Here is a 124388-nt window from a genome sequence, read left to right on the forward strand (position 1 = left end):
TGAGTCAAATCACATGTTATTCAAGAGATTTCAAATTATGGTACAATATACTACAGTTAACATGTTTGATACTTTTTTATTCCTGTCTTTATTGTCAAAACTTCCTCTTGATGACAAGATGATGATCTTTTCCACTAATTCAGTTGTTCCATTATGCCATTGAAAAAGGTGATTTATTTTGCTACAAATAACCAAACACCAGCTTGAGCCAGTAAGTTAAAATCTGAACATAGAAGAACGCAGTCCATATCCTTTGTCTACCTGCATATGTAAGATTGTGGATAGGTTTTCATTCAGTTGCTCTCAGTCCCAGCTCCCAGTGCATAAAATAAGAATTAAATATTATCCAATTACTCTCATAAAATTTGTTGTTCACTTTCCTACTCAAATTCTATAACATTGGCAGTAGGTGGGTTGGTAGAGGAAAAAAAACTTGATGTCATACCAAGTCTTTCATTTCTGCACATTGCATGAGAAAAGAGGGAAGTAAAATACAAAACAGCTATTTTCATAAACAGTCCTAAATTTTCAGCAAAATTTAATTTTGAGTTTTCCAACTGGTTGAACTCCAGATGTGATTAATTCCCCAAAATTCCAGCCAGTATAGGTATCACAGGACATTATTAATCTGGAAGGACACAAGTTGGGAAAGGCTGATATATCTTAACTCACAGTTTTAAAAATCTGACATATCACACATAAACAGGAAAATACATTTTCCATAATTAGACAATTATTAATGAAACATCAAATAGGTATTGAAATTTACTGATGATGATTATACAGAAGATCAGTTGGTATTGGTCAAATTGGCACAAATATACATTAAGACTTAATTCAGGAAGTAATTTAATTCAGTGAGCAAGACACTAGCATGAAACAATTATCAGATTTGTTTACTGCAAGTTAATTATACAGTTGCTGAAGTACAAGTTCCAGCTTGTTAATCTTTTTAAAAGAGAGTGTAGAGAGTGCATAATGCAAAAGTACTCAAGTAGTCATTTGTATGTAGATTAAATCTAAATCTCACTCAAACTTTGTGGAAATCCTATAGTCAGAGAGGCTGGTTTATGACTTTCTTAAGTTTTAGCACTTTTGAATGGCAGGGGCCTATTTTTACATGAAAAGAAAGAATCAGCCCTTACCACATACCTGTTAATTATTCACCATGGTTATTGTGAGTTAATACATATTAACCAGGGAGACAAATTATTATTTATATAATGCCATTTTCAAAGAGTTTATCCTCTTCTTTCGGTATAAGTCAGACAGTTAAGTCAAATGGAATGATAAATGATAATAATGACACTAATGATAAATGATAATAATGAGACTAAAGACAGGGTCTGCCAGTAAAATAGATTTATGACAGAAAAATGTGAGTATTTGAAAGAAGTTAACTCCTTCAACAAGGAAATGCTTTTTTGATCTATTGGTCTTCCACAAACTGAAGCAGGGTCTTTTATGGGAGACTGATGAAAAAAGATAAGATGGCAGCCATAACTGAAAAATCGAAGTTCCATCCTTATTTGTGTGACTTACATAGATATTACTTATTATGATACTGTGTAGGAAAGAAAGAATGGCCTTGAGGAATAGGAGAAAGAGCTGCTATCAACAATCAGATAAAAGAGGACCTGGTGCAGAGGAAGAATTAGGAATGGAAATACAACCCTCCCTCATTCTCACAAAGATAAAGGGATGGAAGCACATTTACGCTTGAATGATTCTGTTATTGCAACATTGCAATAAAAAGTAGTACAGTATTGACCTATGTGGCATTGGATTCTTAAGTCTGATCTACTTTCAAAGGGCTGACAGTACCAAGAAATAGTGCAGAGGTAAAAAGTTTCACAAGCTCAAGTAATATTTAATATTTCAAATAGTAATGGAGTCCTGTCTCACTCTAAAAAAAACAATCCAGTAAAAACTAAAGGCATAGAAAACAGTACGGAATATTGTATGGAAAAATATATAAAACTTAATATAGGAGGGGAAATTTCTGGAATCTTGAATAGGGAGCATTTATGTTGCAATATTTTGTTGTATATCATTCTGGTTAATATCAGATATGCTATGTGATAGTGATTTACTCAGATCTGTTCCTACCGGCTGCAAAATCAATTGATCTTACTTCACTCTCTATACTCTAGTAGAAGGAGGTCATTGTCTTAAGCTTTTCACAAACATATAAATTGCATTTCAGAAAAGTCCAAGAGTCCCAGCATGAACACAGCTCTTACAGGGTAGTAGTAATGTCAAGAGTTTTTATTAATGATTTTCTGCAAATCTTGGCTTTTCCCACACTCCTGCTCTGTCACTGTGACATCAATTGACTTTATAAATCTCCCATGTGGAATGTTGGATTAGCAGTCTTCCCAATGGTATTGAGAGTTGGCTTGATTTCAAAAGCTTGAGGGATGGGATATCAACAATTGCTATTCTTGCTGGCAAAGAATTGTTGGAAGAAATATCCATCTGGGTTCAGTTCCAAGTGGGGACAAAGACACTGGAAACATGGAGACTGCTTGGAAAGATGGTTTAATGGTGGTCAGGATCACATGGCTTGAGATCCTGAACAGAAAAGGGCTGAGATCCTGTGTGCTCCCTGGTTTTATGCTTTTTCTGAGCTTTGAACTTTCTGGGGCACAGGAAGAGTATCCTGATTGGCTGTCAGACTCCCAGGGGGTGGGGGTCTTAGCTAGCCTTGCTGGCTGATGTAATCTTCCCAGGTGCCATGTGGTGAGTTTCAGTTGCTAGATGGGTTCTATTGTGTTGCAGATGATGGTGGGGGGATTGAGTGAGCTTGGCTGAGGCTTTAATGGCCCATTGACAAAGGTGGGGGGGGGAATCAGGAAGCTGCTTTAAAACATGTTTTTCCATTTCTCATCCAGGGAAATATATTCTGCCTTTTAAATATTTTCTAAAATATTTCATTCTTGGGGGGGGGGGTTTGCTAAATTCCTACAGAATCATTGCCCTGAGTGATTCTTTTTGAGAAATGAAACAGAAATAGCAATACAGTAAGTAGCCAGATTTCACTCCAGGTAAGATTACAGTGCATCAGATACATAATATACATCAAACAAATGAAGAACATCTCAAAAGACACATCATCTCCATGTGGTGACTAGTTCCTACCTTGCACTCAGATAAATTTAGGAATAAATGATTTGGAATGATTATTCAATCCCATCTACCATACTTAAAGGTAGGAAATAGTGAAATTGCCTACTCTCCAGTGAAACTGGATACTTTTGTCCCTCCCTGATCCTTTTTTCTACCTCTCCTTTTCTTACAATGGGATGATTTCAAGTCCAATTTCGTATAGAAAAAAGGGAGGCAGATAGATGTAAGTCACAACTGCTGAATGCCAAACTGGATATTATATAATAATAAATTTTTACATATGTTTAATATTGGGCTGTTCTTGTAAATAAAAGACTGGGGGAGGAAGCAAGTGCAAACAATTCTTCATTATTTTGTTGGAAGAAATATCCATCTGGGTTCAGTTCCAAGTGGGGACAAAGACACTGGAAACATGGAGGCTGCTTGGAAAGATGGTTTAATGGTGGATAGGATCACATGGCTTGAGATCCTGAACAGAAAAAGGGCCCGAGATCCTGTGTGCTCCCTGGTTTTATGATTTTTCTGAGCTTTGACCTTTCTGGGGCACAGGAAGAGTATCCTGATTGGTTGTCAGACTCCCAGGGGGTGGGGATCTTAGCTAGCCTTGCTGGCTGTCTCTCAAGCTTGCTTGAGCCTTGCCATGTGGTGAGTTTCAGTTGTATTGTGTTGCAAATCATGGGGGGATTGAGTGAGCTTGGTTGAAGCCTTCCATTGACAAAGGTGGGGAGAATGAGTGAGCTTAGCTGAGGCTTTTAATGGCCCATTGACAAAGGTGGGGGGGGAGTCAGGAAGTTGCAGGGAGCTCCTTTGTCTTTAAAATATGTTTCTCCATTTCTCATCCAGGAAGGTATAATATTCTGCTTTTTAAAATATTTCCTAGAATATTTCATTCTTCTAGGAGGGGGGTGGGTGCTAAATTCCTACAATTTCATTAAAAATAAATTAGATTTTAAAAATCTCAGCCTTCATATACTATCTAGTTATATTCCTTATAGCAAAATTAAACTAAATTAAGTTTAGAGGATTACTTAATTTCAGTGCAGGAATAATACTAATAAAAACAGGGTATTTCATTAATCCAGTAATCTTTACCATTAAGCATTTCCAGTAATCTTTACCATTGACCAGGAGTTTCTAAACCCTGACCTTACCATGCCATCCAATTTCATTTCCAGCAACTAAATACATAGTACTACAATGATAACAGAAAGTACATGCTGCTTTGGCCTCTGAATTTTGACCCTGTAATACTCTCTGTCAGTTGCAAAACTGTTTATCTGCATTCTTTTTCCTGACCCAAGTTTTTTTTTTTAAAGTTTTCCATTTTCCATTTCCATTTCAAAATCCACAACAAACAATATCCTAGGAACTCAATTTGCTAGCTAGTCTCTTGGCATATATTTCAGGTATGCAGAGGTATTTTTACTCCACTTAAAAGTAAATCTGGAATAAAAATAAAAATATGGAAAGCCACCCTCTATTGTAACATACAGAGTGATCCCAACTACCTAAGGCCAATTATGGAAGGCCAGAATGCTACAGCTTTTTTGTTGCAGTCCTAAAAAACAAATCTGGACCTACACCAGTATTTCTAAGTATTAGTAATTTGATGTATGGACTGCAATTCTCAGAATTCTGGCTGGGAAATTTCTCAGATTTTGTCCTCTTCTTTTAGTATAAATCAGACTGTTAAACCAAATAGAATGACAAATAATTGTAATGACACTAAAGACAGTGCCTGTTATGTATTCAGGTTTGTACCTTTAAATATTTGAGCGGGAAATCAGCACGTTGCTGATTGGACGAAGCCTCCAGTAGAACTGTATAAAAGGAGAGGTTTTTCTCCCAGCCAGTTGCTGGGTTCACCCTATATTAAAGAGCTGTTGTCACTACCCTGGTCTCCAGCCTCGTTACTTCCCGAACATAACATTGGCGACGAAGGTGGGATCTCGAGGCTAAGGAGAACCAGAACCGAGCTGAAGCACGATAGACCCGAACCCAGCAAACTCAGGGCAGAAAAGCGGAGATGGCCAGTTACACTCCGCCCGCACCATTTGACCCAGCTAAGGAGAAATGGGGAACGATATGACCCATTTCAAAGCTTTAGAAGCCAACGAACTGCAAGGAGTTCCAGATAACCGAAAAGGGCTTATTTCTTAAGCCACTGTGGTCCGGAGGTCATTGATATCGCGAAGCCCTGGCAGAGCCAACGCCGCTGCAGTCGGTGTCATGGCCAACTCTACAGACTTTACTAAAACCATTTCGCACCAACGCCGCCCAAATACGCGGCGGTTTGAATTGAGAGCGAAGGCAGATGGAGGGCTAAACCATCAGTGACTACATGGCCGCCTAAGAAAAGCGCCCAAGGACTGCGGATACCGCGACCCAGACGAGGTGCTCTCGAGCAACTCATCCGAGGCGTCAAAGACATCCGCTTGCGCGACGGCTGCTGGCAAAGAGCAACCTAACGCTGGCCACCGCTCTGGACGAAGCCAGAGCACATGAAATGTCCACCCAAGCGGCGGAGACACTGCAGAAGCCTGTCCCACCAAAGGCGAGCGCGAAGGCAACCCCGGTGCACCAGGAGGAGGTTCAGACCGAATCCGACGGTGAAGATGAGGAAGGGGTCTGCCGAACCGAGAAACGCGACAAAGGGGACAGAGATGAATGCGGGAGCTGCGGTGGTCAACACCAGCGGCAACGCTGCAAGTTTAAGGACGCGACCTGCCGGCGGTGTGGGAAGAAAGGGCACCTAGCTCAAGTTTGTCGAGCGGCCCAACCTTCCCGCCGAAAATTCAAATCGGCCAATCAGAGCGCAGAATCGGCAAGGCGACCCGCGATTGGCTCAAACAAAAAAGGCGCGGATTCCAACCAAACAACTGTGGTCATAGGCCTCGACCCGAGTGGAGAAGAAGATCTTCACCAAGCCAAAAATAGAGGGAGTACGGTGCCGGCTTGAAGTAGACACGGGATCAGCGATCACCATCATGTCCTGGGACACTTTGGCGAAGTCGCTGCCGTCCGTCGCGAAGCGCCACCTGCAAGCACAACGGCTACGAGTCCACGACTACCAGGGGAATCGCATCCCTGTTCGAGGGACCACCTCCGTCCGAGTCGAGTACGGTCCACACAAGAAGACCCTGCCCATCACGATCGTCGAAGGAACTCTGCCCAGTCTGTTGGGACTAGACTGGTTTCGTGCCCTGGGCATGGGAGTGACTGGCATCTACAGAAGTGACTGTAACCTGAAAGACATTCTCTTTAACGAGTTCAAGATGTCTTCAAGGACTGCCTGGGCAAGTACAAGGGGACCCCTATTTCCTTCAACTTAGACCCCAGGTAGCCCCATTAGGCTTAAGGCGAGGAGAGTCCCTTTTGCCCTAAAACCAAAAATCGATAAGGAGCTGGACAAGCTCATAAATCAGGGGATTTTGGTGCCAGTCGATCACGCAAAGTGGGAGACGCCAATCGTCACCCCAATAAAGCCGGACGGGTCAATTAGAATTTGCGCTGACTACAAGGCGACGCTTAACAAAGCCTTACAGAAAAGCGCTTACCCGGTTCCCGTGGTGCAACACTTATTGCACTCTTTGGGGCAAGGGCAAGTCTTCGCAAAGTTAGACTTGGCCCAAGCTTACCAACAACTGCCCGTAGACGCCCGCACAGCCGAAGCCCAAACGATTGTAACGCACAGGGGGGCCTTCAAGTGCACCCGATTGCAATTTGGGGTGAGTGTGGCACCAGGGCTGTTCCAAAACCTAATGGAACGACTACTGCAGGGGCTCCCAGGGGTAGTTCCCTACTTCGATGATGTCCTAATTTCAGGGGAAAACATGGAAGAATTGGGGGAGCGGTTAAGAAAGGTTTTGGGCATTTTCCGGACAGCCGGATTAAAAGTCAAGGCAAACAAATGCCAGATAGGGGTCGAATCCGTCGATTTCTTGGGCTACCGGATAGACAAGAAAGGAATTCACCCCACTGAGAGCAAGGTTAAGGCAATTAGGAAGGCTCCAGCGCCAAAAACAAAGCAGAGCTGCAGGCATTCCTGGATTGGTGAATTTTTACGGTCTTTTAAAGAACAAAGCAACCGTTCTATGGAACCGCTGCATAGGCTCTTAGGAAAAATACTGTTTGGTCTTGGGGAAAGTCGAAAATAGGGCTTTTGAAGCAGTAAAGAACCTGCTCTCAAGTGATAGCCTGCTCATCCAATATCACAACTCATTACCCCTAGTGTTGGTTTGCGATGCCTCCTTATGGGGTGGGGCTGTACTCAGCCATAGACTTCCAAACGGCACAGAAGCCCCTATAGCTTTTACTCTAGAACGATGTCCTCCCAGAGAGAAACTACAGCCAGCTAGATAAAGAAGCACTAGCCATTGTGTCAGGGGTTAAAAATTCCACGAATATGTCTTTGGGCGGAATTTTGAAATCGTGACTGACCACAGACCGCTACTAGGATACTGGCTGGCGATCACCAACGCCTGTGGCACTTTCGCCACGACTGACCCGTTGGACTATATTCCTAGCCGCTTATTCGCACAAGCTGCAGCATCGACCAGGAAAAGAAGTGGGGCATGCGGACGCGTTAAGCCGATGCCCACTACCAGGGGCGATCAAGACCCCACTCCGGGAACGCCCATCCTACTTATTGACTCTTTGGACTCTGGCCCAGTCACATCTAAGGAAGTGGCTCGGGCATCATACCGGGACATTGTGTTAAGGACTGTACTCGGTTGGGTACAGAGAGGGTGGCCCGCTGCGCCGGGCGAACGGTTCAAAGAATTTGTTAAAAAACGAGATGAGCTCTCGGCTCAAGGGGGTTGCCTGTTATGGGGTGATCGTGTAATAATTCCTGATAAATTAAGGGGAAAGGTATTGGACCTCCTCCACGAGGGTCACCCAGGGATCGTAAGGATGAAGGGGTTAGCTAGAAGCTATGTGTGGTGGCCACTCATGGACGCAGAGATTGCTGAGAGGGTAGGGAAATGCCAGGCTTGCCAAGAGTCCAGACCCCTACCCCCAACGGCCCCAGTCAGAGAATGGGAAAAGCCCCAAGGGCCCTGGTCAAGAATCCACATTGATTTTGCCGGCCCTTTCCACGGCCAAACGTTCCTAGTGGTTGTTGATGCATTCTCTAAATGGTTGGAGATCATACTCATGAAATCCACTACGGCCGAAGCAGTAATCGCAGCCCTGCGCCATCTATTCGCAACTCACGGGTTGCCGGACACTCTGGTGTCCGACAATGGGCCTCAATTCACGGCAGCCCAGTTTGAAGAATACCTGGCAGAGGAGGGCATCCGACATGCCCTCTCTGCGCCTTTCCACCCTGCGTCGAATGGCCTTGCAGAGCGTTCCGTCCGGAGCGCTAAGGAGGCATTGTCCAGGCTCAAGCCAGGTGACTGGCAAACAAAGATAGACTTTTTCCTAGCCGTCCAGCACAGAACCCCAAGCACGGCCACCGGGAAAAGCCCAGCCAAATTACTAATGGGACGGAAACTCCGATGCCCACTTGACCGTTTGAATCCCCATTACACACCAGAGGGTTACAAGGGGGAACTAGAAAAGACAAGGGAAATGAGCATAGGCGACCGGGTGTGGGCCCGAAACTATGGGGACGGCCCTAGTTGGTTTGCAGGACAAATAATAAAGATAACCGGCCCAAAATCGTACGTGGTAGAGCTACCAGACAACCGAGTGTGGAGGCGCCACATAGATCAAATAAGGAAACGAATAACTGATCAAACCGAACCAAATGAAACAGATCATGACCAATACCAATTTGAATTCACAGCTGACAATGACCCGGGGGAGGCGCAAGACTTAGCTGAGGTCCCAGAGTTCCAGCGACGCCATCAGGTTCCCGAGGGAAACAGCAGGACAATTTCAAAATAATCCAAGGCCGGATGGCCAAGAAAAGAGTCGGCCAATAATCCGGAGCCCGTTGGCTCAGAGAGAGAGCTGGGAGGAGAAAACAGCCCCTCCGACCAGCTCAAAACACCACCCAGAACTGAACCGCGCAGGTCAGAAAGAACTAGGAGACGCCCAGGTTATTTGCGTGACTACGTCGAAAAATAACATGTAAATAAATATGTAAATAGAGGCAAAGTGTTTTCTGGGAGGGGAGGAGTGTTATGTATTCAGGTTTGTACCTTTAAATATTTGAGCGGGAAATCAGCACGTTGCTGATTGGACGAAGCCTCCAGTAGAACTGTATAAAAGGAGAGGTTTTTCTCCCAGCCAGTTGCTGGGTTCACCCTATATTAAAGAGCTGTTGTCACTACCCTGGTCTCCAGCCTCGTTACTTCCCGAACATAACAGTGCCTATCAGTAAAAGAACTTTATAACAGAAAAATGTGAAGTATTTGAAGAAAAATCCACATAGTTTACAGTTTCCCAGGTTAAGAAACACTGACCTAGACAGTTACGTTGTGCCTTACTTCCAACCAATAGGTCGAACTGATTTTGATCTAAATTCTTGTCTAGGTCAATACAACTGAATATGATTATCCAGTTTTATATATATAGTACTCCTTTCTGTAGTACCTTTAAGTTTTTTAATAGTAATTCAAGAAACACTTCCTCCCCCCCTTTTCACAGCCATGTTCCTTCCGCTTAAAAAAAACCTAATCCCTCGTCAGCACATATTAAGGTTATATATTCTCAAAAATGATTTGGAAATAATGCTTCTGATCTCACATATGAGCAGTACTTCTCCTATTCTTTTGTTCCTTTTATTCCTTTTATTCATGGTTTGGACACACAGAAAATAGATTTTTGTAGCAGTCAATTTACAGTCATGGAAACTTCCAGTGAGGAAATGGTAAACTAGACATCCCTGAAGGAGCAGAGTAGGGATGGGTTCTGCTTATCTTTACTACTTCTTCTGCGCATGCACAGATCATGTATGACGATATCCGGGTTGGTGGGCGGAGCCTCCCACCGGTTTTACTACTGGTTCTTGTGAACCGGTCCGAATTGGGGGCAAGCCACCACTGGAGCAGAGACAGCATTATGGCAGAGATTGGCAGCCAGGGGGTAGGTCCTAGTACCCGCTGAAGAGTCTCCAGAGAGGGATTGTGAGATTGCCTGTTCCTCAGACAGTTGCTCCTCATGAGTAGACTATAGGAACTAAGGTTTTTGCAGTCAGATGGTGAATTTAAACCTGAAAGTTGACTGATTTTACCTAAATCAACAGTCATAGTGTAGCCTATATGAACATAAAGTTCAGCCAAGCCTCATTTCTTAATCACTTTTGGAATTAATTTTTTACTACTTTTCAAATATTAAGAACATTCAGAACAAGTTTTATGGCAATTAAAACTACAGTTAAATTCAACTTGCTAACACAGAATGGAGCAAAAAATACTTTAACGTTAGATATATTGAAAGCTATTTATGATCAATGGACTCAGAAGTTCATTTTAAGAACATAGTCTACATGTAAATGATATTATGGAAGAGGAACAAGTTATACCAGACAAAACTGAAATTGATTTGAATGTGGAATTAAAAATGACACACTACAAGTATATAGAAAAAATGATATACTAGAAATACAAATGAAACCTGATATCCTGATAATTAAAAGGGACATACAAATAACAAAAGAGAAAAATGACTTGGATAACTTTCTTATATTGGATTTACAAAACAGATCTATTTAAGCTTTTAAGGATTTATTGAAAAGGGATCAAAGAAAAAAGGAAAAGAAAGGAAATTGTAGGATATGACCTGAAGAAATTAAAGACCAAGATTGTTAAAAGTAAGGAAATATAAAGGTGGTTTATTTGAACAAGATTAAAACAGAAGTTATTTCTGGTGACCTTTAATGGACTTTTCCTGATCATATCAGACCTCCCAGGTAAACCAAACAGGAAACACCACAAGATGAACTAATTGCACTTTACTGTAAGGCTACCATAGGAGTATCTTGCATGTCCAAAGGCACAAATTTCCCATTCCCTAATGGCTTGAGCCATTAGAATGAGTACTTCCTAAGTTTCATTCTCTGACCACTAAATGATTACAGGCTTTTGCTTCTCTTGTCTGAGGAAGCATCTCTTCCCCTTTTTCCTCAAGATAATTCATCCATTCCATTATAGATCAGGACTGAATGAGGAGGTTTTAAGGATCTGTTTATAAATAAGAGATGTTTGTTGTATTTCAAGAGAAGGTGATAAGTTATTAAAATTGTCTATACTTTTTATGACATATGAAAAAGCTACTTCTTTATATATTTTCTTTTTCTTTACTATATTCTATTTTATTTTTTTTTAATCTTACCCTTTGTATCCTTTTCCTTTTTTTCTGCACTTTTTAACTTTTTTTGTCATTTGTATTAGTTTTTATCTGTACAACTGTAATGCTTAAAACAATTACTTTAATTGTATTAAAGTTGTCTGGACTTTAAATCCCAGAATTCTCCAGCATGGTCATTGCTGATAATCCTAGGATTTCAAAAAAAATGTGACAGAAAAGAGATGTACAATAGTGGGTTAAAAATAGCCATAATCCAACAAAATGTTACCCTGTTATCTATCCAATGATGCACCCTCTGAATTTGTACAAAGATAGCTGTTAGCTGTGAAAGTAGAAAGAAGTTTTGAGTCCAATTGTGTCTTTCAATCTGACAGTCGATTTCCAATGCTCTGATTATTTGCAATCATACCATAATACAGTAAAAAGAAGATATTGGGTTCCCCCCGCAGCATGGGACTCATAATCAAAAAGGAGTCATGAGAGAGATATGTTATTGGTCACTGCCATGCATCATTTGTGGTGGGATCTGAATAGAAGAAATATGAGCATTGTTATTCTCCTACAGCACATCTACCAGGTGGTGTATGGAAAGCTACAGAGATAATTTTCGGAAAGCTAGGCCTAGGTAGTGACAGTTACATGAAAAAAAAATCATACTTTAAGTCTGGGCTTCAACCAAACATGAGAAAGAACCTCTTGTTGATTCCTTCCTAATTCCCTATAATATAAAGAGGAAGGGAGGGAACAATTCAGTCATTCTTTCAAGGTTCTGATTCTGCAGTATAACCAACATCAATAGTGTATAATTCCTGTCAAATTTGTGAAATCTGTTTCCTGAGCTGGCCTACACTGAAGGGCTGACAATGTGCCAGAATTAACCTAGGGGCTAATGGTTTCTGTGGGAGTTCCCCTTCTTCACTGTGGCTCATTTTTATGGCCTTTCAGAAGCTAGCAAAAACCTTCCTCTTCTTGAGGGCTAGAAGATAAGTTGCAGAGCCTTGGGTGCCTACATTAAGACCATCATTATTATAATTACTATTTATTCTTGTTTCGTTGTGCTTTTTATTATCTGCAAACCATCTGGAGTCCTCGCATTAGTGCAGGGATAAATCACATGAATAAATCTGAGCCACGGTGGCACAGTGGTTAGAGTGCAGTACTGCAGGCTACTTCTGCTGACTGCCAGCTGATTGCAATTTGGCAGTTCGAATGTCACCAGGCTCAAGGTTCACTCAGCCTTCCGAGGTTGGTAAAATGAAGACCCAGATTGTTGGGGGCAATATGCTGACTCTATAAACCACTTAGAGAGAGTTGTAAAGCACTGCATAACAATACATAAGTCTAAGTGCTATTGCTATTGTTCAAGTGTTTTGGGCCTCCATTATCACTGCAAGGCTATCATCAGAGTTTTATAGGACATACAGTATAGCCTAACATTTTAAGGAAGCAGTTCTATTCAGGCGGCTGATTAAGATGAAGAAATGATAGAAAGGTCATATCTTAACAATGTATGACTGCTTCCCATCAACTGCATGGGATTGGCATGCACCTAACACCTCTGAATGTTAGGTGCTGAGCTTCTCATACTTCAGTGGTTGTCACCTTCATAAGCATTTAGCTAGCAAGGAATGGGAGAGGAAAATTGAGTTAGGTAAGTCTTTGGTATGATCCATCAAGGCTTTTCTTAAAATAGGTTTTGCATTAATGGACATCATTCTTTATCTTGCCATTATTGATTTTGGTTGCAAAGCCACTCATGTTAATTTTTATTTCATTATGTATTGTTGGCTTCAGTATCAAAGCCCTTTGGCCATAGCAAAGTTTAAGCACTCTAAAGTCAAACAATCTTTCACCACTGTCTTTTTGAAAACCTCAAAATCTCCCTAGAAGGGAAGAAGAGATCAGCATCAGCATCCCATATGGGATCAGTTTATATCCATGGGCCAACTTTAAGCCAGCACTCAGCCAGCTCTCACCACCCTCAAGTCATCCAGAAGTGTTGAATTCTCTTAGTTTCCAGCCAATGCAATCACAGATTATAGGAGCTACAGAATAAATTGAAGACAGTATTGTACTGCCAATATGATGTGCAACATTTTTGCCTTTGACTATCTTCCTTCCTTCCTTCCTTCCTTCCTTCCTTCCTTCCTTCCTTCCTTCCTTCCTTCCTTCCTTCCTTCCTTCCTTCCTTCTTCTGGTCAGTGCCAAAGTGTAAACTGCAAACCCTTTGTATGGGAATTTTCCTTTTTCGTGTGTTTATTCAGCAAAAGGGTCACATATTATTGATGGTAATTAATAAAAAAAATAGCATGCCCTTCCCCAAACCATGTAAGAAAGCTCACAAATGTACAGTAAATTCTAAACCTGAAACTGATTGAGACACCACCCACCAGCACCTTCATATAGATCTTAAATATGATGAGGAAAAACATTGGTCCCTAAGGAATTCTAGACTGGCGTAACCTTGAATAGCTGTTCTTCCATAATTGCAAACTGAAACTGCCCAGTCAGGTAAAAAGAGAACCATTACAAAACAGTCCCTTCAATTGTGTAAAGACAGGAAGTGTTTAAGACCCCTCTGCAAGCTGATTAGGGATACTTTCCTAATTTATCCTCACTGGGTACTATTACTTACTGATGCCTAAGGTAATATAGTATGCTTAAAAGAGGAAAGTGTTCAACTTGCCATTGATAAAAACCATAGGACAAGTAGTCTTATCTATTCTTCGAACTGATCCCTGTAGAGGCTACAGTAACTACGTTCTAACATTGCAGAAAGCCATAAATGAAGCTTGGTTGTGGCTTAGTGTAAATATGTGAATGTAACCATTATGGTTTATGGAATGTGTTATATGATCATGTACATCATTCATCAAGCAATGATGTAGCTAACCATGCAGGGTACAACTTGAAGCCCTCCCCAAAGCAGAATGTTTTCAGAAGGTTCTAATCAATTGTAATGTTTAATGAGGAAAAAAAGAAAAATTATTAAATACATGGGGAACAATTGTATTTGCTATATTTGATTAAATCCATTTCTTTCTTTTTTTATCTTGACCTTAGTTTTTGGAGTCTAATACTTGGACTGGAAAAAAGTTGTCTATCTGAGACTTCAGAGTGCGTACATTATTTCAATTTCAGCTGCTATCACAGCCACCAGAGGGATTTATTTCCTTGTACGTATTCTTCAGAAACCCCACTTAGAGCATATAAAAGAATGACTGTAAACAATCACCAGGGATTTCCATTATCGTCATTCCATGCCACAAAACTTTTTCTACTTCAAAACATATTTTTGCTTGATTTGATTGAGTAGCAGTTACTATCTGCTGAACGTATTGCTTCTGAAAACAAAGTCATGGATCAGATATGTAGAAGACCACCACACACCAAAGCATTCTCTGTTTAGGTTCAGATAGTGCTGCTATTATCTGATCACTGTACAGAGTTCCTTCTTTGATTTCATACTGCACTGATTGAGTAATTGTAGCATTGTTTGGCATCTCAGGTATCTGAAAACTATACCAGGCTTGTCACTGATGTCCCTTCAAGGCTTTAATATTGCATAGGGGTACAAATGAGTCATGAGTCGAAGCCCCGTTCTGCCCTTTGACCATAAATTATGCATTTGTTTTTTATATTATGAAATAAAATAAAGGGGATCAGTTTTGGAATCTACTGAATCACCTTTCTATTATGTTAACACCACAGGAGTTGACAAATTATATACTTTAAAATTTCAAAGTTACTGTTTTTATTTATAAACTACTTTTGATCCCAAATGGATCCCTGTTTTGAATTCCATAAAGGATCGTTCCTTAAAAAAAAATATTTTTTCTTTGTAGATAGACCCCTAGATCTTTTACTTTTTCTCATCTGTGGTGCCTGATAGGTAATCTGCTAATGTGAGATAGTTAACAAATATATATACAAGTCCTTTGCAACGAAAAAAATGCCACACTTCAACTTGACATCAATACCTGGGAAGATTCTCGAGAAGATAATCAAGCAATGAATTTGCGAACACCTGGAGGCAAACTAGATCATAACCAGAAGCCAAAAAGTGGGTTTGTCAAAAACAGATCATGCCAGACAAATCATTTTTTGACAAAATAACAAAATTAGTGGAGCAGCAAAATGCTGTGGATATAATTTAATTGGAGTTCAGTAAGGCATTTGATAAAGTGGACCACAACCTACTACTTGATAAGACAGAAAAATGTGGGTTAGACAGCAACACCATCAGATGGTGTCAGGCCTGCCATAACTTAAACCTCTAAGTAGAAATGAAATCTACTGTTCTGTTTCCCTCCCCCAATACTCCCAACAAAGAGTCAGTCAAAGGCCTCCTCTTCTACTTTATTTACATAGATAAATGTCCTGGCCACGTCTACCCACGGGCCTGCCAAGTTTCTGGAGATAACGAGGAAATTATAGATAAGGCCAGAATTACTCACAAATATATTCTTCCCTCCATTGATACAGTTTGCCCGCACAAATTCATTGCTTTGTCCAAGACAAAAAACCAGGAAGTCCCGCCTCCTATTTATAGTCTCTGCAGATGTCAGTGCATGACCATCATTCCTTGGCTGTATCCCAACGCTTCTTCTGCTGCGCGCGCCGGTCACGTCTGCGCAGTCTTGCATCACTCCAAAACTGTTCTTGGGGCGTTGCCAAATCAGAAGAAGGCTCGAGAGAATCAGGCCTTGCCGGCCCCTCCTCCTCCCTTTGAGTGGGTGCTAGGGAGGGAGAGGGCCCAAGAGAAGCAGGGCTTGCCAGGTCTTCTTCCTCACTTTCTGAATCATCCGAGTCCAGGAGTCCGGGTCCAGGAACCTGGGTCACAACATCTACTTAGATACAACATGAGGAGATACAACACTTACTTTCTTTTCCCAAAGCGTTCCCTTCATTCCCGCTTCCCCTCCCCACAGTTCATGGCAGTCTCTCATCACATAGCAGCAAAGCACAAGCATAGTGGCAGCTGACAAATAGATTCATAACTGGCTGAGCAACTGCACTCAATGTATAATAATAATAATAATAATAATATTTTAATTTGTATACCGCCCTTCTCCCGAAGGACTCAGGGCGGTGAACAGGCAGATAAAATATAAATACACACAATAATTTAAAAACAACCCTTAAAAAACTAATTTAAATGCCCAAAACGTTAAAAAACATACTCCCCTGTAAAATAACACAATTTTAAAAACCCATCCAATAAAAATAAAAATCAGGCTACTCCAGCCATATGAAATAAATAAGTTTTAAGTTCGCGGCGAAAGGTCCTAAGGTCAGGTAATTGTCGAAGTCCGAGGGGAAGTTCGTTCCACAGGGTCGGAGCTCCCACAGAGAAGGCCCTCCCTGGGGCCGCCAGTCGACACTGTTTGGCTGACGGCACCCTGAGGAGTCCCTCTCTGTGGGAGCGTGCGGACGATGGGAGATAGAAGCCGGCAGTAGGCGGTCCCGTAGATAGCCCGGTCCTAAGCCATGGGCGCTTTAAAGGTGGTAACCAATACCTTGAAGCGCACCGGAAAACAACAGGTAGCCAGTGCAGTCTGCGCAGGATAGGTGTTATATGGGAGCTCGAGACGCTCCTCAATAACCCGCGCAGCCGCATTCTGAACTAGCTGAAGTCTCCGGGTGCTCTTCAAGGGGAGCCCCATGTAGAGAGCATTGCAGTAGTCCAGGCGAGAGGTAACGAGAGCATGAGTGACTGTGCATAAGGCATCCCGGTCCAGGAAGGGACGCAACTGGCGGATCAGGCGAACCTGATAAAATGCTCTCCTGGAGACGGTCGCCAAATGGTCTTCAAAGGACAACCGACCATCCAGGAGCACGCCCAAGTTGCGTACCTTCTCCATCGGGGCCAATGATTCACCCCCGACAGACAGCCGCATCTGCAACTGACTGTACCGAGGTGCCGGCATCCACAGCTACTCCGTCTTGGAGGGATTAAGTTTGAGCCTGTTCCTCCCCATCCAGACCCGTGACGGCTTCCAGACACCGGGACAACACTGACAGCTTCACTGGGGTGGCCGGGGTGGAAAAGTACAGCTGGGTGTCATCAGCGACAGTTGGTATCTCACCCCAAAGCCACTGATGATCTCACCCAGCGGTTCATATAGATGTTGAACAGGAGGGTGAGAGAATCGACCCTGCGGCACCCCACACATGAGGCACCTTGAGTCGATCTCTGCCCCCTGTCAACACCGTCTGCGTCCGATCAGAGAGGTAGGAGGAGAACCACCGATAAACGGTGCCTCCCACTCCCAACCCTCCAACCGCGCAGCAGGATACCATGGTCGATGGTATCAAAAGCCGCTGAGAGGTCTAATAGGACCAGGGCAGAGGAGTAACCCCTATCCCTGGCCCTCCAGAGATCATCCACCAGCGCGACCAAAGCTGTCTCCGTACTGTATCCGGGCCGGAAGCCGGACTGGAACGGGTCTAGATAGACAGCTTCATCCAGGTACTGGGGTAGCTGACATGCCACCACACTCTCTACAACCTTCGCCGTAAAGCGAAGATTGGAGACTGGCCGGTAGTTCCCTAAAACAGCTGGGTCCAGGGAAGGCTTCTTGAGGAGGGGTCTCACCACCGCCTCTTTCAAGGCGGCCGGAAAGACCCCCTCCCGCAGAGAAGCATTTGTAATCCCCTGGAGCCAGCCTCGTGTCACCTCCTGAGTAGCCAGTACTAACCAGGAGGGGCACGGATCCAGTAAACATGTGGTGGCGTTCAGCCTACCCAGCAACCTGTCCATGTCCTCGGGAGTCACAGGATCAAAGTCATCCCAAACCACCTCAACAAGACGGGCCTCGGAACCCTCGCCTGGATCTACCCAATTTTGATCCAATCCGTCCCGAAGCTGAACGATTTTGTCGTATAGATAATCAAGAACTCCTCGGCACGCCTGTAGGGTCCTCCCGCCTCCTGTTGGAGGAGCGAGCGGTCACCCAAACAGGGCGGCCGGGCGGTTATCTGCCGACGCAATGAGGGAGGAACGAGGAACGCTGAACCCTCATTGCCACTAGGTAGGTCCTACTATAGGACCCAACTAGTGTCCGTCAGCCTCAGAGCGGCTGGATCTCCAGGCACTCTCTAGGCGTCTTCTCCGGCGCTTCATCTCCCTCAGCTCCTCGGAGAACCAAGGAGCTGGTTGGGACCGACGCCGGGTCAGAGGTCGCAAAGGCACGACACGGTCCAAAGCTCCAGCCGCGCCCGCTCCCAGGCCGCAACTAGCTCTTCAGTCGAGTCATGGGACAGGTGTTCGGAAACGCCCAAGCTCCGCCAGGAACCTCTCCGGGTCCATCAGGCGCCTGGGACGGAACCAACGCATTGGTTCCGCCTCCCGCGATGGTGAGTAGCGGTCAGAAAGTCTAGACGAAGGAGAAAATGATCTGACCATGACAAACGTTCCACAACTAAATCATTTAAAACCAGATCATTAAACCACTGGCCAGAGATAAAAATCAGGTCTAGGGTACCTCCCCCGACGTGGGTAGGGCCGTGAATTAACTGAATCAGGTCCATGCCCGTCATGGAAGCCATGAACTCCTGAGCTGTCGAGGATGCTACGCCGCTGATGGCAAATTGAAATCCCCATGACCAGCAGTCTGGGGTCTCAACTGCCAACCCGCCAGCAACTCCAACAACTCAGGCAGGGCTGTAGTCACGCAGCAAGGAGCCAGGTACGTGATCAACAAGCCCACCTGAATTCACGACCCCACTTCACGAAGAGGGATTCACACCCAGCTATCTGAGGCACAGTGGTCTCCTCGGCTCCAGACTCTCCTTGATGATAACCGCCACCCTCCACCCCTACCCTGGGCCCTCGGCTGATGGAATGCTCGGAAGCCTGGTGGGCACATCTCCACTAGGGGAACCCCCCCTTCGGTGCCCAACCAGGTCTCCGTAACGCCCATAACGTCCGCGGTCCCTTCCTGAATAAGATCTGAAATCAGGGGCTTTATTAACATGGACCTGGCATTACATAACATCAGCCGGAGGCCCAGGTCCCGATTATCCTGGCCACTCGGGTCACGGAAATTTCTGGGGGCGGAGCACGCAATCGTCAGAAACAGCGAGAGCGAGCCCCCGAAACCTGATGTGGCCCCCCCCTTCCGTCATATCTGCCTCTCCCACTTACCGTAGTAATAGCTTGACCCTGACAAACTGGAACGACACCCCTCGCCATAACCCCAGGACCTATTAAGTTACCGCACAACACATGGTGGACCTAGCCCTTCCTGACGGGCCCATCCACCCCCCAGAACCAAACCCGTCAGTTTCCCTCCCCCCCTTAAAATTCCCCTTAAAACTCCCTGGTAAAAAACGATTAAAACAGTTCATTAAAAATCCCCTAAGCCTCCTAGATTTCGCATGCCAAGAATATAGTTCTTAATGGAACTGCATCTACATGGATGGAAGCATGCAGTGAAGTACCTCAATATCCTAAACCCTGTACTCTTCAATATTTTCATAAATGATTTAGAAAAAGGGATAGATGGGGAACTCATCAAATTTGCAGATAACACCAAGCTGGCAGAAATAGCCAACACTTCAGAAGATAGGCTCAAGATATAGAGCGATCTCCACCGACTTGAACTCTTTGCCTATTTAATAAAATAAAATTCAATGATGAGAAAAGATAGGTTCTACATTTAGGCAAGAAAAACTAAATGTGCAGGTATAGAATCAGTGGTACTTGGCTCAACAGGACAGTAGTAATTGTGAGAATCTTGGAGTGCTGGTGATAATCCTTTAATATGACAGAACAATTAATCAGTTAAACAGCATGCCTTCAGAGGTTATGAGTGCTCCAACACTCGAAGTTTTTAAGTAGAGATTGGACAACCTTTGTGTAGGGTCTCCTGCACGAGCAGAGGATTGGACTAAAAGACCTCCAACGTCCCTTCCAACTTTGTTCTTCTGTACTGTACTGTTCTGTTTTCTTGGCTCTCCGTGGTATTATCAGGAGTTTTTTCCTACACCAAAGTTCAAAATAGTCAATAGTTAATACAAAAATAGTACTCATGCTTCTTCAAAATCCAGTTTTCACTTCCATACAGTGTCACAGGAAATACAATTGCATTCCTAACAGAATACTGTTAGTCTGTGGTGTATTGTATATATTAACTGTTCATTTCTTTACTATTCAAAGTTGATCCTAAAAAGAAAAAACTATCTACTAGTTCAGTATTGTCATTGTCAATTCTAAGACTGGTTGTTCAATCTATTGTCATTAGTTTGGTATTCTTTAATTTTACTCCCATTTTTTTCACTGTATTCCTTGATCTTTATTACTAGAGTTTGCAGATGCTTTGCATTTTCAGCTATCACAGCATAGCACAATTTATTTATGCTTTTTTCTCCAATTTTAAAACACATTTATGTTCCTCTAATCCAGCTTCCCTTATTTTAGTAAAATCATAGTATATCATGAAACATACTAAACACAATTAATTATATAGTATAACAAAAGGTCTTATACAATATAATACAAAATTAATATAATTAATTATAATTATTATAAAAATTAATACAATATAATACAAAATATAATACGTAAACAGGTAATAGATGTGAACTATTGCCAAAAAAAAGTATGAGAGGAAGAGAGAAAAGATTTAGTTTGGTTGTGGTCTGGTGCACAGGTGTCAAACTTGCAGCATCATGTTGCCATCATGTGACATTTCATGACATTTTTCTCATTCGCAGATCTGGGGTGGGCGTAGCTTGTGTGTGAGACGCATCTGGCCCATGGGCAACTAGTTTGACATCCCTTGTTGTGTCTGCACCCCCCGAGCCGGGGGCCCTGCCAGAAAGTGACTCAGAAAATGAGGGGGAAGAGCCATCAGGACTTACTTCTGAAGCACCGGCTTCCCTGGCTCAGCTCCAGGAACCAGAGGCAGGCCATGTGGAAGAGATAATGAGGTCTCCATCCCCTGACTCTCCCCCCTCCCAGGCCATACCTCTAGACCTGGCTGATGGCAATCAGGCCTGGCTGGATCCCAGGTTTCGGGGATACGAGAGGCGGCTACAACAAAGGAAGGAGTGGGGCAGGCCTAGAGTGCTGAGTCACGGAGCCACACCCCATAGAGTAAAAAAGCAACCCTGGCTGCTCTTCTGCTCCGTGACGAGCAAAAATTGAGCTGAACTCTGACTCGTGGAGAATTGAGCTGAACATTCGGCCTGGATTGCTGACTTCCTGGTTGCCTGACAACCCCAAGATAAGGGAGACTTTGGCAGGCAGCTGCAGATTCCCTGCTAGGACTGATAGCAGCCATGTACTCAATTACTGGTTCATTTAGCCAGTTCGCGTGGCTGAGGCCGGGAGGGGACAGAACACCCCTGCTCTAGTGTATTGTGTGAACCCAGACACCACAATTTGCAATGCCTTACCTTGGTTGTAGTCCAGCATATTCTATGATATTCAGTAAGTCATTGTGAACAAAAAAATGTAATTGTCTGGCCTTGAGCCAGAATTGCTTCTTTTAGAGAACCAAATGTTTTATTGAGTCTTACACACACAGTATGAGAGTACTCCAATAAATATAAAATATATGTTATATATAATAGTACCAAAGGGACCTGATTTCTAATTTGTTAAAGATACTACAAATTAACAAGGTACTGTAATTCTACAGCAATCACAAGGCTTATGAAGAGCAAAACTACTAATACCTATTTCAAATGCTAACAATTCTACCCTCTCTTATATGCTAATAAATATAGTGTTGGATGTGATTCAGATTTTTCACTCAGAAAAGACATGCCATTGGAATTCTTTAAAGAGAAATCTCTCCAATACTAACCTATGACCTTACATAGTTTTTTGCATTCATAAGTAAAAGCATTTTGTCTTCTTGTTTTGAGAATTTCATCCAATGAGAAGCTAGTGTACTTGATTTTCTACTATTTTATTTATTTATTTATTTATTTATTTATTTATCGTATTTATATACCGCCCTATCTCCCTAGGGACTCAGGGCGGTTCACAGGCAGATAAAAAAGTACAAATAAATACAGAATAAAATAACAATTAAAAAACTTATTCTACACAGCCAAATAATTAAAAAAGCAATATAAATAATAAAACCCATTAAAACCAATATAAATTTAAAATCTAGTCCAGTCCTGCACAGATGAATAAATATGTTTTAAGCTCGCGGCTTAACTATAAAATGTTAGGCATTTCTTGACATTTCTTGACATACATGAGATACTATGGACCTCTGGTAGAATATCTAAAAGAGATGCATTAAATTTTAAAGTTGATGTAAGGGTTGAATAGTATTGTACAAAATATTAAATTATCACTGAGGTGATTTTTTCCGCTTCACCCAACTATGAACCATGGACATCTGTACATCTACTCTTTCAGCTATAATTCCAAATTAATTAGGCAGCAATTATTGTTGTAGTTCTTACTGTTCCTAATGCTACATCTAAATTGCAATGGTCTGTGCTATAAATGTACAAAACTCAACATCCCAAAACCAAAACTTTTTAGAGAACACTGCAATTAATGTTTATTCTAGAACATACCATTCTGGCCATTCTGGATGCTAATCAATTTTTTTTCTGGAAGTAAATATTTCAGAACAGAAAGTAATTTACAGTGTTTAGAATAATATTGTCAGGCCTGATAGGAGCACAGTGGCTCATATGGTAAGGACACTGGGCTGACGATTGAGACCCAGTTGCTGCCATGGGACGGTATGAACTCCTATCACATGATCAAACTCCTGCAGACCCAACAGTTTAAAAATGGGCGACTGTGAGTAGACAAACGGTAGCACTTTGGTGGGCAACTTAATAGCAATATGAAAGGAGCCCCAGTTGGACACCCCCAGGCAATGGTGATGATGTCACTGCTCCATCCTTTCAACCTAATGGTGATGATGTCACTGCTCCATCCTTTCAACCTGGAAGTGCTTCATTGCTCCCGACATAACTGTAGTAGTAGCTGTCTGGTTGGATCACACAATTTTGTTTGGATCCCAAATGTGCTGTTTCAGGATGGAGTACAACCAGTATATAGAAAGCTACTTATTTTGGAAGATTATTTCCAGAAAAAATGTAATCATAGTTAGAAGGCACAAATATGAACATTCTGGAAATAAAATGAAGTGTGTTAGTGTTCACTGGAATGCCCTTCTCCCCAAATGGTGAATTTTGCAGACAACATGTCTCCACCATCAAGAAGGGGTTCTTATACTAATTTAAACAATGTACACATCAGCAATATGTACTTGACCTTGCTGCTTGGCTAAGTAAACCAGATAGATTTATTGTCAGGCTGTTGGCAGAAATAAAAGTCATTCTTACAAGCAAGGCTTTTACAGAGCCTTCTTTAACGGGATTTATTGAGAGGAAAGAAATAGGATTACAAGAATTTCATCAACCAAATTACTTCTGATTTAAAAAATAAAAGGTTCCCCAGTGCATTAGGACAAAACCCTTTTTAGTTTCTTTCTATAGGAATGGCTTTTGTGAATGAAAAAAAGGAGAGAGTTCTTTTCACTGACAATAGAGCAGTTTGCAGGTGGCTGTTCAAAAACCTGTCTCCTGAATCTTTATCAGCTTCTAAATTAACCTTTACAGGACACATCCTCTAGTAATCAGCTGCAACTGAGGTAAAGCTGGATGATAATCCTCAAAATGATCAGTTTCTACTACATCTAAAAATCCAAATCTAAATTACATTTAGGAATAGCTAGTAATAATATGATTAAATCTTGACTTACCCCAGTGTACAAAGCCTGTCCTTCTCTCCCTGCCATGGTATAACAAAAATTACTTCTCTGAAGCTCCTATTTGCATTTCAACTACGGGTACCATTGATGCAAAAGAGCTTAATAAGGATTAGATCAGAACTAGATAAGAGCAGAATACAAACTTGCTTTTTTAAAATTATATTTTAACTATTTTTATATTCATAAATGGCATTATTCATAACAGTTTTAAAAAACTCACACAGAAAAAACTTGTCCAACACCCAATTATTATTGATGGAAATCAAACTAAACAAGATATAGTTGCAGAAAAGATACAGGGACAAACTGACTGGTTGAGCACAGGACAATCCCAATCACCAACCCATGGGGTTAAGGCAGAGGAGCATCTCCACACATTTCATTTGCTTATATTCAACTGGCAACTGAATATTTTGCCATGTCCAATAAGCAGAGATTTGTCTGAAGAAAATGACTAGTACTACCTGTTCTGAAGTTTGACTAACAGCTAAACCCAAAGCAAGCTATCATCACAACATTTAGACCAGTGTTTCACAAAGGAATGTTTTGTAACAATTTCAATTAAAAGGTATGTTAGAGATTTTTCATTGGTACCAGATAGTGGTTGTAAGAGATGAGATTAAAGGAAATGATTCAGAAGAATTACTAGAACAAGGAAATCTGCCATTCAACACCCATTTCTTTCATTTTATTTTTGTAAGAAAACAAACTGCAAAAATGTTTATCCTGTTCAGCAAGTCTCTGCTGAATACACTTCCAATGTATTTATTTATTCATTCTGCTTCCATTGTCCTTGGGCAATCTGAGGATTTAATCATATGTATGTGATTACACCATTTGAGCCATTATTACCGTTGCTCAACTTTTGAATCTTTCAAAAATATAGTTCAAAACCTCCATACTGCCTATGAGGCAGAGGTGGGTTCTAATTTTTTTACTACGGTTCTGTGGGCATGGCTTATTTTGTGGGTGTGGCTTGATGGCCATGCGATTAGTAGGTGTGACCAACTCAATGTCACTCATGTCAAGGGGTGTCTCACCTGGCCCCTCCCTTCCCAGCCATTCCTTGTCACAGTTGGGAGGCTTCTTGGCTTCTCAATTTAAAGCGACGGTGTCTTGTTTTTTTTTCTCTTTTTTGTCAAGTGAGTCTTTATTTTTTCCTTCTAGCGGATCAACTGGGAGTCGGGAGCAGTAATAGATTGGGGGTGGGGCCAGGCAGAGGTGGCATTTACTGGTTCTCCGAACTACTCAATATGTTTACTACCGGTTCACAAGAACCAGGGAGAACCAGTAGCAACCCACCACTGCTATGAGGGAGAGAGAAATTGTTAAGTGAATCATATGGTTGTCGTTAAAAGAATCCTGTTTCCTCATTGAATTTGTCAGAAGCCAGTTGGGAAAGTTGAGATGGCAATCACATGTCCCTAGGACGTTGCCATCTTCAATGTATGCCTGTTGCCAAGCGTCCCAATTTTGATCACGAGACTGTGAGGAATACTGCAATGGTTGAAGTGTGAGGACCAGTCATAAGTCACTTTTTTCAATGTAGTTTGAATGACTTTGAATGATTTGTTCTGGGCTTCCTTAGAAAGTAAACAGCACAAACTTAGTCTGGCAAACATCTTTAATTCATACAGCTGTGAATTATTGTTATGCCCAGTCTGAATGGTTTTTCAAAAAGTCTTGCAGGGGAGTGTTTACACTCATCTTATCTCCCTTGGAATGCTGCCAGAGAACTAATTGCCACACGCAGGGCAAGGCCAAACTTAGCAGAGTCAAACAGAACTTTTCCACAGCTTTTACTGACCAGATGAACTAACTGCTTCCTGCAAAAGTTGACGACCCGTTCACTTCTCTTTTATGTCTTATGGGAGGGGCCAATCATCTCCAAGCCTTACTCCCAAGTTGACCCTGTTTTCTTAATTGTTACTGTCTCCTGGCAGCTCTGTGCATGCGCACACTGGGAACAGGCTCTTCTGCTTCGCTGATGTCAGACTTCAGAAATTCCAGAGGCAGCAAAGAACTACCAGATGGCCTTGGCCCCCTTTTTGCCTCCGACTCAGAGCCATCGGTCCGAGCCTTCCTCAGACTCCAGGATTGGCCCACGTTCCTCCCCAACCTCCTCACTCTCTGAATCTGCTGACAGCTCTGCTGGCCACTGATTGCTAAATGAATGGTTGTAAATTGAGGACTATCTGTAATATGTCTCTGCATAAAACTTCCAATCAGAGCAGTTCAACAGTAAGACCAACCATTTAGAGATGGGGAGCTTTCCTTCATTGGATCTGATGGGCATGTTTTATGAACACTTTTCCACTGAGGGGAGTTAGGGATTCACTTGCTCTTTCCAAAATTATTATTCTACTAGTTAGTATTTAGAAATAATTAAGAACATAAAAAGGGTTAACCAAAAGCTGAAAAAAAGTTTTCCATAGAGATAAAGCTCTTGAATTAATACCGGGATTTTGAATGGATGCCAATTTTAGAAACGTGTTCTGTATTGATGGCTGAAGGCCAAAGCAAATGCTAAATCATTTGAAATCTACACCATGAAAGAGATAAATGCATAAATATATATGTGGTACCAGTAGTATTGCCTCAGGCTTCAAATGAGTGTTTTATGTACAATATGCCCTCCCTTTGCACATAAGAGTTTGAGACTAATTGTGCAGTCAAATAGACCTGTCTAGGATGGGTGTCCTGAATTGCTTCTACGAAATGAGGTAAATTAATTAGTATTCAAGAATGAATAAGAAAGAATAAGTTAGTCTGAGAATAATCATGTAGCTCAAATCTATACAGTGATCAAAACTACTATATCTTAATCTTGTAAATGTTCGGTCATATTGGATAGGAATTCTGGAAATTGTAGTCCCATTACAGAGAAGGCTCCTCTAGGCTAAACTGTTTTCACAACCCATGGCATAGTTCATTCAATGTCCTGAGTTCACACTAAAACATAAACAAAACCATGAGTTGTGTTTGTACAACATTGCCTTGTGCCAGCAACAGCAACTGTAGGAAGTCAGAGTTCTTTATGATGATATAAATCTCACCACAGGGCAGGAATGCAAGAGCTCTGGAAAATAATAAACAATCATCCAATGTTCATATCCATAGAAGGCGATAGAAAAAATAATAATTGCTTGAACAATCCTAATTACATTGGTACATATTGGATCAATGCCCAATAAATATATTTTGCCTTATGTCCCATAGGTGCTTTTTTTCCAAACAGCAACTGGATATTCTTGGGTTTTTCTTTGAAAATGTTTCACTTCTCATCCAAGAAGTTTCTTCAGTTGGATAAGAAGTGAAATGTTTTCAAAGGAAAAACCCAAGAAAGTCCAGTTGCCTTTGGAAAACCATGACCTGGATGATTGAGAATACCCATAGATATTTTGCTTAATAGAATTTGGTATACATGGTACACTAACATGTTTATTTTCTTTTACTTATTTATGAAATTTAAACATGTTTATTTACTTTTATTTAGTTATTAAATTTATACGCTGCCCATCTTACTCTGTAAAGCCACTTCGGGCAACTTACAATTAAAATCATAAACATTAAAAACACTAAAAACATTAGAAATAGAGACAACAGTGGCATCTTCTCCTTTAGTCCACCAGCCATCTCCAACATAGAGTGCCCTCCAGAAGAGCCTGGTTTTAATGCCTTTCCAAGAAGGCCAAAACAGGAGCAGACTTTATTTTAGGCAGCAAGATATTCCAAAAAGTGGGGTCCATGGCAGAAAAGGCTACTCTAGATTTCAGCAGCCGAAACTCTTGACAGATGGCGATACCAGCATGCCTTCTGTCAGATGAAGTGTGGTAGGCTGATACCACTGAGGTGTGGGATGCTAACATTGCTCAGCCATCAAAGCAGGGGTGAAATCTAAAAATTTTCCCTACCGGTTCTGTGGCCATGGCTTAATTGGTGGGCATGGCTTGGTGGTCAGATGACTGGGTGGGCGTGGTCAATAACAATAAATAATAAAAATAATAAAGTATAAAAAACAATAAGGTATCAAAAACCAATTTTCACACTTTACACACACACAACACAACACAACTGACTCACACACAATGTAAAAGCAACTGCATTTCACATTTCACACAGACACAAAAAGCTCAAAAACCAACTTTCACACTTTACACACACACAACATAACACAACTGACTCACACACAATGTAAAAACAACTGCACTTCACACTTCACACAGCCACAAAAAGCTCAAAAACCAACTTTCACACTTTACACACACAGCTCACACACACACACACACAAATGCCACATACAGCTTTCTGGGATTTTGTGTGTTTGTGTAGTTAGAGTGAAACACTACAAAAACACACCAAATCTCAGAAAGCTGCACAAATATTTTATTTTATTATTTTATTTTATTTTATTTTATTGTGGACTTCAAATCCCAGCCAGCAAAGCAGGAAGTCAAAGCAAGCTTTTTTTTTCTTCAGTGGCTGAAGAAAAAGCATGCCGTTGCCAAAAGGAGCAGTAATTATAGGTAAGTGAGGAGGGGGAATTGGCTGGGTGGGGGCTCTTGTAAGTGGGGGCTGTTAAAAAGTGAGTTTAAAAGCCTGTGAGGATCAGGAAACTCTTCTGGGATCGCCAGCGGAGGCTTTTAAAACCTGGGGTTTTTTTCTTGTTTTTTCCCCCTTGGGCTGAAGAGGGTTTTTTAAAAAAACTTTTAAAGAGTTTTGATGATCTTTGCTCAGCCCTGCGATCATCAGAGGGTTTTTTTTTTACTTTTAAAGGCATGTTTTGGCTGAAGAAAAACTTTTAAAAGTAAAAAAAAAAACCTCTGCTGATGGTGCGGCTCAGCAGAGGCAGGGGGGCGGGGCCAGGGATTTTTGCTACCGATCCTCCGAACCAGCAGCTGCCATCGCTACCTAATCGGGGGAGCCGGTGCGAACTGGGAGCATTTCACCCCTGCATCAAAGGATTTATTTTGCTTTGTATGGAAACACTGTGACATTAAAATGGATATCAAATGAGTTAATGTCATCTAAAATCTGACTTAAAAGAGCATTCCAAGCTGTAGAGAATCACCTTGTACTAATAAAAGAGGTGGTTCAGCCTCTGCTTAGAGTATTATTTATTTATTTATTTATTTTATTAGATTTTTATACCGCCCTTCTCCCGAAGGACTCAGGGCGGTGTACAGCCAAAATTAAAACCCACAATATACACAATCAAAACAGAATTTAAAACGAAGCATATTACAAGAGTGGCCGAACTTTAAAAAGTTTAAAACCCTAAAAAATTAATGAATAACCCCGGTTAAAATTTAATAAAACTTTTAATCCAGTCCCGCTTGAATAAATAAATATGTTTTCAGCTCACGGCGAAAAGTCCGAAGATCAGGCACTTGACGTAAACGGGGGGAAGTTCGTTCCAAAGCGCAGGGACTCTTGCAAATATGCTAGCAATCACAAGTACTCAAAGCACATTAAATTTAGAGTGAGGATTGGCATCATTTTTCAAAAACAGAGATAACAGCAGTAGTTTGGTTGAGAAATCTTCATTACATACAGTGAGAAGACATCTTATTTATTTACGTAATTTAAATCTTGCTGAATTTATTTATTTGACAGATTTGTATGGCCACCCATCTTAGCACATATCTACAATGTCGCTCAAACTACATTAAACTTGACTCTTCCTTTCCGAAGGAAGTAAATTTCTACTTTTAGGTGCTCTGTGTTTCAGGTATTTAGCACTAGTCAAACTCTGTCACCAAGGCAAGCTGGACAATGGAAAAATTGGAAAGATGATTTAAAGTTGCACGGTATTAGCACCATGGTCTACTCCTGTGATGGCGAACTTATGTCACGCATGCCACAGGTGGCACACAGAGCCCTCTCTGCAGACACACCAGCCGTTGGCCAGCTCAGTTCCACCACGCATACTCGCGTGCCTCCCACCGGCCAGCTGATTTTTGGGTCTCTGGCATGGGGGCAAGGCGCATGCGGGAGATACGCATGCATGTGCAGGGGTGGGAGGGGGTCTCAAGCACATGTGGGGATGGGGGTTAGCGCCCTGTGGCCCGTTTTTGGTCCCAGGAGGCTTCAGGGAGGCTTGCCAGGCCCAAAATGGGCCATGGAGGGGTGTGACATGCGCATGCGCGGGGGTCACACATACTTGCGCAGGAGGCGGGGGAGTGCAGGGGGAAATTGCACACACATGTGGGGAGTGGGGAGCACGGGAGGTTGCACATGCATGCACGGGGGAACATGGAGGGTCATGTGCACATATGGTGTGGCGTGGGGGGGGCATTGCATTATGGGTGTGGGCCTGCATGCCCGCGACTCCCCTGCACTCCCCCCGTTTTTGGCACACGGCGACAAAAAGCTTAGCTATCACTGGTCTATTCCAAATGAACATGCTCGTTCACATTTTCCAATAAAGGGTATTTCCATCACCTAAGATCTTTTTCAGCTGATGATGGCAAGGAATGACTTTGCAACTTCCCCAAAGGTGAAAAAAATATTAAATCATATAGTATAGGTGCAGTATGTCCCAAAATGAAGGAAGTTTGTAGTAAGCCTTACTCTTAAACTTACTCTTAAGCAGTAGCAATAACTTTTGGAGGCCACTCCAATTAGGGAAGGTGAATCTAGGTCAGGGGTTTCTAACCTTGGTCCCTTTTAAGACTTGTGGACTTCAGCTCCCAGAGTCCCTCAGCCAGTAAAGCTGGCTGAGGAACTCTGGGAGTTGAAGTCCACAAGTCTTAAAGGGACCAAGGTTGGAGACCCCTGATCTAGGTCATGCCACTAATGATTTCTTGCCCAGCTATACATAGATAGAATTCACTAGAACAAATCAATCTAGGACGACAGAACACGACTTTCATGTTTGAGACTTACAATAGCACGTTGTTGAATGATCATGTTGAATATTCCACTCAGCCAACCATGGTCTTTCCAAACATGGTCCATTCCATTCTCTATTCAAGTTCTCTGCTTTTACACTGAAGTAAAATATATACTCACAAATACCTAAATATGATTCAGTCTTCATTAAATCTTTTTTCTTTCACTGGTGCTTTTCTCTCCCAACCCCTCAGTAATTTGTGTATTTCTGTTAAAAGAGGGAGCTCATTTTGTACTTGTCAGTTTTGCCCAGTTTAATCAACACAATAATTTTACACTAAATTTACTCTCAGTATTTTTAATCCAAGACTGCCTTGTAAACCAACATTGTGTTGCCAAAATTCAACTTATTAGGAGGTATATGTATTATATTAGGGGATGCGGTGGCTCAGTGGCTAAGACGCTGAGCTTGTTGATTGAAAAGTCAGCAGTTTGGCGGTTCGAATCAGTAGTGGTGCGTAACAGGGTGCACTCCCATTACTTGCCCCAGCTTCTGCCAACTTAGTAGTTCGAAAACATGTAAAAAATGCAAGTAGAAAAATAGGGACCACCTTTACTGGGAAGGTAACAGGGTTCCGTGTGCTTTTGGCTTTTAGTCATGCCAGCCACATGACCACAGAGACATCTTCGGACAGCACTGGCTCTTCAGCTTTGAAACAGAGGTGAGCACTGCCTCCTAGAGTCAGAACGACTAGTACATATGTGCGAGGGAAACCTTTACCTTTACCTTATGCATTATATTGACACACTTAGTTTACTCAGTATATGTGCTCAGGCTATCGCTATCTCTAATATATCCTTTTTTCTTCTTTGTAGAAAAGAAATGTATGCAAAAGGCTGAATGTTCTCTTTCAGAGTTTATCTTTTGGACAGTCAGCATAATTATTCTGAAGGGTTTCTTTACAAATTTTTTTTTGCAAATTTCCTATAATAAATAAGATGCTCCTAATGTTGTGAAAAAGTAATATTTGAACATGTTACACAATAAAAGTCATAATTCTAAAATTTGGTAGCCGTTGTATGTATATTCATGAAACAATCCTTCAGTGAGCTTGAAAAGAAACATTAAATAGGTCTTTACATCTGCATTAGATTTAAATCCCCCTGCCCTTGACTAAAGATTAATAAGAGGATTGCCAGGATAAATTTGCCTCAGGAAAGACTTCCACTTCTAGATAAGGGCTTTCTATCTAATCAGAGAGGATCTAAAACAACCTTGCTGAACCCAGTTCCCTCTAGATCAGGGGTCTCCAACCTTGACAACTTTAAGACTTGTGGACTTCAACTCCCAGAAAAGCTGGCTAAGGAACTCTGGGAGTTGAAGTCCAACTCTGGGAGTTGAGTTGCCAAGGTTGGAGACCCCTGCTCTAGACGATAATTTCTATAGTATTAGGTTCAAATAAGAGTCACATGGAGAATGGAGACTTCAAAAAAATTAGTCATGCAAGACACGAGATGAGAATATCGGAACAAGGATGGGGAATTCTGGATCAATTTATAACATTGTGAGGTAGCAGATTAGACAGAATTTTCCAGTGACTTACTTGAAACATGTGTTTCTGTTGAGGCAATTTCTACATTTGACAGTGAATCATCATGTTGAGAAATCAAAGACATGAAAAATAATATCATATTATAATAATTAATATCACAGACAAGATTTTTTTTTTCCAAAAAAGTTTTATTTTGACATTCTTATCCAATAACATATCCAATAACATATTTAATGTACCCTCATATACAATTAATCGGGTCTGCCCGGTCACCACCCCCTTCCTTTTCCTTTTACTCTCCTTCTCTACCTTCTTCTACTTTCCATAACCATCCTCCCCCTCTCTTATCTACATCCTCTCCTCTTTCCTCCCTACTCCTTTCTTCTCCCTCTTCCCCTCTTCCTTCCTTTCCTCCTCCTCCTCTTCTCTTTCCTCCTTCTCTCTTCTACTCCTTCTTTCCCTTCATTCTAAAGTAGTAACCAGGCAGGTCCGATCTTACATTAATTATACATCTTCAATCATCTTTGTACATTAACTATCAATCCATTTTCTGCCCCTCCCTCCCTTCCCTTCCTCCCCCACCCCCAGGACTTCCGAGAACCGAGTACAGGGTATAAAACTAACAACAAAATTAAAATCTAGCACAAATCATAATCCATAGTCATTCCTTAAAACCTCCACTCCCCTTCCAAAGACAAAGAAGATACTTTTCTTCCACTCCATTATATATCAGACCATTCCACTCCTAGAGTTCTCAGAAGTTTCCGATTGAGTTAGTGTTTATTCTTGAATAAAGTACGGAGTTTTAATATCCAACCTTCATCAATCAATATCAAAACAACGTTCCATCTTCCAATATTCACCAAGGGTTCTTCTAAAATGTCTTTCTTCCCTTAGCAGTCTCTCAAAAATAGTTCATATTTCCAACTTAGTTTCTTTAATTTTTCTGTCCAACCTTCAGGGGTAAGCAATAGTCCATCTTTTCACATCTTTAACATTTATATATACAACAAATAATATTACAAATATCCAAAGTATCAATTGTAGTAATTAAAATCTTCACTTTACCTTACTTATATCAAATAACATTATTAAAATTACACCTATAACTTATCCAAAATATATCTATTATAACAATTACATTCTAATTAACATTACATCCATCTCTTAAATATAATATATCCAAATTCCTAAATTTTACTATCTATCCTCCAAAATTAAACAATATTCCATCATCCTATTCCTTTATACCTTTAATATATCATATAGTACCCCTAAAATTACACATTTATATCCACAATAAATCATTTACAAAAATTAACCATAATCATATGTAATAAAGTTAAACATTCTCCCTCCCCTTCTTCTATCTTACACATTTTCGAATAGATGATCGAAAACAGACAAGATTATTAATGGTTGTAAGCTGGTCAGATGACAGCCTGGAATTTATATGGATCAACACTATAGTAGTAGCTCTGGGTCATCTGAAGGAGAAGTCAAAAAGGTCAGGAAACCAAGCATGACAGTGCAGCTGACGCCCCATCTTTGTATACATGTGTATGACATCAAATGCATACAGATATGAGGGAAGTTGACAGCTGAGGAAGATCAACATAAAAACAATCACTTTTATGACACTAAAATACATCATTTTTAGGGCATGGTGTTTCAGAAGGAAGGAGTTTCATGGGACATGGAAGCTTACTGCAGTGGCTTGCCTCTGTGTAATACCACCAATTAACAATCTACAAGTAATAAGTTCTACTGTCAAACTGCTCTTCCTGATAGGAAGTTTTTTTAATTGGACCATGCCTTCACTTTCAATTTGCTGAAGTTCATCTAGTCCAGCACTGCATTGAAGCAAATATTTAGGCACACAATAACTATTTTGGGTGTTTTTTTCCCTAGTATCAGGAAATCAGATCTGGTTGTCAGCAACAAACAGGTAATCTAACTAAATTCCATCACAAACTACATGTATCATTCTGCTATAAAGCCACTGGAAGTGATTTACTACTAATGTATTAAATTAGCAATTGTAAAATTTCAATTTTGGAAATTTTCAGAATTTTAGTGAAAATCTCATGGGTAGAATGTGGTGTTCATGCCCTTATTTAATTACAATACAGCTAAAGGGTGCATGTATGTTCTTCCTTCTGCTTACATTAATCTCTCCAAAGGCCTGCAGCCTCCTCTCCCACTCTTCAGTTCACTCCCCAAAACAAGACACCTTGGGAAAATTGCTTCCATTGATTTTTTTTTTTAAGTTGCAAAAAATCCTCCTCTTGCTAAGTTTGTGGAAAAGGAGGTCTAAACGTCTTCTCAAAACATAGAATGGAAATCGGTCTAACATCATTATTTTATGAACCATGAATAATTATGACAATGCTTTGTCATAAACTAATATCCATACTTCAGGAGGAGGGGGAAAGGGAGAAATGGGCTAGAGACAAGGAGAAAAGTAACCACTAGATCTAATAGAGTGAAGCTACATGATATAATGGTTAAGGAGTTGGACTTGAATTGGGTGACTCCATTTCTAGTCACCCTCCTCCACAGAATCTTATTGACTTTTGGCCAATCAGTCCCCTTCAATTCAATCTATGTCATAGGAGTGTTATTGTGGGGAAAGTATCTATCTATATGCTGTGAGCTCCTGGATGAAAGGCAGGATATAAATTGAATAAATAAATAAATACTGGTTTTCAAAATTATCATACCAAAGCAGACTTTTTCTGAAGTTATGAAAATTAGAACTGTGTTGGTTCTGTCCAGATTCAAGCATTCTTAGAGCTGCAATATGCATTGGGATGTGGTGTTTATTTCATTATTAAGGTGTGTGTACAAGTCTGTTGACTGGATAGTGAGTATATGGGTGTATAATGCCTTTTTTCTTCACAAAGAATACCATTTTTAATACCTAAATGAAAACTTAAAACAATTTATTAAATTGGCATGTACATAAAAAAGGCTACACAACAATTTAATTAATAAAAATCTATTTGAGAAATTTCCCTACCATCAGTATAAAAAGCCCCTCTCAGTAAAAAAGCAATTACCACACACACATAAACACACACACAAACACACATTCCCTAACTCACTTTAAATGAGACAGTGAGGATCTCCAACAACATGATTGTAACTCTCCACAACCGAACAACTAATTAATTATCAATTGAAAAGAGGCCTAGGCCCATTGCAAAGGACAATTTCTCTTTTGTTACTACCATTTATGGTATATGCCCATCAGTGATCAGATCCACTCACTTTTTTTTATATCAGCTAGTTTTTATTCATGAAGTAGGTAATGCGAGAATCTTCTCAACAGGATACTTATTAAGCCTGTATAAGGAAGGAACTAATAATAGCAGGCAAAGTGCATCCCTTTCAGATTACAGGTTAGCGGTCATGCATTGTCCTTCTATCACTGTTCTACTTTAGAATGTATTCTCTTTTTAAGGAGTATTGCCACTTTTTCAATGTGGATGTTTGTATCAAAATTCTCCAATTTTTGGATGTATTATATTATATATTTACTTTAAATCAAGATAGTATTATTTTGAGGGTGAGGGGGAATACTTCCTAGGTATAGTATACCCTGTTTCCCTGAAAATAAGACCTCCTCGGATAAGCCCAATTGGGCTTTTGAGCTCATGCACTAAAATAACCCTCCCTGAAAATAAGCCCTTCCCGAAAATATTTAAGTGCATGTGCAGCCGGTCCCCGCCATTTCCTCGGGTTACGGTTAGGGAGACAGAGGTGGAAATCAGGTAAGACGGCAAGAGGACCCCCATCTTGCTCCACATGCCCCAAAATAATAAGACCTCCCCCCAAAATAAAGCTAAGCACTTATTTCGGGGTTCAAAAAAATATAAGACAGGGTCTTATTTTTGGGGAAACAGGGTATTCAAAATAATATTGTAATAAGAAAAATCATATAGAGCAGGAAGTGGGATTTGGATAATTCAAAGAGCTATTATGAGTGGAATAAAAGAAATTCTTACATATCTACTTGTTCACTCACCAAGAAAGATTTCTCACAGGCAGTGCAGATAAAGATGGATGAATTGGGATACCAGTCAAAACTATTCTTATTTCAGGCTCCATAATGATCTTCATAAAGAAATAATTCAGATAAAATGTTCTTTAAGTAGAACATAACTGAAGAAAGAAGGGATGAAACTAGACTAAAGTGATTGGCTGTGTTATGTAATTATGCAACTACAATTCATCACATGCACTGAATCTTGGTTAGATGAGCTGCTCTAGCAGAAAGTTATCATAAGAAGCTTTTAGAGAACATCAGTCCATCCCATTCTTTTAGTGACTGACAACCCTGTATATGAAAGACATCATATGAAACTGGGGTTTTTTTTTAAGTTCAGCTAAGACTTGTTTTACATCACAAGGGCAAAACTGTAATGAAGTGAGATGAAGATGATAACTGGAACTTCAAGCAGAACCACTTTATATAACCGGTTTGCCACATGAATTGCCTTAATCTACTGTCATATTAGTGATCCCACAGCATTTCAAAGATACAAATTGTGCTTAAGGAAACAAAGAAGAATCAAGACTGCTGCTGTTATAGAGGAAGAAATGTGAACCCTGGGGAAAGGAAAAATTTCCAAACAAACTGTAATGCCTTTGACATAGGTCCTTGACTGATATGAGAGCTAAAAACGGGAGTATGCTGTCCGTGGCTGTGGTTGCAGCTGCTGTGGTTGTTGAGACAGCTGCTGCCCCTGCTGTTGTTGAAGCCGAATCTGCTGGGAGTATGGATCTTCAAGCGACTTAATCAATAGTGTGGTTTTTGGCCCTGTCTTCCATATAATGCCATTGAGATCTCGAACTGAGGACTCCACTGTGATGCTATGGGTGCCAACAACAATGAAGTTCAAGAGGAATTGTGTGCTGAAGTAATCGTTGTGAGGCTCCACCATCTGTTCCATCTCGTTAGTTAGGTTGTCGATGGGTATCTGTGGAAGAAAATAAGCACCAGGCAACCAAGTGTTTAAAGAGTAGCTGAGAGTTTCATTTTACTTACAAATAGAGACTAGTTTTTCTGAAGACACTATTAACCAGAAGTGAATTAAATAAACAACAAATACTCCCTATATTCATTTAGTATATCTGAATAAAATATATGAAGTTATTTATCTATTTTTTCTAAGTTACAGTATTTCAAATCGCTGAGCTATTCCTATGTCTTCTTGCCCACCCCTGGGGAATAGTCCTCTTTCACTTGACTAGATTTGTTTCTTGTTGTCAGACAGCTGCACATTTTTAAGCTTGTTGGAATACTAGCAACTATTATCGATTGGTGTTCCTGTCAATGGAGCAAGTGAAGACAAGAATTATCTTCCCAGGGATGTGATGCTCATCATGGGAGTATGAACTTAGCACCACGATCAGCATCTTATTCAAGGGTCTCATTTTCAAAGGAACCAGAATCGTCACAGAGGCTTGCACTCATGTTAAAAGACAAGAACATACTTAAAGTGTAAAAAATTCTTGTTGCCTAATGGAGTGAAATTCTGTTCTAATTGTGCATGGGTTTCAGAAAGAGAAATGTTGACAGTTCATTGTGTCGTGCTCTTTTTTTTTTTTTTTTACCTTGTACTCTTGTCCAGATTTGCTCTGCAGGGTTGACGATACATTTAGACAGATGGATTGAATCTTTCGGAAAAGGCCTGGTTTGGAGCCATGTTGGACTACTCCCTCTATTTTTAATGCCAGTTGCTGGTTATTTTGAACCACAATGGGCTCAGTAGGGTTACGTGGAGAGGGTGATAGGGCAAGCTGAAATAGACAATGTTTATGTTTATTAACTGATGTTTTTCAGAAGAAAACAAAACATAATACTACCACAAATTAACTAGAACAAGATGCAAGTAGAAGAGAAGAAAGCAAGCACAGTACTGCAAGAAGTATTAGACAAGAGAAGGGCATTAGGCACCCATTCTATTATCAGTGCATTTGCTATGTGAGTAATGCCCTATTTAAAAGAAACAAGAGATTCCAATTAGTAAAAATCTCACCCGATTTTTCATTAGATCTGCCATTACATCACTTCAGCCCTGGTTCACTTTGATGACAGCCTGCCATAAACTATGGGGAGGAAAGGTAGAAGGATATGGGGGGGGGGTTTGACAGGAACCAGAAGTGCCAACCAGAGGTAACAATTGAACGATCCAAGGACACAGGCATGAGAATGGAATGCAAACGCCTACCTAAGGGGCACCAAACTTTAGAACTGTTACCAAAAGAACTAATTTCAGCCTCATTGGACACCAACATGATGACCAGGTGGGAGGGCCTGGGTGAAGGGAAAAATATCGGCTTTATGTGGGAATTCTCAGATCTGACTTTGCTTTGGCTGTAACCAATTGGCATTAGTAAAAGTATATCTTTCACTACAAATGGAGTTCTTTTATAAATGCTCTATCTGGGACAGGTCTGACATTTAACCAAATTTCAATAAATCTATTATTCTGAATATTATCTCAGCCTACACGGATATGGGAAATAATAAGATCTGTAATCTAGCATGGCTGAGAAGTGCCGAGTTGGAGAGATCGCAATATTTCACATTACAGCTTCCAAAAATTATATAATCTATTTCATGAATATTTTGCTGTACATCCATTCAGAAACCATTGTTTATACGGAAAGTGTACTCTAATATGAGACAGAAAAGTATCTAGGACATTCAACTTGGCTGAGATAGGGAAGAGAACGATCCTTCTATTAAATTTAACATTCTCCCCACCCCAATTCTGCCAATTTAAAAAATATTTTTGTAGAAAGTGAGAATTTTGGTAAAAGTATATAAAGCAAATAGATTCAAATTTCTGTTTCCATAAGTAAAGTATATAATTATATCTTGTGTTAAGGGTAATCTGGGTTCACAACCAAGGTTGTGGACTGTTCAGCAGAGTACCCTACACATGAAAACGACTGAGACTGGTTGTATACAATAACAGTCACTTGCAGACAAACTAGGGTTTGATATTCCTTTACTTTTAGGGAAAAGGCAAAGTCATAGTCCAAAAACAATCCAGGTCATACACATATAAAGCCAGTCAGGGATGTTACAAATATCAAGTCTTCTTACCAACGTAGACTTGCACAACAAACAAGGTCTTCTTTCAGTTTGGCAAACACAGTTCAATTCACAACAGTCAGTATCTTGAGGAATCAGTAACTAGCCACGATCAAGCAACGATCATAAAGCTCAAATATATAGTTGCAGCATGTCATCAGGTTACAATGCTGTAGCGTCCCTATAGATTCCCCACAAGTCATAATTTAGTAGTCCTTTTATACACTGGTTACAGAGCTCAACCAATCAGGATGCTTGCAATGATGCAGCACAGCCTTAAAGCAATATCATGTGCCTTTATACAAACATACATAGTTAGTTTATATATTGCCTGGCCAACTAGTTAGGCAAATAACAATTTCTTGACATCTTGCCCTAATTTTTTACAGCTCAAGGCAGAATACATAATGCTCCGGCCTTCTCTTTTTGCCACAAAAACAACCCTATAATATGGGTTGGACTGAGGCAAATAACAATTTCTTGACATCTTGCCCTAATTTTTTACAGCTCAAGGCAGAATACATAATGCTCTGGCCTTCTCTTTTTGCCACAAAAACAACCCTATAATATGGGTTGGACTGAGACCAAAGTCACTCAGCTATCTTTCATAGCTGAGGAACAACTAGAACTCATGATTTCCTAATCCAGCACTTTCACCATTACTCCATCTTGATTATCCCTCTCCCCTTTTTTGGCATAGAGAACATATACCGTATATACTCGAATATAAGCCGATCCGAGTATAAGCCGAGGTCCCCAATTTTACCCCAAAAAACTGGGGTAAACTGGGGACTCGAGTATAAGCCGAGGGAGGGAAATGAGGCAGCTACCGGTCAGGGAAAGCCTCCCTCCCTCAGCCGAGAAGGCTGGCGGCTCCCCCGCCCCGCCCTCTCACTGCACCGGCAGGGCTTCCCCGCGCTAATGCAAAAGCCCGCCAAGTTTGCACCATCCGGTATAATGTGAAAAAAAGAAGAAAAAAAAAACTTGAGTATAAGCCGTATATACTCGAGTATAAGCCGAGGGGACGTTTTTCAGCACAAAAAACGTGCTGAAAAACTCGGCTTATACTCGAGTATATACGGTAATCTTAAAACAGATAAGCAACACAAACCTATCAACTTCTGTGCAGTGAGCAACACAAAATGAAGTAAATCAACTGCTTTCTTCACACCCTTTCAAGAACTTTATGACATCGACATGGAAATCGCATGTGAATAGATTTTTTCCATAGTACATTAGTGTTGAATCATTTAAAACCCCAACATTACAAAGATGGTCAACTGATGGACCTCTTATCACCTAATCTCCATCAAATAGGCCTTCATGTGTGTGAAATCTGACCTATGCATATTTGAAGCTTTAAATATTAAGTGCAGCTTTATGGAATAAAGCAGGGAGGCAGCCAGACTACTGCTCATGCTTTGTATAAAAAGTACCTCAAGGCTCTCAACTGAATGAAATACCTGTGCTCTTAAACATGACTCTTATAGCATTGTACACGGTTTTAAGTAAGCTTCCTCAGTTGTCAAAAGCCCTTAGGTTTTGATTCCGATAATCTTAAGTAAACGCACTCCAAGCAAATCTAAACAGACATGAACTCAACTGTTATTGACATAATCAACCGATTACCTGAAAGAGACCTCAAGATTTCCCTACTTTCTCTAAAGAGTAACTTTTGTGCTTGCAACTGTGCTCTGGAATTATTTTCTTGAAAGATTTATCAGATAAACCTTTGAACAAGATGCAGCATGGTGGGAAGAGCTATTCATTTGACGGAATCAATTTGAGGAAAATTCTGAATTTTTCAGCACACTACTGGATTAATTTATTTTGCATAATCTTCTCCACCTATGCAATGATTTATTTTAATTTTGGTTCTTTTTACAGTACTGAAATATTTATGCCTAACTATCATGCTATTGCCTTTCAGAGAAAGCAACATAATGCAAACACATAAAATGAATAGGAAGTCAAACCAATTAATAAATAAAGGGATAAAGAAAAAGAAATGGAAACATGACTAAAATTAGAGCACATAAATGCTATTCACTATATCTCTCTTATTTCCTATTATTGCAAACTCTCATTATTTCTACCACATCCATATACTGTTTCATCAATCCATCAATTCTACCCAACTTTCTCAATCCTCCTTTTCCTCTCAAATCATACAATTTTCCTTCATGTTATTTCCTTTGTAAATTGATCTTGTTCATTCTCTCTACATAACCGTACCAACTCAATTTGCTATTTTCATATTGGTCACTTGCTTTTATATTCCATTTATATTCATTCCTCATCTATACATTCTTGTTTTATCTCTATTTTACCACATATATTTCCAAGTAACTCATTCTAGTGCATTCAACCTTTTTTGTAACCTTCAAATAAATACAAACATAAGAGAATGTGTCTTTTGCCTGCCAAACTAATTGACCACCCAACCTTATTCTCCACTTTGATTAACAATGAGAGGTATGCAGGAGTTGCTACGAGCCAGGAAGTTAGCCTAGAACCTTCTACATTTTGCCATTTACTATTGAGTTTATCTACTGCATAAATTAAAGCAGTATGTAAAATGTATTGTAAATATTCCCAAACCAAACACGACACCGATGGTTTACACATACTTTTATGGGAATGAAAGATATTTCTTAGGTCTGCTTGTAGTGAAACATTTTGAATTCATGGGCAGTTGCTTCTAAAACCATCACTAAAACATTCCTAAAGTCTCATCCTCTGTGTACACCAATCCATATGCCAGTGACCTATTTATTGAAACTGTAGCAGAGCACAACATGAAATATTTCTTTGGGAAGGCAAATAATCTTGCTTTTGGGTCTGCTGGCTGCTCATTTTCCTTAACCATCCTAACGAGACCTGTACACATTTCTCTCTCTACATATGCAAGCATCAGAGGTACCACAAAATTTAGAAAGAGTACTGAAGTGTAGCATTTAAAGTGGATGTTAGCATTTACTTATTTGCTAGTACACCTTTCATTTAGGAGAAAGATTGCCCTCTTTCTCAATAGAAATAACATACAAAAGTGAAATCACACAGAGCAATATTTCATTGTATAATCTTGAGAAAATGCAGCACAGAAAGTAAGCAGAGCATGACTTCAGGAATTCTTTCCAAACCTTTGACACAATGGCCATATGTTTGTGTTTTATGTGTGCCCTGGGAGGCAAGGGCTGCATACTGCATATGCTGTGCTCTGGGTCGTATGACCCAAACAGAGGAGATGCTGCTTAGAACAGAGCAGCTGCCAAGATTCTACACTGATGGCCAACTGTTCCTTCCACAAGAATACACTGTGGGAATTTTTCAACATTTTTTCCTCATAGCCCCTGGCCTGATCTGGCCCCATTTACAATATCAATCACTCTTTTGCCAGTTTCTCCCACACACCCATTTGGCTCTCTTTGGTTCAATATTCAAAGTGGTATTTTGTTGAGAGACAAGATCTAACCCCAGATACTTTCTATGCAATCTCATGTTGGATTGGGAAAAAAATTTAATACATAAATACTTCTTTTGCATTCAACATCAAACATTTTTTGAAAGATATGCTCTCTCTGTGACAAAATTACAGGGTGACTAAGGTCTCTACCGAATGTGGAGAACAAGCATGCATTGACATTAGATAATAATTGGAAAACATTTTTGCCTATATTGTGTCCTGTTGCTCTCCATCAATGAATGATTGCCTTTAATGTATGATCCATTTATAGAGAACATATTTGTCTAGTAGCATGATTATTTTATAAGCAGGATATATGGTTAATAGACTAGAGGCATCTGACGCCATCTTATACCAAATGGATAATCAATAAAGCAACCATTAATATGAAACAGCAAAATAAAGCAGTAAAAGAGACCACAAGAATTTAAAAGATCAACACAACTATTAGAAACTGTCAAGCTTCCAAAAGATTGTATAGCAGACAGAAATCAAAATCATCTGAGAAATTGTGCCAGAAACTGGGTACTCAAGGGGAAGGAAGGAAGGAAGGAAGGAAGGAAGGAAGGAAGGAAGGAAGGAAGGAAATGATCCAACATCCAATAGTAATTCTGTCATTCTTAATTATACAGCAGTCACTACTATGTTCCATCATTTCTTTCTGCGCATCTACTTTCTACTCTATCTCCTTCCTTCACCATAATTTTCCAGCCATCATCGGCTTGGCATGACAAAAACCCAGAGAGAACCAGGATAATTTTCCAGTTTGGAGGAAGCAGAAATACAACCCTACTAACGCCTTGCTTTTTTTCTGTTCGGCAGTGAGACTGATTAGCCTTCTGAAATTGTTTTCCGTTAAAAATTGCTACTTATTCTATGGACTAAATTGTGAATATTATATTTTGCATAGGCTTCGTTCAGTCTTTCTCTGCTGATTATTACCAGAGTTAAAAAAAAAAAGTAGGGCAACCCCTCTACTTAAAAAAGAACAAATCAGTGAGATGACCTAGACCTGAGATACTCATTCAAGCTAAAGAAATCAAATTGCAAAGTGCTACATTGCTCTATTTATGTAAGATAGTTTTATCTTATTTTATTTCTCCATATATAGTTTTTCAAATAAAAAAAATACAATAAAATGCATTAGCAAGTTAACGGAAGCGGCAAAACGAAAACATCCCCAACATCAATATATTAAAAAAGCACTACTTGCTTCAAAAGAAATATCTTTATTTGCTAGAAAATGTCTATGTCCATTAAGCCACAAGGCAAACAATGAATTGTAACTGAGGATCTTCATAAAACTGTCTTATAACACAAAACAGAACACACACTGATTTAATATTATTTTTTAAATCAAAATTTTACTTCGGATATGAATTCTAGTTCAAATATTTCATTAAATTTCTAATCTAACATCTTTCATAAATCAGAGCTTAGGCAGCAATTAGTTGTCCCCACCTCACTCCAGCCACTTCTGCCAGCCTGCTTGTCTAGGAGTTATAAATAACATTTCTGCCCCCAAACTGCAATTACACCTAAATGCAAATATAGCTTACCTTAATGCTAGTTGATTGTAGCTTCTGAAAAAAATACCTCTGAAATGACAAGGGAACTTTCAGCAAGGCAATGACTGCACTGCACAAACAAGCTGTATGCTAGAACAAAATAATGGCAAGACCGATCAGAATTATTTATTTTACAAAAGGAATATGAAATATCATGAACAAACTCTGGGCGTTAGTACTTCAGTTCTTAGTGCTTCGGAACCCTAGACACAACATGCTATTGATCCAAAAAGCTCCAGAGATAGGAAACTGGAATTGGAAGAAATCTGGAAGAAAATCTGCCAATCCTAAGAACACCCTTGTCCCTATACTGAACTGGGCACACAAGAGAATATCTGATGTTGACAGTCAGCATCAATTTGGTGCTTATCTTGATTTATTCTAATAATCTTCCGATTAGCAAAATTATTTCCTTGCTTGGCTGGAAGCTTATAGGAACTGAAGTCTGAAGCATGTCAGCAAAGCCTGCACTCATGCACTCATTTTCAACAAAAGTGGCTAGTAAGATATGGACCTGAACTGAGACTAACCGTGTTGGGTCAGATCAAAAGTCTAAGTAATCCAGTATCCTGTTTGGTCAATCTGATGTCTTTAGGAAGTATTCAAACAAATATTGAGATAATTGTCCTCTTTCCTGCTGTTCAGGTGTTATTGTAATTTCAGTTTTTCTTCAGAAGTCAATGCTCTTTTCCATGAACATAAAAATTCAAATCCACCTGCACAACAGTCAAAAAACCCCCCAAAATATATGCTAACTTTTCCAAGGGATCAAATAAAAATGGCTTGAAGAACATCTAAAATCTTGATTTTGTTCCAAGTACGAAAAATAGAGTAAACTCAATGCAACATTGATTGTTTGCCACTTTGTTTTTGGAACAAGTATAAATGGCACTAGTATTCATAGATGATTGAGCCAATAAAAGAAATACTAGACTGGTTAAAAGCCGTGCTGAAACCCAATCAGTATTACTGAATAACACAAAGATAGAACAATTATATAAGGTCTCTGGCATGCTCTACAACTAAACCTTTTACACAATGTCCATCATAGCATGAGAGCTTGAAGTATACTTTAAAAATTCAAGTTCTGGAAAATGAAATAAAATTAGGCAGCAAAGAGAAGCAGTCTCATTCCTACTTTTCTATTGAAGAATGTTTTGATTAAATATAGGTAAATACACGTAAAAAATCATATTTAGCTTTTCAGTTTGAGGATTCTGTTCTCTTATCTCAGGTCAAAAGCTAGAGTGTTTTTCATATAATGAATGATATTACTTGCCATGTAGGATACTGGTGTATATTTTCGGTTCAGGGCTTCCACTTCTTCTAACACATGGCCAAAGACAGACATCATTCTCCTTTCATATTCACTTGCAGCATGGGCCAATCCAGCAGAGCCATATTCCTGAAAGCTGTTTAAAAAGGTAGATATTCGGGGTGTAGTTATTTTATCTTTCCTGCAGAACACTTTGTGTACAGGCAGTCTTCAACTTACAACAGTTCATTTAGTAATTGTTCAAAGTTACAGCAGCACTGAGTGACTTATGACTATTTTTCATACAACTGTTGCAGCTATCCTCATGGTCATGTTATCAAAATTAAGACGCTTGGCAATTGGCAGGTATTTATCACGGTTGCAGTGCCCAAGGGTCATGTGATCACTTTTTGCAAATTTCTGACAAGCAAAGTCAATGGGGAAGCCAGAATCACTTAACAGTGATCCACTTAACAACTGTGGCAAGAAGTCATACAATGGGGCAAAATTCACTAAAGAACTGTCTCACTTAACAACAGAAATTGTAGCTCAATTGTGGTTGTAAGTTGAGGACACCTGTATTTACACATATTTGAAGCAACCTAGTTGAAAAGGTTAACAGAATAAGGAATAGAAATTATATTACTTATGCAAAATTAAACACAGAAAACGTAATATACCAACCATTCCTGGTTCGTTTCTTGTATTCTTTTCAATATTGGACACATTATGTTGTTTAAATCTTCATAATAGTTTTCTTTTTCACAGTTAACATCTCATTTTCCTGAATATTTAAAATTCTCCAAACCATCTGGGGTATATCTCCAAGTCCAGCCTTTTAAATAATGAATTTAATAACTGGTGACTGCTCTCAACAAACCCAGATTTTAGGCTAAGCACTAGATTCATATGGATTGATGATGAAATCTAATAGGACTAAATCAGTGCTGAATGCAATGTCTCAAATGCACTCCAGAACCTTTTCTAATATTGCACAGGAAATATGCAAATGCTCACTAGCAGAAAATAATGGGAAAAGCACTTTCTGAACCAGGACATTAGAGCTGTGTTTCTCAACCCTGACAAATTTATCACATGTGAGGTTCAGTTCCCAGAATTCCCCAGTTGCTAAGGTTCAGAAAGACTACACTAAACTAGAGATAGGCTGCTCTTTAGATTCAAGCTAAAAAATTACTTGTATATGTATGACTTTGGAAAAAAATAAGGGTAATGTCCATTCTAAAGCACCTGCGCGGTTTTAGATCAAAGTTCAGCACATCCCCAGAAGAAATATTCATGTAAGACAGTGTATTTGATGTCCTAGACTGAAGGGGGCAATAAGCTGACATTTATTAACCACTCAAGAGAGTGCTGTAAAGCATTGTGGAGCGATATATAAGTCTAAGTGCTATTGCTGCATTGCTTTCATAAAGAGTTCCAAGAAGCAGCTGTTGAGTGCTCTTTTACAGAAACTTAGTATAGCTTTTATTTTATAACAGAACTGCTCACATGAACCTTCCCCAACCTGCTTTTTCCAGATATCCTGGACTTTAGCTTCCATAATGTCCAGCCAACATATGGAGGGAACATGAATATTAGTGAAAAGATTAGCAAATAAAAGAAAGACAAAAGCAATCTGAATTAGGTATACCTTGCAGATTCGGGATCTAAGATCAGAGCTTCAATTGCATGTGATATTAATAAGCAACTTTGCTGCTGCCTGAAGTAACGTTAAAGAATATTAACAAAGAAAAGTTGCAACATACATTTTATATTATCTTACGGATATAAAAGGATTTGAATAATGATGGGAAACTGGCATTTGTTACACGTGCAAGACATATCCTATAGGATTGAAAAGTCAGTCTATTTATTTGAATGAGACACAAGTATTCTTATAACCTGAGGACATTTTTCTCTTGTAACAGTGCAACAAAACCCCGAAGAAGTTGGAAATTGGTGATACAAGACATAAAAGGCCTGAATGAACAGTTCACAGGATATGGCTAGCAGCCCAGGGCAGACATATGTGCAAGCAAAAGAGATCTATGCACAGTTGGAAGTTCATTTGTAGCAGCAGTTCCCATTGCCAAAAAAATAAATGAAGCAAATAAGAGTCTTAAATAACAAAGTGGAAGAAATGGGGAGAGTCCTGCTTTCCCAAAGCAAAATTAAACATATAATACTGCCTTTAAAAAAAAATATTACAGTATTTCCAACTGGGATAACAGAAAGCATATTTTGTATACACAAAATTGCCTTCTCAATTATTTGCATATGTAGCTAGAGGATAAAGAAACAAATCTCAGAACTAGAAAAGAAATACCCGGGGCTTGTGATGTAGGGTAGAGATAAAATGAAGGGGGGAAAAACCCCTTTAGAATAGTTCCACTTCAGACATTACAATGGAACATTCTGAGTCTTCCATGTTTTGACTGAATCATGTTCAAAACGCTATTGAGTATTCATGCATAAGGTACAATGGGGAGCTCCCTCTCGCTCTCTTACTTTTTGTCCTGGGGCTACAACAGTACTGGTAGCTATACTATGTTGTCTATCAACTTATGTGCAGAAAAACTACCTAGAAGGTGACTTTTTAAAATAACTTCAACATTTAAAAAAATATCCAGTCAAACAATGACAACTTTTTCAGATTCTCATGCAACTGAGCCAGGAAATGAAGCAAACAACAATAATAATGGATTCACCTTAACACAACTGCAATTTGCCCGTAACCTATGCTTCAGAACATAGCAACAGCAGTTCTGTTAACGGGCAATTCCAAGGCCCAATTTTTCACTTGGTAACTTGTCAACAAACACCCCAACATATAAATGAAGAAAGCAGGGTGGTTTTTATATTTGGAAATTGGAAGAAACCATATGTACACTGTTTGAAGTACAGGTACAAAATACATTTTTGCATTCAGCAACTTATCTCAAAAAGAAAGCATGATTCACATAGAAGATATAGCAAAAGCAGTGTGGCATTATTATCTGTAAACTATTAACTTTCTAATATCAGTAAAGGAATTTGTGTCTCAAGTTTTAATGGCTTTTGTACTCTCCAACCTTTGGAGAAATGAGAACAATATGGAACGGAATGTCTTGTTTTGCTCCCAGCTCAGAACACAGCTCTGAAGCATATAGTATTTTGTTCCAAAGGTGCTTTTTTCAAGAGGCAACTGGACTTTTTGGTTTTTCTTTGAAGACATTTCAGGAGAGCTGAAGAAGCTTCTTGGATGAGAAGCGAAACATCTTCAAAGGAAAACCAGAAAGTCCAGTTGCCTCTTGAAAAAAGCACCTTTGGGACAACCATGACCTGGATGACTGAGAATCTCCATAGATACAGAGTATTTTGTTCTTGGGCAAAGAAGACACTTGATTTCAGAATCCTACTTATGATAATCAAATACAATCACTGATAAGAAGAAAATATGGGATGGGCTATATCAAATGGGACAGAGCTTAAATTTTAAATTAAATTAAAAGGCATACTTTCAGTGATGAATTCTGGCAGGCCAACCGTAATTATGATCTGTTTTTAACTTTAAAAATGAAGTTGTATGTGCAAACTGTTAAGTATCTAAGAATTGCCTGCACAAATTTACTTCTACCTAAGCTCCCATAATAGATTCAAGGGAGCCTCTTTGGGGGAAAAATATCCAAGCTCTGGTTGTTTAAGCAGCAAGATAATCAAATTCAAACAAGAATGGCTTCCATACATACAATATATTATAAAGCAAGGCAAAGCAAATCCAAGCACTTACAGTAGGGTTTTAAGGGGTTAAATGTTTATAAACATTGCAAATTGATCAGGGTACAGTGAAGATTAAGTTTTAAGTATAGTGAAGTTAAGACACCAAATACCTGTCTACATTTTTCAAGCACCTCTCTTTGTTCTTTCCTTTCAGTATTCATAAATAACAATACAATAGAGGCTCTAGTATTAAATTCCAAGATTTAAACTTTTTTTTCACATTATAAGAAGCAGGATACAGTTCCACATTTCTCAGAGTTTCAGAGTCTGCATCAAAAGAAGACTGATAGAGATCACTGTATCTTGCCGCAAGGTTTCTGAATTCTTCCATGGAGAGTTTCATCTGCAGTAGTACAGAGTGGAAGCAAAACAAAAAGAAGCAACAAAAAAGACACTGGTCATGATTGAACATAATACATAGAGAATTCAAAGCTAAGAGTATTATATTGGCCTGTCCTTTTTCCTATGCTTATCTATTGCTTATATTCACTTCAATTATCATAGCATCCCTACACCAAGCCCATCTACTCTTGGATCAAAGGCCAGTCTCTGCTGCAGAGACTCCTAAACGCTATCCTAAAATTCTTTCTGTACTTGGCTCTAGTTCTCTCTTATAGCTCCCTAAAAAATGAAGCAAGATGAAATTATTGACAGCAGGATCAGACTCAAATCTCAATTCATGCTTCTTCCTGTGGCTGAAAGTACCTTACTTTGCTGAAAGTAGCATTTGCCTTGTCCCCTTGTTCTGCTGTTAGCTTGCATGTAAGTTTTTCTCTTTGCTACAGACCCCACATGTTGCTTTTCTATTTCACATGTCTCCTCCCCTCATTTCCGATGAATAAATAGAAGGAACAGGACTTTTCGTATTATAGAACAGTCTGCTCTGGGAGACCTGCTAAGCTACATGCATTATGGCCTTTAAAATAAGTTAGATGGAAACCAATGCACTCTACTGATTCCTGGTATCCAAGAATTGACAATTTTCTGATAATTTGCTTGTTTCAATGCCCTAATATTTCAGTGATATGTTAATACATACTGTATATGTAAAACTGTATTATTAGGAATATTGCAGGGATCCAATGTCTTTGAACATAAAATAGTTATTGATTTAAAATATCAGTATACTACTTTCCAGTAAATTCCAAAACAGTTTAATAATTTGCTATATGTAACACCTATTTTTGATTCCATTCAACTTGAAAAATTAAACAAAATTAGATTACACAACTGACAAACAAAATTAGATCACAAAACTGTAATGTTTTGGAGTGTTTTAAGAAATTAACTGCCAAAGACATCCTGAGATGGCTAGCATTAACTTGCCTTCTACAGAAAAATGTACAAAGAGGGAAGAAATATTTTGTGGGAGTTCTCCAAATGGACCTACCTAGTGGCAATGAGGGAAGCGAGACGTTGCTACGTCTCCTCCCTCACTGCGTCGGCAGATAACCGCCCGGCCGCCCTGTTTCGGGTAGCTCGCTCTCTCCTTCAACAGGGAGAGCGGGATGACCCGTTGCAGGGACGTGCTGAGGAGTTTAGTGGTTATCTATACGACAAAATCGTTCAGCTTCGGGACGGTCTGGACCAAAATTGGGTAGATCCGGGTGGGATGTCTGAGAGCCGTCTTGTTGAGACTGTTTGGGATGAGTTTGACCCTGTGGCTCCCGAGGACATGGACAGGTTACTGGGTAGGTTGAATGCCACCACATGTTTACTGGACCCGTGTCCCTCCTGGTTGGTGCTGGCCGCACAGGATGTGACATGAGGCTGGCTCCAGGGGCTTACAAATGCTTCTTTGCAGGAGGGGGTCTTTCCGGCCGCCTTGAAAGAGGCGGTGGTGAGGCCTCTCCTCAAGAAGCCTTCCCTGGACCCAGCTGTGTTAGGTAATTATCGTCCGGTCTCCAACCTTCGCTTCGCGGCGAAGGTTGTAGAGAGTGTGGTGGCATGTCAGCTACCTCAGTACCTGGAGGAAACCATCTATCTAGACCCGTTCCAGTCCGGTTTCCGACCCGGTTACAGCACTGAGACGGCTTTGGTCACGTTGGTGGATGATCTCTGGAGGGTCAGGGCCAGGGGTTGTTCCTCTGCCTTGATCCTATTAGACCTCTCAGCGGCTTTTGATACCATCAACCATGGTATCCTGCTGCACCGGTTGGAGGGATTGGGAGTGGGAGGCACCGTTTATCGGTGGTTCTCCTCCTATCTCTCCGATCGGTCGCAGACGGTGTTGACGAGGGGGCAGAGGTCGGCCCCGAGGCGCCTCACTTGTGGGGTGCCTCAGGGGTCGATTCTCTCGCCCCTCTTGTTCAACATCTACATGAAGCCGCTGGGTGAGATCATCAGTGGTTTCGGTGTGAGGTACCAGCTGTACGCTGATGACACCCAGCTGTACTTTTCCACACCGGACCACCCCAGCGAAGCTATCGAGGTGCTGTCCCGGTGTCTGGAAGCCGTACGGGTCTGGATGGGGAGAAACAGGCTCAAGCTCAATCCCTCCAAGACGGAGTGGCTGTGGATGCCGGCATCCCGGTACAGTCAGCTGCAGCCTCGGCTGACTGTTGGGGGCGAGTCATTGGCCCCAATGGAGAGGGTACGCAACTTGGGCGTTCTCCTGGATGGACGGCTGTCTTTCGAAGATCATCTGACGGCCGTCTCCAGGAGAGCTTTTTACCAGGTTCGCCTGGTCCGCCAGTTGCGCCCCTTTCTAGACCGGGATGCCTTATGCACGGTCACTCATGCTCTCGTGACATCTCGTCTGGACTACTGCAATGCTCTCTACATGGGGATCCCCTTGAGGAGCACCCGGAGACTCCAGGTAGTTCAGAATGCGGCTGCGCGGGTGATAGAGGGAGCCTCTTGTGGCTCCCATGTAACACCTCTCCTGCGCAGACTGCACTGGCTACCTGTGGTTTTCCGGGTGCGCTTCAAGGTTTTGGTAATGATCTTTAAAGCGCTCCATGGCATAGGGCCGGGTTGCTTACGGGACCGTCTGCTGCCACCGAATGCCTCCCACCGACCCGTGTGCTCCCACAGGGAGGGACTCCTCAGGGTGCCGTCAGCTAGGCAGTGCCGACTGGCGACGCCCAGGGGAAGGGCCTTTTCTGTGGGGGCTCCCACCCTCTGGAACGAGCTTCCCCCAGGACTTCGTCAACTTCCTGACCTTCGGACCTTCCGCCGTGAGCTTAAGACACATCTATTTATTTGCGCAGGACTGGACTAGATTCTTAAATTTTAATTGTTTAAATTTTAGATTTGGTTTTAACTTGGGGTTTTATTATTTATGTCTATTTTAAATATTCGGCCTATTTAATAAGTTTTTTAGATTAATGTTTTACTGTGTATATTTATATTGTTTTTAGATGGCTGTACACCGCCCTGAGTCCCTAGGGAGATAGGGCGGTATAAAAATATGAATAAATAAATAAATAAAATAAATAAATAAATGTTGGACCTGTATTTGACAAGGTCATGCTTTTTATGGAGGTCATTCCCATTTCCATTTAAAGGGGACTATCCAGCAAGATTTCATTAAAAAGATCTTTAAGTGGTGGTGGAAGTAAAATCTAGTCTGAAATAATAATGCCTCAATAAAAATATGAGAGCCCTTTTCACATACCGCAAGAAATGCGCCACAGAAAACAACCATCAGTTTTCTGCTCTCAAAAGCATTGGATATAGAATATTGACCATAAGTTACAAGAAGGCAGATCTCAGTTGACATTAAGAAAAAATTTGCAAAGGACAGGAATTTTATTACAGAGCTACTATAACTCTTAGGGGACATCTGTCTTAGATTCCCTTTTTTCACGATCAATTTCTATGACTGAAGAGAAGGTGATGAAGACTCAATGAGTGGTGAAACTGGCAGTTACAGATTTGGAGAATGCAATTGTGTGAAAGACCTTTATGGTGCTAGAAATGGATTGGAAAAGTGACAGGCTTTTATCCCTATTTTTCATTTTGCCTTGGTCAGAATGAGGCAAAGCAGGCCTCACAGAACATCTTAAATCCTCAATGTGTCACTTCTTCAGTACTAATAATGACAGCACAGAGATTTAAAAAGTATCTGTGGGCAGTGGAACATTTATTTATTATTAGAGTGATATCTACCCATCTTGTAAATGTAACTCCTGATTAAAAAATATGGAAGCCACCATACAATTTGTGGGACATGGTAGGAAGCTTAGAGAAAGATAAGTGTGTCAAATCAGACCTGGTCAATAAAGAATTCTATTCTGTTCTGTTCTGTTCTGTTCTGTTCTGTTCTGTTCTATTCTATTCTATTCTATTCTATTCTGAAGTTACAACCACTTTGATTGATTAAGGCTTGCTCCAACCCAGTGGCTCAAAAATTAAAAAGACAATTACGACAAGTCTCTTCAGTAAATAAGTAGCAATGCTTAGGTAACTAGTATAGTACTTTCAGCAAAGAAGAACACTGTTAGCATAAACTACAGGAAGAAAAATTGTTCCTGTAATACTGCCACTTGGGAAGGGGACTCTTGGAGCCATAAGGCCAAAGATCAGGCAACTGCATTGGGAGGACACATTTTCCTTATAAATCACTCAAGGAACCTGAAGAAGAATTGAGAGAAAAATATGAAAAATAACACAAGAACAATTTATTTTAACAACCATGGTAACCCTTTTGTGGTCTAAAATAAATTTTAAGGGGTTTAGTGGGAACTATGGCTAGTGATGTGATACTTGTGGGGGTAAAGTTCCCACCAAACAAAGGTAATCCTCATTTAGTAACTACAAATGAGACTGGCAACTTGCTTGTTAAGCAGTTGCTATGTAAAACTGCACTAACTTCAGCTTTCCTTCGCCCTACATAACTTTAAAGGTAGCAAATGTGAGGATTGGTCATAAAGTTATTTTTTCATCACTATTATAACTAAAAACAGCCATTAAACGGAGACTACCTGCAATTTCTCTAGACTCTAGAAGGTTCACGTGAGTAATCACAGAGAAACATTACAAAAAGTATGTTCACACAATAACAATGCAGGTAGATCAGGTCACTTGCCTGGTTGGAAATACGACCACATCGCTGGAGATCACTGCCTGAAGTCATGGCAATTGTTGTGGCAATGGCAGGTGGGGGACTAGTCTTCAGGCTATTACAGGTGCAAATGAGCTGAGAGAAAGCTTGGAGAAGGTCAATGCGTAGTTTAACAAACCCACACTGGAAGCTCAAAGGGTTAAGTGGTGTGCTGGCAGCCTGGGAGGGGAAAAAATAACTATCAGGTAAAGGCATAACTTGGAGATTCATAATCTGAGACCAAAGTAAGCAAGTTCATAAATAATAATCTAGTAAATGGTTGGAAATGATTTTCCAAAGAGGAAAGGAGGGCTTGTCTAGATAGTGAGGGATTATTTATTAAAAGCAGCAAACCACTTACACAAATGACTGTGCAGATGGTAGCTTCTGCCTATGTTTTGAGATTGCTGAAATTTGCATTGGGGGTAGTGGACTATATTTAACATATAGATTATCAAACCAATATCATTTGCACAGTGTTCCGATTATGGTGACCTATTATAGTAGTTCTTCACCTACTTCACTGAGCCAATTAAATCATTTTCAGAAGAGACGAAGAGGTGAGGAGGAGGACATGTTTTCCAATAAGAAACGAACAATTAGTGAATATAATATTTCAAGGACAAGGTGCTACAATGGATTACTGTCCTGTTGTTATGAAATGTTATAATACTATGGTTTTGTAATATTCTTAAACTCCAATTACCTAATCTGATTCTTGAATTATCCTTTGAATTCAAGCTAAGGGAGGCAGGATAAAGGAAAAGAAACACAAAAAAAGAAAGAAAATGCCAAGAAGGCACTTGAAAATAACATCTAGGCGTCAGATCAGATGCTTTTTGAGTGATGAACATCTTATCATAACTTTGTTAATTTTAACCACAACACTTTATTTGCCCAGTTTTTAAATATCCTCTTAAAGGGCAGAACCAAAGACACTCCAAATAACCAAGCAAACATTTGTCCAGTGAGAGGAATAATTATATCAGCGATCCCCAACCTTTCTGGCTCCACTGACTAATGGGGGAGGCGGAGGGATGGTTTCACATACACAACCTAGATCCCCCGCATGTTCAGACGAAGCTTCACTTGCCCGCCACTCACACTGTCTGGTCGGGGACCCTGGAATTATATCATCACATTTCTATAGTTTCATCAAATAAAAAGCTATTACAAGGTTAACAAAGACTGAACCTGACACTTGTAAAAGCCTTGATTTTCATATATTCTTTCTATTCAAATTAGTCCATTTTCATAGCATTATGCAATTAAATACATTTTCCGCTCTATATAAACTGTTTCATTTCTGCTTAGCCGAGGTTGACAAATTGCCTTGTTCTGAAGTCAGAAATGACAATTGTACAACACAAGAATGAAGAAATTTAGCTAACCTAGTACCGTATATACTCGAGTATAAGCCGAGTTTTTCAGCACGTTTTTTGTGCTGAAAAACGTCCCCTCGGCTTATACTCGGGTCTATACGGCTTATACTCGAGTTTTTTTGTTTAAGCCCTCGCTTATACTCGAGTATATACGGCTTATACTCGAGTTTTTTTTCTTTTTCACATTTTACCGGACAGCTGGGAAGCCCTGCGGTGCAGTGAGAGGCGGGCGGGGCCGCCAGCCTTCTCAGCTGAGGGAGGGAGGGTTTCCCCAACCGGTAGGTGCCTCATTTCCCACCCTCGGCTTATACTCGAGTCCCCAGTTTACCCCAGTTTTTGGGGTAAAATTGGGGACCTCGGCTTATACTCGGATCGGCTTATATTCGAGTATATACGGTAAGCAAGCCCTTTACCCATTCTTTTCTTTCTATCACACCAAGTGACTTGCTTTGAAGACATACACTTCTATATCCAGAAACTCTACAGAATAAGTATAGACAACCTATGTTTGTAAAAGCTCAAAAGGAAATTCTACAAGTAGTAGTGCTTTACTTACAAGCACTTGTTTAAAAATAATTTGGAGTTATGATAATACTGAAAAAAATGATTTATAACTCATCCTTTAGGTTTTGACAGTCATACCACCCCTATGGTCACGTGATTGCAATTTGGAGGCTTGGTAACTGGCTTGTAGTATTTTAAAATGCCACAATGGCCTATAGTCACACGATTGCAATATGTGATCTTCTCAGCCAGCCTTCAGCAAGCAAAGTCAATGAGGAAAACCAGATTCACTTAAAGACCACATGATTTATTTAAAGACTGTGTGATTCACTTAAAGACTGTGATGATTTGCTTAATGACTGCTGTAAAAATGGTTGTAAAATTGAGCCTGGTCATGTGATGACATTTAACAACTATATCCCTTAGATATCAAAATTCTGGTCCCAATTGTGGTTGTAAGTTGAGGACTACCTGTGACGCTTATATTTATAATATGGATTTCAATATTTAATCATCACATCTGTACCCCATTTTTCTTTCAGGGAAAGAGCCCAGTAAAATTTATTTATTTATTTCATTTATTTCAATTTTTATACCGCCCTTCTCCCGAAGGACTCAGGGCGGTGTACAGCCTAGTAAAAATACAATGTATAAACATTAAAAAGAAGTTAAAAAGAAATATTATAACGTGGCCAAAATTTTTAAAACCATTTAAAATCATAAGACATAAATAACCCAATAAAATATCAATCCAGTCCCGCTTGAATAAATAGGTGCGTTTTCAGCTCACGGCGAAAGGTCCGAAGATCAGGCACTTGACGTAAACCAGGGGGAAGTTCATTCCAGAGCGTAGGAGCTCCAACAGAGAAGGCCCTTCCCCTGGGGGCCGCCAGCCGGCATTGCTTGGCGGACGGCCCTGAGAAGGCCCTCTCTGTGTGAGCGTACGGGTGGGTGGGAGGCAAAAGGTAACAGCAGGCGGTCCCGTAAGTACCAGAATGGGAGTATCAGAGTAAACTTGGGAAGCAAATAATAGGCCCCGCCTCAGAGGTAAGTGAGAATTTGACCACAGGGTTCTCTAATTCCAAATTTGGTGTTCTAATTTACACCAAATTGGCTGATGAGTCACTTTGTGAATGAAGCTTTATAAAGGTATTTTAAACCTCAGCTTCATTTCTTTTCCTCATCTCAGGTTTACAAATGCATCTCAAGATTATGTGGCAAATTCAGCATTTTTGAGATGAATAATTATTCATGCCAAAGTATAATTCAGTTGCAAATCCTCTGCCTCATTAGAATATATGCAGCAGGCACATTAACTTCTCTTTTTAAATGCTTCAGGAATGTGGAATATAGTTGTATTCCTGCAAAAGCCACATTTTTTTAAATTAAAAAAATAAGCTTGTGGGAAAAAGGACCTCTCTTTGCAGAAAGGAACTTTGGCACTTGACTGATTATACCAAGAATCAAAGATTGCTCAAATTGCAGTCAAAAATATTAGTGTTCTGACTCTGCCTCCTCCATACTCACTCTTGGATGAAAAGTTAATGCATGTATCAAAGCAATTCATAGTGTGCTCACACCTACACTCTTACACAGTATTTTGTGGCTGAAATTACTGTGGGAGTAAACTAGCGGCACAATAAATGAAGTTATTGAGAGACTAAACACTCCTCCCTTCCACATTGCCCACACTGCTTGTTCAATGAGGGACAACTCCCGTGAGTTTTCTTCTGCAACAATAAGGAATTTTATTGCTAAAGGTGCAAGATTTTTTTCCCCTGTTCTTTTTTAAACAGTAGATGTACAGTATCTGGCCTTCAGATAATCCAGGCATAGATTACAGTTTACAAGAAGGTTACCAGACTTTCTAGTTTGGCCAGCCTTTGGACTACGGATAAAAAGGAGAACCAGAGAAGCAAAGAAAAGGATGTATCAGACAGGATTTTCACATACACCATTGGAATGCCTCACTAACTGTATTTAGTTCTTCAGAAAGGGAGGAAGCTTATGGGAACAGCTGTCCATGTCTGAGCCTACCAGAGATCTAGGAAATGATTGAATCTCTAGCTCCTAAATAAGAACACACTGAATCACTGCTGAAATCTCAGTTCCAGCCAAAGCTTTTTCTGAACCATGAGATATAAAGCTTCTATTGGTTTTCCAAGGACACAGAAGGCTATAGCTCAAAACAGAAAAAATAAAAGATTGTTACAGGCAGTCCTGGATTTACGATCACAATTGAGCCCAATTTTTCTGTTGCTAAGTGAGACATTTAAGTGAGTGTTGCCCAGGGGTGGGGTCTACTTACCTTTACTACTGGTTTGTATTGTGCCTGCGCGTGTGCTCCACTTGCAAACATTTTTCTGTGCATGTGCAGATCACTTTTGATTCTGTTTGGGTCAGTGGGCGGAGCCTCCTGCCGGTTTTACTACCGGTTCTATAGAACTGGTCCGAACCAGTTTTACAACCTTTCTTGTCACACTTGTTAAGTGAATCACTGCAGTTGATAAGTTAGTAACCCAGCTGTTAAAGTTAGTAACCCAGCTGTTAAATCGAATCTGGCTTCCCCATTGGCTTTCCTTGTCAGAAGGTTTTAAAAGGTGATTGCATGACCTTGGGACCCTGCAACCATCATAAATACAAAGCAGTTGCCAAGCATCTGAATTTTGATCACATGACCATAGGGATGCTGCAAAGGTCCTAACTGCGAAAAAAGGTTATAAGTCATTTTTTTCAGGGCCGTTGTAACTTTGAACGGTCACTAAATGAATTGTTGTAAGCCAAGGACTACTTGTACTTTGACTAACAGTTCTGCAAAAGAAAAAAAAATACTGACCGTTAAAGAAGCTATTCCTTTGTGATAAGATTTTAGTGACTCAGCAATGCAAGAAAGGGCAGAGCTGTAATCGTCCTCTTGCAGCCCGGTTAAGCACTGCTCTGCATGGGAGAACTCCTTCAGACTGTTCAGCCAGAAGTAGAAGTGTTCTGAAGCTACCTGAGTCAGCAGGCTTTGATAAAGCTCTTTGGCCATGCCATGATTGCCCTACAGAGGGTAAATGCAAACAGATGCAATTTGCAGGAAGGCAGCAGAAAATTCTCTATACTTAAATATAGGAGATAGCAATAAACATGTATCTGAAGCAGCCTTGCAATAGATAACACGAGTAAAATCAAATTTGCTGGCAATCTTCCCTTCTGTGCTGTAATAGTGCCTGTGCGCTCTCTCTCTCTCTCTTCCCCCCCAGCCCATCAACAGCTGCCCGAATAGATATACAGCACATGATACTGCACTGTGTTCTCAATAACACCACATAAGTTGCATACAAATAGTTTGATTTGCCAAGAAAATTAATGTTGACTAACTGGCATTTGTTACCAGAATTTAATCTGGCACATTTAAGCCAGAAGAGAAAGAAAAAAAAAGATACATGATGTTGAATAAGGCTTACATTCTCCCCTGAAGGGTGTCTTCATTTTAGATCTGTTCCTGAACCCAGGACTGAAACTGAATGCTAAGATTTCAGTAGAGGTCAAGAGGGAATCTCCCTAGGGAAGATTTAGAGTGCCAGATGTGCCTTTTCCAGGATATATTTTATAAATGTATAATGCATATACAATACATACTGTATACACATACACACACACATACAATTATAAATTTATATTACTTATAGAACTAATAAAGGGGGGGGGGTGAAACTCTAATAATTTTTTTTTAATTTTTTTTTAAAATTTACATTTATATCCCGCCCTTCTCCGAAGACTCAGGGCGGCTTACAATGTATAAGGCAATAGTCTCATTCTATTTGTATATTTACAAAGTCAACTTATTGCCCCCCAACAATCTGGGTCCTCATTTTACCTACCTTATAAAGGATGGAAGGCTGAGTCAACCTTGGGCCTGGTGGGACTTGAACCTGCAATATTGCAGGCAGTTGCTGTTAATAACAGGCTGCATTAGCCTGTTGAGCTACCAGAGGCCCTTGTATAATAATCTGCTCACATCATTGCTTCACACTAATATGTGTGAAGAATATGACTTTCCTGACAAATCAATTCCACTAATTACCAATTTGTTTGCAGCCATCATTAAGATTTGTTAAACGTTGTAAAAAGATGGGATGTAGCTATCTAAAAAAACCCATTTGACTATAGAGGCTTGCTTTAGGTTTGCCATCATTAGAAGTATGGCTGATGGAAATGTGAGATAGAATTGTTCTTCATACTGTAGCTATTCCCAGGCTCTGAAAGTTTCTACCGAGTCTCTTTCAGGCCAGTTCTCCCTTTGCTGCATTCCACCAACAGACAAAGCCAATTTCTATTTAGGTAAAAATTCGTGTATTAAGAAACCTGATTTATAATTATGGACCACATACCATTCTTGAAGCTTGCCTGGCTATCCTATAAGCTGTCCACCCATTTGAATCATTTTCAAGCTGTTGTTTGATAACAGCTTTCACTTCAGAAGATAATGTCTTCTGACTGGCGACGAATATCACAGTAGCAAGAGAAACCTAATGAGAGAGAAAAAGAAGCAAAAGCAAAAAGTTGAATAAAATGTAATCCACATAAGGGCTTGACAGAATGCTGAATTGGATGAACATCAACAATTTGACTACAGATAGCCCTTGACTTAGAACAATTGGGACCGGAACTTTAATTGTTAAGTGAAGCAGTCATTAAGTGAGTTGCACCCAACTTTACAACTTTCTTTGCTGTGGTTAAGTGAATCACAGAGATTGTTAAATGAACCACTTGGTTGTTAAGTGAATATTCCTTGAGCAGTGGGTTGGACTAGAAGATCTCTAAGGTCCCTTCCAACTCTGTTATTTTGTATTCTATAAATATAGTATAATTTTCAAAGTGTGGTCAAACCCAAATCTGAATAAAACTATCATACTGAGAAACACATTAGCATTTTCCATAATGATTCTAATCATTCCTTAAATAATGAGGTATAGGACTATTTTCTCATAATGATAGAATAAAACTTCCTTCCTTTGCACCTGTCAAACATTAGGGCAATTTTCTAACTAAACAAAAATCTCTTGCGATCTCAGGATAGGACTGACTGTAGCAAATGTGCACCCATTTACTTTGTATATACAGGTAGTCTTTGACTTATGGACCAGAATGTGCGTTCACCACAATCATATATCGAGTTGGACCAGGGGTAAAATGCTCCCAGTTTGGACCGGGTCACCTGATCCGGTAGCGATGGCAGCGGGTAGTTCAGAGAACTGGTAGCAAAAATCCCTGCCCCCCTACCCTCACCCATGCCCAGCAGAGCTGTGCAATAATCAGAGGTTTAGGTTTTTTTAACTTTTAAAAGCATTTTTTCTTCGGCTGAAAAATGTTTTTAAAAGTAAAAATAAAAGCCTCTGATGATCGCGTGGTTCAGCTGGGATCACCAGAACCCTTTTAAAAGCTTTTTTTCTACAACCTCTCCGGCCGAAGAGGCTGTTAAAAAATGCTTTTAAAAGATTCTGGCGATCAGGCAACTCAGCTGGGATTGCAGAACCCTTTAAAAGCATTTTTTCTACAACCTCTCCAGCCGAAGAGGCTGTAAAAATGCTTTTAAAAGGCTTTTAAAAGTACAGAAGAGATTGTAGAAAAAATGCTTTTAAAAGAAAAGAAAAGCCTCTGACGATCAGGCAACTCAGCTGGGATCGTCAGAGGAGCCTTTTTCTTCAGCAGAAGAGGTTGTAGAAAAAAATGCTTTTAAAAGTTAAAAAAAAAAAAGGGTGACCATGCCCACCCAGTCACATTACCCCCCCACAAAGCCACGCCCACAGAACCGGTAGTAACAAATTATACATTACACCCCTGAGTTGGACTCAATTTTATGACGAGTTTTATGGTGGTCATTAAATGAGTCCCACAAATCACACCTCCCCAATAGACTTTTTTGCTGGAAATTCATAAAAAAGTTGCATATCACAATCATGTGACAACAGGATGTGCGATTGGTTGTAAATGCAAGCCGATTGCCAAGCACTCAAACTGCAATCACGTGACCACAAGGATTGTGTAATGCTCATATGTGCGAGTTACAGATTTTAAATCACTTTTTTCCAAGGCCATTGTAAATTTGAACTACTATTAAACAACTGTTCATAAATCAAGGACTGCATCTAATGTAACACAGGGGTCCCTAATCCCTGGGCCACGGACCATTATCAGGCCAGACCTATTCACAACTGGAGCATTCGTGTGGGTGGCAGGCTGGCACGCACACACATATGTGCGCATGTCAACCTGCGGTTGAGCTGCGTGTGCATAGGTGCTGGCCCATCACTCACACAGCTTGATTCCCCTCTCCCCTCCCCCAGCTGGGCCGCCAAGCTGCAAGGGTTGGGGACCACTGATATAACACAATTAGTATTTGCTATCCATTCATCCAGTAATGTTCTTTGCAACCTATGTTCATTTTCTACATACTAAACATCAAATTTACGATTGTTCATTTTTAAACACTAAGGTAAAAGTTTCCAAAGAACACAGGAAAGAAAATCAGTTATACATGTTAAAAAATATAGGTATATTTTTAAATCAGGTTCCACAGCACGTTAACAAGAGATTAGAAGAGTCAGCAACAGTGTGAAGTTCTCACACTTTCCACTACATTTGCAAAGGCCAGCCAGGCCAACCATGTAAAATAGGTGCCATCTACTGGGCAGAACAAGGATTGGGAACAGTGATACTGTTGCTTTTTTTTTAATAAAAAGTTATATTGAAATGAGCTTTTATATTTCCATTGTTGGCTCAATGAGAAAGTTCATGTAACTTTTATTTTCTACATAGGTATTGCTTTATTACCTTCATTTTAAAATGCTTTGCAGGGTATTATTTTATTTTAACCATCTTTCTGATTACACTCTTTTGTTTCTCATTTGCAAACACATCCTCAAGATTATTTTCTTTTCTTACACTTTCTCAGATTGATTTTTTTACACTGCTGATCCAGTGGTGAAATCTGAACCGGTTTATTACCGGTTCGCTGGCTGTGCATGCATGCGTAAATGCGCAGTGTGCACCATGCACTAAATGCAAGGTGCCCACACAGTGCACACCAAAAGGAGGCATGGAGTAAGTAGAACAGCGCACCGGGGGGGGGGTAATCAGCTGTGGCTTCTTTTTTACTTTTAAAAGCATTTTTTTTAAACCTATTCAACCTACTGCAGACATAGACAATGTTCCAGGGGTGAAATCCAAAATTTTTCCCTACCAGTTCTGTGGGCGTGGTTTGGTGGGCATGGCAGGGGAAGGATATTACAAAATCTCCATTTCCACCCCACTCTGGGGCCAGCCAGAGGTGGTATTTGCTGGTTCTCCAAACTACTCAAAATTTCTGCTACCAGTTCTCCAGAATCTGTTAGAACCTGCTGGATTTCACCCCTGCAATGTTCCAATGACTGAGGCTACTCAATATGTGAGGGGGATAGAGTACTTCAAAATGGATGGGGCTATTTCACATATTTATTTATTCATTTGAATTTATTAGCTACTCAGATCCAATGGACATATGTTGGCAGGGCTGGGGCGTGTATGTCTCAGTTGTTTTTTAATGGTGATTTCTAGGGATTGCATTATATTTTTCATCTGCTTCCCCCCTATAAAATGGAGGAAAATAGGCTTTCAGTTTTCACTAATTACTGTCAAAGGAAGCATACCCAAAAGAAGACTCAGGTGGCTACAAGCAGCCTTTGCCTGGTAATGTTCCTTCTCCCCATTCATTGCTTCTTCCCTTTTTCTTTCTGTGCTATATCTTTTTGAATTATGGGTCTCTTCAAATAGGGCATTTTGGCTTTGATTGGTTTGTTTTGCTTCCAACACAAAATCTCCAGTCTGTAGTCACTATGCAAATAATATTGTTTTTAGGCATCTTATTTATTTCATGGAATTTCAAAACATCCAGTGATATCATTCATTAATTTAATACTCTCTGATGTTTGGTTTACTGACCAAATGGAATGACTTTTGGAAAATTCAGCACAAAACTAGCTGGTCAGTGCAATTCTTTGCTGTTACCGGTAGTCCCTCAACTCAGTTGGTAAGGATCAACAGTCCTAAATTAAAACTCCTTGTATCCTTCAGTTTCCTTGAATAGATCCTCTGGAAGTTGTATTTGAAAAGCCATAGATTCTTCATGCCTATCAGGTTTGGAAACAGGTTGTATTTTTGAAGCTCATGGTTTGTAGGAATAATTTGCCAATCTTAGTAGCATCTCTAGTTGTTTTTATCAGCAAAGATCTGTCAATTTTCTCCTGGAAGAGCTGGAGAATAAAAAGAACCTAATCACAGGAAAGAGATAGTCAAAGATAGCAATTTTATAAGGGTGTCATGCTTTCCACTCCATTTATCAATATAACAATTTAAGTCAGGGAAGTCCAACCTTGGCAACTTGGACTTCAACCCTGGCTGGGGAATTCTGGGAGCTGAAGTCCACAAGTCTTAAAGTTGCCACCCCTGATTTAAGTGTTACATACATTGTCAGATAACAACTAGTTCTGCTGAATGTTCATCAAACATCTATTCAGTCTGAATCCAGATTCATTTGTTACCCAGAAGAAATATTCTGAATCAGAATTTCTTACCAAAAGCTCTTGCTGTTTATTGGCAGCAGAACAGCCAATCACTTTATAGAGATTTATTAGGTCTCCCAGCATTCCATCTCCTAAGACGGGTAACTGCATGGCAATGGCTGCCAGACAATGGCATATGAGAATTCTAGCAGCATCCTGAGCACGAGGCAGCTGTGTCAACAAGGACTCCACGATGGATTGGCTCAGATGGGGGCGACTCTTGGCCAGCTTCACCATACAAATAAGTACTATCTGCATGAAAACAAAATGGTACTTTTTCAGCTTTCACAATACCCTAGCTGTTTGTTTTAAAGATACTATCTACTTCAAATAGTCCTCAACTTACAATCACAATTGAGACCAATGTTTATTTATTTTATTTTTACTTATTTATTTGTCAATCATATATAACAGGTAAAAGTATAAACATAATTGGGATACATGAAAAGAGTAAGTAAAAAGGAATATTAGGACAGGGATGGTAGGCATGCAGGTGCATTTATGCACACGTTTATGCTGCTATGCAAAACTTTTGTTAGGTTTTGTCCCATTTTACAACCTTTTTTGTCATAGTTGTTCAGTGAATCACTGAAGCTGATAAGTTAGTAATATAGTTGTTAAGTGAATCTAGCTTCGCCACTGACTTTGCTTGTCAGAAGTTCGCAAAATGCAATCACATGACTCTGGGACACTGCAACCATCGAAAATATGAACCAGTTGCCAAGCATCTGAATTTTGATCATGTGACCATGGGGATGCTGCAGTGGTCGCAAGTGTGACAAATGGTCATGTCATTTTTTTCAGTGCCATTGTAATTTGAACAGTCATTAAATGAATAGTTCTAAGTTGAGGACTACTATCACAGTTTTTATAACACAAAATAATCTGAAGCAAACTGCTTATTAATTTCTACATAGTATTTGGGAATCAATGTATCAATTTGGATCTAATTTTAAACCAAAGTTTAATGTTATGTTGATAGTTATAAATTGCTATTTCCCCCTTTTTCGCCTCTGGCTAGTCAAAAGGCAATTTGAAGACTTCACCTTTAATAGTTGGTATAATAGCAATGTCTCTGTAGTTATTAATAGTAGGTAGGAATGCCTCTGCAGACACTTCCTTGGATGTGCACAAGCCATGTTTCCCATCTTATTTTAATTTTTAAAAAAGATTCTTTGACATTATGGTCCTTTCATTTATTTGTCTACCTGACAATGTTGAGCAACATGATCCCAAAATTTGGATGAGGAGCCAGAACACATCTTGGCATCAAAATAAAATCAATATTGGCACCAGCCAGAGCAAAATCACTAAAAGAGTTCTCTCTTGTGCTCTGCAAAACATGCTATTCCCCATTAACAAGACCTGAAAAAGAATTTCCTTAGAAAATCCTGATGACTGGCTCAGTCTGCATAATGGAAAGAGCACATTCTAATATAAAGGACTCAAAAAGCATAAACTGATTTTTTTTTTAATTTGAAGGCATACTGGGAATAAATATAATTACTAAAGTTTCTTCCAAACAATACTGTCATCGCTTTTGTGCCCCTTTTGTGTGATCCAGGACAGCCGCAAATACCAAATATGGTAGTAACAAACCACAAAGATGGCTAAAATAACAAATAACAATCAAAGTGACAGATAATTATAATAAAACAAATATTCAGGAAAATCCTCTTACATCAATTAGTATGAGAGACAATATTAAAAAAACCAGTACAATTTACCTTTAAGGTTGTTTCAGGAGATGAACATGGTTCTTGGCTACAAAGAACAAGAAGAGATTCAAGGCCAAAGACTGCATCTTGTTCCAATGGCAAAAGTTCTAGGGGAGAGATAAATTATCTTTAATCAATCAAAATAGAGCTAGAAGGGACCTGGAGGTCTTCTAAGCCAATCCTCTGCTCAAGCAGGAGACTATACCATTTCCAATATTTGGCTTTCCAGTCTTTTCTTAAAAGCCTCCAGTGATGAAGCACCTACAAATTCTGAATGCATGCTGTTCCACTGGTTAATTGTCCTCACTGTTAAGAAGTTTCTCCTTAATTCCAGGTTGCTTCTCTCCTTGATTAATTTGTAGCCATTGTTTCTTGTCTTGCCTTCTGGTGCTTTGGAAAATAAGTTGACCTCCTCTTCTTTGTGGCAGCCCCTCAAATACTATCATGTCATCCCTAGTCCTTCTTTTCTTTAGACTAGATTTATATTAAGGCTCTGCCCTGGAGTATAGAACTCTTATCACAGCAATAGAGTATAGACAAAACAAATATATTCTAATCTTTCCAGACTTATTGCCATGTGTTTCCAGCAAAACACAAACAATTTAGTCTGTAAGTGTTTTCTTGTCTGGCATCCAGCCAAAGTGGTGTTATGAAAAAGGCTGTAAGCTTTGATTAGGAACTGGAAAACAACATTATTGTTTATAGTTTCTTTTTCATCAAATTAGCAAAGAGGAAAAAGCAACAGAAAACAGTGGAACTTAGGAACATTTACATTGCATTCTCAAATGAGAACATGACATGCTATGCTGAGTGTCACAAACTGTTCTGCAAACCCTGCTCCTTCCGCACCTTTTGGAATTACCTTTTTCTTGACAAGAAGCAGCTATATTTGTCAGAACACGTACTCCATGTGCTGCAATATTCTGATTATTATGATAACAGCTTTCCTGGGCAAGCTTGACTAGATCAGATGACCTTGCTGTAGTAGACTTTGCTCCTAGGTGAGAAAGGATCATTTTTAAGCAGCATGGTATCATTTACTGTAGTTTTCAGACAAAAGGGGAAATTAAGATGTTGGTCGTATTAATAGCTATGGCAAATCTCTAGGGATGAGTAGATGAAAGCATCCAAACTATAAGAGTCTCTTGTCAACAGAGAAGTAAGAGCAATATGAATCAGAATTTTTCAGGGAAGGAATGAGGAAAAAACAACCCTGCATATGGATTTTCAAAAGGTTACAGGCAGGATTTTCTGGGAAGATCCAGAATGAGTAAAAATGATGCTGATTAGTATCCCTGAGTAATGGTACAAACTTTTTACTTCAAGATAAATTTAATTGACAACAATAACTGTATTATGGAAGTACAGTTATTTCAATCTCTCAGTCATTCATTATCATGTTTTCTGGACATATCCTATATCTCAACTTTCTAAGCTTTGAACTCTGCACACTGATATGCCTGAACATTACTGGCATGCCAATAGCTATACATAAGTAAGTAAATGTTGCTTATATTTGAGCATACCACTCAAACTCTGACAAAATTGGCAGGTATACTTATCAGTGTTAGCTACAAATACATGTGAAATGGGTACAACTAAGGTGGTAACCTACTCTAGATTATCGATATGAGGCTGAATTGGGGGAATGGAACTGGAAAAAGTATTTTAAAGATTTGTTTGGGAACCACACTGAAGCTTGAAGAATGAAAATAATGCTATAATTATTAATGTTCAAGAAAAATACATACAAAGAAAATCGTGTTTTGAGAATTTAGGAGAATGCTAATAGAGCAAGTATGGATGGTACAACTGGAGAAATATTAAAATATGGATTTGGATTGCTTATGGATTGGCTGTATAAATGAAGGGAATATATGGAAGAAGTCTTATTCTAAGCCTGGCAATGTGGTGGATGTTAATTTTGTTGTTGTTGTTGTTCTCATAAACCACCTACGGGGCACAGCTTGTAAAGAATGCGGGTTTGGTGAAATTCTGTCTGATTAGCTACAAGAAATGCAGGGAAATTGATCTGTCCAAAGGAAATATTTCAATACACCCACAGCTTTTCCTAAATTTTGTTGACTGTGGCAATTTCTAGTAACCAACAGTGAACCAGAAACGCAGTTGAAAATTTCAGTCATGACAATGGCTGAAACACTCCAGCATGATTAAAATGAACTACACACTTTTCAAGAAAAAGGACTACTCACTAACAGTATTTTTTATGTTAATGCCATAAATAAATATCTAAATAAGAAAAGTACCTCAGGCTAAACTGACATACCTGGAGCAATGCTGAAGTACTGTTTGATGGCTATTGTATCTGACAGGGTAGAAAGTACAGAGAGCATGCCTAGTTTCAAGCTGTCATAAGGAGTTTGAAGAGCACATTCACACAAGGCCTAAAAGACAGACAAGAGAAAAATGGTTTTAAAGAAAAAAAATCTTACATCAAATCCTAGACAATTTATATATACCTGTTTACTACCTGACAATTCATAGCTCAGTTAGTGAAGTACCTCTATTGACAAGCATTTTACTGGCCACCTTAAACAATACTTTGAGCTCATACAACAACTGAGTGATCAAAGCCCTCCTGCACATTATAATTGGGTTTTGTATTTTTTGTAACCCTGTACACAAGGCGGTATTTCGATGGCAGGCAAAAGTGAACACAGCAAGACAATATGGGGTTTCCCTTTTAGGCTTACGGGACCGCCTGCTGTTACCTTATGCCTCCCACCGACCCATACGCTCACACAGAGAGGGTCTTCTCAGGGTGCCGTCCGCCAAGCAATGTCGGCTGGCGGCCCCCAGGGGAAGGGCTTTCTCTGTTGGAGCACCTACCCTCTGGAACTTCCCCCTGGTTTGCGTCAATTACCTGACCTTCGGACCTTTCGCCGTGAATTGAAAACGCACTTGTTTATTCAAGCGGGACTGGCTTAACTTTTTAACTTTTTAAATTTTTTGAATTTTAATAATTTTAACTGGGGTATTTTATTTTTGGATCAAATTTGACGGTTTTAATTTTCGGCCAATTATATAATATGTTATTTTAACTGTTGTTTTAATTTGTATATTGCACTGTTTTAATCTGGCTGTACACCGCCCTGAGTTCTTCGGGAGAAGGGCGGTATAAAAATCTAAATAATAAATAAATAAATAATAAAAATAAATAAATAGGCATAAAGTGTTCTTTTCCATCCTGGTCTTCTCCAATGCGTTGGATTACAATTACTATTCCAAGCTATATGGGAAAAAGCTGGCATGCAGGGCAAAGAGTTTTCAGCAAAACCCTCCATTTTCAAATCTAAGCTCTGCAGAGGCAAAGCCTATAGATGAAACTGTACCAAGACACATGACGGATGAAAGCAAGCCACAAATAAATACCCCTTGATTGTTGCATTTTGAAGTATTTTAGGTGAACATTTGAGTTTCTTTAGTGCAAACGTTTGGTTTTAAAAAAACCTAATTGGGGGCTTTATAACTTTGTACATTAAAATGTATAAAAAACCCCAATTAGGATTTTTTAGGTTTAAAAATCTCTACACTTTTGTAAAATTCTGGGCTTTTTATATTTTGCTGATCCAAATGCCTAAACGCTAACATTCTCATCTTAAATATTACATTTTATTGGACATTATTAATTAAGACCCAACTTCTACGGTTTACCAAAAGAAGGATTATATATCTTATTCTCCCTGTTCTCCAAATAAGATAAAGTAAGAGTTCCTTTCTCACCACACACAAGTGCTCCATTCAGGTAGTGGATTTTTCCAACAATGGAAAGAACTGGTCTCAGAAGTTTAAGAGAAAGAGTTCCAACAGTGGATTCCTACCTTCAAGACCACAGCCTTCTGCAATCTTGAAGTGGGAAGTAAGCCAATACAATCTAAAGTTTCTTACAGATTTTTCCAGGAACTTCAGAGGTACAGCCTTACAATAGGTTTTAATGATCAGCTGGATATTTTTCATTTTTGCAGCAGCATTCACCTCTGCAGCCAAAATAAATCTCATGGGAAGTTTCAAGGTTTTCACTTATTTTATATCTTCTCTTCACTTCCTTTTGCTTTTATATGAGCCAACCACACTACAGATACTTTACTAGAGGGCTATAAATACTTAATAAATCTTCAATATAGTGACCAAAAGACACAATTACTGAGGTGAGTTACTGCAGTGAACAAAATGAAGACGGTACCAGATGGATGTGTTTTTTATCAAACTGATTCTGATCTACATAGTGATAACTTCATGTTCCTCTTCATTCATGACAAATCAGTTGTCAGCTTTGTTCCAAGCATGCTTGCTTTAAAAATTATAATCTAATTTGAAATCCTGTCCTGACAAAATTTTCCTATTTGGAAACTTAACACAATGGCCCGGCAAAAAAGTCTTTTAAAAACAACCACAACTAAATGATACTGGTTAAGGAACAGATTCCAGAAATAATGAAACCTTCTTGGATCTCCTATGAATAAATAATGAGAAATATTATTTTAAACAATTGACTTATAGGGGAGAAAAGGAGAAGGCAGTAAAGCATGATGTGAAACCCTGCACTTTACTTCTAAAATCTGTCTGTTACAGCCACTTATTTATGGAAGAACAAGGCTATGAAACCTACTTGAAATGCAATCTTAGGCAACACTTTCAAAAAAAGCAGGCCATATATATCTATTTAGTAGACCAGTCATCATATTTTACCATGTTTCCCCGAAAATAAGACCCTGTCTTATATTTTTTGAACCCCAAAATAAGCGCTTGACCTTATTTTCAGGGAGGTTTTATTATTTTGGGGTGCGTGGAGCAAGATGGGGATCCTCTTGCCGTCTTACCTGATTTCCAGCTCTGCATTTAAATATTTTTAGGGAGGGCTTATTTTCGGGGGGAGGCTTATTTTAATGCATGCTCTCAAAAGCCCGACTGGGCTTATTATCAGGGGATGTCTTATTTTCAGGGAAACAGGTTACTCATCCATAATTTGCAACACCTAAATGTGCTGTATTGAAAAGGATTACATTATATATTTTTCATTAGTTAGGAGCAAAATATGAATAAATAAATGAGTCCTATGTTTCAATTTCAAATGCAATACTTAAATATACTACAGAAACTGTATTCAGCCTGCACAGGAAGTTTAAGCAGAAATCAGTGGCAAATATATACAAAACAATCCTTCTCAGAATCCCTAGTCTATCCAGACACTTAAAACGTTTTAAGCGCCACATCAAGGACACAAGGTCACCTGAGGAGTATCTTATAAGGAAGATTTAAAAATAATTCAGTCCAATCATAATTCTCTCAGTTACAAAATTCAATCCATGGATTTTAACAATGACATGTGATCTCTTCCTAATAACTCTTATTGCTGGAATTAATTCTCACTTGCATGCAGAATTTTTGAATCACACATTAGGATCTGCATGACGAAGTGTTCCTTTTCACAGTTTTAACTGAATACTATTTACCTCCTCCATGATGCATTCTCCATTACATTCTATTCCAGGGGTCTCCAACCTTGGCAACTTGAAGCCTGGCAGACTTCAACTCCAGCTTTGCTGGCTGGGGAATTCTGGAAGTTGAAGTCCGCCAGGCTTCAAGTTGCCAAGGGTTGGAGAACCCTGTTCTATTCCCCCTCCTGCTACAAGCCCAGCAGGAATTTTCTGTTCTCCTGAGCTCACTCTTTAGTGTACCAACACTTTTTTTCTTGCAGTTCTTACAACTTGAGCTCAGGAAATATTAAAAGCCCATTCCACACTTAAGAGTGTAACAGGTGAAAATCAAGTAACTTCAGAGCATATAAGATTTCAACTGAGAGGAAAGGAGCCATTGCATAATTCTATATAATAGTTTCAGAGCTTACAGAATAAATAAGATACTTCCTTCTACAGGTAGTCCTCGCTTAACAGCCACAACTGGACTAATAATTCAATCGTTAAGCAAAGTGGTTGCTAAGTGAAACCGCAACTGTGTTTACAGTATGATCTTATTTCAGCTTTCCTTTGCTTTACAGACCCATATAAGTTGTAAATGCAAGGATTCGACACAAAGTTACTTTTTCATCACTGCACTAGCTGCAAATAGTCACTAAATGTAGCAGTGACTAAATGAGAATTTACTTATAAGCAAAATAGGACTGAAAACTAAGAGAGCCTGGAAGGAGGAATGAAATAAGAGAGGGACAGTTAAGAGAAAAAAAGAGGGGAAAGGAAAAGAACAGGATGGATATACATATAAGAGAAAAATATATTGGTATTCATTGTGAGAACAGTAAACTAGCATTCCTTAATTAAGCATGGATTCTGAAATTTTTAACAGAAACAACTTATATCCACATTGATACTATTACCGGTAAATAAAATTGTAGTATTTATAAACAACTGATTCTGTGAGTAAATAGGGCACAGAATATAGTATCCCTCCTATGTTTAATGTTACATTACACAGAGAAAAATTATTAAGAAAAAATAACCTGGATCTCTTTCAGTCAGGATTCAGACCTGGGTATGAGATGGAAATGGCACTGATCACACTTTTGGATGATCTCTGATGAGGACAAGATGGGGGCTGTACTTGAGCTCTGTTGCTATCAATATCATTGGCCATGATAACCTTCCAGATTGGCTCAGAGGATTGGGGGCGGGTGGCACTGTGTTGCCTCTTTTCTCTGGAGCCAATACCAGTTAGTGGGGAAAAGATCCTGTCCTCAGCCCCAACTACGTGGACTGCTGCAGGATTCAGTGCTCTCTCCACTCCTATTCAACATCTACATGAGGCTACTGGGTGAGCTCATGTATTAAAGCTACCATTTTGGATGATGTCAGCAATAATTTAAAGGGTATTTATTTATTGTCTCCCCCCCAAAATCTGTGTCACTTTTGATCAAATAAATTCAGTGTCACTATATTCCATCGCAGTGCTGAAGTTGTACCATGCAGGACCTCAGAAACTTAATTCAACAATAATAAAACAATAGCTGCGGATCAGCATGAATTTCGCCGTGAATTGAAAACGCACTTGTTTATTCAAGCGGGACTGGCTTAACTTTTTTAAATTTTTAAATTTTTTGAATTTTAATAATTTTAACTGGGGTATTTTATTTTTGGGTCAAATTTGACGGTTTTAATTTTCAGCCAATTATATAATATGTTATTTTAACTGTTGTTTTAATTTGTATATTGCACTGTTTTAATCTGGCTGTACACCGCCCTGAATCCTTCGGGAGAAGGGCGGTATAAAAATCTAAATAATAAATAAATGAATGAATGAATGAATGAATAAGAGAAACCTCTTTTTTAAAGAGAAGACCTACATCAAACATGAGCAAAGAAATAGAATATGTTTGTATATACAGGGCAAACCAAAACACTATGTGCTGAAAGAACACACTGTTGTTTCAGGATTTATATTGACCTGATATCTTAAGCAAACCTTCAAAGACACAATTCTATGCATATTTATTTATATGTAAATCAAATCATTTCCTGCCCAATGCAAGGATTTAGGAATGCAGCTTTTAATGGTCAATCCCAAAGCAAGCATTTCAGCCTTACTAGATGGACCAGATTAAAAAAAACAATCAGATGAGCCAATTCTATTTTATTGTAAAACTACATTACAGAAATTTGCAAGTCTGCAAGTAATTCTCCTGCTCCCCCAACCCCTTTACAGCCACAAAACTAGGGAGGGTCTCTTCTGAGCCTCCTGACTTCCCACATCCTTGCAATGGGTTCAGCTGCCTTTTATCTGACCATTCCCTTGGCTGCATCTCTTTGCCCTGTCTCCCAAGGTCATCCCCACATACCATTACAAAACATGATGCTGTTTATATACCTCAATGTTCTCGTTGTTCCAAGTATGTGGTGTTTTTTTTGCAAGCAGCTTTAAATCTTGGATAGCAAGCCTCTTTACAGCCTCTCTTCGGTCATTCTTCATGTACTGCAGTAAGAGTTCTATCTGTAAAAAAAGACTTTAAAATGAAATTTCATTTCATTGGATTTCTTAATATAATTACAAGTACAAGCAAGTCTCTCTTTCTTGGAATTCTGCATTTTTAAAAAAAAAATTTTTTGTAATTTTATAATGTTGTTTTACATTTTTTATTTTTTTTAATGTGAAATTATTTGGTTTTTAATGTTTTATTTTACAGTGGTACTTGTTGTTAATTGGTTCCGGGAGACGTGATAAGTACTAAAAATGATGAGTACCAAACAAATCACATAACTCAAAACATGACCCTTCATTTCAGCTGGAAAGTGTAGCGAGTCACAAGGCAACCAACAGCGACACGTTCTAGTTTGCACATCAAGTACTAAAATAATGACAAGTATCGGGACAAAGTTTTCGCATCAAAACGCATTGAGTACGAAATTGAATGAGTTTTACAGCAGTTGAGTACTGATGCACCAATGTATTGATTAAACTGTATGCTATCCAGAACCCTAAAATTTCTTCAACTTACCTAGGATAAGTTCACTTATTTTGTGCATCTAAAAACCATGTGCTTTCAAAAGAAAAAACAAATCAGCAAAAAAATAATGGGGTTACCTGCTTGGGGATATCAACCAGAGAAGAGGCAGCAAGCAAGGTAAATGTGTGCAAAGTCACAATGACCATCTTAGTAGATGGATAGGATGTCACCAATTGTTGAAGCAGCTGTCGTGCACTGGAAGCCAGGCTGGCATCATGGTGCATATGCTGCAGAATGGGGATCAGCTTCAGTTTCAAGTCTACCGGAGTGGCTAAACCTGTTTAAAATAAAATAGCTTTCTGAATAAATAGAATAGAATAGAATAGAATTTTATTGGCCAAGTGTGATTGGACACACAAGGAATTTGTCTTGGTGCATATGCTCTCAGTGTACATAAAAGAAAAAATACGTTCATCAAGGTACAACATTTACAACACAATTGATGGTCAGTATATCAATATAAATCATAAGGATTGCCAGCAACAAGTTACAGTCATACAGTCATAAGTGGAAAGAGATTGGTGATGGGAACTATGATCAAATTCATCATCATGATGAATTTCATGATGAAAAATCATCATGATGAAAAATCATCATGAAAAATCATGATCATGAAAAATTTCATGAAAAATCATGATGAATTTCATCATGAAAAATCATGATCATGAAAAATCATGATCAAATTGGGGGAGGGTGCCTGTAGAGGTGTTATAGGACATGTCCAAAACATTAGAAATGTAGGTAGTGCTATTATTACAGGATTGCAGCTACAGGGCAAAGACTATGCAGTTCAATTTTTCAGCCCACTGCTTCCATTGAAATTAGGACTGTAGGGGTGAAACAATTTTATTTATTTATTTATTTGATTTTTATACCGCCCTTCTCCCGAAGGACTCAGGGCGGTGTACAGGCAAGATAAAACAATACAATATACAAATTAAAATACCATTTAAAAAACTTATTTAAATTAGCCTAAAATTAAAAAATTTCCATACTAAAAACCCCGTTTAAAAATTAATAAAAGATAAAATTCAATTTAAGACAGCCCCGCGCAAATAAAAAGATGCGTCTTCAGTTCCTGACGGAATGTCCGAAGGTCAGGTATTTGGCGTAAACCCGGGGGAAGTTCGTTCCAGAGTGTGGGAGCCCCCACAGAGAAGGACCTTCCCCTGGGGACCGCCAGCCGACATTGCTTGGCGGACGGCACCCTGAGAAGTCCCTCTCTGTGAGAGCGTACGGGTCGGTGGGAGGCATGTGGTAACAGCAGGCGGTCCCGTAAGTACCCAGGCCCTAAGCCATGGAGCGCTTTAAAGGTCGTAACCAGCACCTTAAAGCGCACTCGAAAGGCCACAGGCAGCCAGTGCAGTCTGCGCAGGAGCGGTGTTATATGGGAGCTACGCGGAGCTCCCTCTATCATCCGCGCAGCTGCATTCTGGACTAACTGAAGCCTCCGAGTGCACTTCAAGGGGAGCCCCATGTAGAGAGCATTACAATAATCCAGGCGAGAGGTAACGAGCGCATGAGTGACCGTGCACAAGGCATCCCGATCAAGGAAGGGGCGCAACTGCCGAACCAGGCGAACCTGGTGGAAGGCCCCCCTGGAGACGGCCGTCAAATGATCTTCAAACGACAGCCGTTCATCCAGGAGGACACCTAAGTTGCGCACCCTATCCTTTGGGGCCAATAACTCGCCTCCAACAGTCAGCCGCGGCTGCAGCTGACTGAATCGGGGTGCCGGCATCCACAGCCACTCCGTCTTGGAGGGATTAAGCTTGAGCCTGTTTCTCCCCATCCAGACCCGTACGGCTTCCACGCACCGGGACAGCACTTCAACAGCTTCATTGGGGTGGCCTGGGGTGGAGAAGTACAGCTGGGTGTCATCAGCGTACAGCTGGTATCTCACCCCAAAGCCACTGATGATCTCACCCAACGGCTTCATATAGATGTTGAACAGAAGGGGCGAGAGGATCGACCCCTGCGGCACCCCACAAGTGAGGTCCCTCGCGGTCGACCTCTGCCCCCCTGTCAACACCGTCTGCGACCGGTCAGAGAGATAGGAGGAGAACCACCGATATACGGTGCCTCCCACTCCCAATCCCCCCAACCGGCGCAGCAGGATACCATGGTCGATGGTATCAAAAGCCGCTGAGAGGTCTAATAGGACCAGGGCAGAGGAATAACCCCTGTCCCTGGCCCTCCAGAGATCATCCACCAATGCGACCAAAGCTGTCTCCGTGCTGTACCCGGGTCGGAAGCCGGACTGGAACGGGTCTAGATAGGTATTCAAGGACACGGCCTACACTGTTGCTTGTATCAACAGCACACAATGCATACATATTTTGATATATATAAAACAATAATAATGAGTAATATAAACACCTAAAGTGAGTTGGCAGAGTCAGCCGCTCAGAAAGAAATATTTTAGGGTTAAAACAAAATATTTTACCTTCTATACTCACAAGAAATTCAAATGAGAAAGCATTCCTTCTTGGATGCCCTCAGGCTGTGTTTGTATTTAGATAAAAGCTGAAGTTACCATATTCCCACTTTAAGACTATCCAATAATTATTTTACTGATAAGCAAGTTAAGAGACAAGTCTTCAAATAAACATAGTATCCATGCAATTTACTATTCCCTCATGTGATGTTAGAAACAGATAATTTTATCTGTAATTTATTGAAAGAAGTCAGCTTCATAAACCATACTTTGAAATATAAAATTAATTCCAGTTCACTCTGATGAAGTAAGAAGCTTGCTTAATAAAAAATGGACAATTTCTTCCTCAAAGTCATACTGGACGAAAAGTGAGCATGTGGATGTTAATTTCCACTGTAAATGACTTGTGGCATCTAAATCATACTGGAATCTTCTTTAGGTCATGAAACTAACTGTTGAAGCATTAATAAATACAGCTCTAAAAAGGATTTCTACTATACTATATATCCAACTAGAGGGTTTATGAACCCTTCAGAACTATCAGTAAGCAACAACACTATAACCAACAATATCCTTACTGACATAAAATATTCCAAGTTGATATGTGAGGTTCAGTAACAAGTACGGGAAACATTTTGTTGAAACACTCAGCAAAAGGAGGTGCCACCAGTTACTAAATCTAAAAAAGTGTTTTCTACTAAAAATGTTAGCTCAGTGAAGATTAAAGATGTTAACTAAGATATGGTATAGGATACTGCTTCATATGTTCTGTCAGGCCTGGAAGCCATATTACTATGGTGCCTTCAGGATCCAGGCCTACCACAATCCTACCGTGGGAAGTTGGGAGGGGGGATTGCATGAGTGAAGTAGAATTAGCCATAACAAAACTTTGCAAAGAAGTTCAAAGCCAAGGTGTCCGACAGCTGTGCAGAGAAGAAACTGGAGGTGTCTTCTGTACGTGACAGAACTGAATGGAGCAGTGGTGGACATGTGGGAGAAGAGGGCAAGGTCTTGAACTTTCTTTTGGGTGAGGAAAACCCGGAAGCTCTCAGATTCAGGTTTCCCAGATGTACCAGTATGACATCTCCAATAAAAGTTAGCTTTGAGGAATCATAAGCCTCAGAGTTTGATTTCATTGGGGATGTTACTTGGAACCCTGACATGTTCTTTGTTTAACCAGAAATTACCACTTAACAGGATTTAGGTGAAGCTATGATCACAGGCAGCACTGCAGTTTATAGTTTAAGGAGTTCACAAACTTTCCATCACTATTATTGTCAACTTTGGCTGATTTTAAAAGACTAGCAAGGTTCAGTTATAGGTTACTGAAAAGTTATAAAGACTTTCCAGAAGAAAGCAATGCCAAACTATTTCTGTTATGGCCAAGAAGATTACTTGGATGAGTCCATAAAGCCATCAGGAATTTGGCTCAGGTTTTGTATTTTTATACATTAGAAATAAAATATAATTCCTTGTAATCATAAGGAATCTTTACAAACTAGCACATTTATTAACATTTTATTCATTAATAATTTTATTAATTTATTTAATCTGAAAAGATGCTATCAAATTCCTGGTTTTGTTACCATAAACTAACATAGCTGTCCTTTCAATGTCACCTCATCTACAATGAGATGTTTTCCTGAAATACTAATCTCAGAAATACTTTGTGTTGCATTCAAAGAAAATCCAGATATATGATTACAGTGGACAAAACTTTACCCAGCAAACCCTCACCCCTTTGATTAAGCTGGCATTTCCAAAATTTTAGTTCAAATTGAAATATTTTAAATAACAGCATTACCACTTTTTAAAAACTCTCTCAAAGGCACAGATATAAATATATAAGGAGAAAATCCAAAGGACATATACCTTGAATCATTTCACTTATTTTGTTACATATTCCTCCAGCAAAATCTCTGTAAAAGAAGGAAAAACATAATGAATCAAAATAAGAATAAACTGTGAAAACTCAGATAGCATCATATTTTCTTTTGCAGCATACTATTAGAACTGATATTATCAGATTAAAGTTTGTATGTTTCTTTATAAACAAAATCAGTGTACATAAAACAATGAATACATCAAGAGCACTGAAGAAAACGGTTAAGTCAACCACACCAAACTGTTGCATGAACTGGACTTTGCATGTAGTTTTCCTACATTAAGACTTAAAAAATAAAGTAGTTGACTATTTAGTTACATTATTCGTTCCATCTCCCTCTCTCTCCCTTTCTGCTTGATCTGGGGTAAAGATAGTCAGAGATTACCAAGCTCCCAAGAATGCCATACTATATTTCAAGATTTGTACTGCTGCCACTACAGCAGAGTTAAATGACTGCTACCATTAGTGGTTTTCAGTGTTCAAAAAAAATACAGCTTCCTAGTTGTACAGTACAAACCCATATGAACTATTCACATCTCTAAACGTCAGTAAGAACTAGTTGTGCAACAGATAAGAAATTAATAAAACATTTCTATTCCTGACGTTTGAAATATGTTTCAAAAAATTTTGTGGTCTTTAGTTCTAAATAAGAACCACAAAACCACAAGGTTACTGGTTTATATCTTGTTCATTTCCTACACATGACTCAATCTTAATTAGCAGTGTAACATATAATACAGTATTTTAATTACAAAACAACCTAGAAACAAAGCACTGATGAGGTCCATTTTTTTAGTCTACCCCTACCACTCCTCTAAATTACAGGGGAACGTAGCAGTGAAAGATCAATACTGACTTCCCCATTGATTTTGCTTCTCAGAAGGTTGTAAAAGGTGATCACATGACCCCGGGACACAGCAACCGTCAGTTACCAAGCGTCTGAATTTTGATCATGTGACTGTGGGGATGCGGCAATGGTCATAGGTGTGAAAAACAGTCATGTTACTTTTTTCAGTGCCGTTGTAACTTTGAACGGTCATTAAATGAACTGTTGTAAGCCTAGAGCTACCCTTACTGACATTTTTGCAAAAGTTGCCAAACTTTATTTTATTTTATTGTTTATGCTTCATATCTCTGAACCACCCATCTCCCTCAGAGAAAATGAAAAGAAAATGAATAAGAAAATAACGCAAGTAAAAGTCTATCGAGGTATCAAGGATTCATTGCTTGCTAACTTGGGAACAAGGAACACATCCCAGGTGTTGTTCTTACTTGGACTGGGCAGAAAAATTGGCTGCAGCAAAAATGGCAGCTTCAACTTCAACGTTGTCATGCGAGTCAAGGCTTTGGCGAATACTGTGATGTGCATTCTTTCTCTCAGGGATAATGGAAGCCATACTGCCTAGCATCCTGGAGAATAAAACAGAAGAATTCAGTATAAAACCTTCATAATAATAAGCAATACTGGGGATCTTAATTTTAATGTTGATTTTTATGTCTTATATCTTATTTTATTTACCAATTATATCAATACCAATTATAGGGCCGTGGTGGCTCAAGGCTATAAGAAGCCTGTTATTAAAACCAGCTGCCTGCAATTACTGCAGGTTCAAGCCCCACCAGATCCAAGGTTGACTCAGCCTTCCATCCTTTATAAGGTAGGTAAAATGAGGACCCAGATTGTTGGGGGGGCAATAAGTTGACTTTGTAAATATACAAATAGAATGAGACTATTGCCTTACACACTGTAAGCCGCCCTGAGTCTTCGGAAAAGGGCGGGATATAAATGTAAACAAAAAAAATATATACGGCACACTGGCCAGATCACCTCTTTGAGGGAGACAGGTGGTTTAGAATGAATGAATGAATGAATGAATGAATGAATGAATGAATGAATGAATAGACAGCATCTGAGCAGTCTTTCTTGATAAACAAGCATACCTTAATGTGATTGCCCGAGCAACTGGATCATTGCTATGAATAACTGAGAAAATTCTTTTCACAAATTCATCCACGTTCAGGATCTTTTCCAAGTGCTTCTCACTTTGCTGGGTCACTTTCAGAACACACAGCCTCAGGAAGTTGTTACTGTTTTTAAAATATATATTTAATGTGTTTAACTGATGATAATTGAACTGCTCCTTCCCTGATCAATTCCAAAGAATTAGCAAACATAATGAAAGAGTGTACATCAAATAAAACAGTTTCAGAATTAAAATAGTCAAAATTGCAAATCTCCCAACAGAAGAAATTCTGCATAATAAAGAAGTTGCAAACAGGTTCTTCCTGGTCCTATTCAAAGAATAATACAGAGGTCCATAAGACATAGAACAGGACCTCCATTGATAATTTTACAAAGAATTTTTTTTCTTTTAATGACTCTGCAATCCCTTGCATTGGGATGGAGTCGGGGCAACTGAATGGAGCTGAGTGTTTACTGACCAGATGCCCTTCCTGTCACCAATGCATAGTTCACTGCAGATATTTTCTCACTGCTCCCAGAGAAATTATCTACCCCTGCCTAGGGTTGAACTCACAGCCTCCTGATTGATGAAGCGAGAGCTCCACCTCTAGGCCACTGCACCACTCATAATTTTACGAAGAATACAAGACTTAAAATGAAGAAGCTGATCTTCCAGCAATCCTAATTCCAAAGCAGCTGAGAAAAAATCACCATGGGTCAAATAAAAAACCATGCAGTTACTAGGGAACTAAAATTAAGAAACAAAAAATATTCACTCACCCAACTCTGAAAACATCAGCTAGCTTTAAAAATGCTGAATTAATTAAAATTGGGAATGGATATTTCTGAAAGAGTCTTGGAAAACGGACAACAGCCTCACATTGTTCTCCCAACTTGCCAGATCGAAGACCTATGACAAATAATAACACAGCACAATGCTACAGTCTACAGAATGAACAACAAAACCCCCAAAAGAATATTACAATGATAAAGTGTTCAAAAACATTTCTCTAAGGGACAACGTATATCACTTGAGCATGAACTAAATTTATAAAGCAATACATTCAATTCATTTATTTTAAAAATTCCACACAATGCAGTTCATTCACTGAAGAACCATGCATAGGACACAATTTTCAGCCCCATCTCCACTGGAGAAGCCCTATGGGTGAAAATAATATATCAGAAAGACCCTTCCACTGCACCACCTAGAGAGGGCTAGAAATCAAAATCCGATGTTTCTCCAACTTTTCCCAATTGGATTATTGTCATGATGCAGAAAGAATTCAAACAACAAAGCTGCCTCTTAAGCCACTGTGTAGTTGTACTGTTGTGATCACTTTGTTCTAGTTGGTTCTCATGTATATTGTTACTCTTTATCCTGCTAGTGTATTAATGTTTACTAATAGTGCTAATGTATTAATATTGGCTCTGGATTTTAGTCCAGCACAGGAGCATCTACAGGGAGAGTAAAAATCTGAAAATCAAAACCTACATAACTACAAATCCCTGCATATCAAAAGGTATGGAGCAATCACAACGCCATGCCTGGCACCTTGCAGATTTTGACACACACCCCTTCCCTCAGTTTATATTGCTGCTCCAGTGCATCCTGGGAATGAGAACGAGAGGGAGTGAGGGAGAGGGAGAGAAAAAGAGAGAAAAAGAGAGAGAGAGAGAGAGAGAGAGAGAAAGAGCAAGAGAGAAGAAAGAAAGAAAGAAAGAAAGAAAGAAAGAAAGAAAGAAAGAAAGAAAAAGAAAGAAAGAAAGAAAATTAGAATTAAATGTTGCTAATGAAATGATTTCTGATAGTAGTTGGATAAGCACTGACCACATATGGAAACCTTGGGCTAGATATCTGAAAACTGTCCTTTTTATTGTTTATACTTGTGATGAAGGGGGAAATCATTTACTTATACATTTTTTCTTTCCTTTACTATATTATTTTCTTTCCTCTTTTTTTCTGCACTCCCTATTCTTCTTTTTCCTAGTTTGTATTGGTTTTTTAATGTAATGTTTAATAAAATTATTATTTTAAAAAGCAAACTATCCTGTTTATATTCAGCTTTATTTTAAAGTCTGGGGCTTAAGAATTTTAAGACTGATGTTATACCTTTAAAGGAGCAGCTCATAAACAGAAAAAAGAACATGAATCCATAATTCAGTTATATAAATTTGAAGTGATTCAAATCATCTCTAACACTGAGCAGTGATCTTTTCTGCTGCTCTCCATGCTCAAAAAATCCTTAACTCTTTGTCTAATGATCAATTCAAGTTTTTAGTCTTTAGCTCAAAGGTCAAAAATGTATTAAATCTTAGTTATCCATGTAACCAAAGTAGAGCTGGCAAAGACATGGTGTGATAAATTAACCATTGCATCCAGATTTATTTATGTAAAACATTTGCAAATTCCTCCCTTCTTTCTGCCACCTGCTACTCAAGCTTAGTATTTTAGTCAAAATTTGTCTGCTTATACTGTTGCAAAAGATGGGATGGAGAGTATAAGCACCTCCTGTGGTAAAAAAAAAAGGGGGGGGGAACAAGACCCTTCCCATCTTTTGCACTTGCTTAATTTTATCCAAGCATATATTATGCATTTCAAGTTATGTATTCAGAGGCCCAATGCACAACTGTCTGGGATTTAATCTAAATTCCTTCACTGCACACAGGGGATGACTTGATTCAATAGGCTCATCCTGCTCTTTGGTAAAACAGATGTGACTTAATGTCATTTGCACCACACAGGATAGCTGTTGCTGAGATAATTAGATAATTAATCAACCAGTTTAGAAAAACTGGGAATTACCTTGGAATGATGGGAATTAAAACGATGAAGAACGCTAAGGCGCAGGAGTTTATTTATTTTATTTGTCAACACATACAAGAAAACAAGTAACAGAGTAGACACAGACATGGACACATGAAAAATTTTTGGCACCAAAAAAAGGATATAAATTGGCAAAACATAACCATAAACACATAGAATGATTACATATAATTGGGAACAGTAGGACAGGGACAGTAGGCACGCTGGTGCGCTTATGCATGGCACCTTAGGGACCTCTTAAGAAACATGAAAGGCCCACGGTAGACAGTTTACGGTAAAAGGTATGGGGATTAGAGAGACTAACAACAGGATCAGATTGTTCCAGACATTTACTACTCTATTGCAAAAGTCATATTTCCCTACAATTAAGATTAGAGCGAAAATTGAGTTTAAATATATTGATGGCGCTTGTATTATTATGGTTGAAATTGAAGTATTCGTTTACAGGTAGAACATTTTGATAAATAATCTTATGAACTAAGTATAGGTCGAAACGTAGACGACATAGTTGACAGAGAAGCTCGTGGCATCTTAAAATACACAATAGAATTGGTGATCTTAAGAAATCACAAGGCTTCCGCTGCAACCTAAAGCAACTTCATCCTTCTGCAAAGCTGCCCCAACACTTCGATTGCACTCATAGCAAAACGGGGAGGGACTTCCTTTGTAAAGTGCTAGGTTACTACATTATCCGCGCATGCGCACATGTTGCCACAGGACTTCCCCCCCCACTCCCCCGGACTTACCTTTATCCAGTTCCATGAGTGCGGAATTGGCATCCAATTCCTGCTCCCCATAGCCGGCATCGGCGAGGAAGGATTTGGAAACGGAAGCCATTCCCCGTTATATAAGGAGTTTCTGAAAGGAATCGTAGAATGACGCGTTATTATTTTTATTTTACACAGACAAGAAAGTAAAGGCTTAACGCTGCCTCTTTTCCGTTTCAAACAGTAATTATCTGCGCTTGCGCAGAACCCCCAGGTTTAGGCACCTGCGCAATCGCGCTCCCGCCGGCGCTCCAGCTACCACGCGGATTATTACCCTTTCCGGAAGAGAGGCTATCGCACGAGGAGGAGGTGGGAAAGTTGTTACGCATGCGCAATTCAAAAAAAGACCGGTTGGTTTATAAAAACTAATGCCTCGGTGTAAGAGCGTGGCATCATCTTGCGGTGGGCTAGGAGAAGCCAATGGAAAAGAGGAGGCGTGGCTTCTTGTCTCCAGGGTAGCCAATAGCTGTAGAAAAATGTCTTTGGCGCGGACTTCGGGTTGGCGGGAGATCTTGTGGAGAAGCTATTCTTTTTCCCGCGGGCTCAGCGCGCGGTGATAATAGAGCTTCCAGCTGCCGGCGTTGTTGGGATGTTGTGTCGTTCGTTAGTCCGTCGCTGCCAGGATGGACCGCAGGGTAAGTGTTAGGAAGCCCCTCGTTCCTGAAAACAGCCACTTTGGTATAAGCGGTTTATAAACCAGGAGACTCTGAATTCCGAGCCTCTCTTAGGCTGGAAACCGGATAAATTTGCCTCAGTCATTCTCTCAGCCCAACCCACCTCATAGGATTGTTGTGGAGAAAATAGGAAGGAATATCAGGGTATGCTCTCTGCCTTGAGTTATAAGAAGACCGGAGTCAAAATAATCCTAAAAGATTTAACCAAAAACTTTCTACTATTGACCTCACCCCATTCCTAAGAGGACCATAAGGGGCGTGCATAAGCGCACAAACGTGCCTACCGTTCCTGTCCTATTGTTTTTCTTTTTCTTCCTATATATATATATGCTTATACCGCCTAATATTTACTCATATATATGTTTATATACTATATAATATTTTTGTATGATACTTATATATATTGTTGTGACAAAATAAAATAAATAAATAAAATATAATAACAACCCTCATTGCTCCTCCACTGGCCTTTTAAGAGCAGCTCTCTTTTAACTCCTATGATTCCTCCAGGGAGTGAGAAAGGCAAGTCTACTCTTCTCTGTTCTCTTTTCCCCTTGTGGTCATTCTGGCATAAACAGAAAAAACTTTATCCGTTAATTATTCATTTCTCAATTAAATTTATATAGCTGCCCCTTTCACCAAAAATGATAGGACAACACAGGTCAATGGCTCAGTTCACATGCCCCAACCTGCCCCATTGAAATGAAGATAAATAGGCAGACTTATGTTGATGTCTCAATCCAGATGCTGTATATTGTAGACCTTGCAAAGCACTTTAAAAATACAACATTTAGAGGGGTGGGGGAAGTGGATCAGAGAAACCCATGTTTGACTGAATAGTGGGCGAGATAACTTGGCCTACTGATGCTACATTTCCATAGGACATGATCAGTGGAGATCGAGGATGAGGGAACTAGGTAGCAAATATACTTTGAAGGCACAGGTGGTTTAGGAGATATTGAGGGAGAACTTCATCCTTCTGCAAAGCTGCCCCAACACTTTGATTGCACTCATAGCAAAACGGGGAGGGACTTCCTTTGTAAAGTGCTAGGTTACTACATTATCCGCGCATGCGCACATGTTGCCACAGGACTTCCCCCCCCCCTCCCCCGGGCTTACCTTTATCCAGTTCCATGAGTGCGGAATTGGCATCCAATTCCTGCTCCCCATAGCCGGCATCGGCGAGGAAGGATTTGGAAACGGAAGCCATTCCCCGTTATATAAGGAGTTTCTGAAAGGAATCGTAGAATGACGCGTTATTTTTATTTTACACAGACAAGAAAGTAAAGGCTTAACGCTGCCTCTTTTCCGTTTCAAACAGTAATTATCTGCGCTTGCGCAGAACCCCCAGTTTTAGGCACCTGCGCAATCGCGCTCCCGCCGGCGCTCCAGCTACCACGCGGATTATTACCCTTTCCGGAAGAGCGGCTATCTCACGAGGAGGAGGTGGGAAAGTTGTTACGCATGCGCAATTCAAAAAAAGACCGGTTGGTTTATAAAAACTAATGCCTCGGTATAAGAGCGTGGCATCATCTTGCGGTGGGCTAGGAGAAGCCAATGGAAAAGAGGAGGCGTGGCTTCTTGTCTCCAGGGTAGCCAATAGCTGTAGAAAAATGTCTTTGGCGCGGACTTCGGGTTGGCGGGAGATCTTGTGGAGAAGCTATTCTTTTTCCCGCGGGCTCAGCGCGCGGTGATAATAGAGCTTCCAGCTGCCGGCGTTGTTGGGATGTTGTGTCGTTCGTTAGTCCGTCGCTGCCAGGATGGACCGCAGGGTAAGTGTTGGGAAGCCCCTCGTTCCTGAAAACAGCCACTTTGGTATAAGCGGTTTATAAACCAGGAGACTCTGAATTCCGAGCCTCTCTTAGGCTGGAAACCGGATAAATTTGCCTCAGTCATTCTCTCAGCCCAACCCACCTCATAGGATTGTTGTGGAGAAAATAGAAAGGAATATCAGGGTATGCTCTCTGCCTTGAGTTATAAGAAGACCGGGGTCAAAATAATCCTAAAAGCTTTAACCAAAAACTTTCTACTATTGACCTCACCCCATTCCTAAGAGGACCATAAGGGGCGTGCATAAGCGCACAAACGTGCCTACCGTTCCTGTCCTATTGTTTTTCTTTTCTTCTTTCTATATATATATATGCTTATACCGCCTAATATTTACTCATATATATGTTTATATACTATATAATCTTTTTGTATGATACTTATATATATTGTTGTGACAAAATAAAATAAATAAAATATAATAACAACCCTCATTGCTCCTCCACTGGCCTTTTAAGAGCAGCTCTCTTTTAACTCCTATGATTCCTCCAGGGAGTGAGAAAGGCAAGTCTACTCTTCTCTGTTCTCTTTTCCCCTTGTGGTCATTCTGGCATAAACAGAAAAAACTTTATCCGTTAATTATTCATTTCTCAATTAAATTTATATAGCTGCCCCTTTCACCAAAAATGATAGGACAACACAGGTCAATGGCTCAGTTCACATGCCCCAACCTGCCCCATTGAAATGAAGATAAATAGGCAGACTTATGTTGATGTCTCAATCCAGATGCTGTATATTGTAGACCTTGCAAAGCACTTTAAAAATACAACATTTAGAGGGGTGGGGGAAGTGGATCAGAGAAACCCATGTTTGACTGAATAGTGGGCAAGATAACTTGGCCTACTGATGCTACATTTCCATAGGACATGATCAGTGGAGATCGAGGATGAGGGAACTAGGTAGCCAATATACTTTGAAGGCACAGGTGGTTTAGGAGATATTGAGGGAGAATATAATGTCAAGCAGTGTTTAATAGTGATATATGAAGAAGTCTTATAAACCTGCTTGCAGAATTCCTGTCAGCTTTTCACATATTGCTTAAAAAAATGCCCTTCGGAATACACTGCAAGGCATTTGGCAGGCCCTACCCACCCAACCTTCCTAAAAGAGGTAAATACCTGGCTATTCCTACAAGTCTTGGGATTATATAAAGTTAAAGTTCAGGAAAGCTCTACATTTATTTCTGCATGTGGGTATGTGATGTTTGGGGAAGTTCTTTGTCGGTGTTTTTGCTTATTACTGTTTCATTGTTTTATTACTGTCAGTAAAAAAATTAAAAATAAAATAAAGTTCTCTGTCTTATAAATTTCTTTTTTTGGTAGGTTTGGCACCAAGATTTTCCTTACACCATCTATTAGGGCAGTATCAGTGTATTAAGGAAGATGACCATCCTTCCTATGGAGAAATGGGAATTCCAGTTCCTCCTTTTGGCTGTAGCTTTTCAACAGGTAAAAGAGTGGTGCCTCATCTGTAAGGTTTGTCATTATGTTGGTTTAAAGGTAGACTTTTCTGATGTAGTGATTTGTAATTTTATTTTTCTTTTGTACTATAATACAAAGCCATAATGGTCAATGGAAAAGTAAAAATCTGATTTATAGTCCGAACAAACATATATTAGACTGTAAAAGATTCCTTAGTCATAAGGATGAAACAACATGCTGGACAACTTTTGGTAACATTCAGATCATTCACATCTTGAGTCTCCAAAGACCTATGCAAGGGTCCTTTTTGTAGACTTTAGTTCAGCATTCAATACCATCATTCCAGACATTCTTCTAACTAAGCTAAACCAGCTACAGGTACCGGAACAGACTTGTAAGTGGATCACAAGCTTCCTAACAAACAGGAAGCAGCAGGTGAAGCTAAGCAAGATCACATCAAATACCTGTACAATTAGCACAGGGCCCCCCCAAGGCTGTGTGCTCTCCCCACTTCTCTTCTCTCTGTATACCAATGACTGCATCTCCAATGATCCATTTGTTAAGCTACTGAAGTTCGCAGATGACACAACAGTGATTGGTCTCATTCGAGACAATGGCGAATCCGCATATAGACGAGAGGTCAAACGACTAGCCTTGTGGTGCAACCAAAACAATCTGGAACTGAACACACTCAAAACCGTAGAAATGGTGGTAGACTTTAGGAAAAACCCTTCCATACTTCCACCTCTCACAATACTTGACAACACAGTATCAACAGTAGAAACCTTCAAATTTCTGGGTTCTATCATATCGCAAGATCTCAAATGGACCGCTAACATCAAAACATCATTAAAAAGGACAACAAAGAATGTTCTTTCTGCGCCAACTCAGTAAGCTCAAACTGCCCAAGGAGCTGCTGATCCAATTCTACAGAGGAATTATTGAGTCTGTCATTTGCACCTCTATAACTGTCTGGTTCGGTTCTGCAACCCAACAAGAAAAACACAGACTTCAGAGGATAATTAGAACTGCAGAAAAAATAATTGCTACCAACTTGCCTTCCATTGAGGACCTGTATACTGCACGAATCAAGAAGAGGGCCGTGAAAATATTTGCAGATCCCTCGCATCCTGGACATAAACTGTTTCAACTCCTACCCTCAAAACGACGCTATAGAGCACTGCACACCAGAACAACTAGACACAAGAACAGTTTTTTCCCGAAGGCCATCACTCTGCTAAACAAATAATTCCCTCAACACTGTCAGACTATTTACTGACTCTGCACTACTATTACCGTATATACTCGAATATAAGCGATCCGATCCTTTTGGCTGTAGCTTTTCAACAGGTAAAAGAGTGGTGCCTCATCTGTAAGGTTTGTCATTATGTTGGTTTAAAGGTAGACTTTTCTGATGTAGTGATTTGTAATTTTATTTTTCTTTTGTACTATAATACAAAGCCATAATGGTCAATGGAAAAGTAAAAATCTGATTTGTAGTCCGAACAAACATATATTAGACTGTAAAAGATTCCTTAATCATAAGGATGAAACAACATGCTGGACAACTTTTGGTAACATTCAGATCATTTGGGCCTAATCAAGGTGAAGGCTAGTCACTTTCATGCATTAGGGAATTTAGGATGAGTAGTAAATTATGTAGAGTCAATTACTTTTTAAGTGGAAAACATCCTATACTTTTCCTTGCAGTATGGAAGTGATTTGCCATTACATTTTTCTGGGACGATTTTTATTTTTCAGCTAGGCTACAGCCATCTATATATAAGTATTTCCATGACAAAATGAAGAAAATATACACTATCTACCATCAAATTTGTTTTTGCTTGGTAACCATTTTCCAAATTCAGCAAAGGTAGGAAAGTAAGTAAAGTAAAGCAATTAATACCTAAATAAATTGACTATCTATTCCTCTGTTGAAAGCAGCTATCAAAAGGATATAGAGAAAAATAACTTGTTTATGTTCATTAGGTGAATTCCCCTTGCCTAATTACAGTATCTGCTAGTCTTTCAAAGTAGCTTGTTTGTTATTAAATTAATCTTTCTAAGTAGGCAATGTTTGTCTATTTTTAGGATAATAAGAATAAGGGAAAAGTTGATATTTACAAGAATGCCTTTGTATTTTGTATTTTGTATGATTAACACTTAGAATATATGACAGTAATTTTCTGATGCAGAGAAGTTGTGTACTATTAAAAAGCATACAAAAAGTTTTAAAATACAAATATTACATTATTTTTCAGCTCCAGATGTGCCACATGTACTTGGTGTTGCCAATGAAGAGGGATTTGTTAGGTTGTATGATACCCACACACAATTGAGCAACAAGAAAATTGTTAAAGGTAAAAAGAAAGCCTTGTATTTGGACCATATACCGTAAATTGAATTATTTGATAAAAGCAGTAGTCTGTAGAGGGGTTTTTTAATACTGTATTTACATTGTGGTACTGTTCTTTGTAAATTTGATGAAGGTAATAGTCTTCATTTTTCATATGTGGATGTTTTATTACCAAGAATTTGGTTTATTTAGATCTAATATATTTTACTTTCACTTCAGAATGGCAAGCTCATTTAAATGCTGTGTTTGATCTTGCATGGATGCCCTGTGAACACAAAATTGTGAGTACTGTAAATCATCAGTTTGTTTTATTAGCTATGGATACCACACGGACTATGCTATTCCCTCTAATTATTTCTGTTACTTGCAATTCATTATGCTTTTTCTGGCTCTTAATATTCTAGCAAGTTCATTAAGTGGGCTTAGTAATATAGTACAGCTTAGAAGATAAATGATATGACCAGAGTCTAGGCCATGCATCATTAAATACAGAAGGGTTTAGTTTTAGCTCAGGACAACTTTCTTTTGAAATATCCATGTTCTTTGGTCTCCAGTGGAACAAAACATGAAATACCTTGTGTTTTCTTAGTTCAGCCCGCAAAACATGACAGAAAACCACTGGAAACTAGTTGCTAGTTTGCTTACTTTTTATGGAGGTTCATAAAAGCAGGTAAATGGATGTTACATGCTGAAAAAAAGTTAAGATAATTTTAACTTTGAAACTTTGAAAACTTTGAAATTTGGAGTTGCTGCCAAGCTATCCATTCACCACTGCCTCTCTGATTTGGTACAATATTACAGTATGTGAATTTAAACTAGATGTTTGTTGTTTCTGATGCAAAAGGCAGAACTAAAACTAGCAGTTCATTCAGTATAGCAGTGAATTAGACTTCACTGAGAGTTTATCAGTTTTCTTTCACTTTAACGAGAGAAGCAGTGGCTATGAACTGCCTTATAATCTGCAGGGTTGCAGTTGGACCTTGCATTCTAGATCCTGTTTTAAAAATGGGATTCAACAATACAATCCTCCTTCTGAACTTGATTCTTTAATGTATTTGTGTCTGGCACATCTGTTGTTAGGAAGCATTATTTATATTTTAATCTAACAGGTAGTCCTCGACTTAACAGTTCATTTAGTGACCATTCACACTTATACAGTACTGAAAACAGTGACTTATTACTGTTTTTCACACTTACAACTGTTGTAGCATCCCCATAGTAATGTGATCAAAATTCAGATGCTTGGCAACTGACTCATTTATGATGGTTGCTGTGTCCCAGGGTCGTATAGTCATCTTCTGCAAACTTTGCAAATTGCAAATTGACAAAGCAAAGTCAATGGGGAAACCACATTCACTTAACAGCTGTGATGTTAACTTAAGAACTGCAGTGATTTACTTAACTGTAGCAAGAAATGTTGGACAAAACTTACTTAACATCTGTCTCATTTAGCAATAGAAATTTTGGGCTCAATTGTCATAAATTGAGGACCACCTGTACATGTCTTATACTTAGATGTCTTTAACTATCTATGTACCTGATACCTTCCAAAACAGGAATTGTGGGGACTAAGTTCCCCTACAGAACTTGCTGGAGTTTATTTTTTGAGAAAATATACATAATATTGAATTAACACTTCATTTCATATATCTATTGAAAAAGTGCTTTTGTTTCATAAGCTTATGTTAAAGGTACCATATTTTTTTGCTTCCAGTGGTAAACTGTTGCATTTGTTTTTTCTAAGGTTACTGCTTCAGGGGATCAAACTGCAAAAGTGTGGGATATAAAAACTGGTGAACTCTTGGGAGTGTGCAAAGGACATCAGTGCAGTCTCAAATCAGTTGCTTTTTCTAAATTTGAAAAAGGTAAACTTTAATATTCTGTTCTCTAAGGAATTTGGGGGGCATTACTGTAGAAACTATGGAGCATAGGAATTTGGGACTTCTTATATGCTAAATAATACCATTACAGTGCTATGGTTACACCAATGTTCATAGATCATAAATTGTGAGAAAGCTATGCTGCTCTCATATGTTCTTAGATGAACTAGCAAGAATAATTAAGGTAGAAATCCCAGTAATACTCCATCTTTACATTTACAAAAGCAGTTATTTCTCAAGTATATTTTTTTGAAAACCCCAAGATAGAATTGAAAAATCCCTCAAAAACTGTAAAGTTTAGACTACTTTGAAGTATACAATAGAACATCTGCATTTATAAATATAAAATACGTTTAGAGCTTGAAATAGTATTTCAAAAAAGAGACAAAGTTAGAACATGGTTTCTCAATTTTTTTCAACTGTGGCCAACAAAGAACTATTAAGAAAAAGAGGCAACCACCTAAACAAATACTCCTCTCCCACTTTAAAAAAATGTATTTAAGAGTGGCACAGTGGTTAGAATGCAGTATTGCAAGCTGACTCTGCTCACTGATAGAGGCTCAATCCTCACTGGCTCAGGGTTGACTCCGCTTTCCATCCTGAGGTCAGTAAAATGAGGACACAGTTGTCAGGGGATGCAAGAAGGCAAGGGCTGAATAGACATACTAAGTGGAGTGTGAGTGTGAAATAAGGCTAAGGTGGCAAATGGGCTCTGACCCGTGAGCATACGAAGGCTGAAGTAAATTTCTACGGACTACTATTAGTCCAAGGAATGCATTTGAGGAATTTGAGGTCTAATCCACGTGATCTGTTTTAGTGAAGCACACTAATTTTGTATTTTATAGCTGTGTTTTGTACTGGAGGAAGGGATGGAAATATTATGATCTGGGACACTCGATGCAGTAAGAAAGGTATGTGATGCGTCTGTTTATTCTCTTGAATCATTGCAATGGTATTATGAAATGGCAGTGACCATTAGATTATCCCAAGTTTTGTGGATATAAACTTGGATTTCCTTGTCTTCATTCCAGTGCTTTCCATTACATAATACATATTAATACTAGGTAAGATATTCAGTTTTCATAAAGTTGGATGAATTTACAATATATTGTAGGTCATTTACCATATACGAACAAGTCAGAAGGGAAGGTCTTTTAAAAAATGTTTCCTGAACCTGTTTTAACAGATGGATTTTACAGACAAGTTAAACAAATAAGTGGTGCCCATAACATCATAGATAAAACACCATCCAAACTGAAGAAGAAAAAACAGAATGTGAAAGGACTTGCACCCTCAGTGGTAAGAATCTGGAATTTTAAGGGTGTATTTGTCATGTTCTGTCTTGGCCACTGTACTAGCTTGAAATTATTAGGCAGATAGTGGCAATTAAAGAAAACAACTGAATTAATTACATTGATTTATGTCAAGGTTGTCAAACTCATGGCCTGTGGCCCAGATGTGTGCCCCGGTTTAGCGAAGGGGGAAAAGTCCCGATATGTCACGTGATGCTGCTATGACGATGCGAGTTTGACACCCCTGATTTTTGTGAATCTACTAATATCTGACGAGCCCAGGAGCAGCACAGCCACGATCAGCGGGCTGGTGGGGAGGCGGGGCATACCAACACAGGCACCTCTACAGGAAAAGAAACCCTTTTTTTGCTGAGACAACATAGGGTCTTCCTTCAGGAGGAGGACGGGATCCCGTCTCCCCCATTGTGAAGCACACAAGTGAAAAAGTTCACTCAATCAATTCCAACTTCATGAGATCTTTTTCTTTCGTGAGAAGTTGGAATTGATTGAGTGAAATCCAATTGCAGCTGGGCTGGGGCGACTGCTTGTGCCCACAAAGAGGGCTCTGGTGCCATCACGGCTCTATGCTCTTTGTTTGGTTTTTTCTCTCTCGTAATCATAGCCCAGAATCTCAATGTGCAAGTGATGGGTATATAAATTGATTAAATACATTTTTCTTCACTTACCATAACTGTTAGGCAGTTATGTTACGGCTTACCTTGGGAAGGAAGCTTAGAAATAAATGCACTATCTACATCATACTTTACAACCTATCTCACAAGGAATCATCATATAGGCAGGGAACTTTAGAAAAATTGAATTACTCTGGTTAAGTTGCATTCTGCATCCAGATAGGCATAGAAGACATTACATCTTGAGAAGCTAGTTTTAATAATTTGTAAAACATACAATCTAATCTCAATTATGCTAACTTAGAAATCAATATATCTCTATTCAGTGCAATTCAGCAGATAAATGTGAAGACAGTGGTAATTAGGTTTCCCTTCCTTTGTGTGTTTTTCTTTATGCATAATTGTTGTATCAGCTATTGAGATAGAGCCACAGTTTTTGAAACATCAATAAATAATTACCAACTGGGTCAAATGGGAAGCCGTTTATAGGAAATGTTCAAATCAGTACTGAAATTAACTTTGTTATAGTATTAGCCTGTTGAGAAATGACCTCTTTTCCCATTTCTCTTTTTAGGATTTCCAGCAGAGTGTAACAGTGGTACTACTTCAAGATGAACATACCTTAATCTCAGCAGGGGCTGTTGATGGGTAATAGTCAATACTTCTATTTCCAACAATTTTTTTAAAAAAATATTTTGAGAAGCATTATGGATTTCTAATTTTGGATTGTTTGCTCATGTGAACATGTAATGAAACTTCATTGAAACTGCATAGAATGCCTCTTACCTGGGGAACAAGGACTCTCATGCAGGAGGGGAGGACAGCATATTTTCTTACTTAGTTATGTCATTATAAGTCAAGCCATTTGTCAAATAAGGATCCATCCTTATATAGGTGAATTATAATAGAACATGGTGAAACACACCCTCCCATATTGTATAGGCTTTAAAGGCAGGATGTAGCTGCTGTCTCTCTTAGCAATTAAATAAATTGAGAAGATAATTTCTCAATCTTTGGGTACTGTCAATTCTTGGAAGGTGATATCCTAATAGTAGTAACATAATGTTTAATATATTTGTATTATATTTATAATTGATTAAATCCCTCCAAGGTTGCGTTGCTATATATCAGCAGATGTCACTGTACTAACATAGGCCATTAGACAGGGTCACATTGCCCCATAAAATGTAATTTGTGCCTTGGGGATGTTCTTCGATTCACAGCTACTTTTAAATAGCAAGTGAAGGCCATTATTGTGGCACCTTTGCCCAGTTTTAGCTGATGCATGAGTTGTAGCCCTCCTTAGATCAGGATACATTGGCCTTGATAATTGATACTTTGATGATTACCTGCCAGGAGTACTGTAATGCACTCTGTGGGAGGGGAGCTTTCTAAATGATTTGGAAGCTACAATTTGTCTACAATGTATAAGCATTCTTTATACACAATTGTTATATCAACTGTTGAGATAGAGCCACAGTTATTGATAGATCCGTTTCTTGGTGACAACTCTCCTGTTGCTGCACTGACTATCACTAAACTTCTGGGCTCAATGCAAAGTGCTGATAATCGCCTATAAAGGGCTGCATCAGACACTGCCTAATCAGAATTGAAGCTGCACATTTGGGAAGAACATCTTGAGAAGTACTGTTAAGAATTCTACTTTTGAAATTGGGGAGAAGGGTGGGGGGACATGAAAAAGTCAACAGGCCTCTGGGCAGCCCCACGCTTGTCCTATTCCCTCTTGTTCGCATAGTCCTCTCCTTCATGGTATTTAGAAAACTACTGAAAATAGTTCAATATTTTATTGAAAATTTATTTCACTGAGTTGTTGAACCTAGCAATGTATTAGTGATGTTGGACTTTGGAGAGGGTTGGATTATTTTTTTAAATATCTTTTAACCCATCCATAATCTTTTGATTTGGTCTAATTATAACTTAAATAAATTAGATAAGTTCTAATTTATAGTATGCTTCCTATTACTGTATTTCTCAATTTATATTGTTCCCCTGCTAGCTGAACAAATATGTAGATTAAAAGTATATCCTATCCGTCAGTTAGTGTTTTATTCTTGGTCTGTGGTGTGGCAAGCTTCCTTCACATGTTTTGTGACTATGATTCACTGAATTCATGTCAGATATATTTGGAGAAGATCAAACTGAGGAAGGCTTGATCATTGTATGGAATTCTGAAGAATTCTGTTTTCTTCATTTTAGTGTGATCAAGATATGGGATCTGCGCAAGAACTACACTGCATACCGGCAGGAACCAGTGCCCTCCAGAGTTTTCAGCTACCCTGGGAACAGTACCCGTAAACTTGGTATGGCATAACTGAATATTCAAGAAGGAAGACAGGGTCATTCCAAAACAAAGCAGATATTTCTGTTTTGTATTCATACATTAGCATTACACTTTGTGCTGAGGTCAGTTACCAAGATCTATCTTAGCCTGATTTCAGGACTAGCTTTAATAAAATAAGGGAATTAATGATCCTGTTTGGTTATCTGTTTTGAGAGAATGGCAGGATGAGCTAATAATTCTCTAGGTATCAATAGTCTTCAATGCTGCCACATTACTCTTTGGGATGGTCTGTGTAAACTGGAGCTTAAAGTCACAGTGTTTCCATGATTGTGGAAGATGATTTTTAAAAAGGTGTTTTTGTTTTTGGAGAGGATACTGCGTTGGTCACTTACGCTATAAGGAGCTGTACAATTTATTTTATGGCCCTTGTGGGTTTCAGTGTTCCATGATGTCTCTCAGGCAGGTTATTAAGAGTTAAATAACACTGACAGTATCCAGCTCTTTTACATCTGATTTAATGGTAGCAGTTGCCATGCTAGATTAGTGTCAGCATTACTAAGGAACTAGATGAATACAAGTGGACTGAATTTCAAACCCCCCCAAAAAAAGAAATTCTGTTGGCAAGCAACCTAATGTTGTCATAGTCAAAACCATTCTGTAAAATATTTTTAATATGACTTGCTATGATGTTAATCAGGACTGAATAATAAGGCCTGCCTATATGTGTAGGTCTTCTCAGTGCTCTGCTCCTTCCTCTGATGTGATGTAGGCAGAACTGAGAAGGTTTTTCTCTTTTCTCTTAGGGAATGCTTTTCAGACAGCTTTTCCCCCCAGATGCCAAGCAAAGTTTTCCATTTCCCTGGGCTTTTAATTTTTAAGCAGTGATTTGAAATACTTTTTAGATACTTCTGATTTCTACCTATTTTTTATATTTTCTATCTGATTTATATGGAGCCAGTTTGGTGTAGTGGTTTAAGGCGGCAGAGTAGAAACTGGGAGATTGAGAGTTCTAGTCCACCTTAGACACAAAGCCAGCTGGATTATCTTAAGCTAGTCACTCTCTCTCAGCCCTAGGAAGGAGACAATGGCAAACTATTTCTAAAAAACTTTGCCAAGAAAATTGCAGGGATTTGCTCAGGTGGTCTGAAAAACCGTCTCAATATGGGATGTGCTAAAATGCTTTTTTAAAATACCTTTATTCCTTTTATCAAAACCCACAGACTGACTAAGCATAAGAGGCCAGTTTCCCTAGTTATAAAAAGATTCACATTTACGAAAATAATGAAAAAATGCATGCTATTCCACCTTAACAAAAAAGGCAAGCCTCCTCTTTGTATTGAAAGAACATAAAATGTAGATGAATTTCACCACCGTACACTGCTTGTACCTTAGTATCTTATTTGAAAGCATTTGCTGGAATTTTTGTGTTTAATCTTCTTTAATCTTCCAATAAATTCTAATAATCAGATTTCTGCTCCTGGGATTAGTTGTTTCTTATCCAGCCTTTAAGGAGGGAAGTCTGACAAGAGACTCTTCTGTATTCTAGGATATTCCAGTCTTATTTTGGATTCCACCGGTACCAATCTATTTGCTAATTGCACTGATGATAATATATACATGTTCTGTATGCCAGGTCTGAAGAATACTCCGGGTAAGTACTAATATTTTGGGATACAGGTTATCCGTACAATACTTAAAGGTGTAAAAAACTATGGCTGATGCACTTACTATATCTCTGGCAGTAGTACTATATGCATTTCCAGGAAAGGTAGTCTCATATATTTGATACGGTTTTTGCCAAGCCGAGTGTCCATAGAATTGCAGTATGTGGTAAATTATACTTTATATACAAATCTATCAGGACAGCTTCGATTAATCGCAGTATGAAAGTTTATAATCCCTACAGATGTCTCCATTTTCTGTTTTCCTTTAGACAGACAAGCTCAGTTGTCTGAGGACTACCTGTATATCTTTTCTCTGTATTCTTATTGTCATTAGCGGCCTTTTACATTAATCCAGAGTGGAACATTACATCATATGTCAGTGAATTCCTTTGTTAATTGTGCTTAGCTCAAACAGGCCTTGTTTTTTTATCATCTTCAGAGTCTGCAAAATTACCTCTCAGATCACAAGAAAACTGAAAGATTGACTTAAATATGTTTGGAATAGTGTGTGTTATTAAGTGTTCATTGCCCTTCCTTTTGGGAGAAAATGGAAATAAAATGAACTGTCCATGGAAATTTGTCTACATTCCAACCATCTACCCTTATACTATATTCTGTAATTCTGCAAGAGTCAGAAGGTTCAGTCGATTTTTGGTAAAAAAAAATATTTTTTTGAAGGATAGATCAATAAAATCTACAAAACTTTAATTGCTGCCTTTTTGCAGGTATTTTGAAAATGTAGGATTTTTTGGGGGTTTTGTTTTGTTTTTTGTTTTTTTGCTATGGAAGTATCACTGATAAGGACTTGGATTTTGAGAAAATGGGAAAGGTCGATAAGGAAGATATTTATATCCGTTTTTATTTGAGTTTTTCTAATGGAAGGTTACCAAATGGAAAGAAAATAAATCCATGCAGTATTGGAAAACTGGTTCAATTTTTGCTAGCATCTATAAAGATTTCTAATGCTTGGATTGTAAACTAGACTAAGTTGATTGATCTAGCTGCTATCATAAATGGGTGGATCTTGTTTTTTCTCTCTTGTTCTACCTATTTCTCTATTTTTGTTCAAAAAATATTGTAAAATGCTGTATGTGTCTTGGGAAGTGTAATAGCATCTTGTTTTATAACAATATTGCATATATATCCATTTGCTTACTCATAACTCCAAAAAATATGCAGTTTTATAAAGCTGTCTTAATGGTAGCATGGAGACAATTCTGAATTACTGTAGGTGAATTGATATATTTGTAATCGTAATCATCTTTCCTCAACCTGATGCTTTCCATATGTATTGAAATGGAGTCCCCAGAATGTTCAGCCTTGATACACCTAGCAGATACCAGAATAAAGAAAGCTGCTCTAAATGGTCAAATTCATTTATTGGTTCTGTCACTCTACTCCTACTAGAAGAAGATAGTTTTGGATTTCAAGGCCCAGATACAAATGAGACAAAAATTAACTTGGATCTTCCTATCCTGACCGTCATGATCTCTTTCAAGCCAGAGGATTCAAACACAGAAGAGCCCGCACTGGACAAATGTCAGCCTGAGGAATTGGAGAGCAATTAAATACATGCGGTCAACCTTGCCAATAATCATTTGGGAGAATCAGTATGAATCAAATGACAGGTGCCAATTCCAAGCAGTGCTATCCCTGAGAACATGTTACAAACTCCAGAGAACTAAGAATAGCATGTTCTCAGAGGAATTCTGCTCAATTCATTGAGAAACAAACTAGCAATAGCCTTAATTGAACCTACATTACTACAACTATCAGCAATTGGTTTTTCCATAGGGAGCAACTGCTTAAATGTTCTATATTTTCATGACTTTGAATCCCCTATGCCACCCGAATCTCAATTTTTTGGTTCCAGAATTGGCTAATTATCCTGATGCCTAGACCTTTCAACTGCTTCTGGACTTATGATTTACCCATGCTCTGATATGACTTTGGACTCTTACAGGCAAGATTTTGATTTTCCTGTTTAGCACTGCTAAGGTGTATAAGCAATTGCACGTGCCAACACTCTGCCTGCTAAAGCCTGAAAACATTTGCAAACTTGAAAATGCTTGCTTATCCTACTCTGTGGGCTCAACCTGAAACAAAACAAAGCAACATGCTAATTGCTCTGACAGATGACAACAAGAAGGCAGATCAAGTATCTCTCTCTTATGGTTCCTTTAGAAAAGATGAATGGGCAATTCTCAGTGTTATAAAACAATGGGAAAATATTCTGCTGAATTTGTATGCTGAGAAAATGTAGAATTTGTGGCCAATCTCCAGAACTATTGAATCAACTCTTAGTTTCCATTACTGGTAGCAATTCTGATGCAGGCTTGAAATAACATGGTTTGAAGCCATGTTTAGGCAGCACTATGTTGGAGAAAGTTGGATTATAATATTTACATCAATAAGCATCCATCCATCTACATCTAAATACCATAATAGGTTTTCCTTTCAATACTGATCAGAGGGTCTCTGTAACTTCCTGTGTTGAGTGTAAGAATCTGATATCCCATTCTCCATTGCAGAGTGTCCATTGCACACAATGTCCCTTTGCTAGTGACAACTCTGAGTTCTTTGGGGCTCTAGTTTTAAAGCTGTTTAAAGTTGTTTAAAAATAGCCAAGTAACCCATATCTCTGTGTCACTGCACATCCTTCTTAAGAAATAAGATACCAGTTTCAGGAAATGAGAAAAGCAGCAATTTCCCTACTGGATTCTGAAACTTCACTGTCTACTTCAGAAATGCCAAATGTGAAAAGTTGTAAACAATCCACCATTACATTAACCTCAGAGATAAACAGTTCAAAACTTACATTCCCTGAAGAAAGAAATAAGTGAAAAAATTTTAAGTGCTCTGAAAATTTTTAATACCTAGTGGGTCCTTTTTTTGGGTGGGTGGGGCAACATTTTAGAAGTTAGCACAGGAGTCCACGCAGGAACTCGTTGAGTATTTGCTATATTCAGGAACAAGGGTACAGTGATACTGTTTACAGATATGTTCTAGCACAAAGTGGTCGTTTCAAGATTAAACACTAAATTCAAACTTAAAATAGTTTCATAAAATTGAAACTTGAACATTTTGCACACTTTGGGTGGCAAATTTTATTTTGCTGCATTGAGTAAACTTTTTGCATTCCCTGCTTCTTTTACTTTGATTTTAGCTGTTAAAATATTTTAGCTGCTGGTCTTAGCTCTTTAAGAAAATTGTCTGAGTTGAAAAAGTCTCTTAATTATTTCTCATATTACTTAACTATGGTATTTTAGCGTGTTATCTTATTGTTCTTCTTTTACTTTAAAGCATTGTTTGTCCATTGTGAAATTATTATAGACAACCATACAAATAGAGGCCACTTAGCGTATTAAATATAAGCCTGCATAATGCAAGAATCCAAATTACAGTTTTCAGATAGTTCTCTGGCATCAGTGAATTAAATCCAGTGAAGAGGAGCTGTCAGCTCTCTCGGTAATTCGTTTCACTTATAAATTGCTCTTACTATTGAAAGATTTTCCTAACATTCAATTGGAATTTTTCTTGTAGCTTAAGTCTATTATTCTGTGCCCCGTAGTCTGAGATAAAAGAGATCTTGCCCCTCTTCTGTATTTGCACATATTGATGATGTGTAAACATCTCAAACTCATCTCATAGGTTTTAGTTTTCTAGTCCCCTGAGCTTATCATTCATTAGTCCTGAATGTTTTCTAGTTTTTTTCAGTTCTTAAATATGGTTTCCAGGATTAGACAATCTTCCTCAGGTGAAATATGATAACATAAAATTAAAACAGGATTACCCTAGGATATAAGTAGTCCTTGATTTACAACAGTTCTTTTAGTGAATGTTACAATGGAATTGAAAAAAGTGACTTACAACCATTTTTCACACAACAGCATCCCCATAGTCACGTAATCAAAGTTCGGATGCATGGCAATTGACTCGTGTTTATGATGGTTGTAATGTCCCGAGGTCATGTGATCACCTTTTGAGACCTGACAAATAAAGTTAATGGGGAAGCCAGATTCACCTAACAACCGGGTTACTGACTTACTAAATGAATCTGCAGTGATTCATTTAACAACTGTGGCAAGAAAGGTCATAAAATGGGCAAAACTCATTTAATAACTGTCTCATTTAGCAACAGAAATTTTGGGCTCAATTGTGGTTGTAAGTGGAGGGTTGTTTGTACTTCCATTGATGCAACCTAAATCAAATATGCATTTCTGTGACCCCATCACAGTGCTGGCCCATATACAAATTTGCAGTTAGCTACTTTTCTATTTTTCCCCTTAAGTAACCTTGACACATCAGATGTCCATCAAATTGTACTTTTTTATTTTATTTGTTTCCTAATTGAGGAAATTTTGCATTTTTCTCTGTAATTTAAGTTTTGAAATGTATTTCTATTCTATGACATGAGTTTGCTTTGTTAACACATTGATATTTGTTCTCTATATCTCTTCTAAAACATGAATAGAAATATTGAAGAGCATAGGACTCAATTTTCTGGCACTACATTCAATACCTCTATTTCAATGAGCATGAAAGTAAAAATTTTGAGCTAATTGTGTATCCACTTAATTGTCATTCCATTCAGCCCATATTTAATCAGCTTGCTAATCAGAATGCCATGAGGTATTTTGTCAAATTTTTTGCTGATATGAAGCTTTATCCTGTCTGCGAGCATTTATAGAATGTGTTCAAAATAAGATGAGTCTGGCAAGACTGTTTTTCAAAAAAAAAAAAGTGCTAATTTCTGATGCTTATTACATTACTTTCAAGTTGCTTACAGATAAATCTCTTTATCTTCCTCAGAACCTTCCCACTTATAATTGTTATCCTAACTGGTCAGTACTTTCCAGCCTCTTCTTTTCCCTTCTGAAGCTAGGCACATTTGCTCTCTTCTACTGTGGTGCTTCATCAGTTCTCCAGGATATCTAAAATAAGATGCATGAGGGTTCAGCCAGATAATCAGTTACTTCCTTCAGTACTCTGGGATAAAATTAATCTACCTCTGGAGATGAATATTTATTCAAAATTGAGAAGTTAATTCAAAATTCTCTTCAACATGATTCTATCAAGCTAAAAATTCAGTCTTGCCCTTTTCTTTAGCTCCTTGCAACTTCCTAATAGAACCCATGTTTGTTGGAGAAAACCCAAAATAGCTGAGTTTGTGTTTTTTCTTTCTTGTTATGCTTATTAATTATTTAATAGCGGCTATATCAATTCTTTACTTTTATTTATTTAATAGTTCTTATTAATTGTAATATTCTTTCTTAAGCTCTTCTTCCCCCACTTTTTTTTTTCTTTCTTTTTTTTTTCCTTTCCAGTTCAGGACTATTTTCTATATACTTTTTCTTTGTGATCTGCCTTCTTTCTATCATCTATATATGTCCTAATTATTTTTAAATCTTGACCATTCAAGGGGGAGTAATTTGTATTTGAATGTCCTAAAATCTCAATTTATATCATTTTGATAATTATGTAATTACCAAATAGAGTCATTGACAATAAAACCTTGATTACTCTGCTCGTGAAAGAAATAGTACTAAATGGTTTAGAGCCTTCTCTATATAAAATACTGTGTGATGTAAAGGATTTATCCTCAAATTCAGCTTTAAGTTGTATATATGGTTGTCTGTTTTTTTGTTGAATTGCAGTGACAGTTTTCAGTGGACATCAAAATTCCAGTTTCTATGTCAAATCCAGCATTAGCCCAGATAACCAGTTCTTAATCAGTGGTTCAAGTGACCAGTGTGCCTATATCTGGAAGGTAAGCAGTGTTGGTTCTGACTACAACATTGCTATGTTATTTATATTCGCTTTGTGCAGGAAAGATGGATATGTAGGCACAGAGGGAAGATAATAAGATTCATTGAACCATGGTTCCAGCATACTGTGTCTAAAGTACACAACTGTCAAACCTGAATACAAGTCCAGATATAAAACAGAGCTAGGTTCCTGCTTCTACCTTCTCTGTATTTCTAGTTGCTGATCTTAATCTTAATCTAATTTAGTAGGCCTTTAAAAATGTCTTTTCAGTTCTGTTTTTCACAACTACAACAAGCTGAAAGTTCTTGCTTTATATTTAACAAGAGTCTATACATTAACCAAAGTTTAATAGTCATAATTGTTTTTATTTTTTTAAGCTAATCATTTCCAAAGGTTTATAAACTACATCACAATTAGGTTTCTTTCATGTTCCCTATCTCCATGATCCTCAGTTTCTAGCAGTTAAGATTTTATTATGATAGTTCAGTCAGAATTTTTAGTAACATTTGCCAGTATCAGCTGGTAGCTCAGAAATTTAGTTTACATGCCAAGCTTTCTGCGGAGAGATGCATGTGTTTCAGTTTAATTTCCTCATCCAGAGACACACATTAAGGCATTTGAGGTTAACCCATAAAATAACCAAAAACTAATTTAATATAAAATTAAGCTTTATATTAAATTAGATTTCTAAAATAATCCAATATAATAAAAATTAATTTAAACAAAAAGTGGGTATGTTATTTAATTTTAGAGCAACCTCCTTTTGTTTTGCATTTGATTCTGTTGACTTAGTATTCAGGAAGCCTAACTGAGTGCTCCTTAAATATTTTGTAAGAACTCTGAGAAATTGCACTCCCAACATTTGTGATTTCTAGGCATCTTGAATATTAAAATCATTATTAAGATCAAATATTAAAATTTACATGGCTCTAGAATTGTTTCATCACAACCTAGTTATCAGTGTTTGCATATTCCTTCTTACCACAAAGTTGCCTCTTCAAAACGTTTTCCTGAAAAGGGTAGAATTCTCAAAAGTATAAATATTCAGGGCAAAATATGAAGCATGAACTGTTTCATGCTAACATCTACATAATGTTTTAGTTATACAATTTGTTTACTTAAAACATTTACAGTATGATGCAGAAGGGTGTACACCCCCTCACATTTTGTAAATATTTAAGTATATCTTTTCATGTGACAACACTGAAGAAATGAAACTTGGCTACAATGTAAAGTAGTGAGTATACAGCTTGTATAACTAAATATGCTGTCCCCTCAAAATAACGCAACACAGCCATTAATGTCTATAAATTGCTGGCAACAAAAGCGAGTACTGGAAAATAATGGTGGCCACACAAAATATTGACACTTTGGGCCCCATTGGACATTATCACTTAGGAGTGTACTCACTTTTTTTGCCAACAGTTTAGACATTAATAGCTGTTGTGGTATTTTGAGGGGACAGCACATTTACACTGTTATACGAGTTATATACTCACTGTTTTACATTGTAGCCAAGTATCATTTCTTCAGTTTTGTCACATGAAAAGATATACTTAAATATTTACAAAATGTGAGGGAGTGTACTCACTTCTGTGACATACTGTCACTGTATACAGCTGCCTATTTTAAAAATAACTGGGCAATTTACAACCAATAAAAATATATATTGTAAAACTAACAGCAATAAAACTAAAAACAGGAAAATCTGGTGCCACAGCCACACTTCTCTGATGCATTCACATTCTGGCCCAATCCTGACTTCCACCATCCCAAAACTTGGGGGGAAAGCTAGGTTTTAAGTGGAAAGATGGAATGGTACGGGCTGTCAGATCTCGGGTGAAGAAAGCAGTATTCAAAGTGCAGCCTCACTACTGCAGTAAAGAGTAATACTATCAGTTCCCGTGATCTTGATGCTATCTCTGTTTTGATGCTGCCTAGGACTTGGCAGCTGCAGCACGCTGCTATCCATATTTAACATAATAACAGAGTTGGAAGGGACCTTGGAGGTCTTCTAGTCCAACCCCCTGCCCAGGCAGGAAACCCTACACCATTTCAGGCAAATGGCTATCCAACATTTTCTTAAAAATTTCCAGTGTTGGAGCATTCACAACTTCTGCAGGCAAGTTGTTCCACTTATTGATTGTTCTAACTGTCAGGAATTTTCTCCTTAGTTCTAAATTGCTTCTCTCCTTGATTAGTTTCCACCCATTGCTTCTTGTCCTGCCTTCAGATTCTTTGGAGAATAGCTTGACTCCCTCTTCTTTGTGGCAGCCTCTGAGATATTGGAACACTGCTATCATGTCTCCACTAGTCCTTCTTTTCATTAAACTAAACATACCCAGTTCCTGCAACTGTTCTTCATATGTTTTAGTCTCCAGTCCCCTAATCATCCTTGTTGCTTTTCTATGCACTCTTTCTAGAGTCTCTATATCTTTTTTACCTCGTGGCGACCAAAACTGAATGCAGTATTCCAAGTGTGGCCTTACCCCAAGGCATTATAAAGTAGTATTAACACTTCACATGATCTTGATTCTATCCCTCTGTTCATGCAGCCCAGAACTGTGTTGGCTGTGTTGACAACTCATATCTAAATGGTTGTCCACTAGGACTCCAAGATCCCTCTCACAGTTACTACAATTGAGCAAGGTACCACATATACGGTACCTGTGCATTTTGGTTTTTGTTTTGTTTTTTGCCTAAATGTAGAACCTTACTTTTTTCACTGTTGAATTTCATTTTGTTAGATAGCGCCCAATGTTCAAATCTGTCAAGATCCTTCTGAATCTTGAGCCTATCTTCTGGAGTGTTGGCTATTCCTGCCAGCTTGGTGTCATCTGCAAATTTGATGAGTTCCCCATCTATCCCCTCGTCCAAGTCATTGATGAAGATGTTGAAGAGTACTGGGCCTAAAAGAGAGCCTTGGGGTACTCCACTGCATACTTCCCTCCATGTGGATGTAGTTCCATTGAGGACTACACGTTGAGTGCGGTTGGTCAGCCAGTTACAAATCCATCTGGTGGTGGTGCTGTCTAACCCACATTTTTCTATTTTATCTAGTAGTAGGTTATGGTCTACTTTATCAAATGCTTTACTGAAGTCCAAGTAAATTATATCGACAGCATTCTTCTGGTCCACTAATTTTGTCACTTTGTCAAAGAATGCAATGAGATTAGTATGGCATGATCTGTTTTTGACAAACCCATGTTGGCTTTTGGTTATTACTTTGTTTGCTTCTAGGTGTTCAATGATTCGTTGCTTGATTATCTTTTCCAGAATCTTCTCTGGTATTGAGGTCAGGCTGATAGGTCTGTAATTTCCTGGATCTGTTTTTTTTTTCCTTTTTTGAAAATGGGAACTACATCAGCTCTTTTCCAGTCCTCTGGCAGCTCCCCTGTGCTCCAGGATCTTTGAAAGATATAGTTCAGTGGTTCTGAGATCTTTCTGCCAGTTCCTTCAGAACCTTGGGGTGTAATCCATCCGGTCCTGGTGATTTGAACTCGTCTAGGGTAGACAGGTGTTCACTTACCATTTTCTTCCCTATTTTAACTTGTGTTCCTAATCTGTTTTTTGTGGTGCTGTTTCTGATAGGTTGGGTTGTTTTTTCCTTTTGTGTAAAGTCAGATGCAAAAAATGAGTTAAGTAGATCTGCTTTCTCCTGTTGCTTGTCATCTTCTTGCCACTTTCTCCCAGCAATGGGTCAATTGTTTCCTTGACTTTTTTCTTGTTTTTAACATGTTGGAAGAAGCTTTTTTTGTTATTTTTTACTTTTGTTGCTAGCCTTTGTTCGTTGTGAGCCTTAGCTTTCCTCACTTCATCTTTACAGGCTCGGGCTATTTGCTGATATTCTGCCTTAGTTATTTGCCCCTCTTTTCACTTTTATACTTGTCCTTTTTGTCTTTCAATTTGTCAGATAGTTCTTTATGCATCCATACTGGTTTCTTTTAAGATTTATTATTTTTCTTCTTTATTGGTATTGTGCTAGACTGGGCTTTTATAATCTCACTTTTCAAAATTTCCCAAGCTTCTTGAGTTGTTTTCCCCTTGAGGATTCTCATCCATAGAATCCTTCTCAAGCTCTCTCTAAGTTTATTGAAATTAGCTCTCTTAAAGTCCAAGACTCTAGTTTGACTTTGTTCTACTACTTGTGTTTGCATAATGTTGAATTCAGTATTGCATGATCACTTGCCCCCAAGGTTCCTGTAGCTTCAACACATTTTATTGTATCATCTCTGTTAGTGAGAATTAAGTCCAATATGGCTGATCCCCTTGTTCCCTTTTCTACTTTTTGGGAAACGAAGTTATCTGCTAGGTTTGTTAGAAACCTGTTGGATCTTCCACTTGGTGCAGAGTTTGTCTCCCAGTTGATGTCAGGGTAGTTAAAATCCCCCATTACTACTGTGATGTGCTTCCTACTTACCTTAGTTAGCTGACTAGCAAAAAGTTCATCTACTTCCTCTGTTTGGTTGGGTGGCCTATAGTATAGACCTATGGCAATATCATTTCTCCCCCCTCTTTAATATTGACCCAAATGCATTCAAGGTAATTTTCATCATTGTTGTGCTCTATTTCTGTAGAGATGTAGTTATTTCTTATATATAGTGCAACTCCACCTCCTCTTTTATTTGGTCTATTTCTTTTAAATAATTTATATCCCTCTAGATGTATGTTCCATTTGTCGGTTTCATCCCACCAAGTTTCCGTAATGGCAACAATATCATATCTGCCCTCATTTACTTGAATTTCTAATTCACCCTGTTTATTCCTCACACTCTGTGCATTGGCGTATAGACATTTGAGTCCGTTTTGATTGACTTGTGTTTACTGTCTACATAACCTGTGTTGTGCCTGACTGCCCCTACTTTCTTGTCACCTGTTTGATTAGTGCACTTGGTATGGCACTCACTATTAAATACTTGGTTTTGCTTGATAGCAGGGCTGATAATCTTACCCACACAGACATCTATGTTATGTGCACTGATAACCCTATTAATTTTGGATTGCTGGGGACAGAAATTTTCTGTATCAATTAATTCTCTGTCCCAGTGGTGGGATTCAGCCAGTTCGCACCACTTCGGGAGAACCGGTTGTTAACTTTCTCAGCAGTTTGGTGAACTGTTTGTTGGAAGAAATCAATAGGGCAGAGAACCGGTTGTTAAATTATTTGAATCCCACCACTGCTCTGTCCCCACTGTTCAGTTTAAATGTTTATCCAGAAAATCTGTGAATGTATTGCTAAGTAACTCAGTCCCTTTCTTTGATGGATGCAATCCATCTCTTTTGTACAGTTTTTCATTGGACCAGTTGCAGACATCATGACTAATAAAGCCAAAGCCTTCCCTTTTACACCACTCCTTTAGCCATACATTAAACTCAACTGCATGCTGGCCTTTACCTTTTTGTTCCTTATATACTGGTAAAACCTCTGAAAAGATAAGCCTACAACCTATACTACTAAGTTCATACCCTAAGCTCTGGAAATCATTCTGCACAGAAAGTACATCCTTTTGGGACAGATCATTTGTGCCAAGATGTATAATAGCATCAACATCACAATCCTTACTGGCATTCTTGACTATCTTAAGAATACACCTCTTATCTCTGCTGGCAGTAGCACCTGGCAGACACCTGACCTCTTTCAAAACCTCCATATCCTCTCCTAAATTTACATCCCTTACAATTGAATCGCCAATCAGAAAGTGGCTTCTCTTTTTGGATACCGTGCTCTTCTTGTCTGACCAATGTGTAATACCCGATTCACATTTTCCTCTTTCCAAAGTAAGTTCTTCATCTCGGACCATGATCCCCTGCTTGTTTGAGTTGTCAGTATCACAACTACCTTGACCTGTCACTTTAGTGTCCCTATTAAGGTCAGTAAGGGCACTATATCTGTTATACTGGGACACTGCAAAAAGCTTTGTGTTTATGGTTTACAACTCTTACCCTGCCAGATCCCATGGTTGTCCATACTGCCCTTCTCCTGCAGGATCTTTTTGGTAGAGGGGACTGATGGCACGACAGCTCAATAGAGTGGAATGGCTGAATTGGGCATCTAATTTCTGCTTGGAGAGTACAGATTTGAGATTCTAGATAGGTAATCTGTCCAGGTAGTCTACTAATTTGTTTACAAAGAGGACAGTATCCAAATTTGAAAAGAGTACTGCGAAAGACAGCTGCAAAACAAGTATTACACTAAACTAGGCCAGTCATTTTGAAATAGAATAAAATCACAATCTCAAGTGGACTAACCCTGAATATATTATTGCTATTTTTTGGTTTATAGTTATATGATTCGCACGCCATTAGGCGCGTGGGCCACTTTTTCTCTCTACTCCCCCTCACTCCCCCTCACAGCCAGCAGCTCCTCCCACTGGTTCTCTGAAGTGAAAATGGAACAAGGGCAGCTTTTTTCTCTCTACTCCCCCTCACAGCCATCAGCTCCTCCCACTGGTTCTCTGAAGTGAAAATGGAACAACAAGGGCAGCTTTTTTCTCTCTACTCCCCCTCACTCCCCCTCACAGCCAGCAGCTCCTCCCACTGGTTTTCTCCACTACTGAAGCAGTGGTCCAGTATGACACCCAGATTCCTCTCATAAGCACTACCGTTGAGCCAGGTATAGAATTCATTTGTGCTATCATATCTTTATGCTGAGAATTTGCAAAAAGATAATCACAAATTTATGTTGATCAGTAGACATCACGAGAGATCTGTGTATGTATTTTAAATTGAGAAGACATAATACAACAATCTTAAAGTTCATCAGCCTTACATGTCAGGATATACGTGTTAAAAAGCAAGGGAAGTAGCTTTAAAATTCAAGATTAAAATCTAGAATCAGAATACTTGAATCATATTACTAGTGTTGGAAGTAGAGGTTCAGCTGCATAATTCATCGATTTACCTTACAATGAAGAATAGGAAAAGCTATTAACACTGGGTAAAAAATGTTCACTACAGAGTACAGCTAAGATTGACTGGAGGGATCTAGCCAATTTGGGTATCCTCTAGGGATGGTTTCTATAGTGAAAAGCCAGAGTAAAATTGGGTGAAATTGATGGCTAGATGTCTAGAAACTCAAGTATCCTACCTTTGAATTGTGTCCCTTGTGCTACTCAAATAAACAATAATATTTCCTGATACTTTTTAAAAAAATTCTTGTGTCTATATAGGTATCTGAACCACAACTTCCTCCAATGGTACTTCATGGCCACCTGCAAGAGGTCACTTCTGTTGCCTGGTGTCCATCTGATTTCACGAAGGTTTCTATCTGGTGTTTTGCCATTTTTTATTTTTTTTAAATTTTTATTCCATTTTCTCTTTTTGCAAAAGTAAACGTGACTATATTTTCTCTTGTTTTTAAAACATGGATGGCTCTTTTTAAAAGTTCTTTATTCTAAACATTTTTTCTTCCTATTTCCTTATACATATCTTCATGTTTTCCCTAGAAATCTTTGATCCTCAAATGGCTTCTCCTACTCCATTTTATCATGCAGATTAAATATGTATATAGAAATCAGTTCTTGCTATATTGTAAAGTATAATGTAATGAAATGGTTGTCTGATCAGAAGTGAGAACACTGAGTTTGCAGCATGCTGATTACTTTTTTTGTAGGCTGAGGCCTGCATTCCCTCTGTATATAAGATATATGGGGCATACTGTAAATATGGACAAGCCTAAGAAAAAAATCTATTTATAAATATTGATTCCATTAATGGGTGATACTGATGACTTCTAGGGAGTGGGTTCCTTAAAAGAGATATCAGTTTCATCCAGTGTGGGTACTGTAAATTGGATAGTAAGGGCCATATGCAGCAAGTAATTTGCCACTCTAATCTTTTATATTCCATATTTCAAACAGTGCAATATTTGTCATGCTATTTTGCAGATTTCCACTTGTTCAGATGACAACACTATAAAGATTTGGCGCTTCAGGCAAAGCACTGCAGAAAAGACTTGGACAGACAAAACCAGCTTAGTTGGTTGGACTGATCAAAAGACAGTAGTAGAACAAAACAAAATAGGTAAGACCTTGTGAATTAATTATCACTTTTTTCTAATGTGGATTTAGATCTTAGAAAACTTATTTACAAAATAAATTCCAAAACATAATTTATTCCTAATTTTCTCTAAATTCAGCCTGTATGAATCATAAAGAACATCATTTTTATGGTGCAGTGTATACTAATAATGGGAAGAGCTTAAAAGCTCCATAGGCCCTAAATTTGTCTCATACACAACAAATTTGTTGCATACATTTTGCCAAAATTAAAAAATATACAAAATCGAAAAGATGGCAGTAGAAATCAAAAGATTATACAAAATTGGGTTTTACAATAAAATACTCCAGGAAATAAAACCTATGTTTCAATCAAAAGATTTCTGAACTAGTTTTGCTAGAAATAGGTTAATTTAATTATCAATGCAATATTTCAAATTCTAAATCTATCTGGTGCTGAACATGTTATAGCTTGTTAACAATATCTGTCATGCAACAAATGAATGATATTTCTCCAGGGCTTGTTTTTTTTTACTAAATAATCATACTTAGAGCGTGCTTTAAAAACACACACACACACACACAAACACCCCAAAGATTTGGGGGATATTAACACCCCTCTATGTTGAAGGAAGATACTATTTCTCCAAGAATGAAGTATTCTGTTATATTTAAATGATAAGGGAGAAATACAGTGATAAATTAAAATAAGATGCCTTGTAGAAAATTCAGTCCCTGTTAAAATTTGTGGAATTCATACGTGTTTGAAAGAACTCCCAGAGTTTCATATATCATAGAACTCCAGATACCTATGATGTCATAATAGCAAAATCTGTATTCTGTACATGGTTAGTGTTAATGAATTCTTAATTAATCATGTTATATTTGGTTTATTTATTTATTTATTTATACATAAAGATTTATTTATGTATTGCATATCAAGGACAATCTAAAAATGTAACTGTCAAATATGGTTTCCTGGTTCAGACTACGTTCCTATAATACCAGTAATAAAATTATTTTTATTTAATTCTTTGGAGTTTGTCCAAATGTAGGATTATATTTATATGGCATTGCATTGATGGTCTTAAACTAGATTTCTTTACCATTTCCTTCACCCTCAGTCCCATAAAGGACAGAAATAGATAAGCTGAATTCCTGTTATTATATTCTTATTATTTTATATATTGCCATTGGTGCATGAATAGTATTTAACAGTTGTGGCAAGGATATTTCTTTTGACCTTACGTGCATTGCATAAGAATTGATTCTTAACTCTAACTTGCAAAAGAGAAGTAAACTTGCAGGGTAAAGAGTGCATTGTTAGACATTAGTCTTTAAATTTATTGTTACAAGAGTGCTTCACTTCTATCTATTGACTGCAACTCACAGCACAATCATATGTGATAGATCTCTTTTCTCTCTCATTTACAAGGAAGTTTCCAAAAATGAATTATGGTGGTATCTTTGAGTAAGCTTTGCAAATGGCATATTTCTAGCTGTAGGAATGGCAGTAAATTGTTCTGTAAACATAAAATTCCTATGCAGGAAACTTGCAGAACAATAGGAGGGTATGTGCCAGTTCTCTTTCATGTTGCGAGTATCTCACGTGCACATATACATCATTGTTCTCTTAGGAAACTTTAAAAGAATCACTTCCTATTCCCATTAATAAAGAAGAGTGCTGCTTAATCCTTTGGTTTGAAAACTGCAAGTGATGTGCATGCTGCATCTTTATAAAGTTGCCAGTAGTATTATATAAAACGTCTCATCTCCTTATTCTCCTTCATTTTCTCCTGAAACAGCTTAGAAATGGGAAAGAAAGTCCATGAACTCAGCAAACATAAGGAGGCTTCCTTTTGAGACCTTGATTTGTTGAATACAAAACAAATGCTAAATACACAGAATAGTTAATTTCCACTGATTCATATTGTCTTAACCCCAGTTCTGTTTCAGGACTGTCTAGTTAAAAGCATGTAAGATGTTTGTACTTCCACCCCCCCCCCACCTCCTGTTCACAGTGGTACTGTGGTACTGGCTACCTAAGAATTATATATGCACAGACTTTCTAAGATTTTAATTTTTGGAAAAGGGATACAGAGATGTTTACTACTTATTTTTATGTTTGAGAATGTAGAGGCAAATTATATAAGCAGAAAGAATTACTTGAGCAGGGCCTTTGTTCTTTGTGGAACTGCCTGATCTCTTCAGACTTTATCATTTTGTATCTTGTCTTTTACCACAAAAACCCTCTCCAAGATGCATTGAATTTTCCTAGAAGTAAAGTATTTCCAAATGACTTTATACACATTTTCCTAATTAGCAATTCTCAGATTGCCTACTAAGAAAACACAGGGAAAAAAACCTTCAAATCTGAGTCATTCAGATTCTAAATATTTAAATATGTTTAGTGTGCAACATTGCTATATTTTCCCCTCATGTTACTATCTTCACTAAAGCTGCTTTGTTTTCCTTTTAGAAATTCTTAGCAAGCATGGTACTCCACCTAAAGTTCTTCCAACAGGCAGCCCTCTTATTTCTTCACCACAGCCAGCTGCTTGTGCTCCAACTTACACGGGAGATCTTCCACTTCCTACCAACACACCAACATCATCTTCTGTCAAAACACCAACCATCTCAATTTGCACCTTCACTCCTGCAAAGCAGAAAATTACTTCAAGCATCTTATCGAAACTAGCGCTTCCTTCAACTACGTCCATTCAACACTGGGTTACAAAGACTCCAAATTCATCTCCACCTATAAGGGAAACAAAGATAGTTCCTCCACAAATAGCTGCAGCAGATATTCCTGACACTGCCTTTGCTTCTACCTCACCACATCTGAGGTCAGAAACACGTGCCAAGAGAAGGTTAGAATCCAGTAGGGAAGAAAATATGATGTGTCTCAAAAGATGTAACTGTATGACTGAACATCACCCAGAGTCTAAGAAATCCAGACAAGAACAGTTCACTTTGGCAGCAGGTTCAAAGCCTTGTAAAGGAGACTACCTTACCCTTAATGGAGAAGTACAGAATATTCAAAGCTTGAAAGAGCCTTTTTCTCCTAGTAGTCCTTGTTATTCTGCCACTTGTCTAAATTATCCACATCTTACTGAGACATCTTGTGAGAAGATGATTGACAAGGAAAATAGTTCTATTGACAGAAGAACCTGGCTGTCTGATTTGGGAAATAAACTACGGACTAACAAGATGAATAACTCTAGTGGGTCATCCTCATCATTACGGAATCCAAACATAAAACGAATGGAAGCTAGGACAGGAGCTACATCACCAGGGCCCGTAAGTAACTTACACATGGTTGCTAAACCAGCTTTGTTAATTTGGTCAAAATTCTTATAAGTATTACATATTATAGTAGATCAATGCTAACAAGTAGCAAAATAGTCTCTTTGCTATAAAAAGTAGGGAAAGAGAGCTAAACCAATATCAAATTAAGTCAGTATTGTATAGCCAAAGAGCATCACCCTGGTGCATAACAGGCAAAGATAAGGAAGTGGCCCATGCTTGGGAGCACACAAATAGTTTGAAGAATCTCTAAACTGACTTATGAACTAGGGCTACTCAATTGTCAGAAATTGACTTTCTTAGTTTCCAAAACTGAAAACTTAAAGTATATAAAGTATACTTATATATTTTTATATAAAGTATATAGCCCAATTTGCTTTGCAGGCCAGTTTTTTTATACAATACATGTTTGTACATGTAGAAATAAGGAGTTTGTAATCTTTATCTACAGAGTTTGGATGAATTTTATACTTGCTGTCTTTTGTTCTATGTTCTAAAACTAATGGCTAGGCTGTATAGAGATAATGTTTTTCTTTTTCAAGATGTAAGGCTAGTAAAGATTTAATAAATGTACTGTTGTTGGTTTTTTAAATCCTTCCCCACCACCTCCAAGCAGAAAAATATGCTAGTGCGATTTGATGTTTTGCTAGGTGATTATTTCTTTTGGCCAAGAGGATTGATTTTTGTTGGTCTGATAGATCAGATGATGATATTGTTTACCACTTTCACATCTTGCTACTAGATGGGTACAAACGAACAGCGATCAGTGTGTTGCTTTCATTCCTGCACTAAGTAGGAAGTTGCCTTCAGTAGTGAAATCTATTGTGTAAGCCTTCTTAGACTGATTTAGACTACAACTGCTTATTAACTTTCTGGCTACATAAGAATTTATGTATAATAATTAGCTGCTAATGTAGAGAAATTGATTAGAATAACTATGGAAAGGACGAAACGGTAAAGTTGAAACCTTTTATGTTGATAATTATATTTGACTAGATTTTTTTTTTTAATCTTACAGATTATAACTACAATAACAATGAGGAAGATTTGTACATACTTCGAGCGAAAGTCACAAAAAAACTAAAGAACTATGCTTTGTGTGTACCTTAATGCTGAAACATGCTTATTAATCCAGATGGATTTAGTTTTATCCACAAAAAAGATACCCATGCATTTTAATTAAAACTAATAATTCCTGTTTTTATTTTTTTTCTATTTACCATCTTCCATTTAATTGGTTAGGACACTAATTAAATTGAGAAATAGGCTCAATGAATGAAACAGCCAATCCCTTTGATTGTAAGATTTGCGTTTATTTCTTTTATGGTAAATTGTAGGGAAAAAAATTTCAACCCTTTTTTGAATATACTTATTTGAATGTACTTTTAATTGCTAAATTAGCACATAATGCAAAACAAAAAAGGAATCATCCATTCAAGAATGTTTTACTTGATCTGCCTTGTACTAAAGGAAATGCCTTTATTTTATGCATCACAGTTTCCCATTGTTGTATTAGTGTAAAGATATTTTCTTATAAAGTACACTTTTCTTAACATTGCAGCTCTTTTTCATCTTTTGCAATGGAGCAGATAATAAGCAGGAGGGACACAAAGCCTACTGCGCACTCCTGGAGGAAATCTGACACTTGAATTCTAAGGCAATTCAAAGAAGTGGTGAAAGATAAACTTTTGGCTCCATGATTGTTTTGTATGCTTTTCATAGCATACTCAAATTCCTAAAATTGACATACCCATATTTTTTGGAGTATAAGACACTCCGGACTATAAGACACACCTACCTTTTTTGGGGAGGAAAACAAGAAAAAAAAATCTGCCTCTCCTCCCAGCAATTTGCCTCCTTGAAGCAAACAGCCTGTTTCAATTTCAGGTTCAGCACAGACTGATCAGCACAAGCAGCTGATTGTTGGTTGGATCAGCCTCCCAAAGATCAGCTGTTTCAGGCTGCAGGGATTGCCATAGCCTATTGCCACCTTTGCATGCCATATTTTGTGGGGGCTAGGGGGTGGGTGGGGCTACATTCTGTGTATAAGACGCACCCAAATTTTCACCCTCTTCTATGGGGGAAAAAGTGTGTCTTATATTCTGAAAAATATGGTATGTTGCCATGTTCGTCACATTAGGAATATATAGGTTATTAAAATTCTACAAAAAAATGTGTAATTTCATATCAAGTGATTATGTTGCATTTCTCCAGTATTTTCTTGATATATGAAGTAATCAGGTATGTTATAGCTAAATAAATGTATAGTCCTGGTGAAAAAAGAGGATCTTTATTTTTCTTCTTGGTAAGCCTCCTATAGTCATTTACAAAGATGAGATGGATGGCAAACAAGTCAAATAAATAAACAAATCAGCAATTCCCAAGGTCACTAAGTCATTGGCTCACTACAGAAGGTAATTTTATCTTTTAACACATTTGTTTTAAATATCTTCCTATGTGTATTGACCAGTGACAGCTAATTCAGAACTTATCCATATTAACTGTCTGCATGGAGGGGCTGGGATTTTGCATTCACTCGTGCTCTGCTCTTACATAATTGCCACAATTATTTCTGATTAATGTTTTCAATTATTTTTCCTTATCAGTATTTGGTATGTATATTTATCTATTTAAGCTAATGAATGTATTACATATGTTTTGTTTAGATTCACTTGGGCCGCAGATTATTAGATTTGCAGATATCAGAGGACCCTTGTATTTGTTACAAGTGGTCTTAACACCAGTCATCCCTCTGAAATTCATTTCTGTGTTGCTGCAAGATGCATTTTGTAACTTAGAGCTCTGCATGCTGTTCCTATTGTCCAGACAAGACCAACAAAGATGATTAGTGACCTGGAGACTAAAATACATGAAGAATGGTTGCAGGAACTGTGCATGTCTAGTTTAATGAAAAGAAGAACTAGGGGAGACATGATAGCAGTGTTCCAATATCTCAGGGGTTGCTACAAAGAAGACGGAGTCAAGCTATTCCCCAAAGCACCTGAATGCAGGACAAGAAGCAATGGATGGAAACTAATCCAGGAGAGAAGCAACTTAGAACTAAGGAGAAATTTCCTGACAGTTAAATAATCAGTGGGAGAGCTTGTCTCCAGAAGTTGTAAATGCTCCAACACTGGAAGCTTTTAAGAAGAGATTGTCTGAAATGGTATAGGGCAGGTATAGGTCAAACTGGTGGCCCGCAGGCCAAATGTGTCACACACAGGCCACACCCACCCCAGCTCCGCAAAGTAAAAACTCATATCACATGGCGTGATTGAGTTTGACACCCATGGTATAGGGTTTCTTGCCTGAGCAGGGGGTTGGACTAGAAGACCTCCAAGGTCCCTTTCAACTCTGTTATTCTATTCTACGCCATTCTATTCATTTGATTCTCTGAATCGTTTGATTTCTGTAAAAGTTTAGGTCAGTAACTATCTACATAGAAAGAATATACAATCTGACCCAAATGCTGATTTTTCCTTTGCACATGAAACAAAGTTTCTCATACTTCTAAATAAAAAACATTTAAGAAAATGAGACTGCAGTTCCTCTATCTTTGCTGAATGTCTCACTTGACAGGAGTGTACTAGGCTATACAATCCCTGTTTTAATTGCATTTCTGCATAGGTTTTGTTATATTTGTTTTCTACTTCTCCTCTAGTATTACTCCAGGAGTATTATTCAATTAAATTTTTTAAGTACTTTAGATTAAACATTGATTGACATTGGTACTCTATTGTAAAAGGTAAAGGTTCCCCTCATTGTGCTAGTCTTTCCCGACTCTTGGGGGCAGTGTTCATCTCCGTTTCAAAACCAAAGAGCCAGCACTGTCAGAAGATGTCTCCATGGTCATGTGGCCGGCATGACTAAATGCCAAAGGCACACGGAACACTGTTACCTTCCCACCAAAGGTGGTCCCTATTTTTCTACTTGCATTTTGTATGTGCTTTCAAGCTGCTAGGTTGGCAGAAGCTGGGACAAGTATATATATGTATGTATATATATATATATATATATATATATATATATATATATATACATACATACATACATACATACATACATACATATATACATATACATATACATATATATATATACATACATACATACATACATACATACTCCATTGTATATATATTCTATTATATGTAAATATACTCTATTTTATATAATTGTAATTGTATATTATATATAATATATAAAATTATATGTAAATATGCTCTATTGTACCTATAAGGTAACCGGGTAAAAACTCAACGGAGTTTTTTCTCACAGTTTCTGTATGACATTGTTTCTGGCAATTTTTAAGGGCCCTGCTATGAGGCCCATGTCACCAAGTTTAAGAAAAAAGTGGGATATATTTCTACTGTCATTTAAAAATCTCATCTATAGGCATTGATTCAACCTTATATTTGCCTGACATTCTCCTAGGCATGTTCATTTGTCTACCTATAGGAAGTGGCTGTGTGTATCATCTTTATGTGTGCTATTGGAAGAATACCATTGTTTATATATATATATGTATGTATAAAGGAAAAACAGTATAAATGATATAAGTACAGGGAAATTGGTTTGCTAAATGTCTGGAAAGTTGTTTCTCAGAATTCTGATAGGGTACAAGAGGTGAGCAAAAGTGTTAGGTCAGATAAAGGGATGTGCAGACTATGAAAAAGTCTTAAGTATTTTATTGTGTGTTGAGTCAGAAAATGCACTATAACTTTAATAGAACTTAATTCTGGAATGTTTTGCATGAACATGGAGTTGGTTGGTTGCTGGTTGTTGATTTGATAGAATAGAATAGAATAGAATAGAATTTTTTATTGGCCAAGTGTGATTGGACACACAAGGAATTTGTCTTGGTGCATATGCTCTCATTTGATGGAGCAGTGAGTCTTTCTGCTGTCGTTTTTCTATTTTTCTAGATTCAATTCCAGTCAGCATGAATTTGCCAGAGCAGTTGGAATGTAGAAACATGTGGAGGTGCTCAGTTGCCCAGCCTCTTCTTTAGAATTTACAGGAACTAAGCGAATAGGCAGTTCCCTTACATCAATCTTATCAATGCCTTTCAGTATTGTCTGTTCCAGCACTCCCTAACCATTAGCCTTTCAGATATAATACGTATCAGTTTCCATAATTGTCTGCCAGGCTAGAATTAGGATGCGATCCAGTACATGTATAAGTCACTAGACTAGGGAAAACTTGTATATTACAACTGTCAGAAACTTCTCAAGGTCTTAATGGAGCTCTTCCCCTTACCTACTGCTTGATTTCTTTAATGGAAGGTTAAGGAGATAAAACAATGGTCCTTGAAGCATATCTTCACTGTAGGATTATTGTCTCTCCCCAGTCAGTTTAATCGCTCTGGTTGTCTAAAGACTGATATCTATGAACTGATCTTATGCTTACTTCAGTTTCAACAAAGCTTATAGATATCATGAAGAGTCCTTGTAGCATCGGGTTTTTTTAGCAAACAGTATTCTACTGAACTTTTGCTGCCACTGATTTCAATGGAAGTGTAATTCTGGCTGGTCTATGCTGAACTTGGGTGGTGTTTCCAGAAGAGGAATTTTCCAAGGGAGGCTTCAAAAAAGTTTCCAAGACTGAATAAAGAGTTTTTCTGCAATTGGAGGATAAGGTTGAAGAGAGATAAGCTGTTGTATCTCATTTGACTATATTTTTGGGTGTGGGTGGGAGGAAGGTACAATTTGTAGAGGACAAGATTATAACAGATAAAACAGTAGAAAATGTTTATTATTGATTAATCTCTTTCCCAGAATTTACATTTTTATCAGGCCTCAATCCTATGAGATTAAAAAGATTTCATAATAAATGCTCTGAGCATGTGCAAAATACTTGGTATGTTTCCCACAAGCTATGGAAATTCAGATTCTAATACAGTTTTCCTTATCAATCTGATGTAAAATGTATGTTGAAAATCAGGATTGGGATTATGACAATAGCTTCCTTTTCACCAAAAACAGGACAGAATTCTGAATTGAAGATGGGATGAAGTTTGCACTCAAATCAAGACAATATATTGCATGTGATAAATGCTAAAAAGAAACTAAATCCTGACACTAAGTTCCTCCGTGGATATAACCGTGTAAGTTCTTTCATGTCAGGAATGTTGTCCCACCAGCCAGGCGAAACCTTGCAAACCAAGCTATGCAAGTCTGACTTATTTACAGGCTCTATTTCAGATCTTGAAGAAAGGAACCGAGTGTCAATGTGGTCTGTTGCATCTTATTCTTTTTAATACAGATTAATTTGAAATAATAGCTTCACAATGTTCTACTTAGCCACGCTTATATATTATCTGATCCATCAGTTGCATAATATGAAGATAGCCATTTTGATTATTGTTCAATTCAAAATTAAGTCAATGGATTGTCTTTTCTTCAAGGTATCCCTCATTTCAAGGATATAAAATGATGTAAAGAAGCACAGGAAAGATCAGCAACAGCTTCCGTATCCCCCATCCCCTGGCCAACAGCCTGAGGAGGCTTATTAGTTTCTTATGACAATCTTAGCCAGTATGGTAAAATGTATATTTCCATTTAATTTATAGCCATGCTTCTCTAAAAATTAACATTGGGTGAGTATGAAGGAGAAATAAATGAGCTGTTTTGTGCCGTGTATTTCTAATTTTTATCAATGTAGAAGTAGCTACAAGCGATAACAACTCAGGGATCCTTTTCGTCCATCCACAAATAAAGAATTGTTTTCTTATCTATGTCAAGGTCATGTCTCATGTTTAAAAAAAACAATAGAAGGTGCTTTGCAGTGCACTAGGGTATGCACCTATCTATCTAATATTCTTTAAAGCAGCCAATTCTTTTTCCAGGATCACATGGCTGTTACATGTGCAACCCTGGGAGAAAAAACAAGCTGCTTTAAAGAGTTGTTAACTGCTTCTATGTTAATACTCCTTCATGTTCCAAAGTACTTTTCCATATTATTATTATTATTATTATTATTATTATTATTATTATTATTATTATTATTATTATTATTATTTTGCTTTGGAAGCACATTTGGTGTAATATTTAAGGTGCTGGCTAGAAATCAGGAAGACTGAGTTCTAATCTCTTTAGGCATGAAAACCTGACTGAGATAACTGGACCAGTTATTATCTGCCCAATCCACCTCACAGGGTTATTGTAGGGAAAATAGGAGAAAGGAATATGCATGTTGACCACTGTAGGACCCACCCCTTTCCTAGGAAAATGAAATATTCTAGGAAATATTAAAAAGGCAGAATATTATATTTTCCCTAAAGGAGAAATATGTTTCTAAAGACAAACTTAGAGCCTCAGCTCCCTGCCCAGCCCCAGCAGATATTTTGGTGCCAACTTATCTACAAGACAAAGGCTGGGCCAGATTATCTACAAAACAAAAGACATGGCCCTCAGGACATGATAGAATTAGCCCTCACTCAAGATCCAAACTAGGACAAAGCCATTAAGCCTTAATACAGGGGTCTTCAAATTTGACAAATTTAAGACTTGTGGACTTCAACTCCCAGAATTCCTCAGCTAGTCATGTTGGCTGTGGAATTTTGGGGATTGAAGTCCCCAAGTCTTAAAGTTGCCAAGTTTGGAGACCCCTGCCATAATAGGAATTGCCCAAAGCACCTTCATTAAATCATCACCCAGCAAGATTCAGCCAGGCCTGGGACTCAAGACAACCTAAAAAGTTACCCATGGGAGTCTGACAACCAATCAGTACATTTCTTACACAGGATCAGGAAGCTCCAAGGCGGGGCCCAAGAGAGTATATAAATCTCTCTCCCTCTCACCTATATGCTCTTTTTGCCCAGGACCTCAAACCATGTGGTCCTGTCCACCATTAAACCATCTTTCCAAGCAGTCTCCATGTTTCCAGTGTCTTTCTTCCCACTTGGAACTGAACCCAGTTGGACATTTTTTCCAACACTACCTTGAGCTATTAATATAAAAAATGCAAGATAAAAAATA

The 124388-nt window shown here is 38.7% G+C and overlaps 2 protein-coding genes across 5 annotated transcripts; one reads left to right on the forward strand and one right to left on the reverse strand.

Moving 5' to 3' along the window:
* Positions 1 to 20362: 20362 nt before the first annotated feature.
* On the reverse strand, positions 20363 to 85577 carry INTS7 (integrator complex subunit 7). 4 transcript variants are annotated; one of them, XR_009152961.1, is made up of 21 exons: positions 85269 to 85486; positions 82476 to 82605; positions 81674 to 81820; positions 81005 to 81142; positions 79720 to 79766; positions 75488 to 75687; positions 74774 to 74896; positions 69222 to 69339; positions 67797 to 67931; positions 66944 to 67041; positions 65229 to 65468; positions 61008 to 61145; positions 59468 to 59674; positions 54731 to 54925; positions 49938 to 50041; positions 47591 to 47659; positions 45964 to 46096; positions 44676 to 44774; positions 38162 to 38347; positions 36570 to 37524; positions 20363 to 20378 (listed from the first exon to the last, which is right to left on the reverse strand). XR_009152961.1 is itself a non-coding variant. In XM_058165342.1 (21 exons), the coding sequence occupies exons 2-21, from the start codon at positions 85357 to 85359 to the stop codon at positions 37222 to 37224; spliced, it is 2901 nt and encodes a 966-aa protein (XP_058021325.1). In that variant the 5' UTR covers positions 85360 to 85380; positions 85514 to 85577; the 3' UTR covers positions 33351 to 37221. The 4 variants fall into 4 exon arrangements, 2 of the variants coding, with proteins under 2 accessions (XP_058021325.1, XP_058021324.1); XR_009152960.1 differs by lacking the exon at positions 20363 to 20378 and adding an exon at positions 33351 to 34140; XM_058165342.1 differs by lacking the exon at positions 20363 to 20378 and adding an exon at positions 85514 to 85577 and having other exon boundaries at positions 33351 to 37524; positions 85269 to 85380.
* Positions 85578 to 87521: 1944 nt separating this feature from the next.
* Positions 87522 to 119208, forward strand: DTL (denticleless E3 ubiquitin protein ligase homolog). The gene is made up of 15 exons (XM_058165343.1): positions 87522 to 87735; positions 89113 to 89238; positions 91473 to 91571; positions 91787 to 91848; positions 93312 to 93432; positions 94293 to 94358; positions 94634 to 94746; positions 95946 to 96019; positions 97589 to 97692; positions 99220 to 99324; positions 104995 to 105107; positions 112276 to 112365; positions 112993 to 113128; positions 115583 to 116403; positions 117428 to 119208. Exons 1-15 carry the CDS (start codon positions 87690 to 87692, stop codon positions 117491 to 117493), a joined length of 2142 nt encoding a protein of 713 aa, XP_058021326.1. The 5' UTR covers positions 87522 to 87689; the 3' UTR covers positions 117494 to 119208.
* The last annotated feature ends 5180 nt before the right edge of the window (positions 119209 to 124388 follow it).

Source organism: Ahaetulla prasina, chromosome 1 (genome assembly GCF_028640845.1).
Source record: "Ahaetulla prasina isolate Xishuangbanna chromosome 1, ASM2864084v1, whole genome shotgun sequence".
NCBI lineage: Eukaryota > Metazoa > Chordata > Lepidosauria > Squamata > Colubridae > Ahaetulla > Ahaetulla prasina.

What these genes read in the sequence shown, in the direction of transcription:
- DTL (XM_058165343.1), top strand. Translation starts at nt 87,690, where the DNA reads ATGTTGTGTCGTTCGTTAGTCCGTCGCTGCCAGGATGGACCGCAGG. An exon ending in TTTTTCTAAATTTGAAAAAG is followed by an intron (nt 93,433 to 94,292) that starts GTAAACTTTAAT and finishes TGTATTTTATAG; the next exon opens with CTGTGTTTTGTACTGGAGGA. An exon ending in AAGGACTTGCACCCTCAGTG is followed by an intron (nt 94,747 to 95,945) that starts GTAAGAATCTGG and finishes TTCTCTTTTTAG; the next exon opens with GATTTCCAGCAGAGTGTAAC.
- INTS7 (XM_058165342.1), bottom strand. Translation starts at nt 85,359, where the DNA reads ATGGCTTCCGTTTCCAAATCCTTCCTCGCCGATGCCGGCTATGGGGAG. An exon ending in AATAAGTGAAATGATTCAAG is followed by an intron (nt 75,688 to 79,719) that starts GTATATGTCCTT and finishes TATTTTAAACAG; the next exon opens with GTTTAGCCACTCCGGTAGAC. An exon ending in ACTCTGAGAAATGTGGAACT is followed by an intron (nt 47,660 to 49,937) that starts GTATCCTGCTTC and finishes ACGTTACTTCAG; the next exon opens with GCAGCAGCAAAGTTGCTTAT.